Consider the following 144179-nt stretch of genomic DNA (forward strand, 5'->3'; position numbering starts at 1 on the left):
CACACACTGCTAGAAGCCCAAATATTTTTTCAGAGCTAGATGCAGAAAAAAATTATTTTTAATTTGCAACCTGATGGAGGTCAGTATAGATGGACTAATAGACCAAGTCCCACACACTGCTAGAAGCCCAAATATTTTTTCAGAGCTAGATGCAGAAAAAAATTATTTTTAATTTGCAACCTGATGGAGGTCAGTATAGATGGACTAATAGACCAAGTCCCACACACCGCTAGAAGCCCAAATATTTTTTCAGAGCTAGATGCAGAAAAAAATTATATTCAGTTTGCAACCTGATGGAGGTCAGTATAGATGGACTAATAGAATGATGCTATGCCCAAAAGATTTTACTTCACTAGGTGCAGTAAAAAAATTGGTATTCTATACACAGGTGGTATATCTTGCAACACAGATAGGCTACTCCACTGACTAACACACTCTGCAATAGGCCAAAAAGGATTAGCTTTGCTAGATTCAGCCAAATGCTGTGAAAAAAACTTGCACAGCACTGGCACAGACCTGCCTGGCAAAAACTGATAGGAACTGATGTAACCTAGTCCTGAAAAGGACTCCAATTACAATTAGTCTTTACTCCCACAATCTATCTATTTAAGAGCACAGACCTGCCTGATAAAAGTCGTAGGAAATGCTGTAACCTAGTCCTTAAAAGGACTGCAATCACAACTATTCCCTACTCCCAAGCTATCTGTATATTTGTGCGAAAATTGGCTTGAAATTAACAAGGTATAGCGCACACAGCAACAGCGGTGCCGTCTAACACGCAGCTGCAGCAGTGAGAAAATGGTGGCGACGGGGAAAATGGCTTGGTCTTATAGGGCAAGGACATGTGACATACACTGCCAATCACACATGCCCTTGCTTGTGTGAAAAAAAGCACTTCGCTCCGTGTGTGCGCTGCTGATAGGCTGACAGATTGCACCTCCCCACTGCAAATGCGGGAAAGAGAAAAAAAAATGGAGATCTTCATTGTTCCTGCAGAGATCCATCCCCTGCCCCTCCCCCCGCCCCGCTGTACACTCAAACTGCGTATTAACATTAATTTTCATCATTACTGAGAAAAAATCCAGTTATGATTTTGGTGCACGAACAGTTATCGAACATAACCTCGAACAGCCGAATTTTTCTCAAATTGTTCGTGTTCGCCGACCGGCTCGAACACCGCCCAAAACAGCTCGAATTTGAGATTGGCGAACAGTTCGAGTAGAACAACGCTCATCTCTACTCATCACCCATAGTTGCCTTAGAATATTTGCTGGGTAGGGTAGTAACACCCATTGGGAAATCTGGCTCCATAACAACATGCTGGGCACTCAAAGCTTCCTCTTTGAGATTATGCAGTGATTGTTTCAAGAGACACAGTAGCGGGATGGTTGCGCTGATAATAGCCTGATCACAGCTCACGAGGTTGGTGCAGTACTCAAAGTTCTCAAGAATCTCACAAATGTCAGCGATCCACACTCACTCGACAGTTATTATGTGTGGTGGCTGACTCTCAGTCTGACGGGCATGCTGAGGCTGGTATTCAGCTACTGCCCTCTGTTGTTCATTAATCCTCACCAACATATGATCAGTGGCGAGCATTATGATAGGCAGGTCGCAAATGAGTCGGTGACTTGGCAAATTCAAGCGCTGTAAGAGCAGTAAAAACGGTAGAGGAATGGCGGAAATGGGCGCTAATACGGGGCACCTTCTCAAGTAGGTATGGCAAATCACGGTAAGTTTTCCGAAATTTTCTGAACAACTAGGTTATCGCAGGTGACCAGACCGGGTTGGAGGTGCAGCGGGGAGAGCCACTGATCGGTCTGTTGTTTTAAAGCTTGCCACAGCTCTGCTGCAGTGTGTGCTTTCTGACCTAAACAGATCAGCTTCAGCAGAGCATGTTGCCGCTTTGCCGATGCGCTGCTGCACAGGTCCCAGCTTGGCAGTGATGGGGAGGGTAATTCAGCAGAGGATGAGGAGCAGGAGGAGGGGAGAGAGGAGGTGGAATATGAAGAGGCGGAAACCCTGACAGAAGTTGGGCCCGCTATTCTTGGCATAGGTAGGATGTGTGATGTTCCCGTTTGCGCCTTTGTCCCACCCTCCACCAGGTTCACCCAGTGTGGTGTGACAGAAATGTATCGTCCCTGTCCACAACAGCTTGTCCAGATGTCTGTTGTTAGGTAGACCTTCCCGGTTATGACGTTGGTGAGTGCACGGCACAGATTGTTTAACACGTGCTTGTGTAACGCAGGGACGGCACACCGGGCAAAATAGTGGCGGCTGGGAACACTGTATCTGGGGGAAGCCACAGCCAAGAGATCACAGAAAGAGTGTGTTCCCTCAAGCCTAAACGGCATCATCTCCACAGCTAGCAATTTGGCAATCTGCGAGTTTAGTATCTGTGCCTGTAGGTTTCGTGGCTGAGTATTTACGCTTTCTTTCCAAGATCTCAAGCATGGACATTTGGATGCTTTGCTGGGACAAGGAAGTGGATGTGGTTGATGTTTGTTGTGTGTGAGCAACCGCAGCTTGTGGGCAGAAGGTATGAGCGCCTGCTTCCTGAACAGCAGATTCTGAAGGACATAGCCCAGGTGACATGGCATTGGTTTGACCCGCAGACGCAGATTTGGTACCCTGGTGTTCGGCCCACCTACTGGGGTGCTTGGCTGCCATTTGGTTTCACATACTGGTGATGCTTAGGTTGCCTTTGCCCTGGCCTCTGCTCAACTTGTTATGACAGATGCTACAGACAACAATGTTTTTCTCTGAAGGACTTTCAGAAAAAAAATTCCACACAGCAGCTGAACGCCCCCTTGCCCTGACTTGGCACACAGCGGGGGTGCTCTTAGGAACAGTTGACCCAGTTCTCACTCTGGGCAAACCACTACCCCTTGTTGCCTGTGTTGGTGCTACATATCCATCTTTCTCTGTGTTGCTGTCATTGCTATACATGCCAACGGTCCAGGTCAGATCAGTGGACTCATCATCGACCACCTCATCTTCCACCTCATCCTCCTTCCCAGTTGACATTGTAGGCTGTCCTGATGGCAACTGTGTCTCATCATCATCAACATCCACCTCTGGAGATAGTAAATGACGTTCCGCCAAGTGGCTTTCTTATGACCGTAGGTCCTCAAATACTTGAGCATCAATGCACGCCACCTCCTCTTGTCCCTCTTCAATGCTGCATGGTGATAGGCCAGAGCCAACCAAAGGATACGTACCAAACAGATCCTCAGAGTGGCCAAGCTTGGGGTCATATGTCTCCTGTGACTGATAATGGTGGGAGGAAGGAGAACCAGCTTCAGGATTGGATGAGCCAGCCTTCTGCGTATCCACAGTAGACTGTGTAGTCATGGAAGATTTGTTGCTGCTTGACAAATGTGTAAAGGCCTTGTCTGCTATCCAAGACAGAATCTGCTCTCGCTCTTTTGGCTTCCACACACATTTACGTTCCAGACTGGGAAATTTTTCCAGGAACATAGTGGATGCATCAAGCTTCTTCTGACCTGACATAGACTGAGTGCCTTCTCGCGCACCACTGACAACACCAAGTCCACATCCACGTCCCTTAACAACAGGCTTTTTTGGCATTTTGGGTTTTGTTGACAGATTTTCAAATGTTGATGGCACAAGCCAAGCTAGCTGTCACAGCCAAAATAGTGGTTAAAATGACCTGGTGCGTGCTTTGTAGCAGGCAGTAGGAAATGTTTGAACTAGTGCTTCGTGCAGGTTAATCAATGACTTTTTAAGTGGATTAATATGGACAGAAGGCAGGCTGACACCCCAAAATAGTGGTTAAAATGGCCTGGTGCATGCTTGGTAGCAGGCAGTAGGAAATGCTTGGACTACTGCTTTGTGCAGGGCACTCAATGATTTTTTAAGTGGACTAATATGGACAGAAGGCAGTCTGACATCCCAAAATAGTGGTTAAAATGGGCTGGTGCATGCTTTGTAGCGGGCAGTAGGAAATGTTTGGACTACTGCTTTGTGTAGGGCACCCAGTGATTTTAAAAGTGGACTAATGTGGACAGAAGGCAGGCTGACACCCCAAAATAGTGGTTAAAATGGGCTGGCGCGTGCTTTGTAGCAGGCAGTAGCAAATGTTTGGACTAATGCTTTGCTTAGTGCACCAAACGCCTTTTTAAGTGCACTATTGTGGACAGCAGAAGCCAGGCTCTGACCCCTAAAGCAGCAGGGAAAATAGACCGGTGCTAAAAAAAAAAAAAAGCAGCACAAATTGCTACTACTGTGTGTGCTGGAAAAATATTGCTTTGCCTCTGACAAGAGCTGGTTTAAGATGGACACTGGAAGAACATTACCTAATACACAATCTCTCCCTCCCTGTACTCTGACTTTGTTGTGTGCCTTCAACTTTGAAAATAACTATTTTTTGGTGGTATTATGGAGCTAGTGAGCGGCTCCTTTATCCCCTTTAACCCCGAGGGTGGTTTGCACGTTAATGACCGGGCCAATTTTTACAATTCTGACCATTGTCACCTTATGAGCTAATTACTCTGGAACACTTCAATGGATCCCCCTGATTCTGAGAATCTTTTTTCGTGACATATTGTACTTCATGAGTGTGGTAAAATTTCTTTGATATCACTTGCGTTTATTTGTGAAAAAAAACGGAAATTTGGCAAAAATTTTGAAAATTTTTCAATTTTCAAAATTTTCATTTTTATGCCCTTAAATCAGAGTGATATGTCACACAAAATAGTTAATAAATAACATTTCCCACATGTCTACTTTACATCAGCACAATTTTGGAACCAACATTTTTTTTATTAGGGAGCTATAAGGGTTAAAAGTTGCCAGCAATTTCTCAATTTTCCAACAAAATTTTAAAAACATTTTTTTAGGGACCACATCACATTTGAAGTCACTTTGAGGGGTCTTTATGATAGAAAATACCCCAAAGTGACACCATTCTAAAAACTGCACCCCTCAAGGTGCTCAAAAACCACGCTCAAGAACTTTATTAACCCTTCAAGTGCTTCACAGGAATTTTTGGAATGTGGAAGAAAAAAATTAGCATTTAACTTTTTATACAAAAATGTTAATTTAGACCCAATTTTTTTATTTTCGCAGGGGTAACTTGAAAAAGTGGACCCCAAAATTTGTTGTGCAATTTCCCCTGAGCATGTAGATACCCCATACGTGGGTAAAAACCTCTGTTTGGGCGCGCGGCAGGGTTTGGAAGGGAAGGAGCGCCATTTGACTTTTTGATTGCAAAATTTGCTTGAATAATTAGCGAACGCTATGTTGCGTTTAGAGAGCCCCTGATGTGCCTAAACAGTGGAAACCCCCCACAAGTGACAGCATTTTGGAAACTAAACCCCTCAGGGAACTTATCTAGATGTGTGGTGAGCACCTTGAACCCCCAGGTGCTTCACAGAAGTTTATAACATTGAGCTGTAAAAGTGAAATTTTAACATTTTTCCCACAAAAAGGTTTTTCAGCCCCCAATTGTGCATTTTCATAAGAGTAACAGGAGAAATTGCACCATGCAGTTTGTTGCTCAATTTCTCCTGAGTAAGCAGATACCCCGTATGGGGGAAAACCACTGTTTGGGCGCACGGCAGGGTTCGGAAGGGAAGGAACACCATTTGACTTTTTGAATGTAAAATTTGCTTGAATAATTAGCGGACGCCATGTTGCGTTTGGAGAGCCCCTGATGTGCCTAAACAGTAGAAAACCCCAACAAGTGACACTATTTTGGAAACTAGACCCCTCAGGGAACTTATCTAGATGTGTGGTGAGCACCCTGAACCCCCAAGTGCTTCACAGAATTTTATAACATGGAGCCGTGAAAATAAAAAAATCAAACTTTTTCCACAAAAATTATGTTTTAGCTCCAATTTTTTTATTTTCACAAGAGTAAGAGGAGAAAATGGACCCCAAAAACTGTTGTGCAATTTCTCCTAAGTACGCCAATACCCCATATGTGGGGAAAATACAGAGTTTAGGCGCACGGCAGAGTTCAGAAGGGAAGGAGCACTGTGTGACTTTTTGAATGCAAAATTGGCTGCAATTGAGAGCGGACGCCATGTCGCATTTGGAGAGCCCCTGATGTGCCTAAATAGTGGAAACCCCCCACAAGTGACCCCGTTTTGGAAACTACACCCCTCAAGGATTTTCTTAAGCTGTATAGTGAACATTTTGAACCCAGGGGTATGACACAGAATTTGATAACATTAGGTCATCATATTGAATAAGTTGTCATTAGTCTTGAGCGCAAGTGCTCGCTACATGAGTTTGCATCGGGTACTCGGGTATGCACCAGGTATCACGCATGCTCGAATGACATGCTCGAGTCCCCGCTCGCATGTTTCACGGTTATTAGACACCCAAAAAAAAAACATGCGGGTATCGCTCGTGCATGGCAGGCAATCCCGTGAGGTTTTTTTGGCCATGAAGCATATGGGACGGAGACTCGAGCATGTTACTCGAGCACCTGTGATACTCAGTGCATACCCGAGCACCCAATGCAAACTCAAGTAGCGAGCACTTGCGCTCAACACTAGTCGCCCTATCGTCATCTTTTTTTTTTTCTTTTGAGAAAAATCCCAACCCTAACCCCAACCCAAATACAACCCCAACCCTAATCCTAGCCCAACCCTAATCCTAGCCCAACCCTAACCCTAGCCCAACCCTAACCCCAACCGTAACCCAAACCCCAACCCTAACCCTAGCCCAACCCTAGCCCAACCCTAACCCAAACCCAAACACTAGCCCAACCTTAGCCCGACCCTAACCCCAACCCCAACCCTAACCCTGGTGGATTATTATAATTTTTTTTTATATTTTTACAAATTTTTTTTTTCCATTTTTTAACACTTTTTGGACTTTTATTCTGTGTCCCACTAGGGGACTTTCACTTTTTTTATTCTGATCGCCTGTATAGGACAGGGATGTGCTATACAGGCTGTCAGCGCTGCAGATGCAGAAGATACTTTGGTCATGCACTGCGCATGACCAAAATATCTTCCTGCTGTCTGGTGACCTGGATGTTGTCATGACGACATTGGGTCGTCATGGCAACATCCGGGAAGTCATGGCAGACAGCGCTGGAGGCCGGGAGAGGAGGTGAGTATAGCGATCACCTCCCCTTGCCCCTGCACTGCTGCAATTGACTTCGATCGTAGCATTGAGGGGGTTTATGTGCCGGTAGAGGTGCGGGACCAGCGTACTCAGGAGAAATTGCACAACAAATTGTATGTTCCATTTACTCCTGTTATCCTTGTGAAAATGCTAAATGTTGGGCTAAAAAAACATTTTTTGTAGGATAAATGTGATTTTTTTATTTTCATGGCTCTACGTTATAAACTTTTGTGAAGCACCTATGGGTTCGAGGTGCTCAACACACCATTAGATGCATTCATTGAGGGGTCTAGTTTCCAAATTGGGGTCACTTGTGGGGGGTTTCCACTGTTTAGGCACATCAGAGGCTTTCCAAATGCGACGTGGCATCTGCTCTCGATTCCAGCTATTTTTGTGTTCAAAAAATCAAAAGGTGCTCTTTCCCTTCTGAGCCCTGTCATGCGCCATAAGAGTAATTTTCTCCCACATATTGTGTATCGGTTTACTTACTAGAAATTGCACAATCCTGTTATTAAAAATTGCATATCCTGTTATCTTTGTGAAAACAAACAATTTGGGGCTAAAAGAACATTTTTGTCGGAAAATGTGATTTATTATTTTCATGGCTCTACGGTATAAACTTCTCTGAACCTGGGGGTTCAAGGTGCTCACCACATATTTAGATACATTCCTTAAAGAAAAACCTGGGAGTCTGAACTGAAACGTAAATTGATGTGCATGCAAAATGTAAATGCATGTTCACATAAGGCCATTAGAAAGAAAGACATACATTCCTTATGGGTCAAAATTCGAAAATGGGGTCACTTGTGGGGAATTTTAACTGTTTAGGCACATCAGGAGCTCTCCAAACCCGACATGGCGTCTGCTCTCAATTTCAGCCATTTTTGATTCAAAAAGTCAAATGATGCTGCTTCCCTTCCGAGCCCTGCCGTGTACCCAAATAGTAGTTTTCCCCTATATATGGGGTATCAGCGTACTCAGGAGAAATTGTACAGTAAATTGTATGGTTCATTTTCTCCTATTACCCTTGTGAAAGTAAAAAATTTGGGGCTAAAGTACAATTTTTGTGAAAAAAAGTAAAATGGTCATTTTTTCCTTCCACATTCCATTAATTCCTGTGAAGCACCTGAAGGGTTATAAAACTTCTTGAATGTGGTTTTGAGGACTTTGAGGGGTGCAGTTTTTAGAATGGTGTCATTTTGGGGCATTTTATGTCATATAGGCCCCCAAAGTCACTTCAAATGTGATGTGGTCCCTAAAAAAAATGATTTTATAAATTTTGTTGGAAAAATGAGAAATTGCTGATCAACTTTGAACCCTTCTAAATAATGTTTCAAAAATGATGCAAATATAAAGCAGACATATGGAAAATGTTATTTATTAATTATTTTGTGTGGTATAACTGCCTGATTTATGGGCATAAAGATTTATAGTTTGAAAATTGCTACATTTTCAAAATTTTGGTCAACTTTTCGATATTTTCAGAAATATACGCAAATCATATTGACTAAAATGTATCACTAACATGAAGTACAATATAACATGAAAAAACAATCTCAGAAGGGTGGATTGCATTTAAAGAGGTCGTAGAGAAATTTTTAAGGCAATAAAAAAGATCCTGACTACAAAAAGATCATCGAACGAATGATGAAAGCATTTCAAGCTTTAGGTTGCCTGATGAGTTTGAAAGTGCATTTTCTCCATTCCCACCTTGACCACTTTCCTGAAAATTTGGGAGCTGTGAGTAAAGAGCAAGTTGAACGATTCCACCAGGACATTAAAGAAATAGAAAGAAGATACCAGGGAAAATGGAGCATTACAATGATGGCAGACTACTGTCGGATGCTTCAGAGAGACAATCCAGATGCTACTCACAAGCGTAAATGTACCAAGAGGAGCCTCACAGGTAAAAAAAAAAAAAACGATTTTAGTGAGTGTTAGTGACCTCATTTCAGTTCTAAAATGATTTTCATGAAAAATTTGTAATAATAAATTAATTTTATAAGTCTATTTTCAATTATTTTGCCGTATTGCCTTATTTAACATAGCTACCTAAATTGTCAGGAAACGTGATGTTGTATTACAAAACGGAGGTCATTTTCGGATTCAGCACACCAAAAAACATAGAGATTCTGTGGAATAACCAAAACAGCTCTTAAAATTTTATTTTTTGCAGACTTGTGTTATCCGTCCAGCTGACAAAGGGGGTGGGATTGTTATACTGAATTCAAAACTGGACGAAGAGGAATGGCAACGTCTCCTGGGAGACTCAGTGACTTACAAAAAACTATGTAGTGACCCCACACTAAAATATATCAAAGAATTGGAAGTACTTGCCATAAAAGGCAAATCCTTGCGAATCCTGAACAAAAATGAGTTTCAGTTTATATTCAACAAAACCCCAAGCACGGTAGCTTTTTATTACATCCGAAAAATACAAAAGAGCATCACATGCCCCCCCAGGAAGACCTATCATTTCAGCCATTAATTGCCTAACGGAGAATCTTTCCAGGTTTGTAGACATACACTTGCAGAAATGTGTACCTCATTTACCCGCTTACCTCAAAGACACAGGACATACACTACAAATTTTAGCACCCATCAAATGGAAAACCAATTATACTCTAGGCTAGTGATGAGCTAGCATGCTCGCTACTGCTCGTTGCTCTCCAGAGCATCTCACTGCTCGAGATCCTCGGCGCTCGCCGAGTATTTCTGGGATTGCTCGGCGGCATCTCGGGTCTCCTCCCTGCATGTTTGGCACTCTTTAACAAGCCAATGAACATGCAGCGATTGTCTGCCACTCACTGTAATGCCACAGCCATGTTGGTTGTGGCATTACAGTGATTGGCTCCCCGCACAGCGTTATCAGGTCTATATCAGACGTGGCGCCGCCATGCTCCTCACAGTCACTCCAGAATCAGACAGTGTAGGGAGAGGTGCTGCTGAGCTAGGGAGAGATTTGCTTGTTTCTAGTTAGTGTAGGTGTACCAAACTATATTAGAGACACATCCATCTCAACAAACAGTCCTTCTGAGGACTAATCCATCTGCAGAGATATCAGGCAGGCAGTGTATATAGGCAGGCAGGCAGTGTTTATAGCAGACTGCAGTGCATATAGCACAAGAGGCTCCATTCCACTTTTGTCTGCTGCTGTTAGATATTTCTAGAAATAGGCCCAGGTTTCAGGGGTCATGAATAATTTTTTTTGGATCTTAATCCTCATTATTTGCTTAAAAATCAATCCACAGAACACCGTTTTTCTGCGCCAATTGCTTGTTAGCACTGCAGAATACAGCCAGGTCCTTTCCATATTACAGCGCTAAAAATCCAGCTATTTAAAACTGTGGTTTGTCTGTCATACGGATCACATATAATTGCGCTGAAAATACTGCCATTTCTTGCCTCCATTAAACATTTGTTTTAGTGTGTCAGTGAAGCTATTGACACCAGTTTGTTGTTCAAAATAGTTACCTACAGGCCAGGTATTTAAAACCGTGTTTTCTCCATCACACGGATCACATATACGTTTTCAGAAAATACTGCCATTTCTGGCCTCCATTAAACATTTCTTTCAGTGTGTCAGTGAAGCCCTTGACAGCAGTTTGCTGTTTAAAATAGTTACCTATGTGGCGCCCCTGAGGGTTCGGTCGCCACAGAGGTACTGCACCTCACCCGGAGGTGTGGTGTCTCCCTTCTCTCAGGTAAGGAGGGAGTGCTGCACTTAACCCCAACACCTACATCCAACACAACACTACCCCAGGCCAGCAGGAGGGGCAAGACGCAATGTAGTTTCCTGCTGAGCCCTGACCCTGGCTGGGGTGGGGGGGAACCCAAAGTTAGGGGGAACCAGTAGTGGGTGTGGGTGGAGTAAGTAGTTTATGGGAGCACTCATACAGTAGATATATAAAAGGTAGACATCTTAACAGTAGTAGGTGGTTGAGTAGGGACAGTTCAGAGGAACAGTCTGGGAGCAGAGTCTCTGTAGGAGCTCTGCTCCACTACAAGGGCCCAGGACTGAGGCCCAGGAGGGGAGCAGGGAGTAAGCTCCGCTCTGCAGAAGGGATCCTAGGGGAGTACGGCGAGTGCAGGCGGCACCCGTACACCCCGAACCTGTCAAGTGTCAGGAGGATCTAGGCCACAAGTAGGGGACCGGCCCCTGGCCCAGTCGTGCAGCTTCAGGCCTTGGCTGGAAAAACCGGAGGCTTCTGACTTCTACAGCCAGAAGCCAAACCCCCCACTCCAATCCAAGTAAGGTCAAGCAGGTCTGTGCAACTCCGACGGACAAGGGGGACCTCGCAGCACCCGAACAGGATTCACAGTGGGAAGCTCAGGGCTGGAGGGAGTAAAACCCAGCTTGAAGTCGGTCTAGAGAGGTACATAAGAAAGTGGGGTTCTGCCAGGTACGAGCTGCCTGAGGAAGGACTGAACCCCTGTCCGGGGAACGCAGTGCGGCGCGGAAGGCTTGCACCAGTACAGTTCACCTGTGGACTGTCTAAGAACTGTGAGTAAATCTTGGATGACTGCACTGAGCTGCCTCCGTTCCTTTCTTTCGCCGGTGCCATCAAATCCCCTATAAATATCCCCTTTTTGCACTGACCGCCCTGGGTCACGGGCCGGGCCAGCCACCATGGTCTTTCCCCCCCAAAAGCAGCCATAAGGCCCGGCTGCTGAGAATCCCACGGCCCTGGGGGCGAGTCACCTACATGCCTGGTAATTAAAAAAGTGTTTTCTCCTTCACACAGATCACATATACGTTTTCAGAAAATATTGCCTTTTCTGGCCTCCATTAAAAATTAGTTTCAGTGTGTCAGTGAAGCTATTGACACCAGTTTGCTGTTCAAAATAGTTACATACAGGCCAGGTATTTAAAACTGTGGTTTGTCCATCACACGGATCACATATAAATTCGCTCCAAATTCAGCAATTTGTAGTGAATGTGCAAGATATTGTCCTCCATTTAAAATGGCAAGGCACGTGGCAAGGGATAGTGAACTGGACGTGATGGTCATGGTGCATGCAGAGGCCGAGGCCGTGGGCAAGCTGAAATTGTGCCACAACAAAAACACACATCTTCTCGCTCGACCTTCGTGTCCCAATTAATAGGGGACCGCAGAACACCCCTATTGAACACAGAGCAGTGTGAAAAGGTTATTGTTTGGATAGCAGATAATGCTTCCAGTAACTTAGCCACCACCACCACCACCTTGTCTTCCACACAGTCAATTCTCAGTAGCTGTGAGTCTGGACCGCATATTCTTCACCCTGAACCTCCTTCCTCCCACCATGCCGAATGCCCAGAGACAACTGATCCCACACTTGGACACTCAGAAGAGCTGTTCATTTTTCCATTTATAGATTCGGGCCTCTCACCCGGTCCACTTGAAGCGGGGCAAGAGGGGATCGCATGTAGCGGTGCCCAAATATTTGGGCAGCCACGGTCACACGAAGGCAACGAAAGTGTTGCAAGAGGTGGACGATGATGAGACACAATTGCCAGAAAGTCAGGAGGAGGACCAGAGTGTGGAAGTGGAAGACGAGGTGGTGGATGATATAGTAACAAACCCAACCTGGCAGGAGGACATGCAGAGCGAGGAGAGTAGCACACAGGGGGAGGTAGGCAGAGCACCCCAACAGGCAGGAAGAAGCAGTGTGGTGGCAGCAGACAGAAGGCAGGCAACCGTTTCCCATATTAGCAACATGAAGGAAGTTGCCAGTACAACTGTTAGATCTTCCCGAGTCTGGTTGTTTTTTAAAGACTCTGTCGATAACCCCAAAAAGGCCATTTACATCAGCTGCCAGGGCATTATAAGCAGGGGTGGCAAAACGACTAGCCTGACCACCACCAGCATGATCAGGCACATGGCAGCAAAGCACCCGACTTTGTGGGCCAAACTCCAGGGTCCAGGAACAGTGTCTGCGGGTGGCACCACTGCTTTTTCCTCTGTTGTGCATGCAAGCCAATCCCCTGTCCATGGTGCATGCGAAGATACTTCCTGCACTGCACCTGTCATTGCACACTCTCAAGTAGCAGCATTAGGAAGCACGTCCACGGCCTTGTCCCAGCGCAGCGTTCAGCTGTCCATACCCCAGTCCTTAGAACGCAAGTGCAAATACGCAGCCAACGCTCCGCAGGCCACAGTACTAAATTCCCACATTTCGTGACTGCTTACGCTCGAAATGTTGCCTTTTAGGCTTGTGGAGACAGAAGCATTCCGCAAACTGATGTTGGCAGCCGGTCCTCGGTACTCAGTCCCCAGCCTCCACTATTTCTCCTGGTGTGCCGTCCCTGCATTACACAAGCACATGTCCCAAAACATTAGCCATGCCCTCAACAACGCAGTTGCTGGGAAACTCCACCTAAGCACGGACATGTGGACAAGTGCTTGTGGGCAGGGATGGTACATCTCAATGACGGCACACTGGGTTAACATAGTGGAAGCTGGGACCAAGTCGGACCTTGGGATGGAACACGTCCTCTTGACTCCAAGGATTGCAGACCCTAGGTCAATCAGGGTCGCCCCCACAGTCTACAGCTCCTGCACCTCATCCTCCTTAGCCTCCTCCTCCTCTTCAGCCTCCATCTGCGAAATAACCACATCAGTCACCGCAGCACTGCTTTGGCCAAGTGGCAACAGGGTGTGTTGAAGCTAATATGCTTAGGTGACAAACCGCACAATGCTGAATAGTTGTGGACAGCTCTGAAAGAGCAGGCAAATCTGTGTCTCACACCGTTGAACCTACAGCCAGGCATTGTCGTGTGCGACAATGGCCGGAATCTGGTGGCGGCTTTGAGGCAAGGCGAACTCACACACATGCCATGCCTGGCCCATGTGCTTAACCTCGTGGTTCAGTGATTTCTCAAATCCTACCCGGAGCTGCCGGATCTGCTTGTTAAAATATGCCGCCTGTGTGCCCATTTTAGAAAGTCACCTACAGCTTCCGCTGCCCTTGCCGTGTTTCAGCAGCGTTTGCAGCTTCCGGCTCACAGACTGGTGTGTGATGTCCCCACGCATTGGAACTCTACACTGCAGATGTTGGGAAGGATTTGTGAGCAGAAGAGGGCCTCAGGAGTGGACATGGATGTCAGACATATGTACGATCCTCCTAAACTTTGAGGACTCCAGCAAGATGGTGAGCGGCGATGACACCATAATTAGCGTCATCATCCTACTTCTCTGTCTTCTGGAACGCTCTCTGCTCACAGTCAAAGAGGATGCATTGCAGGCAGAGTACGATGAGATGAATCAAGTAACCATACAGGGTGATCACACACAGCCCAGCCTCATCTCATCCCAAAGTGGATTGGGTGACAATGAGGAAGAGGAGGAGGAGGAAGAACAGGAGCTAGTTTCATGCGCTATAGACAGTACTACCTGCACAATTGTCAGACTGTCTGTTCAGCGTGGATGGCCTGAGGACAAAGAAGAGGAGGAGGAGAGCATGGTCACTTGTCCTCTTGATGAGGACATGGAAGTCTTGACTTTTAGCAGTCTGGCATGCATGGCTGAGTTTTTGTTATGCTGCCTTTCCCATGACCCTCGCGTTCTCAAAATATTGGGTGACAGTCATTACTTGTTGGTTACACTTCTAGATCCACGCTACAAGGAGAACTTTAAATCTCTTATTCCTGAGGCGAACAGGTCTACGAAAAATGGGGCACTACCAGAAGGCCCTTGTTGTGGAACTATTAAAAAAAATTCTATCTGAAAACGCTGGCGGCAGTGGTTCGTTGGACAACCAAGGACTACAAGCGAGAGAGACACAACTCCAATCCACCAGAGGCAGAAGAACACTGTCAAATTTCTGGGAGAATTTTCTCAGCCCCTCCCATTGCACAGGCCCTGAGGCGCGGGGTACTCTCACAAGGAGTGTGTAGCATCGGCGTCTCTGCCCCGTACAAGGCAGAGACGCTGTCCCTCTCACCTCCCCGCTCCTGGCGTGGCGTCCTCCAGCGCTTCTCTCCCCGCTGCTTCCGGCACGCGCTCCTTCCCCGGCAGTGTGCTTAGGGGCGCGCGCGCGCACTCCCCCTCTCTTAAAGGGACCGCGCGCGCCGTCCTAAGGAGTCCCCGGCCAATTGCCGGAGGACCTCCCATATTTAAGGCACCTCCTCCAAAATGGAGGTGCCCGAGCAATGTTGTTGCAAAGCCTTCACTCTGCTTCAGCCCTCAGGTCCCGTTACCAGTTACCTGCCAGTCACCTGCCAGATTCCTGCCTGTTTCCTGCCAGTCACCTGCCAGATTCCTGCTTGATACCTGCCTGATATCAGTTTACCTGCTTGCAAGCCTGCGGTCCGACGGTCTGCCTTCCGACACCTGTCAGTCTGTCTATGGACCAGCCTGCCCGCTCACCTGGGAGCGCTCATCTGCTACCTGCCTGCTAGCCTACCTGGAGGCTCCGCCGTCACTTGCCGTGACCACCTGCCTGTCCAGAGACTCTTGCCTGCTCACCTGGGAGCGCTCACCTGCTACCTGTCTGCTTGCCTACCTGGAGGCTCTGCCGTCACTTGCCGTGACCACCTGCCTGTCCAGAGACTCTTGCCCGCTCACCTGGGAGTGCTCACCTGCTACCTATCTGCTAGCCTACCTGGAGGCTCTGCCATCACTTGCCGTGACCACCTGCCTGTCCAAAGACTCTCGCCCGCTCACCTGGGAGCACTCACCAGCCACCTGCCTGCTGTCCTTCTACCCAGAGACTGTCCCTGTCACTTGCCGTGAGTACCCGTCCTTCTACCCAGAGACTGTCCCTGTCACTTGCCGTGACTACCTGCCCTTCTACCCAGAGACTGTCCCTGTCACTTGCCGTGACTACCTGCCTGTCTTCCCTGGGAGTCACCCGCTTCCTTACAAGGACCGCCCCCTTGTATAGTTGCTCAGAGGTTCCGCCTCCCAGACCCGTTACAGTTTGCTCGGGCCATGGAACCCGGTGGCCCCCAGATCTCCGATCTGCACCAGGAAGTCTTACGTCAGAAAACTCAGCAGGAGGTGGTACTGTCCTATCTACGGTCCGTTAACTCTCGTCTAGGCGCATTGTGTGACTTGTCTATGTCTACCTCTGGTCCAGCCGTGCCCATTCCTGCGGTACCGCAATCCAGTCCCTTCATGGTACCCGACTATGGACCTCGGCTTCTGGCACCTCCACGCTTTGCCGACGAACTTACTTTAGCTCAGGGTTTCATAAACCAGTGCACCCTGCACTTTGAGCTATTGGCATACCAGTTCATCTCCGACCGGGCCAAGGTGGCCTTCATCATGTCCCATCTTACTGGGGAGGCACTGGCATGGCTAAATCCCCTGTGGGAGAGAGAGGATCCCCTGGTGTCCGACCTGCCGTCTTTCCTCGCTGCTTTCCGGAAAGTCTTCGATGAACCTGGATGGAAAACCTCTTCTGCCTCCTCTCTGCTACGTCTCCGCCAAGGGAGTCTCACCGTGGGCCAATATGCCATACGGTTCCGCACCCTCGCTTCTGAGCTTGCCTGGGAAAATGAGGCTCTGGTGTCCGTCTTCTGGGAGGGTCTTTCCGGTCGGATTAAGGACGAGTTAGCTGGTCGGGACATTCCTACCACTCTGGATGACCTGGTGTCACTAGCTACCCGGATTGGCATCCGGTTCCAAGAACGTGCCAAAGAGACTACCTGGGAGAAAGACTTTTCTTGCTCTGCTCCTACTTCCCTGAGACCTGCCTCTCAATCAGTCACTCCGCGGGCGCTCTCGCCTGAACCTATGCAGATCGACCAGACCAAGATGGTCAGATCTCGCCAAGAATCTCGCCGAGCCGAGGGAAGCTGTTTCTATTGTGGCAGTATGGAGCACTTCATCCGTTCCTGCCCGGAGAAGCCGGGAAACGCCAGTGTCTAGGACCGCTCGGAGAGGTCGTCCTAGACAAAAGTAAGCCCTCTCCGTCTCTGACTTTACCGGTCTCTATTGCTTGGGGAGAAAACCGTCACTTTGAACTTGCCCACCTGGATTCTGGAGCTGCTGGAGACCTCATCTCCCAGTCTCTGTTAGAGAGATAACGTATTCCCACCAAGTCCCTGGCTGAACCATTATCAGTCGCCTCCGTGGATGGAAGACTTCTCTCGGAGACCATCCTGATCGTCACTGAACCCATAACCCTGCAGGTGGGAATGCTGCACTCTGAGGAAATCTCATTCCATGTCTTGTCCGGACTTTCTCACTCCCTGTTGCTAGGTCTACCTTGGCTCCAGACACACGAACCCGTATTGAACTGGCAATCCGGTGAAGTACTCCGATGGGGTCCAGACTGCCATAGGACCTGCCTGGTTCCGGTCCGCCCAGCTCGCCCTCCGCCTACTCCAGCTAATTTACCAGGTCTCCCGGCTCCTTACTGGCCCTATGCGGACATCTTTGGTAAGAAGGAAGCAGAGACATTGCCACCCCATAGGCCATATGACTGCCCGATCGACCTGGTACCTGGCACCACTCCTCCCCGTGGGCGTATCTACCCGTTGTCTGCAGCCGAGACCCGGACCATGTCTGAGTATATTGAAGAGAATCTGGCTAGGGGATTTATCCGGAAATCTACCTCCCCGGCTGGAGCCGGATTCTTCTTTGTCAAAAAGAAAGACGGCTCGCTACGCCCCTGTATTGACTATAGAGGACTCAATCAGATCACGGTTAAAAATAAATACCCCCTTCCGCTCATCTCTGAGTTATTTGATCGTCTTAAAGGCGCCAGGATCTTCTCCAAGCTGGATCTACGTGGAGCGTATAACCTGGTCCGTATCCGTCAGGGAGACGAGTGGAAAACAGCATTTAATACCCGGGACGGACACTATGAGTACCGTGTGATGCCCTTCGGTCTCTGCAATGCTCCCGCCGTCTTCCAAGAACTGGTCAACGACATCTTCCGTGACCTTCTTTACTCCTGCATGGTGGTATACCTGGACGACATCTTGGTCTTCTCTCCGGATCTTCCCACACACCGGAGGGATGTTCGTCAGGTCCTGCTTAGGCTCAGGCAGAACCACCTCTATGCTAAATACGAGAAGTGCCTTTTTGAGCAGACCTCTCTTCCTTTCCTGGGCTATGTTATCTCCCAGACAGGCTTGCGAATGGATCCCGAGAAGCTCTCTGCTGTCCTAAAGTGGCCCCGTCCGGAGGGCTTGAAGGCGATACAGCGATTCCTGGGCTTCGCTAATTACTATCGTCTCTTCATTCCTCACTTCTCGTCACGGACTGCGCCCATATCTGCGCTCACCCGTAAGGGAGCAAATCCCAAGGTATGGTCATCCGAAGCTGAAGAGGCCTTCCTTTCCCTGAAACAAGCCTTCTCCTCTGCCCCTGTGCTGCACCGTCCGGACTGCAACAAACAGTTCTATCTGGAGGTTGATGCCTCCTCCTCTGGAGCCAGAGCGGTGCTCACCCAGAAGTCTTCCTCCGGGAGAATGGTAACCTGCGGCTTTTTCTCTAAAATCTTCTCCTCCTCTGAGCGCAATTACTCCATAGGAGACCGAGAACTGCTTGCCGTTAAATTGGCGCTGGAGGAGTGGCGTTACCTGCTTGAAGGGGCTCTATACCCGGTGATTATCTATACGGATCACAAGAACCTGGCATATCTCCAAAATGCCCAGAGACTTAATCCACGTCAAGCCCGGTGGTCTTTGTTCTTTGCCCGCTTCGATTTCATCCTTCATTTCCGCCCGGCGGACAAAAATGTCAAAGCTGATGCCTTGTCCCGATTCTTCCTGTCCTCCGACCAAGAGGAGGAGCCTATGCACATTATCGACCCCTCCAAGGTGATGAATGTGGCCCCCTTGGATTTGACTCGTCTTCCACCCGGCAAGACGCTCGTGGCGCCTCCAGACCGTGAGAGGGTTCTTCGCTGGGGTCATTCTTCTAAACTAGCTGGCCATGCCGGCCAAAAGAAGACCTTCCTACTCATTTCCCGGCATTACTGGTGGTCTACCCTGCGTAAGGATGTGGTAGACTTCGTCTCTGCCTGTTCATCTTGTGGCCGCAACAAAATTCCCAGACACTTACCAGCTGGTCATCTCCTGCCGCTTCCCATACCTGTTGCCCCGTGGCAACACATCGCTATGGACTTCATTACCGATCTTCCTGTCTCTGCCGGGTGTACTGTCATTTGGGTGGTCGCAGACCGCTTTTCTAAAATGGCCCACTTCATTCCCCTGCCTGGTCTTCCGTCTGCACCTGAGCTGGCTAAGGACTTTATTCGCCATATCTTCCGTCTCCATGGCCTACCCCTCCACATCGTGTCGGATCGAGGGATTCAGTTTACCTCACACTTCTGGAGAGCCACATGTAAACTGCTGGATGTCACCCTGGACTTCTCCTCCGCTTACCACCCTCAGTCCAATGGTCAAGTGGAGCGGATCAATCAGATCCTTACCAGCAATCTCCGGCACTTTGTTAATGCCCACCATTCTGATTGGGTGGACCTCCTTCCTTGGGCCGAGTTCTCTTATAATAACCACGAGAGCGAATCCTCTTCCAGTCCCCGTTCTTTATTGTCTATGGCCAGCACCTCCGGATTCCGCTTCCTGTCTCCGTTTCTGTGGACAACCCTGCTGCGGAGTCTCTTGTCAGCGAATTTTCTACTATTTGGGAGAGTACCAGGTCCGCTCTTCTTCTGTCCTCTGAGCGGATGAAGAGATATGCTGATAAGAGACGTCTGGATCCGCCTCAATTCCGTCCGGGAGACAAGGTTTGGCTCTCGTCCAAACATGTGCGGCTCAAAGTACCCTCCTTCAAGTTGGGCCCTCGATTCATCGGTCCCTTCGAAGTCCTCAGGCAAATTAACCCTGTGGCCTACAAATTAAAACTCCCAGCCACCCTACGGATTCCCAACTCCTTCCACGTATCTCTCCTCAAACCCATTGTCTTTAACTCTTTTTCCAATAATCCAGGTGCCCCTCCTGCTCCGGTTTCCGCTGATGACGTCTTTGAGATAGAGAGTATTCTGGCCTCCAAGAGGGTAAGAGGAAAGACCTTTTTTCTGGTAGATTGGAAGGGGTTTGGTCCTGAGGAGAGAACTTGGGAACCCAGGGAGAACATCAACGCCCCGCTTCTCCTTGAAAAATTTCTTTCTGGCCAAAAAAAGAGGGGGCCTAAAGGGGGGGGGTACTGTAGCATCGGCGTCTCTGCCCCGTGCTAGGCAGAGACGCCGTCCCTCTCGCCTCCCCGCTCCTGGCGTGGCGTCCTCCAGCGCTTCTCTCCCCGCTGCTTCCGGCACGCGCTCCTTCCCCGGCAGTGTGCTTAGGGGCGCGCGCGCGCACTCCCCCTCTCTTAAAGGGACCGCGCGCGCCGTCCTAAGGAGTCCCCGGCCAATTGCCGGAGGACCTCCCATATTTAAGGCACCTCCTCCAAAATGGAGGTGCCCGAGCAATGTTGTTGCAAAGCCTTCACTCTGCTTCAGCCCTCAGGTCCCGTTACCAGTTACCTGCCAGTCACCTGCCAGATTCCTGCCTGTTTCCTGCCAGTCACCTGCCAGATTCCTGCTTGATACCTGCCTGACATCCGTTTACCTGCTTGCAAGCCTTCGGTCCGACGGTCTGCCTTCCGACACCTGTCAGTCTGTCTATGGACCAGCCTGCCCGCTCACCTGGGAGCGCTCATCTGCTACCTGCCTGCTAGCCTACCTGGAGGCTCCGTCGGCACTTGCCGTGACCACCTGCCTGTCCACAGACTCTTGCCTGCTCACCTGGGAGCGCTCACCTGCTACCTGTCTGCTAGCCTACCTGGAGGCTCTGCCGTCACTTGCCGTGACCACCTGCCTGTCCAGAGACTCTTGCCCGCTCACCTGGGAGCGCTCACCTGCTACCTGCCTGCTAGCCTACCTGGAGGCTCTGCCGTCACTTGCCGTGACCACCTGCCTGTCCAAAGACTCTCGCCCGCTCACCTGGGAGCGCTCACCAGCCACCTGCCTGCTGTCCTTCTACCCAGAGACTGTCCCTGTCACTTGCCGTGAGTACCCATCCTTCTACCCAGAGACTGTCCCTGTCACTTGCCGTGACTACCTGCCCTTCTACCCAGAGACTGTCCCTGTCACTTGCCGTGACTACCTGCCCGTCTTCCCTGGGAGTCACCCGCTTCCTTACAAGGACCGCCCCCTTGTATAGTTGCTCAGAGGTTCCGCCTCTCAGACCCGTTACAGAGTGCAAAGTTTGAGAAGATGCTGAGGGAGTATCTTGCCGACCGTACCAGCATTCTCCATGATTCCTCTGTGCCTTATTATTATTGGGTATCCAAGCTGGATATGTGGAGTGAACTGGCTCTCTACGCCTTGGAGGTCCTGGCCTGCCCTGTCGCTATCGCTTTATGAGAGTGGGATTTTAGTGCCGCTGGTGGAATTATAACTGATAAGTGCATCCGCCTGTCAACTGAAAATGCTGACAGGCTGACCCTTATAAAAATGAACTAGGGCTGGATTGGGCCAGACTTCTCAACACCACCGAATGATAGCAGCGTAACATAAACTCAAATCCAGTGTCTTTTTTTGGGAGGTGTATTCCTATGCACCTTTTCACACCCACACATGGGTATACGCTTCCTGATTATGGCTATTTACTCTTGTCCTCCTCCTTCTCCTCATCCTCATCCTCCATCACCATATCACCAGGATGACCGTGGTCCGTGATGCAACACCCACATAATTTTTTTTAAAGGGTCTTTATGATGCCCGTCAGCCCATACACTTAGTGCATGGGCATTATAAGTATAGGAAACCCGCTCCTTTCTAATGGGAACATTTTTTTTATGAAGCCCTCCTCCACGTCTCTTCCAAGGGACATTGGAGTGCCTCCCAAGTTTTGGCAGCCCTTGCATTCACTTCATAGGCCAACATTATGGGAGACCCACTTCGTAATAATGGGAACATTTTTTTCATGAGGCCCTCTACGTCTCTTCCAAGGAATATTGGAGTGCACCCAAATTTTTGGCAGCTTTTGCATTCACTGCATAGGCAAACCCTATGGGAGACCCACTTGATAATAATGGGAACATTGTTTTTAGGAGGCTCTCCGACCTCTACGTCTCTTGCCAGGGGCATTGGAGTTCCTCCAAATTTTTGGCAGCTTTTGCTTCACTGCATAGGCAAACAGTATGGGAGACACTCTCCTTTCTAATGGGAACTTGTCATTACTGTGGCTCTGCTCTATGTGGCTTTAAATTCTTAGTGAGGTTTTTCCTAAATTTTGTCAGCCATTGGACTCACTGGATACCCTAGAACTGTATAGCACACCCGCTCCTTTGTAATGGAAACGTCATTACTGTGGTCCTGCTCTATGTGTCTTTAAATTGTTAGTGGGGTTTTTCCCAAATTTTGGCAGCCCTTGCAGTCACAGCATTGGCATTACCACTATAGGAGACCCACTCCTTTATAATGGGAAATTTTTTTTTACTGAGACCCTCGTCCATGTCTCTTCAAGGGGGTATTGGGTTGTGTCCGAATTTTTGGCAGCCCTTGCAGTCACTGCATACGCAATAACAGTATAGTAGACCCACTCGTTAATAATGGGAACAACAAAGCATAGCCATCTGATGGCTCTCTAACAATAGCGAGGGCTGACTGCTGGCCTTTTAGGAAAAGTAAGGGCCGACTGATGGCACTATAAAAATAGGCTTTGAGACTTTAAGAATCCCTCCTTCATAAATGAAACAGGATGAGTCTGATGATGTGTCACACACCACATGGCCAGATAAGGTTGTAAAATGTTAAAATGACATTTCCCGTGAATGCATTTGTCTTAAAAAATAACATAAAAAAAAACAAAACAGTAGGATCTTTCTTTAGTATAAAAAACAGAGTCGCCAATGTAACCTCAATATAATCACATTGTTCATCTCCTGCACCTCCTCCTCCATCTCCGAAATGACCACATCAGTCACAAGCTGAAATCACTGCACCGCAGTAGATATGGTTTCACTCTATGTCAGTTCTGTCACCAAGCTAAAGAATATGGCTGTGGTGAAATACAACTCCCACTGAGTAGCTGTTTCAAATTGAAAAACGTTGGGCCAACTAGAGGATTTGATTCTGAGGGCTCACCTTTCTCCCCCACTCAAGAGCCCCATAGCAGCTGCAAAGTTAGCTCTTTCATGAACTCTCCTGATGCAGAAGCCAGGGTACACCAGAGGATTCTCTGGTAGGACCGTCCAACCCTGGAAAGAAACAGTCCTGGCTAAGAAAAGTGTGTGGGAAGGTTCCTGGACACTCTATGGCTGCTTTTTTACTGAGGTGGAAACCTGCGCAAACACGGGGAGAACATACAAAATCCTTGCAGATGTTTTCCTTGCTGGGATTTGAATCCAGGATCCCAGTGCTGCAAGGCTTCAGTGCTAACCACTGATCCAATGTGCTGCCGTTCACCCGCTGATATCTAACAGGCTGGAGAAACTTGCACCTCCTGCCACTCTATCTTCAGCTCCTTTGTGAGAAGCTAATGTATTTGGGCAGCCACTCAGTCTACCAAATGAAATTCCTGAGAAGGAAATTGGGGATGGCTTCGCTACTGTTACTGCGGGCAGTGCTAATACCAAGGCGTCGTACCATAGTTTACTGGAAATATTCCAGGCTAGTAGGAGGCAAGCAGATTCCCACAGAAAAGTACCAGCAGTAATGTTCAGGGACCCACATCTGTAGAAGGGGGAGACAACACTGGGAGAAATAGTGGCGGCTTGGGGACCGAGTATGGAAACCCAGCCACCGCCATGAGGTTGTGGACAGCTTCCGCCTCCATGAGCCTACAAGGCCACATTTCAAGTGCAAGCCCTTGTCCAGAAATCTGGCAGTTTAGTTTTGTGGCCTTTGGGTGGGTGGGTGTTTGGCTGCATACTTGCGCTTGCATTCCAAGTAACAGAAAACTAAGCAGATGGTGGCCTCTATCATCATCATGGCCTCACCTCGGCACTATGAAGGAGAAGGAGAAGGAGAAGCCAGTGCACACCGGTTCTCTGGTGGGCCGGTCCAACCCTGCCGAGAAGCAGCCGTGGCTAAGAAAAGTGTGTGGGAAGGTTCCCGGACACTCTATGGCTGCTTTTTTTAATGTGGATTGGACATGTTATTTCTCAAACCGCATTGCAGATCAGGCCATTGCCCCACTCTGTAGTCATGAAATTAAAGGCGCAAAGAAAAATGTTTGTGTGTCGAAGCACCACCGACAAGTTTGTGCTGATGTTGGACAAGCTGCCATTGCTTCGGCAACAAGCTGCATTAGAGGACTTCCTGAGAGAAATGACACCCAGTGTAGATACGGTTTCCCTGTATGCCAGTCCTTTCACCGAGCTAAAGAATATGGCTGTGGTGAAATACATCTCTCACTGAGAAGCAAAGTCAAGCTGAAAAACATTGGGCCCACCAGAGGATTTGATTCTGAAGGCCCACCTTTCTCCCCCACTCAAGAGCCCCATAGCAGCTGCAAAGTTTGCGCCTATCATGAACTCTCCTGATGGAGAAGCCAGGGCCCACCTGAGGATTCTCTGGTGGTCCCGTCCAACCTTGCTGAGAAGCAGCCCTGGCTAAGAAAAGTGTGTGAGAAGGTTCCCGGACACTCTATGGCTGCATTTTTAATGTGCACTGGCTCCGTACCATCCCTGGCCACATTCACCTGTCCACGTGTTTGGGTTAGGCGGTCTTTCACAGTAAGTGCACTGGGGAGGGCATGGGTAATGTTGTGTTATCCGTGCTTGTGTATTGCGGAGACAGTACCGGGAGACATAGTGGCGGCTGGGGACCATGTATTGACACCCAGCCGCCGCTGGCATGAGGTTGTGAAAAGCTTCCGCCTCCACAAGCCTAAAAGGCCACATTTCAATTGAAAGCAGCTTTAGAGGACTTCCTAGGAGAAATGACAGCTGGAGTAGATATGTTTTCCCAAGTCCTTTCACCAAGCTAAAGAATATGGCTGTGGTGAAATACAACTCTCAGCAAAAAAATCTGTGGACTGGCTCCGTACCATTCCTGGCCACATTCACTTGACCACGTGTTTGTGGTTAAGCGGTCCTTCCCAGTAAGTGCACTGGGGAAGGCACGGATAATGTTGTGGGATCTGTGCTTGTGAAAGGCCGAGACGATACTGGGAGAAATAGTGGTGGCTGGGGACCGAGTATGGACACCCGGCCTCCGCTGGCATGAGTTTGTGAAAATCTTCCGCCTCCACGAGCCTAAAAGGCCACATTTCAAGTGAAAACAGCTTTAGAGGACTTCCTGGGAGAAATGACAGCTGGAGTAGATATGGATTCCCAAGTCCTTTCACCAAGCTAAAGAATATGGTGTGGAGAAATACAACTCTCAGCAAAAAAAGCTGTGGACTGGCTCAGTACCATCCCTGGCCACATTCACTTGACCATGTGTTTGTTGGTAGGCGGTCCTTCCCAGTACGATCACTGGTAATGTTGTAGGACACTTGCTTGTGGAAGGTGGAGACGACACCGGGACAAATAGTGGCGGCTGGGGACCGAGTATGGATACCCGGTCACCACCGTCATAAGTTTGTGGACAGCTTCTGCCTCCACAAGCTTAAAAGGCCACATTTCAAGTGCAAGCAGGTGTCAAAAATTTGGCAGTATAGTATTGCAGCCTGTTTGGCTGGCTGCATACTTGCGCTTGCATCCCAAGGAATGGGGTAGGGACAACTGAATGCTGCACTGGGACAAGGATGTGGACGGTGATTGTTGCAAGTCTGCAATGACAGGTGCATGGCAGGAGGCATCTTTGCATGTGCTATGATGGGCACACTTTTAGGCAGTGACCTGGGAATCAGAGATGCTTCCAGGGGTCTTCCCCATGCTGTTCCCATGTCTTTTCAGCACTGTATGCATGTGTCTGATGATGTGTCACACACCACATGGCCAGATAAGGTTGTAAAATGATAAAATAACATTTCCCAGTAAATGCATTTGTCTTTGTTGAAAGCAATGCAAAAGTGTCAAAACGCATCAAAAATGCTACGTGTGAACATAGCCCAAGGAGTGGAGGAGTATTTTTGATTTTGGTTATTTATTTTGCCTTATATACAAGTCATTACCCTGGAAAGGATGTTCCTTAACATATTTCCCAGGAAAATCCGTTTTGGTTTCGTTTTTGTATGTTTTATTGTGTGTCCGTAAAAGTGGCGTAATACCTCTGACAACGTTGTTGATAGCAGTGACCTGGAGTCAGAAATGCTTCCAGGGGTCTTCCCCATGCTGTTCCCATGTAATTTGAGCACTGTTCCCATCGATTTGGGCAATTTTTAGGCCCTCTTCAGACCGCCGGGGGGAGCCGCCTGAAAAATGCTCGAGTTTCCCATGGACTTACATTGGGCTCGTTGCTCGGGTCTAGCACCCGAGTATTCCAATGTGCTTGACCCGAGCATAGAGCACTCAAGCATTTTAGTGCTCGCCCATCACTACTCTAGGCACTTTAGACATTAGATCCCTCTATACTGTCATCAATCAACAGAAGGAATATGAGGCAGCGGGTCATTTTCTACTTATGTCATACATAAGTAGAAAATAGGGGACATCCAAATTCAATTCATTCTAGACAGTATAGATTTCATCTCATAATTACTTTTTTTACAACCAACAGTTCTACCTCCAAATATGGGGAACAGCTATGGGGACGAGATTTGCCCCTGATTATGCAAATCTTTATGTGGAGAAATGGGAAGAATCCGTCATCTGTAACAATGGTCAACTGTGCAAAGGGCTAGCACTCTGACGTTGCTTTATCGATGACATTTTTTTATTTGGGAAGGGTCACAAGAGGACCTTAAACTATTACTTGTTGAAATAAACAACAACGTTTTTGGTCTTGAATTTACCCCCACTGTGAGCAACACACGTTAACTTCCTAGACCTTACCATTTGAGAAGATCAGAATCACCTCATCACTAAGTGCTACCACAAAGAGGTAGATTCTAATAGTTATATCCAGATCTCCAGTTGCCATCTACCTGTGTGGCTCACCAATATTACAAAAGAGCAATTCACCTGAATCTGCCGAAATTGCACCAACATGGAGGACTACATCACTGAAACTGAGCATATTCAGCAGCAATTTATTAACAAAGGCTATGATATATCCTTGTTGGAGGAATCTGTACAAGAGGTAGGATCCATTCCAAGAAACAAACTGGTATACAAAAATAAACCATCCATAGAGACCCCCAATATCCATTAACAAATCTACCAATTAGCAATAATTACTCAATACCATTCCAACCACAGGATATTCAGCAATATTATCTGTAAATATTGTCCAATCCTCCAACAGGATAAAGTAATAGGTGAATCAGGTTTGTATACAAAAAAGCCCAAACATAGGCAATCTGATAGCCCCCACAATTAAATCAGGCACAACTTAACCAAACCACGTGAGATGAATGGAAGTAATTTCCTATCATTCAATATAGGATTCATTCCATGTGGGAAATGCTCTTGCTGTGTTCGCACTAGAATTAAGAAAACTCTCCAAACTGTCTTTACCAATTCAAGTGGTACCAATCAATTCACCATAAAGGAAGCGATCTCATGTCACACAACGGTAGTGAAATATATTATCAGATGCCCATGCAACAAAATCTACATTGGCTGCACTAAAAGACAGTTGTCAAAGAAAATCAAAGAACATCATGACAACATTAGTATAGGCTATAGGGGGCACCCACTATCACAACATATTGCTGATAAACCCAATCGGTCGTGTGTGGGGGTCCATTGTTGTGGCATCCAAATAGTCAAAAGAAACTGGAGAGGAGGGGACTTTTTGAGATGGCTGTCTAGGGTTGAGTCCAAATGGATATTCACACTAGACAGTTTGGCCCTAAAGGGTCTAAACAATGAAATTGAACTATATGCTTTATAATCAGGGAGAACTGCACTTATCCAATCATACCTTAATTATACAAAGATGTAGAGTTAGAACCAACAATTAATTTGGTTGGTTAAACATGTTCACGGTTGACAAGCTGAGCCCCATATGGGTGTGTAACTCATATGGGGACACCTCCACCCAGTAGACATATTTAGACACATACATTGTTGTCTTATTTAAATTTTTTTTATTTTTTATTGGTGATTTTATTCTTTGTTCTATATTACAAAAAAAAATGTAAAACAGACACATTCTTCACATTTTTATTCAAGCAGATTTATATTCTTTTTTATCCGTATTTTATATTTAGAAATGAATTTTTAACTAATTGCACGTTTGAGAATGTGTCAAACGGTAGTCTGAATGCTAAGTTCATACTAGCATATCTTGGCACAGACAAATAAAAATACTGACACCATGCTTTGGTGGGAGGTCTTGTCACAAATTTGATTGGGGATAGAAGAAGAGGTACTTTTATCTCAAAGAGTGATGTCAGCAGACTCATCCAATTGAGTCAGATTCCAATTCCCCTTATACATATATATGCACACTTCTCTTTTTTAACTTGTAATACTTTCTCTTCTTACACACTGGTTAATTTCACTATCCCCTTCAAGGCTTCTCCATGGGGTTCTATGGGCTTTTTTCCTGTGTTGAGGCTCCATCTGGCACCAGCCGGGAATCCTTATGAGCAAGGCTATATATATAGGCGGACTATCCAGGTGCGCCATACCCTGAGGAAGAAGGACTGCGTCCTTCAAAACGCTTCGTTTGTTTTTGGCTGCACCAAGACTCCATACTCTCGGCAGTGACGTCATGATTGCCACACCCCCCGCCTGTTTTGCGATCACGCAACAGCGCTTCTTGTCAGAACGAGTGGAATTTGTACTCACTCACAAGCTGAAAGGAGGGACATCTACGGGAGGACGCTCCTGCTGCATACCACCGGCTCATCCAGGACCCGCACCAGCACAACGCATACTGCCTACCCTGGCAAGAAACGTTGCCTGACACGGCAGCTGCCCTCTGCTCTACCGGGACCCTGTCACCAACGCAGTGCCACACTGGAAGCCGCATCTCTTTCTTCACAGTAAGTGGACTACTTACTATCAGCGCTGGCACCAGGGGCGGACACAGACTGTAGTGGGCCCCTGTGCAAGAAATTTTGGGGGGCCCCCCCTGCCCTTCATAAGGCAACAAAGTTATGTAAACATAACCCCCCATGTGCATCTCTCAACCCCCCATGTGCAGCTCTCATCCCACCCATGTGCAGCTCTCACCCCCCGTGCATCTCTCATCCCCCCATGTGCATCTCTCATCCCCCCATGTGCATCTCTCATCCCCCCATGTGCATCTCTCATCCCCCCATGTGCATCTCTCACCCCCCATGTGCATCTCTCACCCCCCCATGTGCATCTCTCACCCCCCATGTGCATCTCTCACCCCCCCATGTGCATCTCTCACCCCCCCATGTGCATCTCTCACCCCCCCATGTGCATCTCTCACCCCCCCATGTGCATCTCTCATCCCCCCGTGCATCTCTGATTCCCCCCACTCCTAGTTAATTAATTGTATTTAAAAAAAATAAAACTTGTTATACTTACCCCCATGCAATCCCTGCAGAATCCTGGCGCTCGTCCACGTCGCTGCCACCAGGTTCTCCTGACGTTCGGCCATGTGACGGCGCCACATACATAGCCATCAGCTTTTGTTTTGGCCAAAAGATTTTTAAAGCCGCCACCACGATAAGGTAGACTCTTCTGGGCGGGCCCTACTCTAACCTATTAAAATTTTCTTAAAATATCCAATACTCTTTTTAGATATATTTTTATTTAGTTTTCTTTAAGGGAATGTGTCATATACATTTTTTTTTTAAATGACCAATAATACCACATACAGGGAATACCGCCACACCATGACCAGACCACATATTACCACAACATAGTGACCGAATAATACCACACAGAAGGGAGAAAAACTGCCACACCATGACCAGACCACATATTACCACTACATTACTAATATTACCACCACATTACTAATATTACCATAAGTGTCATTATACACGGGAGCTCTATACATGGTATGTATAACGTAAGTGTCCAGGTAATCTAGTGATCACCAGTGAAATTATACACAGGAGCTCTGTATATAGTGTCAGTGTACAGGTAATACAGTGATCACCAGTGACATTATACACAGGAGCTCTGTATATAGTGTACAGGTAATACAGTGATCATCAGTGACATTATACACAGGAGCTCTGTATATAGTGTCAGTGTACAGGTAATACAGGGATCACCAGTGACATTATGCACAGGAGCTCTGTATATAGTGTCAGTGTACAGGTAATACAGTGATCACCAGTGAAATTATACACAGGAGCTCTGTATATAGTGTCAGTGTACAGGTAATACAGTGATCACCAGTGACATTATACACAGGAGCTCTGTATATAGTGTCAGTGTACAGGTAATACAGTGATCACCAGTGACATTATACACAGTGTACATGTAATAGACTGACTCACCGGTGACGTCTCTAGGTGAAGTCCTTCATCTTTGCTTTTCTCCTTCATCCAGCACAGACCGCCATCACATCTTCCAGCCAGGACTCATCTCTGCATAAAATAACACAGTTATCTAGAGCACATTCCCCAACTTCTACATTACGCAGCTGAATACAGACGTGCATCCACCATCAATATATGGTTAGTTATTATGCAACCTACCATTCCAAATATAAATTGTAATCCACCACTGTGCCCCCATTAACTGTAAATAGGCACTTAATATATAGTTTAATTAGAACCTCTACTCTTTCTGCCAATTTGTTACCAGTCACACTCCTGCATCTGCAACGCCCCCTACTCTATACTTCCTGCTCCCCGCATTCAATATTTACATGCACCCCCTGCCCCAATTCATTATATCATGTCCGTGCTCTCCCCACCCCATCATCATTTATCATTTACTCTCCCCCACCCCACATTCGTTATGTGCAGCTCATTATCCCCCTACTACCAATTCCCCCATGTGCAGCTCTCAAACCCCCCCATGTGCAGCTCTCATCCCCCCCATGTGCACATCTCTCACCCCCTCCCCCACATGTGCCCCTCTCGTCCCCCTCCCCCACATGTGCCCCTCTCTCATCCCCCTCCACCACATGTGCACCTCTCTCATCCCCCTCCACCACATGTGCACCTCTCTCATCCCCCCCACACATGTGCATCTCCCATCTCCCCCCCACCACATGTGCATCTCCCATCCCCCCCCCCACACATGTGCATCTCCCATCTCCCCCCCCACACATGTGCATCTCCCATCTCCCCCCCCACACATGTGCATCTCCCATCTCCCCCCCACCACATGTGCATCTCCCATCCCCCCCCCACACATGTGCATCTCCCATCTCCCCCCCCACACATGTGCATCTCCCATCTCCCCCCCCACACACACATGTGCATCTCCCATCCCCCCCCCACACACACATGTGCATCTCCCATCTCCCCCCCCCACACACATGTGCATCTCCCATCTCCCCCCCCACACACACACATGTGCATCTCCCATCTCCCCCCCCCACACACACACACACACATGTGCATCTCCCATCTCCCCCCCCCACACACACACACACATGTGCATCTCCCATCTCTCCACTCCTAGTTAATTGTATTTTAAAAAAAATAAAACTTGTTATACTTACCCCCATGCGATCCCTGCAGAATCCTGGCGCTCGTCCAAATCGCTGACAGCAGGTTCTCCTGACTTCCGGCCATGTGACGGCACCGTCACATGACCGGAAGTCAGGGGAATCATGAAGGCGCTGCTGCAACAGCGCAGCTCAGCGCTGAAATGTCCCGGACCCGGCGCATAGCATGGGGCCGGGGGCCCCATGAGGAGAGAGACGCACAAGAGGGGGGCCCCCGAGGGGGCCCCTACCGGCCGGGCCCCATACTGGAGTCAGGGCAGTCATGCCCTGATGGCGGCCCTGCTGGAGGCTGGAGGGGCCCCCTCTCCCTCGGGGCCCCCGTTCAATGAACCGGCTGCACGGGCGGTAGTTCCGCCCCTGGCTGGCACTATTTATATGGCACCTTTTTTACTGACCAGCTGGCCATAACCTCAAATCTATGTATATATACTATAGCATATCGTATTCTAGGCACTAAGGAGAGATTCACCAGCTCATCTTTCATTCATTCATTGATGTTTTATCTGTGCGGTAGTTCTTAGTATTCTTTATATTTTCATCATTCCCAGGCAGGCACAGACACAGGACCTGCCAAACTACTAGCTGCTTCTTTACACTTATTTGTTGCAACGCCAGTGTTCATTTCCCTTTTTTATTTCTATACTAGCTGTACCCAGCCACCTGTTGCTGTGGCTCAGTCTGGTTAACTGGAAAAGAAAGAAAAGAGAAAGCGCAGGTTTCTCAAATATTTACTTTCACAATGCTTGTGGGTATACAATATTTTTTGCTGTTCCATTGTCTGTGTAGATATAGAGTTTGTCTGATTTGCCGACTCTAGAACACGCAAAATATAATTGTCCATGTGAGAAGCAATCCGTGTCTAGATTTAAACCACACAATTCTAAACATTGGCCCTGAGCTTTGTTGATGGTGATTGCAAACTCCAATCGAATTGGGAATTGCAATCTCTTAAATTGAAATGGCATATCCGTTGGAATCATAGGAATGTGAGGAATGAGGACATCTTCACCTTTGAAAGGTCCTGTCAAGATTGTTGCTTCAACGATGTTGCTCATTAATTGTTTTACTGCAAGCCGTGTGCCGTTGCAAAGCTTTGGCTGGTTGATTGTCACGGGGTTACCGTGACAATTTGGAGCCAGAAGACCTCAGCATCGGATGGCTTCTACTCCAGCTCTGAGAAGAAGCACTTCTTCGTCATTTTAAATGCGTGTTTTCATCCAGAAGAACAGGGGTTAAGCGGCCATGTTGGAATTCCCTGTGCTCACAGCTGAGCTCAGTAAGCCACTCCTTTTCCCTTTATAATCTGGCCTCTGATACAAATCCTTGTCAGAGCTAGCTTTTGCTGCATGGCTAACGGAAGGAGAGGAGTTCTTATGAGAAGGAGAGTTGAAGGAATTATTTGTGACTATAGTCTGGTTTGTATGAGTGGTAATTCCTTATCCTTCTCCATTTTGGTTTATTCCCCTACCTTCACACCCCAGTGCTTTCCGCTGTTATATGTGAGCGAATATTTTGTGTGTCTGGAGTTTTCTGTTTACCCCTATCGGCGTAACCCTGTTTGGCGGGTTGGTGTACTAAGCTGAATAGTAGCGCCCCCTTCTCTGGGTGGGGGAATTAAAAACAGACGGAGGACTTACTCAGGAGTTAGGGCAAGGGTGAAGGCCCTGGCATCCTTACTTTCAGAGGTATCCCGAGGAATAGGGCAAGCTAGGGCGCCCACTAGTGTTAGGGACAGGGTAGGAGCCCCTGGTCCCTGGTCACCTGACAGCTGTGTCGTGACATTGATGTTTTGCAACATGATAATTGGCACGCCGATTTTCAATTGCAGTACGTGCGGTAGCATCCCTGGCAGATCGAGTGAATTCATGAATGCTATGGTAAACGACACAGCTCAATTCCAACGCAATGTCACACAAAATAATTAAATGAAATCAAAATGAAAATAAATCGAAATCTATGAAAATTCAATTGAACAATGCATTTGGAAACATTGGAATGGAATCGTAAAATTGGAAATGTGCAAATCGTAAATGGATCGTAAATCGTAAACATTGAAATGGAATTATAAAATATTTAGTATAGCATGTGTTGCTTTTACATACAACAGATGGGTATAGCGTGTGTTGCTTTTACGTCCAACAGCTGGTATATAAAAACATAGTAGGTATATAAAAACATGCGTTATTATTTAAATAGATTATATAGTATATACATATATAATATATATATACTTACATTTTTATTTATATAGATATACAGTACAGACCAAAAGTTTGGACACTCCTTCTCATTTAAAGATTTTTCTGTATTTTCATGACTATGAAAATTGTACATTCACACTGAAGGCATCAGAACTATGAATTAACACATGTTGAATTATATACTTAACAAAAAAGTGTGAAACAACTGAAAATATGTCTTATATTCTAGGTTCTTCAAAGTAGCCACCTTTTGCTTTGATGACTGCTTTGCACACTTTTGGCATTCTCTTGATGAGCTTCAAGAGGTAGTCACCGGAAATGGTTTTCACTTCACAGGTGTGCCCTGTCAGGTTTAATAAGTGGGATTTCTTGCCTTATAAATGGGGTTGGAACCATCAGTTGTGTTGTGCCGAAGTCTGGTGGATAAACAGCTGATAGTCCTACTGAATTGACTGTTAGAATTTGTATTATGGCAAGAAAAAAGCAGCTAAGTAAAGAAAAACGAGTGGCCATCATTACTTTAAGAAATGAAGGTCAGTCAGTCCGAAAAATTGGGCAAACTTTGAAAGTGTCCCCAAGTGCAGTTGCAAAAACCATCAAGCGCTACGAAGAAACTGGCTCACATGAGGACCGCCCCAGGAAAGGAAGACCAAGAGACACCTCTGCTTCTGAGGATGAGTTTATCCGAGTCACCAGCCTCAGAAATCGCAGGTTAACACCAGCTCAGATTAGAGACCAGGTCAATGCCTCACAGAGTTCTAGCAGCAGACACATCTCTTCAACAACTGTTAAGAGGAGACTTTGTGCAGCAGGCCTTCATGGTAAAATAGCTGCTATGAAACCACTGCTAAGGACAGGTAACAAGCAGAAGAGACTTGTTTGGGCTGAAGAACACAAGGAATGGACATTAAACCAGTGGAAATCTGTGCTTTGGTCTGATGAGTCCAAATTTGAGATCTTTGGTTCCAACCACCGTGTCTGTGTGCGACGCAGAAAAGGTGAACGGATGGACTCTACATGCCTGGTTCCCACCGTGAAGCATGGAGGAGGAAGTGTGATTGTCTGGGGGTGCTTTGCTGGTGACACTGTTGGGGATTTATTCAAAATTGAAGGCATACTGAACCAGCATGGCTACCACAGCATCTTGCAGTGGCATGCTATTCCATCTGGTTTGCGTTTAGTTGGACCATCATTTATTTTTCAACAGGACAATGACCCCAAACACACTTCCAGGCTGTGTAAGGGCTATTTGACCAAGGAGGAGAGTGATGGGGTGCTACGCCAGATGACCTGGCCTCCACAGTCACCAGACCTGAACCCAATCGAGATGGTTTGGGGTGAGCTGGACCGCAGAGTGAAGGCAAAAGGGCCAACAAGTGCTAAGCATCTCTGGGAACTCCTTCAAGATTGTTGGAAGACCATTTCCGGTGACTACCTCTTGAAGCTCATCAAGAGAATGCCAAGAGTGTGCAAAGCAGTCATCAAAGCAAAAGGTGGCTACTTTGAAGAACCTAGAATATAAGACATATTTTCAGTTGTTTCACACTTTTTTGTTAAGTATATAATTTCACATGTGTTAATTCATAGTTTTGATGCCTTCAGTGTGAATGTACAATTTTCATAGTCATGAAAATACAGAAAAATCTTTAAATGAGAAGGTGTGTCCAAACTTTTGGTCTGTACTGTATATATATATACATATATATATATATATATATATATATATATCAGATGGGGCAATGGTGGCACTGTTGATAGTTGTGCCCATCCTGTGACCCCTGCAGGCCTGTACCCTGCACAGGTCACTAAAGAGGTCGGTACTTGCTGTCAGGTGTCACAATGGAGCCCGTCATGTGAGGGATTGCTAGTTATGCAATTCCCTAGTACAGAGGGAATATGACAGGAGGGGGCGCAGAGATGAAGGTAGGCAGTGGCAGAGGAGGAGGGGGTGATCCGCTTTACACGTCCCGCTACCAGAGAGATCACAACGCCGCTCCCACCAGTGGCGCAGTGGGATTTGCACTCGCTCGCTATCCTCCCACTGCTGCGAGGCTCGGGCCCAGCTCAGCGCCCAGAGCGGAGGCCGCGGCCTGTGCATCTCCGTGCAGCCTCCCTCTCTACTTCCCTCCCTCCCACGCTTGTTGTTGCGCAATTGGAAATAAGACTCGCAAACATTTACATTTTTATTTATATAGATTCATGTACTAAGCTTTGTTCTGGTACCTAATTTATTCTGCATAGTTCTCCTAACTTATGTATTGAGCTGTATTTATATAATGTACTTGATTGCTTGACTCTCGCACTGAATCTACATATCACATCAGTTTCTGTTATCATACTTTCTCAGTTCTGCTACGTTTTGATACTATATTCATGTAGTTAGCTTGGTTCAGGTGCTTTGTTTAATTTGTTTGATTTGGTTCAATATTTATGAACTAAGCTTGTAAGAAGCATTTCCTCCCAGAGGACACCTTACTGGACTGTGCTTCCATATGAGGCTAAATGTGCATATATAGGTGTGACAGATAAGTTTAATACTGTAAATAAAGGTAAGTAGGTTTGTAATATACTGTATGTGCATTTTTTTAAATACCATGGACTGACTTTTAATAGATTTTCACGCCATGCAATCATTAAAGTTATAGATTATGCTCTTTACCATCTTATTCATGTCTGCTATCTCTCACTCTCAACATTTGGTGCAGATGATTGAGTAGTTGCCCCAAGGTTATTAGCAAGCAAGGTTTTTAGTAGAGATGAGCGGTGTTCGACTCGAACTGTTCGCCAATCTCAAATTCGAGCTGTTTTGGGCGGTGTTCGAGCCGGTCGGCGAACCCGAACGATTTGAAAAAAATTCGGCTGTTCGAGGTTATGTTCGATAACTGTTCATGCACCAAAATCATAACTGGATTTTTTCTCAGTAATGCTGAAAATTAATGATAATACGCAGTTTGAGTGTACAGCGGGGCGGGGGGAAGGGCAGGGGATGGATCTGTACAGGAATAATGAAGATCTCCATTTTTTTTCTCTTTCCCGCATTTACAGTGGGGAGGTGCAATCTGTCAGCCTATCACCAGCGCACACACGGAGCGAAGTGCTTTTTTCACACAAGCAAGGGCATGTGTCATTGGCTGTGTATGTCACATGTCCTTGCCCTATAAGACCCAGCCATTTTCCCCATCGCCACCATTTTCTCACTGCTGCAGCTGCTTGTTAGACGGCACCGCTGTTGCTGTGTGCGCTATACTTTGTTAATTTCAAGCCAATTTTCGCACAAATCTACAGATAGCTTGGGAGTAGGGAATAGTTGTGATTGCAGTCCTTTTAAGGACTAGGTTACATCATTTCCTACGACTTTTATCAGGCAGGTCTGTGCTCTTAAATAGATAGGTTGGGAGTAAAGACTAATTGTAATTGCAGTCCTTTTCAGGGCTAGGTTACATCAGTTCCTATCACTTTTATCAGGCAGGTCTGTGCTCTTAAATAGATAGGTTGGGAGTAAAGACTAATTGTAATTGCAGTCCTTTTCAGGACTAAGCTACATCAGTTCCTATTAGTTTTTGCCATGCAGGTCTGTGCCAGTGCTGTGAATGTTTTTTTCACAGCATTTGGCTAAATCCAGCAAAGCAAATCCTTTTTGTCCTCTTGCAGTGTGTGTTAGTCAGTGGAGAAGCCTATCTGTGTTGCAAGCTACACCACCTGTGTATAGAATACAAATTTTTTTACTGCACCTAGTGAAGTAAAACCTTTTGGGCATAGCATCATTCTATTAGTCCATCTATACTAACCTAAACCAAGTTGCAAATTCAATAAAAAAATTTCTGCATCTAGCTCTGAAAAAATATTTTGGCTTGTAGCAGTGTGTGGGACTTGTTCTATTAGTCCATCTATACTAACCTCCACCAGGTTGCAAATTCAATCTAATTTTTTTCTGCATCTAGCTGTGAAAAAATATTTCGGCTTGTAGCAGTGTGTGGGACTTGTTCTATTAGTCCATCTATACTAACCTCCACCAGGTTGCAAATTCAATCTAATTTTTTTCTGCATCTAGCTCTGAAAAAATATTTTGGCTTGTAGCAGTGTGTGGGACTTGTTCTATTAGTCCATCTATACTAACCTCTACCAGGTTGCAAATTCAATAAAAAAAATTTCTGCATCTAGCTCTGAAAAAAATATTTAGGCTTGTAGCAGGGTGTGGGACTTGTTCTATTAGTCCATCTATACTAACCTAAACCAAGTTGCAAATTCAATAAAAAAAATTTCTGCATCTAGCTCTGAAAAAATATTTTGGCTTGTAGCAGTGTGTGGGACTTGTTCTATTAGTCCATCTATACTAACCTCCACCAGGTTGCAAATTCAATCTAATTTTTTTCTGCATCTAGCTGTGAAAAAATATTTCGGCTTGTAGCAAAGTGTGGGACTTGTTCTATTAGTCCATCTATACTAACCTCCACCAGGTTGCAAATTCAATCTAATTTTTTTCTGCATCTAGCTCTGAAAAAATATTTCGGCTTGTAGCAGTGTGTGGGACTTGTTCTATTAGTCCATCTATACTAACCTCCACCAGGTTGCAAATACAATATAATTTTTTCTGCATCTAGCTCTGAAAAAAAATTTCGGCTTGTAGCAGTGTGTGGGACTTGTTCTATTAGTCCATCTATACTAACCTCCACCAGGTTGCAAATTCAATCTAATTTTTTTCTGCATCTAGCTGTGAAAAAATATTTTGGCTTGTAGCAGTGTGTGGGACTTGTTCTATTAGTCCATCTATACTAACCTCCACCAGGTTGCAAATTCAATCTAATTTTTTTCTGCATCTAGCTCTGAAAAAATATTTCGGCTTATAGCAGTGTGTGGGACTTGTTCTATTAGTCCATCTATACTTACCTCCACCAGGTTGCAAATTCAATCTAATTTTTTTCTGCATCTAGCTCTGAAAAAATATTTTGGATTTTAGCAGTGTGTGGGACTTGTTCTATTAGTCTATATATACTAACCTCTACCAGGTTGCAAATTCAATATAATTTTTTTCTGCATCTAGCTCTGAAAAAAACATTTAGGCTTGTAGCAGTGTGTGGGACTTGTTCTATTAGTCCATCTATACTAACCTCCACCAGGTTGCAAATTCAATATAATTTTTTTCTGCATCTAGCTCTGAAAAAATATTTCGGCTTGTAGCAGTGTGTGGGACTTGTTCTATTAGACCATCTATACTAACCTCCACCAGGTTGCAAATTCAATATAATTTTTTCTGCATCTAGCTCTGAAAAAATATTTCGGCTTGTAGCAGTGTGTGGGACTTGTTCTATTAGTCCATCTATACTAACCTCCATCAGGTTGCAAATTCAATCTAATCTTTTTCTGCATCTAGCTCTGAAAAAATATTTTGGCTTGTAGTAGTGTGTGGGACTTGTTCTATTAGTCCATCTATACTAACCTCCACCAGGTTGCAAATTCAATCTAATTTTTTTCTGCATCTAGCTCTGAAAAAATATTTCGGCTTGTAGCAGTGTGTGGGACTTGTTCTATTAGTCCATCTATACTAACCTCCACCAGGTTGCAAATTCAATCTAATTTTTTTCTGCATCTAGCTCTGAAAAAATATTTCGGCTTGTAGCAGTGTGTGGGACTTGTTCTATTAGTCCATCTATACTAACCTCTACCAGGTTGCAAATTCAATATAATTTTTTTCTGCATCTAGCTCTGAAAAAAATATTTAGGCTTGTAGCAGTGTGTGGGACTTGTTCTATTAGTCCATCTATACTAACCTCCACCAGGTTGCAAATTCAATATAATTTTTATCTGCGTCTAACCCAGCCAATACTTTTGGGCTAATACCACAGTTTGGCCACTCAGCTCTGCTCGGTTCCCATACATTGTTTTTTGTGCAAACAACTCCAGAGTTGTTAATCAGTTAACCACCAAAATGAGTGGAAAAAGGCCTGCTGCTGATGGAAGGGGGAATAGGCGTGTTGGGAAGGGAAAAAAAGGTTGTGTCCGTGGGGTAGGTGTTAAAGCAACAGTAACATCTGCAGAAGAAAGACCATCTTCCAGCCAAACTAAGATGTCTACTTCTTTTAGCGGACAATGTGATAAGATCCCTTTCTTAAGGCCACGCCAATCACTACAAATTCCAGATGAGGCACAAAAACAGCAGGTGCTGCAACGGATATCAAGTGCTCTTTTAAGTGGGCTCTCCTCCACCTCAACTTCAACATCACAAATACTCCAGTCCTCAGAGGTGTCACCCCAATCGCTCTTGCTTCCTCACAGCACCCAAGTCTCCAGCTGCCCGTCTGAGTATGGGATAGAGCAGATGGTTGAGTCTGCAGAGCTGTTTACTCATACTATAGCCTGGGAATCAGAGCTCGGCTCCAGAGCTTCTGTGAATCCAGACGAGGAAATGATCTGCACTGATGCCCAGAATCTTTATGAGTCGGATCCAGGACCAGACGAAGAAGGTTCTGACCATAATGTAGACCTTCGTTCCCAAACTGTAACTCCTGTTGGTGGAGACAATGAGGAAGATGATGATGAGACTCAAATACCTGATTGGAGCGACAACTTTAGTTTTTTGTCAGGGCAGGAAGAGGTTGGCTCTGAGGACGACGGGTGTGATAACACACAGGGTGATGATGACGAGGTTGGAGATCCCACTTACTGTCAACCCACAGTCAGCCAAGAGATGAGGTCAGCAGAGGAGGTGGAGGAGGATGCTAGTGACAACGAGGTCAGGTTGCGCCTTCCTGGACAGAGACGTAGTGGTGGCTCTTCAGGTCGCATGGGTGCTAAGCCTTGCATAGCATTTTTTCAGATCGATAAAGATGACCCAACTCGTGTTATCTGTAACATTTGTCAGCAAAAGCTAAGTAGAGGCCAAAAAATACTTAGTTTGAGTACTTCATGCATGAACGGGCACATGGATATGAAGCATAAGTTGCAGTTGGAAGCTCACTGTGCTACAATGCGGCCTAGCCAGCCGGGCCAACCACCGTCTGCCACATCTTGTGCATGCGCGGCCTCTTCATCCTCTGTGACTGGGGGGACAGCAGTCACACCTGTTTTGGGACGCAGACCTGCCACCTCTTTACCCGCAACAGCCAGCGTGATTGGCAGGTCATGATTTTCTTTGGAGGTGGAAACACCAGCTGGTGTTGAGCGCTGTCCGACATCGATAGCACCACCTTTGGATCAAGGCAACCTAACATGTCCGCCTGCATCTTACTCACAGACCGGCAGTTTGCCAGGGACACCCTTCTCAACCCCGTCTAAGCACAACAGCCAGCCCTCGGTCCCTCAGATGTGGACAAGTAAAAGACCATTTCCTCCTAGCCATGAGAAAGCTAAGAGGTTGAATTTCACCATCTGCAAGCTGTTGGCTACAGAAATTCTTCCTTTCCACCTGGTGGACACAGAGGATTTTCGAGACCTTATGTCCGTCGCAGTGCCCCAGTACCAGATGCCCAGTCGGCATTACTTCTCAAAGAAAGGTGTGCCTGCGCTCCACCAGCATGTCGCACACAACATCACCGCTTCTTTGAGAAACTCTGTGTGTGACAGGGTGCATTTCACCACAGACACTGGGACGAGTAGGCATGGACAGGGGCGTTACATGTCGCTGACTGGACACTGGGTAGCTATGGTGACAGCAGGACAAGGGGCTGCTGTCCAAGTCTTGCCGTCCCCACGAGTTGTGCGTCAATCCTCTTTATCTCAAAGTTCCTCCACTGCTTCAGCCTCCTCAACCTCCTCTCGGTCCTCCACCTGCACCCAAAGCCTGTCTGGTCATGCCACAAGCTTTCTAACTGCGCAGAAGGGATCCTGAACACCTCCTTACTATGCTGGCAGCAGGGCTCAACGTCATCAGGCGGTTTTTACTTTGAAATGTCTGGGAAATGTGAGTCACACAGCTGAGGAGTTGTGGTCAGCTCTTTAGAACGAGTTTCATGAATGGTTGTCTCTACTGGACCTGAAACCAGGGAAGGCCATGTGTGACAATGCTGCAAACCTGGGTGTGGCCCTTTGCCGGGGCAATGTCACACACGTGCCTTGTATGGCTCACGTGTTGATCCTGGTTGTCCAGCAATTTTTAGCCCACTATCCCGGACTAGATGGCCTTCTGCAGAGGGCACGGTCACTGTGTGCTCACTTCCGCCGTTCACATCCCACAGCTCAGCGACTTACATCTGTACAGAAGTCGTTGGGCTTGCCACTTCACCGGCTAAAATGCGATGTGCCTACCCGGTGGAATTCAACTCTGCACATGTTGCAGCGACTGTGGCAGCACCAACAAGCCCTGGTGCAATACGTTGTGACGTATAGCCTGGGCCAATGAGATCCAGAGGTGGGGCAAATCACGCTGGAGGAGTGGTCTCAGATCAGGGACCTATACACCCTTCTGCACAGTTTTGAAATGGCGACGAAGATGTTTAGTGCTGACGATGCCATTATCAGCATGACTATTCCGGTGATTTACATGCTGGAGCACATGTTAAACAGAATTCGGAGTCAGCTGGTGGCACAAGAGGAGGTGGAGGAAGTAGAGGAGGAGGAGTTGTATGCAGAAGGGCTAACATCTGCAAGGTCCAGACGGTCGGCAGCACCAAAGCGGCAGGCATGTGAGGGTGGGGGAGATGGTTTTACCAGGGCGCATGGTAGCAGCCAAACTAGTGAGGAAGGTGCAGGAGCCCAGGAAGAAGAGGAGGACAAACTGATGGAAGACTCATCAGATGAGGGAGACCTTGATCACATTTCTGTTGTGCGAGGTTGGGGGGAGAGGGCAGAGGAAGGAACCATGATTGTTACCTCGCCACCAACACAACAGGGACTTGGTGCTCCTGGATGCGCAAGACACATGAGTGCCTTCTTGCTGCACTACCTGCAACATGACTCTCGAATTGTGAGAATTAGAAATAATCCTGACTACTGGGTTGCCACACTGTTAGATCCCCAGTTCAAAAGTAAATTTGCAGAAATTATTCCTGCCATAGAAAGAGATGCATGCATGCAGGAGTATTAGCAGAGACTGTTGCAGATTCTTACATGTGCTTTTCCCCAAAACACTAGTGGTGCACGTAGTGAATCTCACAGTTCCAACTTGCCAACCGTGGGACCGTCGAATGTTCAGCACTCAAAACGTAACAGAAACACAGAATCTGCTGGTAACATCAATTTTGCGGAATCATTTCACCACTTTTTTAGCCCATCCTTTGCAAGGCCACAGGAGACAAGAAGTCTGACACATAGTCAATGCCTAGAGACGATGGTACAGGAGTATCTCCACGTAAACATTGAAGCCATGACTGTGTCACTGGACCCTTGCTCTTTTTGGGCTTTCAATCTGGATAAATGGCCGGAGCTCGCCACTTACGCCTTGGAGATGTTGTCATGCCCCGCAGCCAGCGTTCTGTCTGAACGTGTGTTCAGCGCTACTGGTGGTGTGCTGACAGATAAGCGCACGCGGCTCTCCACTGATAATGTAGACAGACTCATCTTCATAAAGATGAACAAATCATGGATCCGAAACGACTTTTCTACCCCTGTGTCATCCTGGGGAGAGTAAAAGCTTGATGATTTGTTAAAATCACCTCACCAACCATTTTAAGCTTTCAAATTACTAATCATGTTTATCTGTATCTTGGCTGGAAAATAATTTGGGCCTTGTAGCAGTGTGCAGTACTGATTCTATTAGGCCATCTATACTAAACTCCACCAGATTTAAAATGACTAATCATGTTTATCTGTATCTTGGCTGGAAAATAATTTGGGCTTTGTAGCAGTTTGCAGTACTGATTCTATTAGGCCATCTATACTAAGCTCTACCTGCTTTCAAATTAATAATAATTTTTAGCTGCATCTAGCCCGGAAAATATTTTTGGGGCTCCTAGAGGCGCAAGACACATGAGTGCCTTCTTGCTGCACAGCCTGCAACATGACCCTCAGATTGTCAGAATTCGAAATAATCCTGACTACTAGGTTGCCACACTCTTAGATCCCCCACACTCTTCGATCAACCTTTTCATTTTAATAAAGAACAAAAAATGGTCATTTTTGAAATTATAAGCATTAGCAGGTTATTAGAAACTGAAATCAAACAGTTTTCAACTCAAAACTTTATTCTAGGTGATGTTACATTTGCACATAGGACCCCTTGTTCGAAAGGAGCTTCTGAACTCACTCGTCCATTGAATTTGTCAGGTTTTGGATGGTTTCTGCTTCAATTGTTTTGCATGAGGACAGAATACCCTCCCAGAGCTGTTGCTTAGATGTGAACTGCCTGCCGCCATCATAGACACTCCTTTTGATGATGCTCCAGAGGTTCTGAATGGGGTTGAGGTCAGGGGAGCATGGGGGTCACACCATAAGTTTTTCCCCTTTTATGCCCATATCAGCCAGAGATGCAGATGTGTTATATGCAGCATGAGACAGTGCATTATCATGCATAAAAATGATCTTGCTGTGGAATACACGGTTCTTCTTCTTGAACCATGGCAGGAAGTGCTGTTTGAGAAACTCCACATACATTATGGAGCTCATCTTTACCCCTTCAGTGATCCTAAAGGGGCCGACAATCTCTCTCCTCATTATTTCAGCCCAAAACATTACTCCACCTCCTCATTGTTGGCGCCGTAGCCGTGTTTGCATGGGGTGTCTTTCAACCAGCCATCCTCCACTCCATTCATCTGGACCATCGAGCGTTGCACGGCACTCATCGGTGAACAAAACAGTTTTGAAGTCAGTCTTCATGTATTGTTTGGCCCACTGGAGCCGTTTCTGCTTGTGTGCAGTGGATAGAGGAGGTCGACAGGATGGCTTACGCACAGCTGCAAACCTCTGAAGTACTCTGCATCTTGTTGTTCGGGGGACGTTGGAGGCACCAGCAGCTTCAAAAACTTGTCTGCTGCTATGACAAGAGTTTTTTGCCGCTGCTCTTTCAACCTGACGTAATTGCCTGTAGGAAAGAGTCCTCAATTTTCCCTTATCAGCACGCACACGAGTGTACTGTGAATCAGCTACATACTTCTTGATTGTGCGATGATCAGGATGAAGTGTCTTGGCAATGTTGATTGTAGTCATGCCTTGACCTAAACACTCCACAATTTGTTGCTTCTCCGCAGCCGACACATCCTTTTTCTTTCCCATTTTGGCAGAAAATGTAGGCTGCTTAATAATGTGGGACAGCCTTCTTAAGTAGTCTTGCCTTTCATTTGACACACCTGCCAAACTAATTAGCACAGGGGTCTGCAATTGCTTACAGTGATATAAAGAGCCCTGACACACATCATCATCAACGAGTTTAACTGACAAACAAAAAAATTCCAACCTTATCACTCCTAAACACTTTTTGCATAATAATTTGGAACACAGTGTACATGTGCTTTTCTACAAAACACCAGTGGTTCACGTAGTGAATCTTACAGTTCTAACTTGCCAACCATGGTCTGTATGGAGTTGTTCAATAAAGGGCCCAAAATTAAGATAACATAGACGGGAGAGGTCTCTATGAATACGAATTCCTAAGTATTTGATACCCTGTGAGGGCCAGGCAAAGGGAAAGTTGAACTGGATGGAATCCTGTATGGATTTGGGGAGGGAGACATCGAGGGCCTCAGACTTCGCTGCATTGATTTTAAAATTTGACCATGTAACAAAGTGATCTATTTCAGCCATAACAGCAGGGATGGATATATGTGATTGAATGATATATACTAGGACATCATCAGCAAATGCAGAGCACTTGTACTCGGTGCCTCCCACCTCAATCCACCTAATATTTGGGTTATGGCAAATTGATGAGAGCAGGTGCTCCGTCACTAGGATGTATAAGAGAGGGGACAGAGGACATCCCTGCCTTGTCCCATTGGTGATTATGAAAGGTGATGAAAATGTTCCATTTATCTTCAGCCTAGGTGACGTATTGCGATACAGGGCCGTGATTTTGGCTATAAAAGGGTCCCCTAGACCTCTACCCCAAGCTTTTTAAGAGAATAATATATGGCGTGCCAGGAGACTCTATGGAATGCTTTCTCAGCATCCAATGAGAGTATCTAATTACAAATTTTTAACTGCATCTAGCCCAGGAAATACTTTGTGCCTAGTAGCAGTGTCTGCTAGTCAGCGGATTATCCCAGCTGTTAAGCAAGCTACACCACCTGTAGTTTGGACACTTAATTTTTTCAAAGGAAATGGTTCGGGCCCCCGGGACACTCAGTGAAGAGCATCGGGGAGGCACCCCAAGGCATAGGGGCTGGGACTGGCGGTAGGACGCCTTGCGGTGGACCGCCGAGCTCGATCCTTATAAAAGCTTTTTAACTGCAGCAGCTTTAGTGGACGCTACTGGAGCTGGAATTACGCGGCTGCTGGCATGAGACTTGCCCTCCAATAGATCCTTGTAAAAGGATTTAAAGTGTACTCATTCAAATTAGAGAGACAATTTAAATTAAAAAGATTAGACCTGCCTCCACCACAGGGGGGGCTCGCTCGACCCACCAGCGGACAGGCACCAGTATTGGGAGAGGGGGGCTGGCGGTCAGGGTCCACCGCGGCTCTGGCACAAACCCGGCGACACGGAGGTCGCACAGGCAGGAACGGACTGGCCGTGTCGGCTTCGCACTGTTTTGGTTTTAGAAGGGCATGACATGCCTATATCTGTGTCTCCCCCTCCTTTTACTCCTCCACCTCTTTTCTTTTCGCATGACTATATGTACTTGTCACTTTTTCATGTGTTAGTTGTGTCTTCTGAGCAGTTTGTCAGCTTTTGGACACCTTTGAAGGTGTTTTCTATGTGTTTCTACGTGTTTTTGTTTGCCTGCCATTGGTTTTAATGGTGTTCGAAGGTGTTCGACGAACAGTTCGGCGAACATACAGGTGTTCGACGAACCGAACCGAACTCGAACACTACGGGGGTGGCTCAACACTAGTTATTAGGTTTGGAAAAAAATATAACTAAGGAGCAATATATTTACACTGTACAAATATACAAATGGACAATACAGAGATCTTTCCAGTCATCCTTCCAATCATGCATGGTACACCCTGTATTTCCAATGGAAAGGAGGTTTTGCCCTCATCACAGATGATTCTTTTTAGTAGGAGCAGTGAAATTATGGAAGTCTTTGCCACATAATGTAAAAAGAAGAGTTGTAGATGCTCATTAATCTAGAAAATTATATGAAACCATGTCTAAAGATTTTTTCCACCAATTCATAGTTAGGAAGGAATAGGCTAAAATTTCTCCAAGCCGATGTGCTGGACTAATCAACAATTAATGAAAATGTTTAGATGCAATTATTGCTGTGTAAGCAGATGGCCGGATGCAACACACAGACAAACACAAGGTGTGAGTATGCAATGAAACTATTTTATTTCCCTGATGTGCCCGGGAAATTGCGGTAACTATAACAACGGTAAATAATGCAAAACAAGGTAATTACAGCATGAAATATACATTATCAGATATACTGTACAATGAATCCTCAAGTTCACTCTATCTAGTATAACAGTCTCTTGTTATATGTTCTTGTAACCTCTGACAGGGATGATAATCCAGGTACCAATAAAGTCACCATATTATCTTTTCTTCTTTTACAGACCCTAGCAGGGGTCTCCAGTTCTTCCCACTAGGCTGCAATTCCTCCTGACAAAGTCTAACAAGGCTCACTAGGCTGCCTTCATTTCAACAGGCCCCCTGCCCTGTCTGTTGTACCAGACCACATCAACCCCCGTACTGAACATCAGTGCTGAGAGCAACGGCCAGGCTCACTCGTGCCTCCCGTTAACCACTGCAGGCGTCCACCCTCAAACAGAGTCTCCGCACGGATCATTGGTGCTTTACCAAAGGCGTATGTCTCTCATACCCGGTGGGATGAGGTCTGAGCCTTAGATCTCGACCAGCGTAGTCTGGACTCTGAGACTTGACTGGCGCAGGTCTGTTTTATGGGCCTTGAAGGGCATAGTCTGGGCTCCGGAACTTGTATGGCGTAGATGGGTCTTTGGGCCGTGACCAGCGTCACCTGGATTTTGGGACTCATTTGGCGCCACCTGGGTTTTGCTTCCAGGTGCACCACAACCCGCAGACTTGGGCTTTCTGTCACGGCCTGTCACCTCAGCCTCAACGTCTCCCTTGACACATGTCCTGTCCATTTCTTTACTTGGCGCCAAATCTGCTTTCGTTTTGGTACGTTGGCTTTTTATATTGGGGAACTGGGTTATCAAGGTCACCTGACCCAGTGCTTCATCCAAACTCTTCCTTCCTGAAACTCTCCCTTTTCCTGTCAGTTCCCCAGCATCTCACTTGGACAGTAGATGGCAGTCTTCTTGCACAAATGCATATTAGTGAGGATTTGCAATTTAGAGAATTTACGATTGGAAGTTAATGAGGTTTTCTCCTCTAATAATATCCCTCTGATACAGGGTGATATATATACAGCCTTCAATAACCTCCAGAAAACCTTCAAACAACAGACAAGAGCATGGCGGGAGATAGCTAGTTTAGAGACATATCTACAGAAGAGAATAGTATATTGGGGACTAAGAATTCAACTCTCTCCTAATACCCATAGAGAAGATCCATATTTCATCCAGGGCTGGGAACAGCTACTAACTGAAAACTCCCTACGTCTGATTGAATACTTACTCAAACATGAAAAACAACACATTAATAAAATTAATGAACAACTAGAAAGGGAAATTACTGAGATCCAACAATTCAATACTCCAGGATATAGTAAACTTGAATTGAATTTACAAAAGAATATTGACAGTTTTAAAAGAGGATTGAAAGAACGGAAACATCGGAAATATATTAGAGATCTAAGTGACTTAAAAACAGGAAAGATATACAGGGTGGGCAATTTATATGGCCCACCCTGTATATCTTCTCCCACTCTTGACACACTGATACCAACACTGCAGAAGAAATGCTAGCACAGGCTTCCAGTATCCGTTGTTTCAGATGCTGCACATCTTGTATCTTGATAGTATAGTGTGGATTATGGGGTACAAAGATAGTGGGGCAATTTTTCATCAATGGAAACCTCAATGCTACTGGATATCTGAAATTGTTACATGATGATGTGTTGCCCTCTTTATGCACTGAAGATGCCACGTTCCCTAAGTTTTTCCAACAAGATGGTGCACCACCACATTATGGGTGTCAGGTCCGAGCATTCCTACATGAACAGTTTCCTGGAAAGTGGATTGGTCATCGTGGGCCAGTTGAATGGCCACCAAGGTCTCCCAATCTGACCCCCTTAGACTTTTATCTTTGGGGTCATCTAAAGGTAATTGTCTATGTTTTGAAGATACGAGATGTGCAGCATCTGAAGATGGTTGCATTGACAATCCAACACAATGGGCAGCACTTTGAACACATTTTATAAGTGCTCATAAACTTGTAAAAAACTCATGAAAGAATAAAGATAGGTTAAAACTAAGCATACCATTGTTTTTCTTATGAAATTCTCAATAAGTTTGATGTGTCATATGACCCTCTTCCTATTGAAAAAAATAAAGTTGGATCCAAAATGGCCAACTTCAAAATGGCCACCATGGTCACCACCCATCTGGAAAAGTTTTCTCCCTCCCATATAATAATGTGTCACAAACAGGAAGTTGATATCACCAACCATTCCCATTTAATTTAGGTGTATCCATATAAATGGCCCACCCTGTATACCCGTAGAATAGGAAAAATAAATTCTAGACAGATAAATAATACAAGATAATTCAGAATCAGAAAGTATAGGTAATATAAATCGATTGGGAACTAAGAGAAAAATCGGTCCTGGGAGAAATTTGAAACAGAGGAGAAAACCTCTGTATCTAAAAAAGGTTGCAAACCAGATCGAACAAATTGCGATTGGTGGTCAATCCTCTATGCATGCTGTACAGTTAAATACAAAGGAGACGAATGTAAGACCGGATACATTTGGAAATCCCATAAATACATCAATGGAGAGTACAAACACAACACAAATAGCAATGAGTGGTATAAATATGCCTCAGATGGCAATGATACCACATATTAACCCAATAAAGGTCTTGCAGCCAGCGTCACAAAGTATGGCGATACCGTCTCATGTACAAATGCAAATGCAGATGGCACCACAAAGTACTGTGATGCCATCCCAGGTACACATGCTTCTTCAACTGAGTACCTTAAATCAAATCACTACCCAACCAATTACAACTACAATGACCCCTTTTCCCTATATTTACTGGAACCACGCAATCAGTGTTATTTTTAGGGAATCAACGCCAGAACCAATAATTTGTGATATTGAACAAGACAATGAGAAAGAAAGAGATTATACCTTCATGGTTGATAATCTTCAGATCTTCAACTTTTCCTCCATTCACTTGGAAGATCATCAAATCTCTCTCCTCAAAAAGGGACTATCTTTTACACCGACATGACCCTTTGATCCATTCATTTGGACAAAGGATGTGACTTTATTTGCTAGGAAGTTAGCTTTGCACAAATATTATTTCAATAAGGATAGGGACCCCATGTTAATGAGGGAAAGAGAGGACCAAGCAATGACAATATTAGAGTAATTGGGAAGAGGGGAAGATCGGCAACAGGGAATATATCCACCTCTATCATCCCTAAAACCCAAAAGTAAAAACACCCCTCCAATTTCCAAGTACCACAACATAGACTCCTTTGTCACCATGGTGGAAAATGACATCAAGAAGTTGGAGAAAAATACTGGCAGTAGGATGATGAACTTGAATAAGGAGGAACAGAAGGCATTAAAGGAATTGACATCAAGGAATGATTTAATGATAAAACCCTCCGACAAGGGGGATAATATCATCCTTATGAACACGACAGATTATATATGGAAGGTTATGGATCTATTGGGTGATAAGGAGATTTATAAAGTGACATCAAATCCCACTCAATCATATACATTGAGGAACTAGAAAATATATTTATTAAGGTTTCACTGGAGGGATTAATTGTGGAGGATTTGAATCGACAACCCAATATAGCAACATTTTATGCCCTCCCTTAAACTCATAAAAGAATTAGTCCAATACCAGGCCGACCGATTGTGTAGGGAAAAACAACTTAACTGAGGGATCGAGCAGATATCTGGACGAGATATTGGCCCCATTTGTACAATCCCTACCATCTTTTATTTAGGACACCAAGGACTTTGTGGCTAAATTAAGAGGCATCATAGTCTCTGAAACCACTGTATTGACCAGTCTGGATGTGGAGACCTTACACAGTAATAACAATCATGAATTGGGTGTAGGGGCTGTGACATATTTCCTGAACATGAAGGGTAGACAGTATGACTCACACAACTCTTTTACCATTGCACTGTTGAGGTTTGTGTTAACACATAATTATTTTACTTTTAACAACCCTTTTTATTTCCAAAGAAAAGGTACTGCAATAGGTACGACATGTGCACCAACATTCGCTAATTTATTTTTAGAGTGGTGGGAAGTTAAACACGTTTTTAATGATGATTTATCCTTTTACACCAGTCACAGTTTGTTTTGGGGTAGATTTATAGATGATGTTTTGATTCTGTGGGAAGATAACACTCAATTATTTTTGAATTTTGATTCCATCCTAAATCACAATCAGATTGGTATGTACATCACACATGAGATAGGATTTAAATGGATAAACTTTTTGGATCTGAGCATTTATATTGACAATGATGGTTCTGTACATACAGATATCTTCAGGAAACCCACGTCTACCAACAATCTCCTCCACTGGGAACCTGGCATCCACGAGCCTTGAAGGCTGGAATAGTGGTAGGCCAATATCTTCATGCAAAGCGCCACTGCTCCGATGAAAAATTATTTTTCAAAGAAAGCAGAAACCTTTTCACGCATTTTGCAGCAAGGGGCTACTCAAAAAAGATCCTACACAAGGCTTTTAATCATGCAAAAAACAAAAATAGGGACTCACTCATAAGTTCGAATGCGATTATTCCACAGAGGAGAGTCATTAGATGTATAGGTACTTGTGATGATAAGACAAGTAGAATATACAGGATCATACTAAAATACTGGCCACTTCTCATGGCTGCCCCAGATTTGGGGGATATTGTTGGTAGACTTCCAGAGATCACATTTCGCAGGGGAAAGAACTTTTAAGACCTCCTAACACATAGTCATTTTAATGCCACAAGGATGACAAAATCAATAAATTACTTGGATGAACATCGTGAAGGATCCCATTCATGAGGGGGTTGCTCATTTTGTAAGTACCTACCCCACAAGAAGGATTTTGTGAACCCTGTAGATGAATGTAAATATCAGATTAAGGATCAAATTGACTGTGAGTCGAAGTGTACGTAGCCAAATGTCCCTATCCCAAGCTATATGTGGGTACAACAATTCAAGAATTTAGATGGAGAATCTTGAAACATCTGAGCTCCATAAATACAGAAATTGATACTCCACTTTCTCGGCATATGAGGGGTCACCACATAGTGAATACTTTGGACCTAGAATTTTGGGATATTAGGAAGATGTATCTTGGCCTCAGAAAAGGAAATTTGGATAGACTCCTGCTACAAGAGGAATCAAAGTGGATATATAAATTGAATTCCAGGAATCCCTTTGGTTTAAATGAAGGGTTCAGCTATAGTGCATTCCTTTAGCTGAATCAATGCTTTGATATATATATATGTTTGTATTGATTAGGACAATGCATATGTGCATATAGACCAGATGATTTAATGAAGAAACTTGCCACCTACTTGTAGATTATAATTTAATATATAATGGTCGATTATTACAAAAATATATCTTTATATCACATGTGATTTGGACTGCATATATTAATATGAATGATTTAATTATAATTTATAAATAAATAAATATATAATCTAGTCCTGCAAGATTTAATAACATATGAAATACTGGGCAGTATAATTACTGTATAGATTGTTGCAACTTAAATATATGAAAAAATATGAATATTTACTAATACCCATAGTTCTATGTTGGATATATCATAACCCTATCAATACGGTTTAGAATTTAAGTGTTGTGTCATGCGCATTACTGCTTACTGGTCCCTTTTTTATGTTTAAGTCTATTGATATGCGCTTTATGCCATTTATAGAATCAGAGCAGGCCTTAGGACCTGCGCATAGGAGTGAATGTGCATGCCCGATGTCATCGTGCACGGGTCTAAGAAAGATACAGGCAACTGAACATGCACGGCAAAAGTTCCATCCGCAATGCACATGCCCGATGACATGCAAATGCATGCCTATTGGTAGGTCCCGTAATGAAGCGAGTTAGTTTCTCGGCCTATGAAATTTCACCTAAGATGAAAGGCTCTGCTCTGCTGACCATTGATAAAGCGGGTAACATAGCAGAGATGACGCATGTGCAAATACACTTAGCTTGATACATTTTCATTGGGTATTTGTATGACCCTCATATCTTAAAGTTATGATTTCTCATTACTTAGTTGAGCGTTCTTGCCATATTCTGCCTTAGAACAGTTGTGGAATATGGCTCAGCACTGTATGGAACCTTGTACCAATACTGCCTCTGAATGGTCGCTGACACTTTCTGAAAGAGGTGATTCCACAAATCACACTCCTGATGAGGTATGTGACTAGCTGAGGAAGCTGCTTGAGATAATGCCCAGAGTACGTAAAGCAGTCACCAGCGTATATGGGGGTACTTTGAGGAATCTAAGGTTTAACACATATTTTGGTTTGTGTCATAGGTGTTTCATTACGCTTTGTTTCCATATGTGTCCCTTTGTAGTTTTGCTTCTTTAACTCTGAATCTACAATCTACAAATTCAAATAAGAACAAGAAAAACCATTGCATGAACAGGTTTGTCCTCACTTTTAACTAGTACTGTATGTCATGAGATTACCATCATTTAAAAAACACAATTTTCTGATTGACTGCCTCAATATTCTATGATATGTAACATAACTAGGGGCGGTAGCCGTGGGCGAGGTGCTCGTCTTTCACGCATTGGCACACTGAATGGACGCGGGGGTCCTAACTGGGTATATGGGCTTTGTCCATGGGGTCTCTATGCCCTTGCAGGCCACATGATGATGGTGACTTTGGCTGGCCAGGAATAGGTGTTGAGAGGTTCATTGAGGGAGACCATCATCCAAAAATAAACAGTTTTTTTACTGAACAGTAACTTGGCGGGAACTATGTACAATAAATAGCGGGTGCATGACTTAGCTTCTTTTAAAACATGGAACATCTTCACGCACATTTTCTGCTTCCCTTCTCTAGGCTCACTTGCTTCTGCCTCAGAAAAGTACTTTGGGAGTCTCTCTGGTCCCCAATAACGGTACCACTGTCCAGTAAGTGAGAATCCTATACTTCAACCTGTGGCTCCCCGTCCTTCTTTCCCTTAGGGCAACTAATTTGCCACTATGGATGTTACTTAACTTTTTCATTTGCTGATGACTTGGAACTACTGCCCGGTGTTATATCTTCATCTCACATTCCCTGTTCTGCACTGGCCTGTTACCTGTCTTGCAAACTTGGGCTGTTCTGCTAAGCGTTCTGTCCCAGGACCCATCTCTGATGCATCACTCTGCCCTTCTGTCACTTTGCCTTTCTCTACTCCAGATCACGCTATCCACTGCATCGGTCTCCACTCACGTCAGGGACACCCATGTTATGTGGCTCTGCTGACTAGTCAGATCTTAGGTCTGCTTCTGTTGCTTGCTTGGCCCTATCTGTCTTCCTGACAGGAAATTGTCTCTGTCCCTTCACCTTAGGCCCTCCCACTCTAGGCTAGTCCCAAACATTAACCTTAACTCTCCCTACTGTCAGGCAAAATACAATCTATCACTGATGTATGTCACAATACATATTACACAATACAGCAATACGCATGTCTTCAAGGGGGAATGTGGGCAGTATGTCCATCTCCTTACAGATATACAGTATGTTTCTATATGCGACCACCCAGTGACTGTGCTGGCAATAACCTCCTCTCTAAGGTTTTGCGATTATGCCTTGACATTGTATTGAATGTGTTTCATGAGAGATTGGAGTCCTAATTAAATTCAAGACACAGTAAAGGTGAACACATAGGTAAGTGAAACTGTATGAATAATTGCTTGGAGCCTGTTTAACTAAAGGAAAAGGCAGCCTCCGCATATGTTATTTTTGGCTTGGCTAGCCTTTGCTTTCTGATATTTGTTGAGTCTTCTTATTTAAAAAAATTATCATTTTAAACCTGAACCTAAAGACAAAAGAGGAAGATTCGACTATGGAAATTCCAATTAAGAAAATATAAAACTTTTTAATTTGCAAGGTCTTCCAGTAAATGCCCTGTGACAAAAAGGAGCAAATTCTAATAACTACAAGCATACTGTTATTTCAAAAGCTGTATATAATGTACTGGTAAGAATGGAAACTAGCTGATTAAATAATGCATTTAAAACAACAGTGTTTCCACCATTGCTCTTCCTTGAATAAGATAATTATAGGCATAAGTTAAATGTCAAATAGCAAGTATTTAATAAAATCATGTTCATGCAAACCAAGAAATGATGAAGACTGCTGAAGCATACTTAGCATTAGTGATTTCACGGGAAGTGTTTCTTTGGTCTTTTGATTGTTCATTTTTAATAACTATTCTCTCTAGAAGTTTGATGTAACTTCTGAAAACTTTGTAAAAAGAGCTCTCTATCTTTGTAAATTATGATATGTCACATCATGTAACTTCATGACTGGTGTATGTCTGGCAGCCAGGATCACTCAATCACTAGTGTGATTGTGAGCCCGAATGGGGACAGTCATGATAATGTCTGTAAAGCGCTGTGGAATATGATGGCGTTATATCTTATGTACGGTAAGTAAAATAGAAAACCCCCCCCCCCAAAAAAAAAAAAAGATCCACAGCACTACAGATTAGATGCAAAAGAGAAAAAGGTGTTTTATTCATTATTTGGTCATATAGTCTTTCCTGGACCAAACAAAGAACGTTCCCTCCTGTAAACATCAGGGGCTGCTTGTTTCATGCCTTAGATGTTGTGATGAAAGCCGGCCGGTGGGTGCAGCTCTCTGGCGCCCCCTTACCTCTCAGGTCAGTCAAGGTACTGCACCTAGAGAAAGTAGTGCCAGGTAGCTGCAACCAGCGCAGGGAACACGGTAGTGTGTTATCCCTTCAACGTCACTAAACCGTAACGTCACTACACAGCACAACTCGCTAGCGCCCTCTTAGCCTCAGGTCAGTCAAGGAACTGCACCTAGGATAAGCGGTCGCCAGGGAGACTGTCCTGTAACCTACTGGGTATCGGGGCCCTCTGTAGTGAGGGCGGTATATATATCTTCCTTGGCCGCGCCAGGAATATATATATCTGAACCTCCGACCGTCACTACCAGCCTTCCCCAATCCCCAGTTGGTATGCTGCCACCAGTCCCTATTTTAGATATACGCCCAGTCCGTGAATGGGCCTATATCGGGTCAGGAACCAACCCTGGGTAGCGTTTTGGCTTGAGCCGAGCTCACACGGACGTGCGTTCGTTATGCAGAATAAAAGGCAGGCCCACAATTACTTGAGGTAATTGATTATAATAATACACTAGATACACGATATACAACTAAATATACACAGGTATAAGGTCAGGCTAAACTATACAACAATGGAATACAACACACAGAATCACCACAGCATATCAGTTACCGGTTTCTTGATTTTCTTGTGACGCAGGGAGAGGATTCTGCGATCGCAGGCACGGTTCTTTGTTACAGGCTGAGGCCTACCACCGCATGGTCAAACTGCTCCTCCCCTTGGTGGCCTCAGCTGGTGCTCAGATGTTCAGCACACCACTCTTGGGTCAAGACTGACTTGTCTCTTGTCTGTCCTGCTATCTTACCTGCCCCGTCCCGCCCACTGCTGGTGAGGTCAGCTGGCTCAGTCTCCACCCTCAGGTCTAACTTCGATCAGAAGCCCAAATTCTATGGAACCCAATAACTTCTTCTGGGATGGTCTCATGATACCCCCAGGGGTTCCCATGGATTCGGGCCGCCGTAACCGACCTTTTGATATCAATTATGATACCATACGGTCCTCAGGAATGGCTCCGCGCTATATCTTGGCTTCCAGAGCACGTACAAACGTCTACCGCGGAGGCTTGTGTGCGCAATGGCTCCGGGACACCGTGATATTTTTTTATTGGCCCATCCCACGCAACATGCGTGTACTTTTCATGTTTCTATATCTTATGCCTCCATGCTTGTGACAGACAAAGAAACTAGTCCTATGGGACAAATGGTCAGGTACAGATAGACGAAGCACCCCCCCCTGCTGGCTGTGTTTCCTCTCGAAGTCTTTGAAGCTCCTAGCATTCAAGTGTTAAGTAGGCTTCTTATCTTACAGGAGCCTGGATGGGGGGAAACTATCTAGTTGACGTTTTAACAGAAGGTCCCAAGGGTGGGGGCTGCTGAAGTGTGGCCATCCCTGGATATGATTTATCATTACCAAGATGGCGGCTACAGGTTCATCACACCTCCCCCTATACGAGGGCGCGAGGGGGTAGCACATTCCTGTGTTCCCCCGTGCGTCCTTCTGCACCCTCCCCTTGCCGGGATAACCCGTCAGCGTTACCGTGGTCACGGCCTCTTCTGTGGCGAATGGAGAAGTGGTACTGCTGGAGAGCGAGGCTCCAGCGTAGCAACCTGCCATTCGACCCAGAGACCGTGTGTAACCAGCTGAGGGGGTTGTGGTCCGTCTCCACGGTGAAATGGCTCCCGTACAAGTAGGGCTGCAGACGCTGCAGGGCCCATACAATTGCCAGGCATTCTTTTTCCACCGTGGAGTAAGCCACCTCCCGGGGCAGTAGCTTCCTGCTCAGGTACAAGACAGGATGTTCCTGGCCTGTCGTGTTGACCTGACTTAGCACAGCACCGAGGCCAAAGTCACTGGCGTCGGTCTGTACCACAAACGGCCGGTCGAAGTCGGCAGCTTGCAGTACAGGGGAGCTACTTAGGGCGGCCTTGAGTGCCCCGAAAGCTGTCTCGCAGGCGACTGTCCAGTCGACTGCGACGGGCAGCTTCTTCTTGGTGAGGTCCGTCAGGGGCTTGGCCAGGGTGCTATAGTGTGGGACGAACCTCCTATAGTACCCGGCGGTCCCCAAGAAGGACATCACCTGCTTTTTGGTCCTAGGAGTGGGCCAGGATGCGATGGCATCCACTTTCCCCGGTTCTGGCTTCAGAACCCCCCCGCCTACCCGGTGACCCAGGTAGAGGACCTCACTCATGCCCAGCTGGCACTTTTCCGGCTTGATGGTCAAGCCTGCCCGGTGGATCCGACCGAGCACCTGCCGCAGGTGCTCTAGGTGATCCTCCCAAGTGGGACTGAAGACTGCAATATCGTCCAAGTACGCAGCCGCGTACCCTTCAAGTCCCTCAAGCAGCGTATTGACCATCCGCTGAAAAGTGGCAGGGGCATTCTTCATGCCGAATGGCATCACTGTGGACTCGTACAGTCCAAAAGGGGTGATAAAGGCAGAGCGTTCCCTTGCCGCGGGGGTCAGAGGAATCTGCCAGTACCCCCGGCTCAGATCCATGATGGTCAGGTACTTAGCCCCGGCCATCCGATCGAGCAGGTCATCGATGCGTGGTATGGGGAACGCATCGGTGGCCGTTACAGCGTTGAGCCCCCGGTAGTCCACGCAGAACCGTGTAGTTCGGTCCTTCTTTGGTACGAGGACTACAGGCGAGGCCCACGCGCTGCTGGATGCCTGGATCACCCCCAGCTTCAGCATCTCGTCTATCTCTTGGCGCATGTTTCCCTGCACCTCGAAAGAGACCCGATATGCTGAACGCCGGATCGGCGGGTGATCGCCAGTGTCCACGTCGTGGACAGCCATCTCAGTCCTTCCGGGCAGGCTGCTGAACAGCCCCCGGAAGGGGTGCAGGGTGGTCCCCAGCTGGGACCGTTGGTCCTCCGTGAGCTGGTGGCCAACCCCCACATCCTCGATGGACCCACCCGCCTTGGCTTGGGTGAGCAGATCCAGGAGGGTTTCTACCTCTCCTTCCTCGGGAAGGTTGCACACTGGGTGGGCAGTCGCTTCCCGCTCATGATGAGCCTTCATCATGTTCACGTGGAAGGCCTTCCTCCTTCCACGGGCGTGATCCAGGGTGACCAGATAGGTGACGGCATTGAGTTTCTGGTGCACGAAGTAGGGACCTTCCCAGGCTGCCTGAAGCTTGTTCTGTGGTACGGGGACCAGTACCCACACCTTTTGACCCACCTGGTAGGTCCTCTCACAAGCATTCTGGTCGTACCACCGCTTCTGGTCGGCCTGGGCCTGGGCCATATTGTCCTGCACCAGCTTTGCCAAGGCCATCATCCTGTCCCGGTGGCGCACGACATACTCGATGACCGACACCTCGGGGGTGGCCAAATCCCCTTCCCATGCTTCCTTCACCAGAGCCAGGGGGCCCCGTACCCGTCGCCCGTACAGGAGCTCAAAGGGGGAGAACCCCGTTGAGGCCTGCGGAACCTCCCGGTAAGCAAATAGGAGGTGTGGGAGGTAACGCTCCCAGTCTCTCCCGTGGGAGTCGACCAACATCTTAAGCATCTGCTTTAAGGTGCCATTGAACCGCTCACACAGGCCATTAGTCTGTGGGTGATACGGGCTGGCCACCAGATGTTGCACCTGCATTTGCTTACAGAGGGACTCCATCAGCCGCGACATGAACTGGGTCCCTCGGTCGGTGAGCATTTCTTGGGGGAAACCCACTCTGGAGAAGATCTCCAGTAAGGCGGTAGCCACCTTGTCGGCCCGAATGGACGACAAAGCTACCGCTTCCGGGTACCGGGTGGCATAGTCCACTACCGTGAGTATGAAGCATTTCCCGGAGTGGCTGGGAGTGGACAGAGGTCCAATAAGATCCACAGCGACCCTCGAGAAAGGCTCTTCGATGATTGGCAGAGTTACCAGTGGGGCTTTGGGGCGCGGCCCCGCCTTCCCCACCCTCTGACAGGTGTCACACGAACGGCAGTAGGCACCCACCGCGGCTCCCATCCCAGGCCAGTAGAAATGCTGAGCTATCCTGGCCTTGGTTTTAGCGATCCCTAGGTGTCCGGCCATCGGAATCTCGTGTGCGATCCGCAACAATTCCGCCCTGAACGGATAGGGTACCACTAACTGTCGGTCCCTGGGCCACGCCTCCGGTGAACCCTGCTGGACCGTTACCCGGTACAGCCGTCCCTGGTCCCAGACCACACGCTCGCAGTCTGACTCCATGGGAGGCTGTGCCGCCTGTTCCTTGAGAGCTTTCAGGCTGTCGTCTGCTTCCAACGCAGCCTGAAATTCCTGACTTGATGTGGCCAGAATCGACGAAACTGCCACATCCTCCGTCAGCCCCTCCGGGCATGTCACCTGGCCGCTGTCTGACCCGGCAGACACTTGGTCAGAAGTGGGGAAGCCGTCGGACCTCTGCAAGGCTCCTTGGGCTCCGGCGCTCCCACTCCTGGTGACAGCGGCTATGACCGCTGTGACCGTGGGTAGTGCCTGCTTCCCCTCTGTTTCTGACCAAGCCGCCCGATCAGGCAGGCTTCCTAGGCCTTTGGACATCTCGGATGTGGGGAACTCCTGCCCTGGGGTCTTACCTGGCGGCTCCTCTCTTGGGACACCCCCACCTCCCATGGCCTGTTCCTCCCCCTGCAGTGGGCCTATACTCAGCAGCCTGGATACCCCTGGGAGCCCTACACTGCCGGTAGCTGCCCCCCTCTCCATCCCTGAGCTTCCCTCTACAGAATCCTGCCCGCCCCCTCCCTCACCGGAGGACAAGAGGTCACGGCACGCCGGCTGAGCACCTCTGCGGGCATCCCCACACTCCCCACCTGCTTTCACTAACCCTGTTTGTGTTGTGTCTGTGCAGGTGTTACCCTCAGGTTTCACTCCCTCCTCCTCAGCAGGACACACACTACATACAACATGGTTGGCATTAGCAGCAGACAAATCAATACACTCTTGGGGGGCCGAACTTGGGGGTTCAGAGGGTACATACTGCGATACTAGACGCCCCAAGTCGGTCCCTAATAAAACATTTGCGGGAATATTTGGCGTTACTCCCACCTCCCGCATCCCCCTTCCGGCACCCCAGTCCAAATACACCATGGCAACGGGAAGTGCCGGCTCCACGCCTCCAACCCCGGAGACGGAAAGAGTCTTTCCTGGTACCAAGTCCTGGGGGGACACCACCTCAGGCCGTACCAGTGTTCGTTCAGCGCCCGTGTCCCGCAGTCCCATGACCGCAGAACGGCCTATGGTGACGGGTTGGATGTTGTCCAGGGACCTACCACCACCCCCTCCCACACACAAAACATTGGGCGCTCTCTGGGACTGGGATGGGGTCTTTTGGCGCTGGGGACACTCAGCCCTAAAGTGTCCTGGTTTGTTGCATAGATGACAACGTCTTACGTCTGGTCCTTGCCTGGAGAGGGCAACAGGGGGATACACCCCTTGTGTTCTAGGGGCCGGGGAAACAGGGGCATGACTGGGCTTACCCCCTCTCCAGGTGCTGCTGGCAGACTTCTTCAGCTCAGGCGCCCTGTTATTGGCATACTCGTCTGCCAGGGCGGCTGTAGCAGAAGCCCCTGTTGGTTTTCGGTCACGGAGGAACTGTCGGAGGTCCTCTGGGCAGTTCCACAAGAACTGCTCCGTGACGAACAGTTCCTGGACCTCCTGGCGGGTAGTAAGCGCTAGACCCGAGGTCCAGTGCTCTGCGGCTCTCAACAGCGCCCGCATATGATCGGTCCAGGTGTCCTTGGGGCCACGCAGCAGGCTCCGGAACTTCTGGCGGTACGACTCGGGAGTGAGGTTGTACTGCCGGATCAGGGCCCGCTTGATGCAGTCGTAGTTCTGTACCTCCCCGGCAGGTAAGTCCCCCAAGGCATCCAGGGACTTACCCCTCAAACGGGGGGTCAGGTATCTGGCCCACTGATCCCGGGCCAGATGGTGCTGAAGACAGGTCCGTTCAAATGCCACCAGAAAGGAGTCCAGGTCCCCATCCTTCTCCAGTAGAGGGAAGTCCTCAGCTCGGACTTTGGACGACTTGGTCTCCTGATGGGTTGGTTGCTCTAGCGGAAGCCCCCGCTGGGCCAGGTCCAGTTGGTGCTGGCGCTCCGCAGCTCGCTCTGCACGCTCTGCAGCTTCACGCTCCGCAGCCTCCCGGCGCTCTGCAGCCCGCTCTGCACGCTCCGCAGCCTCCCGGCGCTCCGCAGCTTCGCGCTCCTCCTCCGCTGCCTTCTCTGATGCTGCCAGGAGGGTTTTGTAGACGGCATCGCCATGAGACTGGAGACTTGCCATAGCCGCTTGTAAAAGGGCTTGTGATCTGGACAGGCTGGGCTGGGTAGGTGGTGGGCAGCCCACTGCGGGACCGTATACTGGGGACTGGCTCCCTGAGGTGCCCGGGCTGGACTCCTCCTCGCCATGAGTAACAATGTCCTCCCCTCCTGCCACACGGACCGTAGCATTAGCCTCCTGCAGGGTCTTGCTCCTGGTGCCGTCTGCCATCTTGGTAACCGACACCGCTGCAACCCTGAGTTTGCACACACCTTGTTATACTTTTAGCCTGACCGTCTAATGTTGGGCTGACCTTAAGACTCCAGCAGTGGAAGTTACCACTGGCAGTCTTTAGTGCCTGGGAGTAGGGGTCCCACAACACTATTATTCTGCAATCCCACCGCTCTGCCACCAATGGTATGAAAGCCGGCCGGTGGGTGCAGCTCTCTGGCGCCCCCTTACCTCTCAGGTCAGTCAAGGTACTGCACCTAGAGAAAGTAGTGCCAGGTAGCTGCAACCAGCGCAGGGAACACGGTAGTGTGTTATCCCTTCAACGTCACTAAACCGTAACGTCACTACACAGCACAACTCGCTAGCGCCCTCTTAGCCTCAGGTCAGTCAAGGAACTGCACCTAGGATAAGCGGTCGCCAGGGAGACTGTCCTGTAACCTACTGGGTATCGGGGCCCTCTGTAGTGAGGGCGGTATATATATCTTCCTTGGCCGCGCCAGGAATATATATATCTGAACCTCCGACCGTCACTACCAGCCTTCCCCAATCCCCAGTTGGTATGCTGCCACCAGTCCCTATTTTAGATATACGCCCAGTCCGTGAATGGGCCTATATCGGGTCAGGAACCAACCCTGGGTAGCGTTTTGGCTTGAGCCGAGCTCACACGGACGTGCGTTCGTTATGCAGAATAAAAGGCAGGCCCACAATTACTTGAGGTAATTGATTATAATAATACACTAGATACACGATATACAACTAAATATACACAGGTATAAGGTCAGGCTAAACTATACAACAATGGAATACAACACACAGAATCACCACAGCATATCAGTTACCGGTTTCTTGATTTTCTTGTGACGCAGGGAGAGGATTCTGCGATCGCAGGCACGGTTCTTTGTTACAGGCTGAGGCCTACCACCGCATGGTCAAACTGCTCCTCCCCTTGGTGGCCTCAGCTGGTGCTCAGATGTTCAGCACACCACTCTTGGGTCAAGACTGACTTGTCTCTTGTCTGTCCTGCTATCTTACCTGCCCCGTCCCGCCCACTGCTGGTGAGGTCAGCTGGCTCAGTCTCCACCCTCAGGTCTAACTTCGATCAGAAGCCCAAATTCTATGGAACCCAATAACTTCTTCTGGGATGGTCTCATGATACCCCCAGGGGTTCCCATGGATTCGGGCCGCCGTAACCGACCTTTTGATATCAATTATGATACCATACGGTCCTCAGGAATGGCTCCGCGCTATATCTTGGCTTCCAGAGCACGTACAAACGTCTACCGCGGAGGCTTGTGTGCGCAATGGCTCCGGGACACCGTGATATTTTTTTATTGGCCCATCCCACGCAACATGCGTGTACTTTTCATGTTTCTATATCTTATGCCTCCATGCTTGTGACAGACAAAGAAACTAGTCCTATGGGACAAATGGTCAGGTACAGATAGACGAAGCACCCCCCCCTGCTGGCTGTGTTTCCTCTCGAAGTCTTTGAAGCTCCTAGCATTCAAGTGTTAAGTAGGCTTCTTATCTTACAGGAGCCTGGATGGGGGGAAACTATCTAGTTGACGTTTTAACAGAAGGTCCCAAGGGTGGGGGCTGCTGAAGTGTGGCCATCCCTGGATATGATTTATCATTACCAAGATGGCGGCTACAGGTTCATCACAGATGTCTGCTCCAAACTCTCTGGATAAAGCAGAATTCCCTTATCTGTAATTCACAAACACCTGCAGTGCACAGATGCCTCGCTGAACACGCTGCCATCTGTTTGGAATATGATTCGGATGATAGTTTTTACTAGAAGGAATCATGGATCAGCATAATCAGTTGAACTCATAACTAATTCTACTATTTTCTAAAATCTACCTTATGTTTTTTTTCTATAATTCTTGAATTTAACAAGTCATGTCACCACTTTATGACTGATGGGGTCCAACCTCTAAGATTCCCATCTCTCAAGAGAGACAGAAGAGGTCACATTACTAATTTAGTGCTGCCTTCCTATCAGTGTTTTCACATGCACAGCAGCTCTCCAGTGACCCGCTGAGTACGAAAATGTCGCATCGTCCCTATCCAGCATCATCACCAGACAGGAGGTGCAGGACGATTGGTATGTATTCATACATGCATTCAAGGCCTTTTGTTCTGGCTATCAGGAAGAGAACCATAGCAACTAGACTACAATAGAAAAATAACAGACCTGAAGGAAGTGGTTCAGTAACTGAGTATGACTTTACAAATTGTCCTTTTGGAGAAGAAAATGCCTTAATCACCTACTGATAGTTAAAATGAAAAGTTACATTTTATTAAAACTATCAATTAAACAGCTTGATACTCTCTACAAAAATTAGCAGCCTGCATAATCGGTTTTATTAATCTGTACTAATAGAAGAAGCTAGCTCCTGAATAATGCCTCATAATTGGCAGAACCTGGTTTGGGTTTTATCCTAAGCCATGTGGCAAGGCTCGATAAGGGGTCGATATTGGCTTTTAGGATTGCTACTTTCAATGCAGCTCAACCACTAGAGTTCAAGTCCTCTTCGTCTCTGAAGAGGCTATTTACAAATGTAATTTTCCAGAGTAGCATTGGACAGCCTATAAGTCTCCTTACACTGGCATGCCAGGCATGTCACTCTATGCAAGGAGAAACGTTAACCCTTAGAGCCCAAAGAGTCAATGTTATTAGCTGTGACAATCAGCCAACCGGCTATTATCTACTACTATGACAGAACTGCTGGCATTAACATATCTTTACATTTAATTGCTCGTCTGTCTGCAGTACAATCTAGACGAGAATTCTTTACTGAGGGTCCGTGCCCACGATGCGTTTTTGCTGCTGAATTTTTGCAGCGTAAACGCTTGTAAAACGCTTGTTTATCCTTCCCCCATGGTCCCCAATGTCAATCTGCAATTTCAATGTCCATGCTGCGGAATTTTCCGCAGCGTTTTTGATGTGCGGAAAATTCCGCAGCATGTCCATTATTTGTGCGTTTGCGCATGCGGAATTGCCTTCTCAATCCATTAAAAAACGCAAGGCAATTCCGCATGTGCAAAACGCTTCAGAAATGGGCGAAAAACGCGTGTCAAATTCCGCAAGCGTTTTTACGGGCAAGGACATGCAGAAATGAAGCGGAAATTTTCCGCTTCATTTTTGCATCGTGGGCACATAGCCTTAGTCTTGAATATGAAACTGGTTTTCGATCTCAGAACTTTCTGCAACAAATTTGCCACATGTGAATTTACCGTTAGGGTATGTTTTCACGTAGCATTTTTGCTCCATTTTCTTACGCTGCTTATTTGGTGCATAAAATATGCAGCATTTTACAGGACCAGCATAATCAATGACATTTCTGAAATTGAATGGACATGTTTTTTCTCTCACCCCTAATATGAACCTTGCTGCATGTGAATTCTTTCAACATTTTTGCAGCGCTTTTCACCCATCCAAAAAAATTGGTGTAAATTCAGGCAAAACACACATGAAAACATGATAAAAAGTGCATATTGTATGCAATGTTTTTCCTGCAACCATTCTGGTTTTTGGTGCAGAAAATAAATGCTGCAAAATCATACCCTTTAAGTTTAGGAGCTGATTTACATTGAATACAGATGTGAACTCCACCCATTACATCTGTATTCCTGCAACTTTGTAGTTGATATTTAATATTTGCATTATGAGTTTTTAATAGCAAGTATGAGCAGAGATCAATTTGTTAACTTCAGAAATGATCATTTGTTACTGTCATCCTTTCAACCTTTATCTACAGCTATTTCCATTATCATTCCAATTTGTACACGTCAAACAGTAAAAGAAGTGGAAAAAACACTTTAAAAGGTAAAAGTCAATGGAAAATTTCTCACACATCCTTGTTGAGAATTTAAGTTTTTCCTACAATGAATGAATAGAACTGTTATGTATTATATGTTTCATTCTTTCCAGATGTGTTACTACTCCAGAAGAACTGATGATAGCACATGGAAAGAATTCATTGAATTAAGTGATACTGCTCGAGAGTACAGTACTGTATGAATATTCATGATTTTCTCACTCCTCCAACACAAAAAAACTAAGACAGACACAGATATGTATGTAATAAGGTTTTATTAAATACAGTTAACAACATTCAACACATACAGTTCTCCAACTAAATAATGACGATTTTGTAAAAAGGGTTTTTTGGGACTTCAATGTTGATTTCCTAGTCTTTATATAAATTGAAAGTCTTTAATTGGTTAGGGTCAGATCATTGGGACTCCACAGATCAGATGAAAGGGGCTTTGACACTGTGACCTCATCTTTCTGATGATCTCATGGGTCCCTTTTGGAAATTAAGCTCATTAAAGTGTTCTGTTGGATTGTAGCTGGTGTGTACTCTGGAGTCACATCATCCCTGATAAAACTGTGTCTACTCATTGCTATGTAGCAGTTGTACATGATAGTTTCAATTGCCAAATGCAAACCTGTGTACAGGCAATCCCCAGGGTTATGGACTAGTTATGGACTATAGGTTTGTTTGTAACCTGAATTTGTATGCAAGTCGAACAGGGCCAAGGAAAAAAAATAATACTCAACTCATGGCTGACCTCTCTGGATGACTTGCTGCTCGTTACATGCCATCCCATCATTTTCATTCTGTTGTAGTGTACCGCATCAATGGCCTCTTCACTATAGCCCTGGACTTAGGCGGTGTCCACACCCTGGATATCACTACAAGTTATAAGGTTGTGATGCTGACGTTATGACCTTATGACTTTCGGTGACGTCTGCCGCATAGGCGTGGCTGGAAATTCTGGGCTATTTGGGTAGCACAGTGGCTCAGTGGTTATCAGTGTTTCTTTGCAGCATTGTCTCCTGGGTTCAAATCCCACCAAAGACAACATCTGCAAGGAGATAGTATGTTCTCACCATGCTTGTGTGGGTTTCCTCTGGGTTCTCCGGTTTCCTCCCAAACTCCAAAGACATACTGATAGGGAATTTAGATTTTGAGCCCCATTGGGGACAGTGATGATGACTTTAAAGTGCTTTGGAATATGATAGCGCTATATAAGCAATGCATAATAAATAAATAAGAGGCCAGGGATGCTGCACTTGACTACAGAAAGAAGCATATTGGACATAGGGTAGCTGACAATGTGAGTATTATTATTATTTTACCAATACTCACATGTCCTGTCACCTCGATGCCCACTGTCAGGTCCAATTCTTTCAGCCGTCATGCGACGCATCTTTCATACTCTTCATCATAAGCCAGGACATACTGCCACCTCTAGGTGTCAGAGGTCCCTGGGTGTCATAAGGTCACAGCTTTCGTCTTGACGTTTGCAACTTTATGGCACGCAATGACCTCTGACACCTCTGGACATGGTTGGATGTTCTGGCCTATAGTGAAGATCCTGGACACGTGTCTTGTGATGGTGGAAAGAAGAGGACTAGAATGAGCGCAGAGGGCCAGCCAGAGAGATGAGTGCTGAGGTGAATATTTTTTTTTTGAACATCTGATGTTTTTATCTACGAATTGTGCATAATTCAAATATTCGTAAGTAAGGCACTGCCTGTATACTAAAATCATTACATTGTAGATGTGTATGACATTTCAATCATGAATCGCAATGAATTCAGTAATGATTAGGTTTTGATTCATCCTTTTGTTAGTTTAGCAGCACTAAGTTGTTTTAATAGCAAAATTATAAGTAAAGTTTTCAACCTGATCTGTCATCAGATTTCACAATATCAACTGCATATAAAATTAAAAAGATCTCAGACCTGATGAGATTTTTGTTCTTAAAGAATCACTCCTCCCTTCACAGTTTTTATCCTCTTAATATATTGCAATCATCATATTATATAGCACTGTGTATTCACAATTGTTAATTTTGCCTTTCTACCCAGTTAATACTTCTGTTTTCCATTAGGTCTATGACATCACGTGATTAAAAACAGACTAGTTGAGTCCTTCTAAGCTCTATGTAGACACAGGAGGTCAATTTTCCCTGTATGACTCCTCAGTCACTACAAAAGTCAATGGAAGGGGGGGGGGCGGTGTAACTGGGTCAGGAATTGAAAAGGGGAATGATTTCTGCAGGAACAAAAAACTTCCTGTCTCTACATAGAGCAGAGAAAAGACAAGAAAAGACAAGAGGAAAGACTGGGTCCAGTGCCACAAAGCCCACGATGGGATGAACAAGATTTGTTTGCATGCAGTCCAGTGCTGGAAGCAGAGTTTGAAGGGCGGAAGATGAGATGCTTGGTTGACACGGGATCTGAATGTACCGTAATGCCCTTAGAGGTGTACGAGAGGCACTTCAGTCAACTAGTGGTTCCCGAGGACGGTCGAGTGATACGACTTACCGCCGCTAACAATGGCCAACTGACGGTGAAGAGGATCGTGTGGATGCAACTGAAAATGTTTGGTCAAGAGCTGGTTCAGAAAAAGATAGTGCTGGTGGACCACCCTCCTAGAAGAGGGATGGAGGTGACGCTCGCAATGAACGTTCTGCGAGATTTAAATCATCAGATGTATGCCAGTGAGGGACCCCGGTACTGGGCTCGTGCTACCCGCCATCGACCCACACAGAGAATGTTACACCGTCTAGTGCTGATCTGCGATCTCCTGAAGAGTGCAGTCCCTGGGGACCAGGTGGGCCTGGTCCGAGTAACATCGGGGACCATGATCTCGCTAGTGCCCCGACTAGAAGAACTCTTAATGCTACCGTTGGGGACTGCACAGAGTGTGTGAATGGGCTTGAAGTACTACTCGAACCAGCCCCAGAGAAATCCTCGTTCGCCAAGGGGCACGTGGCCCGGTCTCTGGCGATTGTGAAGAATGGACGGGTGCCGGTCAGATGCATCAACATTTTAGATGAGGCTGTTACAATTCCTGCTGGGACCATTCTGGCTGAACTGTTTGTGCCGGCGGGGAAGGTGCCTGACAAGGCAGTGTTCGAACTGCGCCCAGATGAACAGTCTTTCTGGACATACGCGGTCGAAGTAAGCCGGACCGAACCTCCTACCGAAGAATGGAATGCTCATGTGATCATGGACCAGATGGGATTGGATCGGGAGAAAATGACCCCCTTGCAATTGGAGCAGCTTTGAAGGGTCTTGTGGGATCATCAAGAGACCTTTTCGCGACATGCGGAGGACTTCGGTTGGTCCCGGACGATTGAGCATGAGATTCCCACGAATACCCCTTCTATTAGGGAACGTTATCGTCAAATTCCCCCAATGCTTTATCAAGAGATGAAGGGCATGGTGGCCAGTATGCTTGACAACCAAGTGATCCGAGAGAGCCAGAGCCCTTGGGCGGCCCCTGTGGTCTTGGTGCGGAAGAAGGATGGGACCTTTCAGTTTTGTGTGGACTATCGCAAATTGAATGCTCACACGGTGCGGGATGCATATCCATTGCCTAGCATAGAAGAGTCTCTGTCGGCATTGGGTTGGGCCAAATATTTCTCGACGTTGGATTTAGCAAGTGGCTATTGGCATGTACCAATGGCCGAAAAAGATTGGGCTAAGACGCGTTTGTCCTACCAATGGGGCTCTATGAATTCAACCGGATGCCCTTTGGGCTCACTAATGCCCTGAGAACTTTCCAACGCCTGATGGAACATTGCTTAGGTGATCTGAATTTTGAATCAGAACAGATATATCTAGATGACATTGTGGTGTTCGGGACCTCATTTGAAGAACCATCTTGAGAAGTTACGTCAAGTTCTCCGGCGGCTCAGTTGTTACGGCCTAAAAATAAAACCAAAGAAGTGCCAACTATTTAGACCATGTGGTGACTCCAGACGGGGTGCTGCCCGTGACCAGTAAGGTCATGGTCGTGCAGGAGTGGCCACCTCCCCGTACCCTGCGAGAGGTTCGGGCTTTCTTGGGTTTAGCGGGGTACTATCGGCGATTTGTACCTAAGTTTTCACAAGTAGTGAGTCCCCTGAATGAGCTTTTAAGAGGGATGGCACAGGGCCCCCAAAATTGCCCCATCCCATTTGGACCCCAGCAGCAAAAGGCATTTGAGGAGGTGAAGGTCACCCTAACGAGTGCTCCGCTGTTGGCGTATGCCCAGTTTGATTCCCCTTTCCTGTTATACACCTATGGCAGTCTGCATGGGCTGGGGGCGGTACTAGCACAAGTGCAGGATGGTCAGGAGCGAGTAATCACCTATGGCAGCAGGTCTTTAAGAGACACTGAATGCAACCCAGATAACTACAGCTCGTTTCACCTAGAGCTACTGGCCCTGGTGTGGGCGATGACAGAACGCTTTGCAGAGTATTTAACAGGAGCTGAGGTGCAAGTCATGACTGATAATAACCCTCTGGCTCACCTAACACAAAACTGGGAGCATTGGAGCAGCGGTGGGTCGCTCGCCTTGCTAAGTTTAACTATCGAATTAAGTTTCTCTCTGGGCGGGAAAACGGAAATGTAGATGCACTGTCAAGGGTGCCCCTTTGGTCCTTGGGGGAAAATGTTAATGACCAGCTTGATGACACTGAAACCCCTGACTTGGGGCAGGTACCTATCTTCCGAAGTGTGGTACATTCAAGTGGGGTGGCATCAGGGATGCCATGTGTTCTGGGAAAAACACCCTCGGATTGGGCGAAAAAACAGAACGATTGCCCAGACATTGCGCTAGTGCGCAATTGGGTACAAAAAGGGGTCTGGCCGCATGCAGAGGACAAGGCCCAGCTGTCTTCGGAAGGAATGAAACTACTGCGACAGTGGGATAAGTTGTGTGTTGAACAAGGCATCTTGTACCGTAAGGTGTACCTGCCATCTGAGCTGCTGCACCGGTACCAGCTAGTAATCCCTATGGGGGTGGGTCCGGTGGTTGCTCGCAAGGCGCATGAGAACGGAGCCCACTTTGGGAGTGAAAAGACACTTCAGTGGCTACAGCGAGTTCTCTATTGTCCTGAACGGGGGGGGATCGTGACAGAGGCGTGTCGGGTCTGTGGGCTCAGTAAGGGCCTTGAACAAGCGGTGGACACCGCGTTCTCCCTCCATCACAGCCACATTTGGTCACTATACCCCACAGTTCACCCCATCTAGGCTCCAGCCTTATCCATTAGATCTACATCTTCTGTACACCGATGAAGGTCCTTGGGACCGAAACGTCTGCTTACTGTACTACATTATCATTAAACAATTATTTCTTAAAAAATCTTCAAGTCTATTTGAGTGCCAGGTTTTTGGTTTGATAGGATACTCAATGTCTGGGTATTCCTATTGCTTGGTAATGACAGACCACTTCACCAAGTATGCAGTAGCAGTACTGATAAGAGATCAGACGGCGGAGTCGGTGGCTGAGGCCATGTGTCGACATTTCATCCAGGTGTTTGGGTGTCCGCAAAGAATACACTCGGATCAAGGGGCATGTTTCCAGAGGGCATTGATGAAGGAGCTGTACCAGTTGTATGGCATCGCACCGTCAAGAACGACATCTTACCATCCCCAAGGTAACGGTGCTTGTGAGCACTTTAATCGGACTCTGTTGCAGATGTTGAGGACGTTAGAGGTTAAGCAGCAGGTACGCTTGCCTGAATTTCTCCCCGAATTGATGTGGGTCTACAATAATAGAGTGCATAGCGCTACTGGCTAATCACCACACATGTTGATGTTCGGGTGGCTAGCGTGGGACATTGAGGATTTGAGCATGTCAGGTCCCTCCTCCGATCCCCCTTGGACCGCATCAGAATGGGTTTGAGAACACCGACGGCGATTAAGGGTGGTGCATCAGGTGGTGGGTAGTGATGGGCGAGCACTAAAATGCTCGGGTGCTCGATGCTCGGGTCAAGCAAATTGGAATGCTCGGGTGCTCGACCCGAGCAACGAGCCTAATGTAAGTCTATGGGAAACTCGAGCATTTTTCAGGTGGATCCCACCTGGGGGTCTGCAGAGGGCCTAAAAATTGCCCAAATTGATGGGAACAGTGCTCAAATGACATGGGAACAGCATGGGGAAGACCCCTGGAAGCATTTCCTACTCCCAGGTCATTGCTGTCAACAACGTTGTCAGAGGTATTACAACACTTTTATGGACTCAAAATAAAACATTCAAAAACAAAATCAAAATGGATTTTCCTGGGAATTATGTTAAGGAACATCCTTTCCAGAGTAATGACTTGTAGGCAAAATAAATAACCAAAATCAAAAATGTTCCTCCACACCTTGGGCTATGTTCACACATAGCGTTTTTGATGCTTTTTTGCTCTTTTGCATTGCTTTCAACCAAGATGAAATGCATTCACTGGTAAATGTCATTTTAACATTTTTCAACCTTATCTGACCATGTGGTGTGTGACACATCATCAGACACATACATACAGTGCTGAAAAGACATGGGAACAGCATGGGGAAGACCCCTGGAAGCATCTGTGACTCCCAGGTCACTGCCTAAAAGTGTGCCCATCATAAGTGATCCTTGGCGCATGCGATGATGCCTCCCGCCATGCACCTGTTGTTGCAGACTTACAACAATCACCGTTCACGTCCTTGTCCCAGTGCAGCGTTGAGTTGTTCCTACCCCATTCCTTGGAATGCAAGCACAAGTATGCAGCCAGTCACCCACCCACCCACAGGCTGCAATACTATACTGACAAATTTTTGACTGCTTCTTGCACTTGAAATGTGGCCTTTTAGGCTCGTGGAGGCGGAAGCTGTCCACAAACTTATGGCGGGTATCCATACTCGGTCCCCAGCCACCACTATTTGTCCCAGTGTCGTCTCCGCCTTCCACAAGCACGGGTCCTACAACATTACCCATGCCCTCCCCAGTTCACTTACTGGGAAGGACCGCCTAACCACAAACACGTGGACAAGTGAATGTGGCCAGGGATGGTATGGAGCCAGTCCACAGCTTTTTTTGCTGAGAGTTGTATTTCACGACAGCCATATTCTTTAGATTGGTGAAAGGACTGGCAGAGAGGGCAACCGTATCTACTCAGGGTGTCATTTCTCCCAGGAAGTACTCTAATGCAGCTTGTTGCAGAAGCAATGGCAGCCTGTCCAACTTCAGCTCGCACTTGTCGGTGGAGCTTCAACGCACAAACAACTTTCTTTGTGCCTTTAATTTCATGACTTCAGAGTTGGGCAATGGCCTGATCTGCAATGCGGTTTGAGAAATAACAAGCATAAGCACGTCCAATCCACATTAAAAAGCAGCCATAGAGTGTCCGGGAGCCTTCCCACACACTTTTCTTAGCCAGGGCTGCTTCTCGGCAGGGTTGGACCGGCCCACCAGAGAACCAGAGACTCCTCCAGTGGGCCCTGGCTTCTCCTTGAATAGAGTTTTTAGTACCGAGGTGAGGCCATGATGATGATAGAGGCCACCATCTGCTTCGTTTTCTGTTACTTGGAATGCAAGTGCAAGAATGCAGCCAGACACCCACCCACTCACAGGCCGCAATACTAAACTGCCAGATTTCTGGGCAGCTGCTTGCACTTGAAATGTGGCCCTTTAGGCTCATGGAGGCGGAAGCTTTTCACAAACTCATGCCGGTGGCGGCCTGGTGTCCATACTCAGTCCCCAGCTGCCACTATTTCTCCCGGTATTGTCTCCGCCTTCTACAAAAGTGGGTCCCTGAATATTACGGCTGGTACTTTTCTGTGAGAATCTGCTTGCCTCCTACCAGTTTGGAATATTTCCAGTAAACTATGGTATGATGCCATGGTATTAGCACTGCCCCCGTACCAGTAGCGAAGCCATCTCCAATTTCCTTCTCAGGAATTTTATTTGGCAGACTGAGTGGCTGCCCAAATACATTAGGTTCTCACAAAGGAGCTGAAGATAGAGTGGCAGTAGGTGCAAGTTTCTCCAGCCTGTTAGATATCAGAGGGTGAACGGCAGCACATTGGATCAGTGGTTAGCACTGAAGCCTTTCAGCGCTGCAACGATTTTGTATGTTCTCCCCGTGTTTGCGCTGGTTTCCACCTCAGTAAAGAAGCAGCCATAGAGTGTCCAGGAACCATCCCACACACTTTTCTTAGCCAGGACTGCTTCTCAGCAGGGTTGGACGGTCCCACTGGTGTGCCCTGGCTTCTACATCAGGAGAGTTCATGATACCACTAACTTTGCAGCTGCTATGGGGCTCTTGAGCGGGGGAGAAAGGTGGGCCCTCAGAGTCAAATCCTCTGGTGGGCCCAATGTTTTTCAATCTGAAACCGCTTCTCAATGGGAGTCGTATTTCACCACAGCCATATTCTTTAGCTCAGTGAAAGTACTGGCATAGAAGGAAACTGTATCTCCTCTAGCTGTCATTTCTCTGTCACCAGGTTCCGCCCATTGTCACACACGACCATGCCTGGCTGTATGTTCAGCGGTGAGAGCCACAGACTGCTGTGTTACAGCTTTCAACAACTCTGCAGCACTGGGCAGTTTGTCACCTAAGCATTAAGCATGTTATCTTCAGCACAGCCTGTTGCCACTTGGCCAAGGCAGTGCTGCAGCGCTTTCAGCTTGTGCCTGATGTGGTCATTTCGGAGATGGAGGAGGTGCAGGAGCTGAACAGTGTGATTACATTGAGGTTACATTGGCGACTCTGTTTTTTTTATACTAAAGAAAGATCCTACTCTTTTGTTTTTTTTTATGTTATTTTTTAAGACAAATGCATTCACCGGTGTTACGGATCCGGGTGGTGGAACCTCTGTGCCGCGGTGCAAGGAGGGACCCAGAGGGGCGTCACTAAGTATCAACTCAGACCGACCCTGGTCATACGGCGGCTAACGACTCCGTGACCAGGGAGGGACCGAGCAGAGGGACCAGGTGCTACTCTGGAGACGAACTTGTAAGAGAGCAGGTGGCTCCCACGGGTCAGCAGACTGGGACTGACTGGTATAGCAGATGGACACAACAAGCAGGCAGAAGTCTCTAGGTTAGCAGACGGGTAGTCACGGCAAGTGACAGCAGGAGCCTCCAGGTAGGCTATCAGGTGGTCACGGTAAGTGACGGCCAAGCAGGCTGAAGTCTCTAGGTTAGAGGGCGGGTGGTCACGGCACGTGACGGCAGAGCAGGCTGAAGTCTCTAGGTTAGCAGACAGGTAGTCACGGCAAGTGACGGCAGAGCCTCCAGGTAGGCTACCAGGTGACAGGCAGGTAACAGGCGAGTGCTCCCAGGTGAGCGGGCTAGCAGGTACGGCAGATAGCAGGCAGGTAACTGGCAGGTGCTTCCTGGTAAGCAGGTGGACTTGCCCATAGACAGACTGGCAGGTTGAACGGAAGGCAGACTGTTGGGCTGGAGAGTAGTCAGACTGGCGGACTGGAACAGTAGTCAGGCTGGCAACTGGACCTGAGGGCTGAAGCAGAGGTAAGTATGCTGTGCATCAACTTTTGCTCAGGCTCCTCCATTTTGGAGGAGGTGCCTTATATAAGGGAGGTCCTCCGGCTATAGGCCGGGGACTTCTTTGGACGGCGCGCGGCCTCCATTAAGACAGGGGGAGCACGCGCGCGTGCCCTAAGCACAGTGCCTGGTAAGCTGCACGCGCCGGCAGCAGCAGGAAGAGGAGCGTAGGAGGACGCCGCGTGGGGAGCGGGGAGGTGAGAGGGACGGCGTCTCTGCCTGGCAGGGGGCAGAGACGCCGATGCTACAACCGGGAAATGTCATTTTAACATTTTACAATCTTATCTGGCCATGTGGTGTGTGACATATCACCAGACACATCTTGTTTAATTTATGATGGAGGGACTCTGAAAGTCACAAAGCCTATTTTTATAGGGCCATCAGGTGGCCCTTACTATTCCTAAAAGGCCAGCAGTCGGCCCTCGCTATTGTTAGAGAGCCATCAGCCGGCTATGCTTTGCTGTTCCCATTCTTAATTAGTGGGTCTCCTATAATGTTATTGCGTATGTAGTGACTGCAAGGGCAGCCAAAAATTCGGAAGCAACCCAATACCCCTTTGAAGAGACATAGACGAGGGTCTCAGTCAAAAAAATGTTCCCTTTAAAAAGGAGTGGGTCTCCTATAGTGGTAATGCCCATGCTGTGACTGCAAGGGCTGCCAAAATTTGGAAAAAAAAACACTAACAATGTAAACATAGAGCAGGGCCACAGTAATGACATGTTTCCATTACAAAGGAGCGGGTGTGCTATACAGTTATAGGGTATGCAGTGAGTCCAACGGCTGACCAAATTTAGGAAAAACCCCACTAAGAATTTAAAGACACAAAGAGCAGGGCCACAGTAACGAGTACAACATGTTCCCATTAGAAAGGAGAGGGTCTACTATACAGTTATAGGGTATGCAGTGAGTCCAACGGCTAACAAAATTTAAGAAAAACCCCACTAAGAATTTAAAGACACAAAGAGCAGGGCCACAGTAACGAGTATGACATGTTCCCATTAGAAAGGAGAGGGTCTGCTATACAGTTATAGGGTATGCAGTGAGTCCAAAGGTTGACCAAATTTAGGAAAAACCCCACTAACAATTTAAAGACACATAGAGCAGGGCCACAGTAACGAGTACGACATGTTCCCATTAAAAAGGAGAGGGTCTGCTATACAGTTATAGGGTATGCAGTGAGTCCAATGGCTGACAAAATTTAGGAAAAACCCCACTAACAATTTAAAGACACAGAGAGCAGAGCCACAGTAATGAGAACGACATGTTCCCATTAAAAAGGAGCGGGTCTGCTATACAGTTATAGGATATGCAGTGAGTCCAACGGCTGAAAAAATTTAGGAAAAACCCCACTAACAATTTAAAGACGCATAGAACAGGGCCACAGTAACGAGTACGACATGTTCCCCTTAGAAAGGAGAGGGTCTGCTATACAGTTATAGGGTATGCAGTGAATCCAACGGCTGACTAAATTTAGGAAAAACCCCACTAACAGACTTAGAGACTTAGAGGGCCTCAGGAAAATATGTTCCCATTAGAAAGGAGCGGGTCTCCTATACTTGTAATGCCCATGCACTAAGTGTATGGGCTGACAAACATTTACCCCTGGGGGGTATACATGAACATACTGTATAAAAAAATTTTTTTATGGGCATCATAAGCACCCTTTAAAAAAATTAAAGAGTATGTGGGTGTTGCATCACGGACCACGGTCAACCTGGTGATATGGTGGTGGAGGATGAGGATGAGGAGAAGGAGAAGGACAAGAGCAAATAGCCAAAATCAAGAAGCGTATACCCATGTGTGGGTGTGAAAAGGTGCATGGGAATATACTGTACCTCCCAAAAAAAGACACTGGATTTGAGTTTATGTTGCGCTGCTATCATTCGGTGGTGTCGAGAAGTTTGGCCCAATCCAGCCCTTGTTCATTTTTATAAAAGTCAGCCTGTCAGCATTTTCAGTTGACTGGCGGATGCCCTTATCAGTTATAATTCCACCAGCAACACTAAAAACCAGCAAGCGGCAGGGAAGGGCAGGACCTCCAAGGCATAGAGAGCCAGTTCATTCCACGTATCCACCTTGGATACCCAATAATTATAAGGCACAGAGGAATCACGGAGGATGTTGGTACGGTCGGCATGATGCTTTGGTAAAAGTGACGCTGCCGCGTTACACATGGACATGCGCGGTGCGAGTTTCGTGGCCTATGACACATATCGCGTCAGCACCGATGACGCGATTTGTGTCATCGGAGACATGCACAATGTACACCAAGCCGCACTTCCAGGTACGCGGGCAATGCCGGCATGAATATGTACCGGGAATGGAGCCTGGGTGGATGAACCCCGCACGGCGCCTCTGCACCTGTGGTGCCTTGTTGGGGGGCGTTCCCACCTCGGCACATGGGCAACAATTTCTTTGGGCCCTCTTTATAGCAGACTGCTATTAAGGATATACACCCCTTGAGAAAAGTTCATGCCGAAACGAGCGTCGGGGGAGGTGCATTGTGTGGTGGGTCTGGACCCTGCGAGATTAAGGTAATATAATGCAGTGATTATACTGCCATGGTTATGTGGGACAATATAATTTATGTAAATCGATGATATATAGCCATATGACCTATAAAGAGTATATGACTTCTCACATCTTGTATTTTACATTAAGTATAGCCATTGCATGCCCTAATATTCAAAAACCCAAATACATCAATCCAGTACCCACCACTACAAGCACTTTAGTTGGTATTTTTATGGGGGAGGTGCTCTATGTGGTTGGTTTAAACTTCAAGTTATTGAGATAATATGTTATATGGATGGTACAATATATGCAAATCAGGCAACATAGCCTATAGATGGCACGTGATTTATTATATTGTGTACTATGTAATGTGTATACCCTCTGCATATTCCTGGATTTAATATATTAGTCCAATACATACCACCATGAGCACCTTAGGTGTTGGTTTTTATTTATTTGTCTGATGCACTTTATTCCATATGTCTGTAATTATGACATTAATAGAGATATTTATACATTTTTTCACATATTGATGACCTAGTACCGTTCATTTTTTGTCCCTCGGGTCACCCTCCTTACTGCCTCATTTTTGTAGACCTGTCCGCCTCAGGAATAAGAGATATATAGGATGAGGTGCTGCAGTTGTAAAATGTGGGGGCAACACTGATTGACCTACGGCCTGCGATCCTTGGAGTCGGGAGGACGTGTTCCGTCCCAAGGTCCGACTGGGTCCCGGCTTCCACTATGTTAACCCAGTGTACCGTCCCTGCCCACAAGCACTTGTCCACGTGTCCATGATTAGGTGGACTTTCCCGGGAACTGCGTTGTTGAGGGCATGGCTAATATTTTGTATGGACTACTGAACGCTGGGACAAGAACGTCGACGTGCTTCCTGATGCTGCTACTTGAGAGTGTGTAATGACAGGTGCAGGGCAGGAGGCATCTTCGCATGCACCATGGACAGGAGATTGACTTGCATGCACAGCAGAGGAAGAAGCAGTGGACACTGTTCCTGGACCCTGGGGTTCGGCCAACAAGGTCAGATGCTTTGCTGCCATGTGCCTAATCATGCTGGTGGTGGTCGTTTTGCCACCCTTGCTGATGCTGGCCTGGCAGGTGGTGCAAATGGCCTTTTTGGGGTTCTCGTCAGAGTCTTTAATAAACAACCAGACTCAGGAAGACCTAACAGTTGTACTGGCACCTTCCTTCGTGTTGGTGTTACGGGGAACGGTTGCCTACCTTCTGTCTGCGGCCATCACACTGCTCCTTCCTCCTTATTAGGGTGCTCTACCTCCCTCCCCCTGTGTGCTGCTGTCCTCGCTCTGCATGTCCTCCTGCCACGTTGGGTCAGTTACTATATCATTCACCACCTCGTCTTCCACTTCCGCACCCTGGTCCTCCTCCTGACTTTCTGGCAATTGTGTCTCATCATCGTCCACCTCTTGTGACACTTTCCCACTGTCGCCTTTGTGTGACCGTGGATGTTCAAATATTTGGGCATCGCTACACGCGATCTCCTCTTGCCCCGCTTCAAGTGGAACGGGCAAGAGGCCCGAATCTATAAATGGAAAAGTGAACAGCTCTTTGGAGTGTCCAAGTGTGGGATCTGTTGTCTCTGGGCACTCGGCTTGGGAGTAAGACTGTCTGTGGTCCAGACTCACAGCTACTGAGACTTGACCGTGTGGAAGACAAGGTGGTAGTGGTGGTGGCAAAGTGACTGGAATCATTATCTGCAATCCAGCCAATAACCTTTTCACACTGCTCTGTATTCAATAGTGGTGGACAGGAAGGTCGAGCAAGAAGATGTGGGTGTTTGTTGTGGCACAATTTCAGCTTGCCCACTGCCTCGGCCTTCTGCATGCACCATCACCATCACGTCCAGTTCCCCGTCCCTTGCCACGTGTCTTGCCCATTTTAAATGGAGGACAATATCTTCCACGCTGACTGCAAATGACTGAATTTGGAGCGAACTTATATGTGATCCGTGTGATGGACAAACCACAGTTTTAAATACCTGGCCTGTAAGTAACTATTTTGAACAGCAAAGTGATGTCAATAGCTTCAATGACACACTGCAACAAATTTTAAATGGAGGCCAGAAATTGCAGTATTTTCTGAAAACGCATATGTGATCCGTGTGACGGAGAAAACACAGTTTTAAATATCTGGCCTGGAGGTAACTATTTTGAACAGCAAACTGGTGTCAATAGCTTCATTGAAAAAAATTTTTAATGGATACCAGAAATGGCAGTATTTTCAGCGCAATTATATGTAATCCATGTGACGGACAAACTACAGTTTTAGCTGGATTTTTAGCACTGTAATATGGAAAGGACCTGGCTGTATTCTGCAGTGCCAACAAGCAAATGATGCAGAAAAACTGTGTTCTCTAGATTGCTTTTTAAGCAAATAATGTTAAGATCCAAAATAAAATTATTTCTTGCCCCTGAGACTTGGGCCTATTTCTAGAAATATCTAACAGCAGCAGCAGTAGCAGACAAAATTGAAATGGAGCCTCTTGTGCTGCATGCACTGCAGTCTGCTATATACCCTGCCTGCCTATATACACTGCCTGCCTGATATCTCTGCAGATGGATTAGTCCTCAGAAGGACTGTTTGTTGAGATGGATATGGGTCTCTAATATAGTTTGGTACACCTACACTAACTAGAAACAAGCAAATCTCTCCCTAGCTCAGCGGCACCTCTCCCTACACTGTCTGATTCCGGAGTGACTGTGACGAGCATGGCGGCGCCAGGTCTGATATAGACCTGATGATACTGTGCAGCCAGCCAATCACTGTAATGCCACAACCAACATGGCTGCGGCATTACAGTTGGTGGGAGACAATCCCTGCATGCTCATTGGCTCTGTAAAGAGCACCAAACATGGAGGGAGGGGACCCGAGCCCCCGCCGAGCAACCCCGGAAATACTCTGCGAGCGCCGAGCATCTTGAGCAGTGAGATGCTCGGGCGAGCACCGAGCAGTAGCGAGTATGCTTACTCATCACTATTGGTGGGTTTTTGACACAGTCAGGTGACCCATAGGGACACATGTCCCGTGCAAGCTTAGCCTTTCTCCCCGGGGGATAGAGTGTTGGTGAGACTCAAACGACGGTCCGGAAAGCACAGTGAACATTGGGAGGCGACTCCGTACCTGGTAAAAAAAACGGGTGAGCCCTGAGATTCCAGTCTACGAGGTTGATTCGGTGGGGACACGGGGACCAACCCGTAATCTTCATCGTAACATGCTACAACGGTGCTGGTTTGAAGATGCGGTCCCCGTTCCCACGGAACCACAGGTCGTGTCCCAAGGTGTGGTCATTCCTAATGCTCTTGAATTTTATAGTGAGTCTCCCTCTGCGCCTGCTTACTTGCCCCCTGCGATCAATCTGTCCCCGTGTGGAGAGAGTGTTGAGAATGTGGTATGTCCTTCAGAGAACAGGGAATCAGGACAGTTACCTGACCCGGATGATGTGGCACAGGGCGCCACAGCTCACGGCGAGCAGTCTCATTGGCTCCCTCTGATCATACTGCTGAAAAGACTTCTGCCCCCTCGGGGACCGAGCCTGTTGGGATGAGTCTCAGGAGAACTACTCGAGCTACGGTGGGTATACCCCACAGCTCTATGCACAAGACGACTTTGAGTGGGGAAGTGTCGAGGACGCCAACTTCTAGTGGGCTGGCATATGTGAGAGTGTGAACTGTGATAGCAGCAGGAGAGCATTAGGACCCTGTGGGTTTTGCCTGGCTGAGCTCAGAGCAGGGGCAGACCGGGAGACCCTGTGTGTTCTGAGAGTGTCTGCTGTGTGAGACGCTGGAAGGAGAGTCTGAGGAGAACTGTGAGGACTGAATTTCAACAAGACTCTCTCTCTACAAGCTCTCCTGTGGGGGTTGTTAACCCCTGGCACTGGTGAAGCTGTGTCCCTGCTTAAGAACGAGTGCTAAGCTGGGGAAAGTTGTGTCGCTCTTTGAAGTTTTGTGGAAGTCCATGCTGGACTAGAGACTTTGTGCTGAACGAGCCAAGTGTCGAGTGAGAGGGAAAGAGACTGAGGACATCATCTCTGTGATGGAGCATGTGGTCGGTGGTCTGGAAAACAGTGAGTGACTGCGAGAGGAGAGACGGGGTCCAGTGCCATTCAGATTCAGAGGATACTGACAAGCCTGGTGAAGAGTTCTTCCCGGACCTTAACCTGAGGCTACAGGACTAAAGTCCCCGGCGTGTGGGCTCGGCATCGGCCGACAAGACAAGGAACCTTTGCTGTTTTTGTAAACGTTGCTTTTTATTTGGTGCCAAATTTTTCTGTGACTTGCCGCAGCCACCGCGATTCACAGGCCTGTGATAGACCACATCTGAAGTTAACGGTACAGTAACTTTAAGATACCTGGGTATCCCTATACTAGGGGTTTAAGAGCAATTGGTATAGTTTCATGCATTGTTATTGTTAATAGTGGTAGGATTGTACTCAGTGTGCCATCTCAGGGGTCCCTATAGAACACCCTCACTAGATTGACACAGTGTTTAGGTAAAATTGTTCCAGAACTTTAGAATAGTTCACGTAAACTGGAAACCTTGAGATTGGCACATTGATTTCAGCTTTTGCTGATTGTGTGTAGTTAGTAGAGACAGTGTCCCAGGTAGAACCTGAGACTGATTCATGCTATCCTGAATTTTAGTCTAATCCCTGTTTTAGTAAAGAAAGTGTTGTTTATTTCTGTCTCTGTCTCAGTTTGTGACTCACTGGATCTCTCTCGGACCTCCGGTTATTACACTCCTGCCCTGATTGGCGGTTGGACTGTCACTCACAATACTGACAGCTCAGCATGTCCCTTCCACAATTTGGACGGCTGAACTGTCACTCACAATACTGACAGCTCAGCATAACCCTTATTCTATAGGGTGGCTGAGCTGTCACTCACTGCATCCAGGACACAGTGAGTGGTGGAATCGTGACACCTATCTTTATCGACAGCTGCACAATGTACCTCCTCCACTTCTGATTCAGAAATCCAAGATTGCTCAGTAGAAGCTGCAGCTGTTAGTCAGGCTGGGCGGACAGAGATTGAATATACTTGGGCTAACAGGCTTTAGCACTCATTTGCTAGACCCATAAAATGCTCATCCTAATATTAGGATTATGAGGTTATTCTGGCATGGATTTTCAAAGTAAGTACTCCAGTCTCGTCAGGTATAAAACATGTATTTAGTAATAAATGCAGCTTGTATTGTGAAATCTAGAAACATGCAAAAATGTCATGTAAAAAAACATTATTAACCTGCAGATATGGGTCTTATCTGCAAGTTAACAACGTTCTGAAGCTGTCCAGTGCATGCACTGAGAGCCCTGCTGCTGGGAGAAAATTAACTTTATTCCTCCAGGCAGGCTCGGGCTCTCAGTCCTATAGGATTTGGCCTACCGTGGCATCAGGCATGGTGCTATATTCTTCCCCTTTATTTCACTATTATTGTATATATTATATTTACTGTTTTTTTCCACACTCTCTTCTTTTACCAGTGGATCATTACATGGATTTTATTTTCCAGGTCTAATTAGGTGCCTGGTTATTTGTATTTGATCCCATTTTTATCTTTTTACTTTTTTATACTTACTCTTACTGTATATTTTTGGTCACTTCACTTTTCACTTTTACATATTTCATATTTCGTCAAAGTCCCTGTGTCTGTTTGCAGATGTTGTGACTAAGTGGATTTTTATTGTTCTTTTCAATAATCACACGCTGTTGGAGTCATTGTTACTTTTGTCTTATTTAATATAGCCTGCTTATGTTGTTGATTTGCAACAATATATATTCTTTTTTAACAATACAGCAGGGTAATGCTTATTCTGGCTTTTTATCTCTTTTGTTTGCACTCACACTTTTCTTTATTTAATTCAATGCACATAACACTTTATATGGGGATGTTGCAATTATATTAATCTTTTCCATTACATATACTAATTTTGACCATTTCTGTCATGATGCCTGCATGCCCACATGCCCACTATTACTCACCAACCTTGAGCATTGCTGACGGCATCTTCAAGTGACACACACGGTTTGATGAAGTCACTGGGGATTTCCCTCTCACCCGCCGTATCACATAGATTGCCAAAAGCGATGCCTTCCGGGTGTGAGCACTGACACGTATGCGCTGGTTTATGTGGCCAATATTGAACACCTGTGGAGGTTTCTCTACACTTCTATATGTTTCTTTTTGGCACACAGTTCCACCACAACCCCCCTAGGAAGCCCACATGAAACGTGCGTCGGGATTGTAGATATGTGGCCTGACACAGGGAGCAATGGGTAAGCTGTAGGGATTGGGTTATGGACAGTTCTTTTTACTTTAGTGTTAATTTTATTATATAAGCTACTAATTTCAGTACTGTCTATCCATATATTATATATTCCCAGGCTTGGACTGTCCTTCAGTAGAACAGGAGATTCCTCCGGTGGACCTGTGTAGAAGAGTGGGCCACTACCAACTTAAATGAGCAATACTTGGCACAATACACTTGATTTGCCATATACAGGCAAAGGCAACATCTTATTAATTGAACAATCAACCCAGTTTATTGCTATAGAAATTTTGTGATTGAGGATAAAGTCATATTTGCATGTAGCTGAAAAGTGGAGCCATGGAGTTGATGTTAACGGTGGGCCCTTGGCACCCTAGTCCGACACTGTATTCACCCCTTGTTATGCAATAAATGTGTGCCTTGGCCATGCATGATCTTCATCAGAGTCTTCACCTTTCATTTTATTGATACTATTGTGACTGTCTGACTATGTACTTTTTCAACAAATCTTTATTTTCTATTACTCTCTGGTGGATGTATCACTCCTTCTCTATCTGTAGGAATTATACTTGGTAGCAGAGTTATCCCTTAGGTAATTAGTTAATTATTAATCATGGCCTATTCTTTATCGGTCTCCTTTACTTTGTCTGTTCGGATGATATTGATCACTGAGCGGTGACTGAAGTCACCCCGGCCCACCCCAATGACTGAAAGCCCGAGGCTGCTGGGAGGAATAAAGTTAATTTCTTCTCAGCAGCGGGTCTCTCAGTGCGGGTGCCGGGCAGCTTCAGAACACTATTGACCTGAAGATTAACCCCCATATCTACAGGTTAATAGCATTTTTGTATATGACAGGATCCCTTTAATTCAATTTTAATCAAGTGAAATGTTCGTATGTGTTGTCATTTGGCAATTAAAACTATTCATTTGATATTGGTGTATATTACTTGTGCAGGGTCTAGAAAGTTTAAAATGACAAAACTGAATTGAATATAGCTGAGCTTCAATACTAGATATATACCATGGACAGGAGTGGCATTATAAGCCATTTTCACAATTTTATATAAACAATTTGGAATGGGAACAATTTATCGATGGAATTGTCCTCAAATTTGGAAAATGAATTTTGTAAGTCAGGATAACGCTAGCAATGCAAAACTGCTGGTTCTATTTGCAATAGAAACTAGTAAAATTAAACATATGTCAACCATACTAACACAATTCATACTGACATAAATCAACCACAGTGACTATAACATTAATAACATTAAGGAATAGATAAGATTCCAGTGATGATTGTTGAGAAAAAAAGTAAGGCTTTCAATAATACAAAAGAAGATTTTAATCGACACATTATAACTAATTTTGAATAGTTGAATAAAGCTCTACATAGTTAAAAGAAAAGTACCTCTGTTAAAGGGAATCTGTCACCAGATTTTTGTTATCCCATCCGAGAACAGCATAATGTAGGGGTAGAGAACCTGATCAATGTATTACTTTATTTGTTGGTTGTTACAGTTTTGATTGAATTTCTGTTTTCACTGCTGCAGATCTATCACAAAAGAATGCTGAGCTCTGTATAACTCTACCAACACCACTGATCGACAGCTTTCTGTGTAAACTGTGCATAGGCAGAAAGTTGCCAATCAGTGATAGGGTTAAACAGATATCATGATTATGGAGGACTATTCTTCATGATTACAAGGATTAAGCTGCTGATATTCTGATTACAGGGCATCCTGCCATTGGTAACTAATAGTGATGAGCGAGCATGTTCGCTACTGCTCGATGCTCGCCCGAGCATCTCACTTCTCGAGATGCTCGGCGCTCGCCGAGTAATTCCAGGGTTGCTCGGCAGGAGCTCGGGTCCCCTTCCTGCATGTTTGGTGCTCTTTACAGAGCCAATGAACATGCAGGGATTGCCTGCCACTCACTATAATGCCGCAGCCATGTTGGTTGTGGCATTACAGTGATTGGCTGGCCACAAAGCGTCATCAGGTCTATATCAGACCTGGCACCGCCATGCTCGTCACAGTCACTCCAGAATCAGACAGTGTAAGGAGAGGTGCTGCTGAGCTAGGGAAAGATTCGCTATTTTCTAGTTAATGTAGGTGTACAGACTATATAAGAGACATATATCCATCTCAACAAACAGTCCTTCTGAGGACTAATCCATCTGCAGAGATATCAGGCAGGCAGTGTATATAGCAGACTGCAGTGCATATAGCACAAGAGGCTCCATTCCAGTTTTGTCTGCTGCTGCTGTTAGATATTTCTAGAAATAGGCCCAGGTCTCAGGGGCCAGGAATATATATATTTCTTTTAATCCTCATTATTTGCTTAAAAAGCAATCCAGAGAACACCGTTTTTCTGCACCATTTGCTTGTTGGCACTGCAGAATACAGCCTGGTCCTTTCCGTATTACAGCACTAAAAATCCAGTCATTTAAAACTGTGGTTTGTCCGTCTCACGGATCACATATAATTGTGCTGAAAATACTGCCATTTCCGGCCTCCATTGAAATTTAGTTTCAGTGTGTCAGTGAAGCAATTGACACCAGTTTGCTGTTCAAAAGAGTTAACTACAGGCCAGGTATTTAAAACTGTGGTTTGTCCGTCAAAGGGATGACATATACGTTCACTCCAAATTCAGCCATTTGTAGTGAGCGTGGAAGATGTTGTCCTCCATTTAAAATGGGCATGGCAAGTGGCAAGGGAAGGGGAACTGGACGTGATGGTAATGGTGCATGCAGAGGCCGAGGACAAGGCTGTGGGCAAGCCGAAATTGTGCCACAACAAACACCCACATCTTCTCGCCCGACCTTCCTGTCCCAAATAATAGGGGACCACAGAGCACCACTATTGAACACAGAGTAGTGTAAAAAGGTTATTGGTTGGATAGCAGATAATGCTTCCAGTCACTTAGCCACCACTTAGCTGTTCACTTTTTCCATTTATGGATTTGGGCCTCTCGCCCGGTCCACTTGCAGCGGGACAAGAGTAGATCGCAGGTAGCAATGCCCAAATATTTGAGCAGCCACGGTCACACGAAGGCGACGGTGGTAAACTGTCACAAGAGGTGGACGATGATGAGACACAAGTGCCAGAAAGTCAGGAGGAGGACCATGGTGCGGAAGTGGAAGACGACGAGGTGGATGATATGGTTACTGACCCAACCTGGCAGGAGGACATGCAGAGCGAGGACAGCATGAGACAGGGGGAGGGAGGCAGAGCACCCCAACAGGCAGGAAGAAGCAGAGTGGTGGCCCCAGACAGAAGGCAGGCAACCGTTCCCCGTAACACCAACATGAAGGAAGTTGCCAGTACAACTGTTAGGTCTTCCAAAGTCTGGTTGTTTTTTAAAGACTCTGTCGATAACCCCAAAAAGGCTATTTGCACCACCTGTCAGGCCAGCATCAGCAGGGGTGGCAAAACTACCGGCCTGACCACCATCAGCATGATCAGACACATGGCAGAAAAGCACCCGACTTTGTGGCCTGAACCCCAGGGTCCAGGAACAGTGTCTGTGGGTGGCACTACTTTTTCTTCCTCTGTTGTGCATGCAAGCAAATCCCATGTCCATGGTGCATACGAAGATGCCCCCTGCCCTGCACCTGTCATTGCACACTCTCAAGTAGCAGCATCAGGAAGCACGTCCACGTCCTTGTCCCAGTGCAGCGTTCAGTTGTCCATACACCAGTCCTTGGAAGCACAAATATGCAGCCAACGCCCCACAGGCCACACTACTAAATTCCCACATTTCGAGACTACTTGCGCTAGAAATGTTGCCTTTTAGGCTCATGGAGACGGAAGCATTCCGTAACCTGATGGCGGCGGCCATCCCTCGGTACTTGGTCTCCAGCCGCCACTATTTCTCTTGGTGTGTCGTCCCCGCATTACACAAGCACGTGTCCCAAAAAATTAGCCGTGCCTTCAACAACGCAGTTACCGGGAAAGTCCTCCTAACCACGGACACGTGGACAAGTGCTTGTGGGCAGGGATGGTACATCTCGCTGGCGGCATACTGGGTTAACATAGTGGAATCCGGAACCCAGTAGGACCTTGGGACAGAACACGTGCTCCCGACGCGAAAGATTATGAGCCCTAGGTCTATCAGGGTTGCCCCCACGGTCTACAGCTCCTGCACCTCATCCTCCTCAGCCTCCTCCTCCTCTTCAGCCTCCATCTCCGAAATGACCACATCAGTCACAAGCTGGAAGCAATGCAGCACTGCCTCGGCCAAGCGGCAACAGGCTGTGCTGTAGCTAATATGCTTAGGTGACAAACCGCACAATGCTGAAGAATTGTGGACAGCTCTGAAAGAGCAGGCAGATCTGTGGCTCACACTGCTAAACCTACAGCCAGGCATGGTCGTGTGTGACAACGGCCGGAACCTGGTGGCGGCTCTGAGGCGAAGCGAGCTCACACACATACCATGCCTGGACCATGTGCTTAACCTCGTGGTTCAGCAGTTTCTCAAATCCTACCGGAGCTGCCGGATCTGCTTGCTATAGTACGCCGCCTGTGTGCCCATTTTAGAAAGTCACCTACAGCTTCCGCCACCCTTGCCGTGCTACAGCAGCGTTTTTTGCTTCCGGCTCATAGACTGGTGAGTGATGTCCCCACGCATTGGAACTCTACACTGCAGATGTTGGGAAGGATTTGTGAGCAGAAGAGGGCACTTGTTGAGTACCAGCATCAACAAGGCCGTCGGTATTCATTTCAGACTCCACACAAAAGACCTCAGGAGTGGACATGGATGTCAGATATATGTACCATCCTCCAAAATGTTGAGGACTTAACCAAGATGGTGAGCGGCTATGATGCCATAATTAGCGTCACCATCCCGCTAATCTTTCTTTTGAAACGCTCTCTGCTCACAATCAAAGAGGACGCATTGTAGGCGGAGCACGATGAGATGGAGCAAGGAACCATACAGGGTGATTACACACAGCCAGCCTCATCTCATCCCAATGTGGATTGGATGACAATGAGGAAGAGGAGGAGGAGGAAGAACAGGAGCTAATTTCATGCGCTATATACGGTACTACCTGCACAACTGTCATACCGTCTGTTCAGCGTGGATGGCCAGAGGATGAAGAGGAGGAGGAGCAGAAGGAGAGCATGGACAGTCGTCCTCTTGGTGAGGACATGAAAGTCTTGCCTGTTAGCAGTCTGGCACGCATGGCTGAGTTTATTTTACGCTACCTTTCCCATGACCCTCGCGTTCTCAAAATTTTGGGTGACAGTCATTACTGGTTGGTGACACTTCTAGACCCACGCTACAAGGAGAACTTTATATCTCTTATTCCTGAGGCCGACAGGTCTACAAAAATGGGCAAGTACCAGAAGGCCCTTGTTGCGGAACTATTAAAAAAATTCCCATCTGAAAACGCTGGCGGCAGAGGTCACAGTTCGTTGGACAACCAAGGACCACAGGCGAGAGAGACACATCTCCAATACAGCAGAGGCAGGGGAACACTGTCAAAGTTCTGGGAGAATTTTCTCAGCCTCTCCCATTGCACAGGCCCTGAGGCGTGGGTTACTCTCACAGGGAGTGCAAAGTTTGGGAAGATGCTGAGGGAGTACCTTGCGGTCGGTACCAACGTTCTCCATGATTCCTCTGTGCCTTATAATTATTGGGTATCCAAGCTGGATACATGGAATGAACTGGCTCTCTATGCCTTGGAGGTCCTGGCCTGCCCTGCCACTAGCGTTTTATCAGAGTGGGTTTTTAGTGCCGCTGGTGGAATTATAACTGATAAGCGCATCCGCCTGTCAACTGAAAATGCTGACAGGCTGACTCTTATAAAAATGAACAAGGGCTGGATTGGGCCAGAATTCTCAACACTACCGAATGATAGCAGCGTAACATAAACTCAAATGCAGTGTCTTTTTTTGGGATATGTATTCCCATGCACCTTTTCACACCCACACATGCGTATACTCTTCCTGATTTTGGCTATTTGCTCTTGTCCTCCTCCTCATCCTCCACCACCATATCACCAGGGTGACCGTGGTCCATGATGCAACACCCACATAATTTTTTTAAAGGGTGTTTATGATGCCCGCAAAAAAAAAATGTATACAGTATGTTCATGTATACCCCCCAGGGGTAAATGTTTGTCAGCCCATACACTTAGTGCATGGGCATTACAAGTATAGTAGACCCACTCCTTTCTAATGGGAAAAAATTTTTATGAGGCCCTCCTCCACATCTCTTTCAAGGAGCACAGGAGTGCATCCCAATTTTTGGCAACCCTTGAATTCACTGCATAGGCAACCACAATGGGAAACCCACTTCCTAATAATGGGAACATTGTTTTCAGGAGGCCCTCTGACCTCCACGTCTCTTCCAAGGGGAACTGGAGTAGCTGCAAATTTTTAGAAGCCCTTTCATTCACTGCATAGGCCAACACTATGGGAGACCCACTTCCTAATAATGGGAACATTTTTTCATGAGGCCCTCTACGTCTCTTCCAAAGGGCATTGGAGTACCTCCAAATTTTTAGCAACCCTTGCATTCACTGCATAGTCAAACACAATGAGAAACCCACTTCCTAATAATGGGAACATTGTTTTCAGGAGGCCCTTTGACCTCCATGTCTCTTCCAAGGGGCATTGGAGTGCCTCCCAATTTTTTTCTTTCAGCCCTTGCATTCACTGCATAGGCAAACACAATGGGAGACCCACTTCCTAATAATGGGAACATTTTTTTTCAGGAGGCCCTCCTCTACGTCTCTTCCAAGGGGCATTGGAGTGCCCCCAAATTTTTGGCAGCCCTTGTATTCACTGCATAGGCAAACAGTATGAGAAACCCACTTCGTAATAATGGGAACATTGTTTTCAGGAGGCCCTCCTCTAACTCTCTTCAAAGGCGTATTGGGGTCCGTTCAAATTTTCAAAGGGGTATTGGGGTGCGTCCAAATTTTGGACAGACCTGCCACTCACTGCATACGCAATAACAGTATAGGAGACCCAATCTTTAGTAATGGGAACAACAAACCATAGCCGGCTGATGGCTCTCTAAGAAAAGCGAGGGCCGACTGCTGGCCCTTTAAAAATAGTAAAGGCCGTCTGATGGCCCTATAAAAATAGGCTTTGTGACTTTCAAGGTCCCTCCTTCATAAATGAAACAGAATGTATCTGATCATGTTTCACACACCATAAGGCCAGATAAGGTTGTAAAATGTTAAAATGACATTTCCCAGTGAATGCATTTGTCACGGTTGAAAGCAATGCAAAAGTGCAAAACGCATCAAAAACGCTACGTGTGAACATAGCCCAAGGTGTGGAGAAGTATTTTTGTTTTTGATTATTTATTTTGCCTTCTATACAAGTCATTACCCTGGAAAGGATGTTCCTTAACATATTTCCTAGGAAAATCCATTTTGGTTTCCTTTTAGTATGTTTTATTGTGAGTCCATAAAAGTGGCGTAATACCTCTGACAACATTGTTGACAGCAGTGACCTGGGAGTCAGAAATGCTTCCAGGGGTCTTCCACATGCTGTTCCCATGCCATTTGAGCACTGTTCCCATCGATTTGGGCCATTTTTAGGCCCTCTGCAGACGGCCGGGGGGAGCCGGCTGAAAAATGCTCAAGTTTCCCATAGACTTACATTGGGCTCGTTACTAGGTCCGAGCACCCGAGTATTCCAATGTGCTCGACCCGAGCTATGAGCACCCAAGCATTTTAGTGCTCGCTCATCACTAGTAACTAAGCCAATCACTGGTTACTGCTATAGAGAAATGCATCATTTGGTACATTGATATTTTCTTTTTGAGTAATTTTGTAGAAATTGTTGAAGCAAATTAATAGTTAGGTTTCATGAGATCATAATCTCTATGATTAGTTGTTTAGTCTTGTATCCCAGGGTGTACTGTACAGTGGGGGGAAAAAGTATTTAGTCAGCCACCAATTGTGCAAGTTCTCCCACTTAAAAAGATGAGAGAGGCCTGTAATAGACATAGGTAGACCTCAACTATGAGAGACTAAATGAGAATTAAATCCTGAAAATCACTTTGTCTGATTTGGAAAGAATTTTTTTTCAAATTTTGGTGGAAAATAAGTATTTGGTCAATTACAAAAGTTCATCTCAATACTTTGTTATATATCCTTTGTTGGCAATGACAGAGGTCAAACATTTTCTGTAAGTCTTCACAAGGTTGGCACACACTGTTGCTGGTATGTTGGCCCATTCCTCCATGTAGATCTCCTCTACAGCAATGATGGTTTGGGGCTGTTGCTGGGCAACACGGACTTTAAACTCCCTCCAAAGGTTTTCTATAGGGTTTAGATCTGGAGACTGGCTAGGCCACTCCAGGACCTTGAAATGCTTCTTATGAAGCCACTCCTTCGTTGCCCTGGCGGTGTGCTTGGGATCATTGTCATGCTGAAAGACCCGGCCACGTTTTATCTTCAATGCCCCTGCTGATGGAAGGAGGTTTGCACTCAAAATCTCACGATACATGGCCCCATTCATTCTTTCATGTACAGGGATCAGTCGTCCTAGTCCATTGGCAGAGATACAGCCCCAAAGCATGATGTTGCCACCTCCATGCTTCACAATAGGTATGGTGTTCTTTGGATGCAACTCAACATTCTTTCTCCTCCAAACACGACGAGTTGTGTTTCTACCAGACAGTTCTACTTTGGTTTCATCTGACCATATGACATTCTCCCAATACTCTTCTGGATCATCCAAATACTCTCTAGCAAACTTCAGATGGGCCCGGACATGTAATGGCTTAAGCACGGGGACACGTCTGACACTGCAGGATCTGAATCCCTGGCGTAGTGTGTTACTGATGGTAGCCTGTGTAACATTGGTCCCAGCTCTCTGCAGGTCATTCACTAGGTCCCCCCGTGAGGTTCTGGGATTTTTGCTCACCGTTCTTGAGATCATTTTGACCCCACGGGGTGAGATCTTGTGTGGACCCTCAGATCGAGGGATATTATCAGTGGTCTTGTATGTCTTCCATTTTCTAATTATTGCTCCCACAGTTGATTTCTTCACACCAAGCTGCTTGCCTATTGCAGATTCAGTCTTCCCAGCCTGGTGCAGGGCTACAATTTTGTTTCTAGCGTCCTTCGACAGCTCTTTGGTCTTCTCCATAGTGGAGATTGGAGTGTGACTGTTTGAGGTTGAGGACAAGTGTCTTTTATACTGATAACAAGTTCAAACAGGTGCCAGCACTACAGGTAATGAGTGGAGGACAAGAGCCTCTTAAAGAAGAAGTTACAGGTCTGTGAGCCAGAAATCTTGCTTGTTTGTAATTGACCAAATACTTATTTTCCACCAAAATGTAAAAACAAAATTCTTTCCAAATCAGACAATGTGATTTTCAGGATTTGTTTTCTCATTTTGTCTCTGATAGTTGAGGTCTACCTATGATATCAATTACAGGCCTCGCTCATCTTTTTAAGTGGGAGAACTTGCACAATTGGTGGCTGACTAAATACTTTTTTTCCCCACTGTACTCGTATATCACTATCCTTATTGTCTTAATGTTCGAAGATTAGTCAAGGTGAAGAACCAGTATATATTCCATGATCTAAAAAGACATCCTCCAGCATTCTTCATAAAGTATACTTCTTTATTTTTCAAAAAGTTAAAACCCTAAAGCAGTCATAACATTTGCTATCTGCTGTTTTATCAACAGGAGGCGGTGAGGAAGTGGTATTAGACTGGAGGTGGTGAGATTACTTTTTTCATCTTTAAAGAACCAGTATACTGTATCACAACCATTGTGCCTCAACCAGTATACCGTGTGACTGGCTGCAGTCTTCTTGTGAGTAGTTGCTGACGTACTTGCCACAGAGCAGACTGGTGGAGAGCATCAGAGTGGCAGCACTTGGACAATGTCAGAATTGATTTTGTATGTAACATGTTCTTCATAATTTTATGCAATTCATCCCCCTTACTCCGGCACATATTTTGAAGCAGCTTTAAAACCCCTTTAACCTTAGATACTTGTCATTATATGCAGAATTTTAGCCTAAGAAATATTCTGATGGGTGTCTCCATTTCCCATATGAAAATATAATTTCCTACTCTAGCAGTTTCATGAGTTTGATCAGACAATATAACTTGATTATAAGTGTGTTCACTGTCAAAATATAATACACCATAGAATAACAGCAGCACAAAACAACAGCCATATTTTACTGGTACTTAGTGGCCAATTTTCTTGTCCTACTCTGACGTGTAGTAAGTGTCATTAAGAACAGATCCTCTGCTGTGTTTATTTAGTGAAAGATCTTCTGATGATGTTAGAGTTCAGGCTAGGTGTTAGGTGAGAGGGCAACTTGATGACTTCAATATGGTAAGATCCAATGATAGATGTAACAGGATCCCATGGAGATTCCAAAGACATGGCCTCTGAGGTTAAGCATTTCCTGAGTTTGACAGGTCCAGCTGAAATACATATCTGCCTCCTCCTGGAATTTTAAACATTTGGGGAACTGCATGTGCACATCATCAGGCTCAAGAAAAGATAAACTATAGGGTAAACTATTTACTAGTATCAAAAGAAAGAAAGAAAGAAAGAAAGAGAATCACAGTTGTCTTAGAAATACATAAAAAATATTTTTTATTCAAAACTGTATAAGACCATATATAAGAGATTTTCAGTTATTAAGACATATCATAATTTGTGGTAATTTCATTAATCTTCTTAAATCTCTGAAATTTCTAGAAGGGTTTTAGCTATAAAAAATGTATTTATGATTGGCCTTAATATACTTCCAGCAAAAACATATTATTCATTCTATTCTATACAGTAAGATTTGTGGATTTAAAGTTGCTAGGATTTTGTGCTCAGTTATTATAAGTAATAGTAATAATTAATAGTACTTTTATTATTTCACAGGTTTTTTTCAATTGCTTAGATAGTACCAATATATTCCACATAGAGATCAGTCCCTGTCCCAATAGGGCTCACTATCTAATTCCCCTGTCTCTGACTTACACTAGGGTCGAATTCATAAAAGCCAATTAACCTATCACTGTATGTTTGGAGTGAGGTAAGAAAGCAAAGTTGCCTGAGAATCCAAAATATAAATGCAGACGTCCATGGCAGGATTCTAATCAAAGACTGCAAATAATCAAATTTTTCTTCAAACTGTTTATTTATTGTGCAAAAGTAATGAAACAAACAGTACAACGATATAATATCCTACAAATAGATGAGGCGGCAGTAAAATATGAATCTAATTTAATGGATCATCTATTCATAAGCAATGCAAAAAATATCAATTGCAGATTATGCAGTCAATAAAGCTAAGGTGGTGCCGATTTAATCATTAAGCCACACATTGTCTGTGCTATGTATCAATGAGGCAAACACCCACCGCCTTCCCAGATCTTGTCCACGCCAGAATCATCATCATCCCTGATTCGGTTGATAAATGCCTCTGTGTGTGAATTGTCCTGGGCTCCTCGCCCAATCACCTGTTTCCTACCTCTGATTTGCCTTGGTTCAGAGTGCTACTACCACAGCCAGTGGCCCTACCACCATGGCTATCAGAGTAAGCAACACAGCTTGGCAATAGAATCATGTCCTCCATCTCCTCTGGCCTCATGTCATCTGAGTACAAAGGCTGACTGTTCATCTCTGCCAATAAATCACCTGGAAGAAGTTGTTATGTTGAAGTATATTTCTTAACCCCAGCAGTGCTGTGGGTTAGGGGACTAAGGGGCAAAACAGAAATAGATGTCATTGATGGAATGGAAATTCCACTGTGTACAACATTAAGTGTTATAATGGCGGAGGAGGAGGTGGACTGAGCATAACAATGACTTATGCTGATAGTGTCTCTGTCAGATGCTATATCATCCTGTGACTGAGATGAATGATGTGACATATATTCCATAATACCATCTGTTTTCCCCAATGATATGCTTGCCAGAGGCAAAGGAGACAAAATGTCACCTGAATTTGCTACTATAATTGTTGGAACGACTGCTGCCAGCATTGTCGGTGATTCTGCTAGTGGCTCCCACATTTTTTCCCATAGTATGTTTCTTTTTCTCTCATACTTACACATCTGTTGCCAGTGCCACATTTTGCTCTAACATAAGTTTTGGACACAATTATAATGTTTAAGTTGTTTACAAAAATTTGTTACCACACTTAGCCAAACCTGAAATATGGAATTCACCAGAAATGCAAAGCATGGCTCATTTTACAGGCAAAAAGGCAAATGCAACATCAGCCTGCCTTAATATCAGTGTAGTGTATATGTGTCTTCAATTTGACAATTTAAACAGTTGTGCCAAAACAGACCTGCACAGACCTTAAAAAACTATATTGCTAGGTTGGTACATGCACAGAAAGTAAGTGCATCAACAGCAAGCAGTAGTGTTGTGGAGCATACCAGTGGCGTACTGCCAATGGCGTCAGGCTACGCCACTGCTATGGGGCCCATGAGCCGGGGTGGCCGTGAGCCGGGGGGCCCCAAAGCAGTGGGGGAACGAGGAGGATTGGTGATTATTGTATTTACTGAGGGGAGGTTGCGGCGGTGGCGGAGTGAGGCACATTCAGCTACCACGTGTGCCCGCTGCTAAAGGGTAATGAATATTCCCTCTTCTCCACACCCATGGGCATGGAGAAGAATGAATATACATTCTCTTTAGTAGTGGGCACAGAGGAGCGCTGGGCCGCAGCTCCTGCTGACAGTGCCCGCTACTAAAGAGAATGCATATTCACTCTTCTCCACAGCCATAGTCCCGGCCTGAAGAGGAGTGAATATGCCGGCAGTTCACCTCGGTGTCTGAGAGTGCGCGCTGCTCAGATGCCGACATGAGCTGCTGGCAGACAGGACGCAGCGCTGGAGCAGAGGTGAGGAAGGAAGGTAAGCATAAGTGTCTATTTTTTTGTGTGTGCAGTGATGGGGCCATGCATACCAGGATTGGGGGATGAGGGGGCCACACATACCAGGATTGGAGGATGAGGGGGGCCACGCATACCAGGATTGGGAGATGAGGGGGCCACACATACCAGGATTGGGGAATGAGGGGTGCCATACATACCAGGATTGAGGGATGAGGGGGGCATGCATACCAGGATTGGAGATGAGGGCGGCCATGCATACAAGGATTGAGGTTGAGGGGGGCCATTCATACCAGGCTTATGGATGAGGGGGCCATGCATACCAGGATTGGGGTATGAGGAGTCCATACATACCAGGATTGGAGGATGAGGAGTCCATGCATACCAGGATTGGGGTGAGGGGGCCATACAATATTTGCAGATGACACTAAACTCTGCAGGGTAATCAATAAAGAGGACGACAATTTTATATTACAGGAGAATTTATATAAACTAGAAGCTTGGGCTGATAAATGGCAAATGAGCTTTAATGGGGATAAATGTAAGGTAATGCACTTGGGCAGAGAAAATAAAATGTATAATTATATACTTAATTGTAAAACTCTGGGCAAAACTGTCACTGAAAAAGACCTGGGTGTATTGGTAGACGACAAGCTCACGTTTGGTGGCCTGTGTCAGGCAGCTGCTGCAAAGGCAAATAAAATAATGGGATGTATTAAAAGAAACATAGATGCTCATGAGGAGAACATAATTTTACCTCTATACAAGTCACTAGTGCGACCACACAATTTACTGTGCACAGTTCTGGTCTTCGGTGTATAAGAAAGACATAGCTGAACTAGAGGGGGCGCAGAGAAGAGCGACAAAGGTTATTAGAGGACTAGGGGTCTGCAATACCAAGACAGGTTATTACTAATGTTGATCGAGCACTAAAATGCTCGGGTGCTCGAAGCTCGGGTCGAGCTCACTGTGATACTCGGGGTGCTCGACCTGAGCAACGAGCCCAATGTTAGTCTATGGGAGACCCGAGCATTTTTGCGGCGGCACCCCCGGCAGTCTGTAGAAAGCCTAAAAAGTGCCCAAAACGATAGTAACAGTGCTCAAATGACATGGGGACAGCATGGGGATCGCCCAAGGAAGCATTTCTGACCCCCAGGTCACTGCTGTCAACAACGTGGTCAGAGGTATTAAGCCACTTCTACGGGCTCACAATAAAACGTTCAAAAACTAAACTGAAACTGTTTTCCTGTGAAATATGTTAAGGAACATCCTTTCCAGGGTTAAGACTTGTGTATAAGGTAAAATAAATAACCAAAAACAAAAATACTCCTCCACACCTTGAGTTATGTTCACAAGTAGCATTTTTTATGCGTTTTTGCACTTTTGTATTGCTTTCAACCGTGACAAATGCATTCACCGGGAAATGTCATTTTAACATTTTACAACCTTATCTGGCCATGTGCTGTGTGACGCATGCATACAGTGCTGAAAAGACATGGGAACAGCATGGGGAAGACCCCTGGAAGCATCTCTGACACCCAGGTCACTGCCTAAAAGTGTGCCCATCAGAAGTGATCCTTGCCGCATCAGAAGATGCAGACTTGCAACTATCCCCGTGCAAGTCCTTGTCCCAGGGCAGTGTTCAATTCTACCTCTCCCATTCCTTGTAATGCAAGCGCAAGTATGCAGCCTGCCACCCACCCACCCCCAGGCTGCAATACCATACTGCTTGCTTGCACTTGAAATTGGGCCTTTTAGGCATGTGGAGGTGGAATCTGGCCACCACGTCATGGCTGCGTCGGCGGCCTGGTATTCATACTCAGTCCCCAGCCGCCCGGCGGCCGGGTGTCCACTCTTGGTCCCAAGCCGCCAGGGGGTGGCCGGGTGTCCATACTCGGTCCCCAGCCACCCCGCGGGCGGGTGCCCATACACGGTCCCCAGCTGCCCCTATTTGTCCCGATGCACCTTATACACAAGCACGCATACCAAAGCATTACCTGTGCCCTCCCCAGTGCATTTAGTGGGAAGGATAGCCTAACCACAAAAATATGGACAAGTGAATGTGGCCAGGGATGGTCCATCTCACTGACGCCTTCACACTGGTTTAATATTGTGGAAACCGGGACACAGTTGGACACTGTGATGCAACACGTCCTCCAAACATAGAGGATTGCGGGCCCTGGGTCAATCAGGCTTCAACACAAAGTTCAGAAAGTAGACAGCAGCAGTGGTCGGCCTCCTACACAATGAGTAAATTATTCATGATCATGAGGCCATCCATCTGCTTAGCTTTCTGTTCCTTGGAATGCAAGCGCATGTATGTAGCAGCGGCTAGGCCTGAGGTGGTCAGCGTTTTGGCGCATATCCTACCTCCTCCAAGGATTACTGGATGTTTTCCTGCTACTATCCCAGTTCTATGACTCCCGTTAAAACAAAGCTTCAGGTGATGAATGATGGATGAGGTGGTGGCAAAGGAGAAAGAGCAGGAGGAACAGGGACCATTCACCTCAATATCAGGCCAGTCAACCACACATGTCTTGTAGGATATGTTTCTGTACCAAAAGGAGCGGTTTGGCTACACAGTTAAAGGGCATACAAAATTTTTGAGGCACTCCAATGCCCCTTGGAAGTGACATGGAGGTCAGAGGGACTTAACTAAACCATTTTTTCCATTTATAGCAACTGGGTCTCCTGTACACTGTTGGCCTAAGCAGTGAATGGAAGGCTTTCCAAAAATTACAAATACAAAGCGAGTTCATTCCAAGTGTCCAGCTTGGATACCCAATAATTAAAAGGCACAGAGGAATCACGGAGGACATTGGTACGGTCGGCAAGGTACTCCCTCACCATCTTTTGAAACTTTCCACTCCTTGTGAGACAATTGTGTCTCATCATCGTCCACCTCTTGTGACAAATTGCCAGCATCACCTTCCTGTGGCCGTGGCTGTTCAAATATTTGGCCATCGCTACATGGGATCTCCTCTTCCACCACTTCAAGCGGAGCAGGCGAGGGGCACAAATATGGAAATGGACCAGTGAACAGCTCTTCAGAGTGTCCAACTGTGGGATCACTTGCTGTCTGACGACACTCGGCATGGTGGGAGGAAGGAGCATCAGGGTGAGGAGTATGCGGTCGAGACTCACGGCTACTAACACTTGACCGTGTGGAAGACAGACCGGAGGTGGTGGTGCCCAGGTGACAGGAAGTATTATCTGCTATCCAATTAATAACCTGTTTACACTGATCAGTTCGCAATAGTGGTGTTGTTGTGTGCTTCCCTGGTAATTCGGTCAAGAACTGGGAGCGAGAAGATGTGGCTGTTGGTTGTGGCACATTTTCACCTTGGCCACGGCCCCATCCTCTGCACGCACCATTACCAGAACGTCGAGTTGCCCGTCCCTTGCCACGCGCCTTGCCCATTGTAAATGAAGTAAAATAGCTTACACTCGCACTATCAATGGCAAAAGGGTAATAAAAAGGAGATTAGATCCGTGGAAGAGGAAAACCACAGTTCTATTCCTCTGGCCTACACCAGAATCTTTTAAACAGTTATATTTGTGTCTGAACAGTCAGCGAGACACTCAAACTGTTTTTTTTATGTAAAAAAGGCAAAAAGGTGGATTACACCCAGATTTGAACCGTGGAAGAGGAAAACCACAGTTCTAGTTATCTGGCTGAAACCAGACTCTTTTAGATAGATATATTTGTGTCTGAACACTCACAGACACACTCAATTTTTTTTAGGGGGGTGAAAATACCAAAAGGTTAATAAGACGGGTATTTTTACAGTCTGACTGAGGAAAAAAAAAAAAAAAGAGGATTTAGATGAAAAAAAAGGATTTTTCCTGGCCCCTGAGACCTGGGGCTGAGTCACACAGGACTGTAATGCAGTGTTTGTTGGTATAACCACTGCGTCTCCTATACAGCCTGCCTGCCTGATATCTGGGATGGATATTAATCCTCAGAAGGAGGATTAATATCCATGAGCAAAAGGAAACATATCAAAACAAGTGGTCCCTCGCACCAAAAAGTTGGACCAATTAAACAAAACTCATTGATTTTACTGACTGAGCTATCCTGTCTATATTTGTGTTCCTGAAATAAATTTGAAAATTGAGTCCACTCACGGAGTGCCGCATAGAGAATGTAGCGTCGACGTCCCTGCCTCCTGCTAGGCAGGGACGCCGTTCCCCTCACCTCTCCGCTCCGTGCCCGGCGTCTTCCTCCCACTCTGCTGGCAGCGCGCGCTGCTTCCCGGCCTCTGTGCTTACGGCGCGCGCGCGCTTCCCCTCTCTTAAAGGAGCCGCACGCGCCGTCCTAAGGAGTCCCCGGCCAATGGCCGGAGGACCTCACCATATATAAGGCACCTCCTCCAAAATGGAGGTGCCCGAGCAATGTTGTTGCAAAGCCTTTCAACTCTGCTTCAGCCCTCAGGTCCCGTTACCAGTTACCTGCCAGTCACCTGCCAGATTCCTGCTTGATACCTGCCTAATACCTGCCTGATATCTGCTTACCTGCTTGCTGTCCTGTGGTCCGACAGTCTGCCTACCAGCACCTGCCAGTCTGTCTATGGATCAGTCCGCCTGAGGACCAGGAAGTACCTGCAAGATACCTGCCTGATACCTGCCTGCCTGTCCAGAGACTCTTACTCGCTCACCTGGGAGCGTTCACCTGCTACCTGCCTGCTAGCCTACCTGGAGGCTTAGCCGTCACTTGCTGTGACCACCTGCCTGTCCAGAGACTCTTGCCCGCTCACCTGGGAGCGCTCACCTGCTACCTGCCTGCTAGCCTACCTGGAGGCTCTGCCGTCACTTGCCGTGACCACCTGCCTGTCCAGAGACTCTTGCCCGCTCACCTGGGAGCGCTCACCTGCTACCTGCCTGCTAGCCTACCTGGAGGCTCTGCCGTCACTTGCCATGACCACCTGCCTGTCCAGAGACTCTCGCCCGCTCACCTGGGAGCGCTCACCTGCTACCTGCCTGCTAGCCTACCTGGAGGCTCTGCCGTCACTGGCCGTGACCACCTGCCTGTCCAGAGACTCTTGCCCGCTCACCTGGGAGCGCTCACCTGCTACCTGCCTGCTAGCCTATCTAGAGACTCTTTCCCTGCTGTCACTTGTCGTGACCACCTTCCCGTCTAGAGACTCTTTCCCTGCTGTCACTTGCCGTGACCCCCTGCCCGTCTAGAGACTCTTACCCTGCTGTCACTTGCCGTGACCATCCGCCTGTCAAGAGACTGTCCCCGTAACTTGCCGTGACCTCCTGCCCTTCTACCCAGAGACTGTCCCTGTCACTTGCCGTGACTACCTGCCCGCCTTCCCTGGGAGCCAACCGCTTCCTTACAAGGACTGCTCCTTTGTATAGTTGCTCAGAGGTTCCACCTCCCAGACCCGTTACAGTTTGCTCGGGCCATGGAACCCGGTGGCACCCAAGCTCCCTCGCTCTCGGACCTATGCCATGAACTGTCCCGTCAGAGGTCCCAACAGGAGTCCATCCTGAGCCACCTGCGTAGTGTTAACTCCCGTCTGGACACACTGACTACATCTTCGGGACCAGCTTCCAGTCGCACGACTCCTACCCCGGCAGCGCCGCTACCCATCAATTCCATGGCATCTCTTCCCGGTCCCCGCCTCACCGCCCCGCCTCGTTTTGGCGGAGATCCCGGTCAGGCATGGGGCTTCATTAACCTGTGCACTCTGCACTTCGAACAGTTGGCACACCAGTTTTCCACCGACCGAGCCAAAGTAGCCTTCATCATGTCCCATCTCACGGGGGAGGCGCTGGCCTTGTTAAATTCTCTATGGGAGAGAGGAGCCCCCCTGGTGTCCAATCTGCCAGCCTTTCTCTCGGCCTTCCGGAAGGTCTTCAACGAACCAGGACGGAGGACCTCATCCGCCTCATCTCTGCTACGCCTCCGCCAAGGAAGTCTCACCGTGGGCCAATATGCCATACGGTTCCGTACCCTTGCTTCGGTGCTTGCCTTAGATAAAAACGCCCTGGTGTCCGTCTTCTAGGAGGGTCTGTCCGGCCGTATTAAAGATGTACTCGCCGGTCGGGACATTCCTACCACTCTCGACGACTTAATTACACTTGCCACCGGGATTGACATCCGGTTCCAGGAGCGCACCAAAGAGGTCACCCATGAGAGGAGGTTTCCACGCCTTGCCCCTACAGTCCAGAGATCCGTCACTTCCTCCGTTACTCCTCCGGCGCACTCACCCGAGCCTATGCAGGTCGACCAGACCAAGATGGTCAAGACCCGTCAAGAATTACGCCGTGCCGAGGGGAGCTGCTTCTACTGTGGCAGTAAGGAGCACCGGATCCGTTCCTGCCCGGAGAGGTCGGGAAACGCCTGTGTCTAGGATCGCTCAGAGAGGTCACCCTAGACAGAAATAAACCCTCTCCATCTCTAATGCTGTCGGTCTCTATCATCTGCGGGGAGAACCGTTATTTTGAACTGGCTCAACTTGACCCTGGAGCTGCCGGAAATCTCATTTCTCAGTCCCTGGTAGAGAAATACCGCATTCCCACCAAACCTCTGGCTGTACCCTTATCTGTCGCCGCCGTGTATGGGGGCCTCTTACCACATCCCATCCAACTCATCACCAAATCCATAACTCTGCAGGTGGGAATGCTGCACTCTGAGAGCATCTGCTTCCATGTTCTGCCTGGACTCTCTCACGCCCTCTTCCTAGGCCTACCTTGGCTCCAGAGACACGCACCCGTGCTTGATTGGCAGACCGGAGAAGTTCTTCGCAGGGGACAGGACTGCCATAAGACTTGTTTAGTTCCCGTTCATCCTGCTCGTCCTTCTCCTACCCCAGCCAATCTACCCGGCCTACCGGCTCCCTATTGGTCTTTTGCCGACATCTTTAATAAAAGAGAAGCCGAGACATTACCCCCTCATAGACCATATGACTGCCCAGATGACCTGATGCCCGGCGCTACTCCTCCCCGTGGGCGTATTTACCCTTTGTCCGCTGCTGAGACCCGGTCCATGTCTGAATATATTGAGGAGAATCTGGCCCGGGGATTTATCTGGAAATCTACCTCCCCGGCGGGAGCAGGCTTCTTTTAAGTCAAAAAGAAGGACGGCTCACTCCGTCCCTGTATAGACTATAGAGGCCTTAATCAGATCACAGTGAAGAATAAATACCCCCTTCCGCTCATTCCTGAATTATTTGACCGTCTGAGGGGGGCTAGAATCTTCACCAAGCTGGACCTCCGTGGGGCGTATAATCTGGTCCGTATCCATCAGGAGGATGAATGGAAGACGGCATTCAACACCCGGGATGGCTACTATGAATATCTTGTAAACGCCTTTCGGTCTCTGTAACGCTCCCGCCGTCTTTCAAGAGTTGGTCAATGACATCTTCCGTGACCTTCTCTACTCCTGCGTGGTGGTGTACCTGGACGACATCTTGGTGTTCTCTCCGGATCTTCTCACTCACCGGAGGGACGTTCGTCAGGTCCTGCTCAGGCTCAGGCAGAACCACATCTACGCTAAATATGAGAAGTGCCTCTTTGAGCAGACCTCGCTTACGTTTCTGGGCTACATAATCTCTCAGACCGGCCTACAAATGGACCCTGAGAAACTGTCTGCCATCGAGAAGTGGCCCCGACCAGAGGGGTTGAAGGCTATTCAGCGGTTTCTGGGCTTCGCCAACTACTACCGCCTCTTCATTCCGCACTTCTCTTCCCGGACTGCCCCTATCTCGGCGCTCACCCGTAAGGGCGCTAATCCCAGAGAATGGCCGCCCGAAGCAGAGGAGGCCTTCCTTTCCTTAAAACAAGCTTTTTCCTCCGCCCCTGTGCTGCATCGTCTGGACGGCAACAAACAATTCTTTCTAGAAGTCGACGCTTCCTCCTCCGGAGCTGGAGCAGTACTTACCCAAAAGTCGTCTTCCGGAAGAATGGTAACTTGCGGCTTCTTCTTCAAACTCTTCTCCTCTTCGGAGCGCAATTATTCTATAGGAGACCGAGAATTGTTGGCCATTAAGCTGGCATTGGAGGAGTGGCGTTACCTGCTCGAGGGGGCTCTTCACCCGGTAATAATTTACACGGACCACAAGAACTTGGCTTACATCCAGAGTGCCCAGAGACTTAACCCGCGCCAAGCCCGGTGGTCCTTGTTCTTCGCCCGCTTTAATTTCATTCTTCATTTTCGCCCGGCTGACAAAAACATCAAAGCTGATGCCTTATCCCGATCCTTTTTGGTCTCTGATCTTGAGGAGGAGACTAAACACATCATCGACCCTGCCAAAGTAATGCAGGTGGCCCCCGTGAATCTAAATCGTCTTCCACCCAGTAAGACGTTCGTAACTGTTCCTGATTGTGAGAAGGTTCTACACTGGGGACACTCGTCCAAGCTAGCTGGCCACGCTGGTCAGAAAAAGACCCTCCAGCTTATTACCCGGCATTACTGGTGGCCTACCCTGCACAAGGACGTAATAGACTTTGTTTCAGCCTGTGTGTCCTGCGCCCGCAACAAGGTTCCGAGACATCTGCCAGCTGGCCGTCTCCTTCCTCTTCCTGTACCTGCTGCCCCGTGGCAGCATATAGCTATGGACTTTATTACGGACCTCCCTGTCTCTGCCGGTTGTACGGTCATATGGGTGGTCGCTGACCGCTTCTCCAAAATGGCTCACTTTATTCCCCTGTCGGGTCTCCCGTCTGCATCAGAGTTAGCTAAAGACTTTATCCATCATGTCTTCCGTCTTCATGGTCTTCCTCTCCACATCGTATCCGACCGAGGGGTTCAGTTCACCTCTCGTTTTTGGCGAGCCATGTGTAAACTTCTGGGAGTCACCTTGGACTTTTCTTCTGCTTATCACCCACAGTCCAATGGCCAAGTAGAACGGATCAACCAAATTTTAACCAGTTACCTCCGGCACTTTGTTAATGCTCACCATTCCGACTGGGTGGATCTTTTACCGTGGGCCGAATTTTCTTACAATAATCACGAGAGCGAATCTTCCTCCAAATCCCCGTTTTTTGTAGTCTTCGGTGTTATGATCTGCTACAGGGACTAAGGAAAGACAGGAGAACTGTCCCTACAATAGAACTAAACTAGATCCCTACGATGTAACGGGGAACCTGATCCTGCGATCAGACCCGCTAAAGTCCTCGGCTAGTCTGTACGAAGACCTATAGATGTGAGGGAGGGATCCCTACAAGAACTAGGGACTGGGATAAGTTGGACACCTCCTAGCAGAAATAGTAGCAGTCAAAGACAAACACACAACAAAAAGCATAGAGGTCAGAAGACCTAGCAAAACTAACAGAGAACGGCAACAGAGCACCAAGCTAGCTCAAGAGTAGTAAATACAATGAAGTCCAGCAAGACCAGGAGGGCGGAGCCGGATTAAATAGGCAAAAATGGTCATGTGACCAGCAAACTAAAAAAAACCTAACAGGAGAGTTCTAACAGTACCCCCTCTTCTAAGAGGATCCTCCGGATCCCCTAGGCCCAGGCTTACCAGGAAACCTCCTGTGAAACACTCTGACAAGTCTGGAAGCAGAAACATCATCCGCCCTCACCCATGAGTTATCCTCAGGTCCGAAACCCTTCCAAGCGACGAGATACTGCAAACTCCCTCTATACCGTCTAGAATTTAGGATGCGGGAAATTTCATATTCCCCATCCTCCACCAACGGAGTAACAGTGGCAGAGGCGTCACCATCCGACACATCAGCTTTTTTCAACAGAGAAACATGAAACACCGGGTTAATCTTCCAGGACGTAGGAACCTCCAACCTAACAGCAGATTGGTTAACTATCTGAAGCACCTTAAAGGGCCCTATGAACTTGGGACCCAATTTTTTAGAAGGAATCCTCAATCGCAGATTCTTAGAGGACAACCAAACCATGTCACCAACAGCAAACAAAACCTCTTGCCGTTTCCTATCAAAGTACCTCTTAGATTTTTTGTTAGCCTCCTGAAGATTACCACGCACATCCGTCCAAACTCTCTCCAAATCACCGGAAAAACTCTCCTCAGGCACAGCCGAAACCAATTTGGAGAATGACCCAAAAGACGGATGTCTCCCAGAACAGCAAAAATAATGGCGAACACCCAGCAGAAGAGGATGTATGGTTGTTAAGAGCAAATTCAGCAAGTGGCAGAAACTCAGACCACCCCTCTTGATTGTCTGCCACAAAACAACGCAAGAACTGCTCAACATCCTGGTTCTTCCTTTCTGTCTGGCCATTAGACTCAGGATGATATCCAGATGAAAACGACAAATGAACTCCCAACCTGTCACAAAAGGCACGCCAAAAACGAGCCACGAACTGAGGTCCCCTATCAGAAACAATGTCAGTAGGAACACCATGTAGTCTGACAATTTCCTTGACAAAGGCCTTAGCGAGTGTCTTAGCTCAAGGCAGTTTGATGAAGGGAACCAAGTGACACATCTTGCTAAAACGGTCCACGACCACCCAGATGACCGTGAAACCTTCAGAGGGGGGAAGGTCAGTAATAAAGTCCATAGCCAGATGTGTCCAAGGTGCACTAGGAATCTCCAGAGGGCAAAGCAACCCCGCAGCAGGAGCATGCGAAGACTTGGATCTAGCACACACAGTACATTGACGCACCCACTTAATGACTTCCTTCTGCCATCCAGGCCACCAAAAACTGCGACCCACAAGTCTCTTGGTCTCAGAAATTCCTGGATGACCTGCCAACCGAGACTCATGACACTCAACAAACAAATCTCTCCTAAAGGTCCTAGGCACAAACAACCTCCCATGGGGAGTGTTAGATGGGGCATTCTCCTGAGCTTTAAGAATCTCATCCTCTAAAACGGAGTCCAAAGCAGCAATCACAACACCTTCTTGTAAAATGCTCTCCTCTTCCTCCTCAACACCGAGCATGGGAGAAAAGCTGCGAGACAAAGCATCCGCTTTAACATTCTTGGTACCCGGGATGTAAGTAACGGAAAAATTAAACCGCGAGAAAAAAAGTGCCCACCTAGCCTGACGGGTATTCAAGCGCTTGGCAGCATCAAGATAGATCAGATTTTTATGATCAGTGAAAACCTGAATGGGAAATTCAGCACCTTCCAAGAGATGACGCCAGTGTTCAAATGCGAGTTTAATCGCCAGCAATTCCCGATTACCAATATCGTAATTAAGTTCAGTCTCAGAAAATTTTTTTGAAAAAAAGGCACAGGGATGTACTCCATCCTTGTTTTCCTGAGACAACACCGCACCGACCCCCACCGAAGAAGCATCAACCTCAACCAAAAACGGCTTAGTCACATCAGGCTACATAAGGATGGGAGCAGAGGTGAACCTCTCCTTTAGAAACACAAAAGCTTCAATGGCCTCAGAAGTCCACTGAACCGCATTAGCACCTTTCCTGGTGAGATCGGTCAGCGGTTTGACAATAATAGAAATTTTCTGTAATAATTGGCGAAACCCAAAAACCTCTGTATCGATTTCAAACCAATAGGCCTAGGCCATTCCTGCACAGCTTGAACTTTAACCGGGTCCATCTCAAAACCTTCACTGGAGATAATGTAGCCCAAAAAACTAATTCTCTGTACAGCGAACTCACATTTCTCCAGCTTAGCAAAAAGCGAATTGTCCATTAATAACTGTAATACCTCACGTACGCTCCGCCAATGAGACTCCAGATCAGGCGAATAAATCAGAATGTCATCCAAATACACAACCACATTTTTGCCGATTAAAGGTCTAAGGATGTCATTAATAAGATTCTGAAAAAATGACCCACAGGAGTGTTAAAAGCAGTCTTCCATTCATCACCCTCCTTCATGCGCAACAAATTGTATGCCCCCCGGAGATCAATTTTAGAGAACCACTTGGCCCCCACTAACTGGTAAATAAATCAGGAATCAATGGCAGTGGGTAAGGATTGTGTACAGTAATTTTATTAATCTCACGAAAGTCCAGACAAGGACGTAAACCGCCATCTTTTTTTTTTACAAAAAAAAATCCAACAGCCACAGGAGACTTGGAAGGCCTAATGTGACCGGCGGCCAATCTTGTCTGTATGTATTCCTCCAAAGCCTTTCTCTCAGGAATAGTAAGATTAAATAAACGACTTTGAGGAAGAGTCGCTCCAGGGACAAATTCAATGGTACAATCATAGTCTCTATGGGGAGGCAAAATTTGTGACTCCTCCTCAGAAAAAACTCTCCAAAAATCCTGAATAGGTACAGGCAATTCCCCTTTATCCACAGCAGCAATACGTCCGTTACAACACTTGTCATAACACTTAGGGCTCCAGGACTTAATTTCATTGGTAGACCAATCCAGTACAGGATTGTGCAATTTTAACCAGGGTAACCCCAATATTACTGGAGAAGGCAAATTATCCAATACCACCAAATCCAAATTTTCTTGGTGAATACCATTAATAGTGAGGGGAAATTCACAGACCTTATGAGTAACACTCTTCAAGGAAGAGCCATCAACAGAAACCACAGCAATAGGGGATGACAAAGTTTTAGGTTCTAATCTAAGTTTTTCCAAGAATCCCCCATCAATCACATTCAGAGTAGAACCACAATCCACAAATACCCGAAATTCAATTAATTCATCCTGAGCAGCAGTAGTGGCAGATAGGAATACTCCCTTAGAATTTAAACAGGCAATACGGGCATAACTGACCATTTTTTTTTCTTTCTTCATACGAAGCACACAGTTCTTAATAAAATGACCAGAATTTCTGCAATGGAAGCACAAGCCTTCAGAAAGCCTGCGGTCTTTTTCCTGAGAGCGGGGTGTCATCGCCCCAATCTCCATCGGCTCTCCATTGTCAGCACAGACCTTCTCAGGACTCGGAGCTGACATAGCAGAGGATTTGCTCTCATTTACCCTTGCACGCAGTCTCCTGTCCACCCGTATAGCTAATTGCATTGCCTCCTGCAAGTTTCCAGGTGTGGGATAAGCAATCAGTAAATCCTTAACCCTTTCACCTAGCCCTGCATGAAACAAGCTTTTCAAAGCTGAATCGTTCCACCCCACCTGGGCAGACCACCGACGGAAGTGAGAACAATATTTTTCCACATTACCTGATCCCTGCCTCAAACGTCTCAATTCAGACTCAGCAGATGAGACACGATCAGGATCATCATACAACAGACCCAAAGCAGAAAAAAAACTATCCACTGATCTAAAGCACGGATCACTAGGTTGGAGAGAGAAGGCCCATCCCTGAGGATCTTTGCGCAAAAGTGACATTATGAACCCTATGCGCTGTGATTCATCACCAGAGGATCCGGGTCTCAAACGAAAATACAATAAACAAGCATTTTTAAAAGAAAAAAAATCTTGTTGTTCGCCAAAAAATAGATCAGGCAGACGTACCTTTGGTTCCACAAAATGCGCTCCAGAACAGCTACTCACGTGTTGTTGGAGCTCGGCCACCTCCAGAGAGAGTCCCTGCAAGCGTTGAGCCAAATCTTGAACCGAGACCATGATGGAAAACTGGAGGTCTTTCCTTAGAGAAAATTTTTTTTTTTTCTTTTAGGGCTGGACTTACTGTTATGATCTGCTACAGGGACTAAGGAAAGACAGGAGAACTGTCCCTACAATAGAACTAAACTAGATCCCTACGATGTAACGGGGAACCTGATCCTGCGATCAGACCCGCTAAAGTCCTCGGCTAGTCTGTACGAAGACCTATAGATGTGAGGGAGGGATCCCTACAAGAACTAGGGACTGGGATAAGTTGGACACCTCCTAGCAGAAATAGTAGCAGTCAAAGACAAACACACAACAAAAAGCATAGAGGTCAGAAGACCTAGCAAAACTAACAGAGAACAGCAACAGAGCACCAAGCTAGCTCAAGAGTAGTAAATACAATGAAGTTCAGCAAGACCAGGAGGGCGGAGCCGGATTAAATAGGCAAAAATGGTCATGTGACCCGCAAACTAAAAAAAAACTAACAGGAGAGTTCTAACATTCGGTCAGCATCCTCGGATCCCGTTTCCTGTCTCCGCCTCGGTGGACAATCCGGCTGCGGAATCTCTCGTTAACGAATTTTCCTCCATTTGGGAAAGTACCAGATCCGCACTTCTTCAGTCATCCGAGCGGATGAAAAAACAGGCTGACAAGAGACGTCTGGATCCACCACAATTCCGTCCTGGAGATAAGGTCTGGCTCTCGTCCAAATATGTCCGGCTCAAGATTCCTTCCTACAAGTTAGGGCCTCGGTTCATTGGCCCACTGGAAGTTATCAAACAAATCAACCCGGTGGCCTATAAATTGAAACTCCCGGTCAATTTGCAGATTCCTAACTCCTTCCATGTATCTCTACTCAAACCCGTGATACTTAACTCTTTTTCCAAGTCTACAGGTACGCCTCCTGCTCCGGTTTCCGCGGAAAACGAGTTTGAGGTAGAGAACATTCTGGCCACCAAAAGGGTAAGAGGAAGGACCTTTTTTCTAGTGGATTGGAAGGGGTTTGGTCCTGAGGAGAGAACATGGGAGCCCCAGGAGAACATCCATGCCCCGCTCATCCTTGATAAATTTCTGTCTGGCCTAAAAAAGGGGGGGCCTAAAGGGGGGGTACTGTAGCGTCGGCGTCCCTGCCTCCTGCTAGGCAGGGACGCCGTTCCCCTCACCTCTCCGCTCCGTGCCTGGCGTCTTCCTCCCGTTCTGCTGGCAGCGCGCGCTGCTTCCCGGCCTCTGTGCTTAGGGCGCGCGCGCGCTTCCCCTCTCTTAAAGGAGCCGCACGCGCCGTCCTAAGGAGTCCCCGGCCAATGGCCGGAGGACCTCACCATATATAAGGCACCTCCTCCAAAATGGAGGTGCCCGAGCAATGTTGTTGCAAAGCCTCTCAACTCTGCTTCAGCCCTCAGGTCCCGTTACCAGTTACCTGCCAGTCACCTGCCAGATTCCTGCTTGATACCTGCCTAATACCTGCCTGATATCTGCTTACCTGCTTGCTATCCTGTGGTCCGACAGTCTGCCTACCAGCACCTGCCAGTCTGTCTATGGATCAGTCCGCCTGCGGACCAGGAAGTACCTGCCAGATACCTGCCTGATACCTGCCTGCCTGTCCAGAGACTCTTACTCGCTCACCTGGGAGCGTTCACCTGCTACCTGCCTGCTAGCCTACCTGGAGGCTTAGCCGTCACTTGCTGTGACCACCTGCCTGTCCAGAGACTCTTGCCCGCTCACCTGGGAGCGCTCACCTGCTACCTGCCTGCTAGCCTACCTGGAGGCTCTGCCGTCACTTGCCGTGACCACCTGCCTGTCCAGAGACTCTTGCCCGCTCACCTGGGAGCGCTCACCTGCTACCTGCCTGCTAGCCTACCTGGAGGCTCTGCCATCACTTGCCGTGACCACCTGCCTGTCCAGAGACTCTTGCCCGCTCACCTGGGAGCGCTCACCTGCTACCCGCCTGCTAGCCTATCTAGAGACTCTTTCCCTGCTGTCACTTGCCGTGACCACCTGCCCGTCTAGAGACTCTTTCCCTGCTGTCACTTGCCGTGACCACCTGCCCGTCTAGAGACTCTTACCCTGCTGTCACTTGCCGTGACCATCCGCCTGTCAAGAGACTGTCCCCGTCACTTGCCGTGACCTCCTGACCTTCTACCCAGAGACTGTCCCTGTCACTTGCCATGACTACCTGCCCGACTTCCCTGGGAGCCACCCGCTTCCTTACAAGGACTGCCCCTTTGTAAGCATAAATCTAATTTTATTGGACAAACCGCCCAAAACGAAAAAAACTCGATGAAATGTTCCAAATTATTATGCATAACAAACTTTCCAAACATTTTATGTTGTTGTTCTGTCCTCTCTTGACGTTACCCTGAGGTGTGTGCGTAGTCTGACAGTCAACTAAACCGATCTACCGTAGTCCAATAAGAAGACTGTATCTTGAATTCTGTGCAGTTTATTGAACATTAGTAAATACATTCAGAGAAAATAGGAGAATTGAAATAGTAAGGTATCAGTACATGTATACAGGTAACACAGAAATACATGAGGCAAATGGCTGAACAGTTTATAAACAACATGTGGTAGACCAGCCTGCTATCCAATCTTATAAATGTAACTGACTAATGCAGGGGTGGGAGGCTTAGGTATCTGGTGGCTGCAAACAAGAACCACATAATCCTTCTTACCAATGATACTATCACAAAGGGGAGTAAAATGGTGGATGTCAGTCTGTGAGTTAATGAGCTTCTTCTTCCCAAAATGCATCACTACAGAGCAAGGGATAGTAACAGCAAAGGGACAAAAAGTTAGTGCCGAGAAATAAATTTAGCCACTAGATGAAGCCTGTGAACTGCAAACAAACTCAACAATGAAGCTTAATGCTGAAAGCATGACAGTTGTAAAGAACTGAAAATGGTCCTTTGTTGAATTTGTAGCATTAAGAGGTCACATTTACTGAAATCAAAAGCATTTTTAATCAAAAACATCTTAACTGGCCAAGTTACATGTTAACATAAGACCCCGCCTTTGATATCAACTTCACAATTATTGCATCCAATAATTTTGTTGCAGGATGTGAGTATAGCCTCCCAGAGCTGCTGTTTTTATGTGAATTGCCTCAAACCCTAATAGATCTTTTGCTTGAAGATTTCCAAATGTTCTCAATAGGGTTGAGGTCAGGGGAGAATGGTGGCCACACCATGAGTTTCTCTTCTTTTATGACCATAGAAGCCAATGACTCAGAAGTATTCTTTGCAGCATGAGATGGTGCATGGTGCATGGTCATACATGACAATGAGTTTTCTATGGATGCCACGGTTCTTCATTTTTGTACCATGGACGAAAGTGGTCAGTCTGAAACCCTATTTACTCTTCTGAGGTCATTTTCACACCTTAAGGAAAACCAAAGGGGTCTACCAGCTTTCTGCACATTATACCGGTCCAAAGCATGACTTCTTGCTGACGTTACAGTATTGTTGGAATATTGTGGACAACTACCAACCATCCACTACTCCATCCATCTGGGCCATCCAGGGTTGCCTGGCACTCATCAGTAAATAAGACTGTTTTAAAATTAATCTTCATGTATGTCTGGACCCACTGCAACCATTCCTGCTTGTGAGCACTGTATAGGAGTAGTTGAATAGTAGGTTTATGCACAACTGCAAGCCTGTGGAGGAGCCTGCACCTTGAGGTTCGTGGGACTCCAGAGGCGTCAGCAGCTTTAAATACCTTTGTAAAAGATACCAGCACTCCCCCAAATTAAGTGCATGACTGCTGCAATAAGCGGCAAGATATTTGCATAAACTTAGCCTAATCAGGGAAATACAAATGAATAATACTAATGTTGTGGTGCCACTGTAGATAAGTCTCTACATACAGCTCTGGCAAAAAATAAGAGACCACTGCACAGTTTTCTAAAAATCACCATCTCTACATGTCTGACAGCCATTCTAGTGTCAGTAGAATTCCAACCAAAGTCCATCTCATTCTAGTTAATGTGCTTCTGATTAGGAGATCACCTGAACCAAATCTTATGTAACGAGGGAAAGTATATAAAACACTGCTGTGCTCTTCACAATCTTCTTGCAATAGGACAAGCTGGATGGCAAAACAAGTGCTAGGAATAGCCCAAAAGTAATTTGAATGAAAAAAATAACTTTTAAACATGTCAAAGGAGTTGAAAAGAAAAGTCTTGAGGGAGGAAAAGAAGGGCTCAATTCTGGCTTTACTAGCAGAGGGATACAGTGAGCGTCATGTTGCCTCCATCCTTAAAATTTCGAAGATGGAAGTCCATTACTACAAGGTCAAGCAGCAGACATTGGGGACAACAAAGCTACAGACCGGGAGAGGACTAATGTGACTCTCCACTGACTGGGATGACCGTCATCTTATTCGAATGTCACTTAGCAACCGCAGGATGACATCAAGTGACCTACAAAAGGAATGGCAAATGGCAGCTGGGGTGAAGTGCACTGCAAGAACAGTTCATAACAGGCTCCTAGAGCCAGGCCTCAAGTCATGTAAAGCTAGAAAAAAGCCTTTCATCATTGAGAAGCAAAGGAGAGCCAGGCTGAAGTTTGCCAAAGACTACAGTTATATGAAAAAGTTTTGGCACCCCTATTAATCTTAAGCTTAATGTTTTATAAAAATTGGTGTTTTTGCAACAGCTATTTCAGTTTGATATATGTAATAACTGTTGGACACAGTAATGTTTCTGCCTTGAAATGAGGTTTATTGTACTAACAGAAAATGTGCAATCTGCATTCAAACAAAATTTGACAGGTGCATAAGTATGGGCACCCTTATCATTTTCTTGTTTTAAATACTCCTACCTACTTTTTACTGACTTACTAAAGCACTTTTTTTGGTTTTGTAACCTCATTGAGCTTTGAACTTCATAGCCAGGTGTATGCAATCATGAGAAAAGCTACTTAAAGTGGCCACTTGCAAGTTGTTCTCCTGTTTGAATCTCCTCTGAAGAGTGGCATCATGGGCTCCTCAAAACAACTGTCAAATGATCTGAAAACAAAGATTATTCAACATAGTTGTTCAGGGGAAGGATACAAAAAGCTGTCTCAGAGATTTAACCTGTCAGTTTCCACTGTGAGGAACATAGTAAGGAAATGGAAGAACACAGGGACAGTTCTTGTTAAGGCCAGAAGTGGCAGGCCAAGAAAAACATCAGAAAGGCAGAGAAGAAGAATGGTGAGATCAGTCAAGAACAATCCTCAGACCACCTCCAGAGAGCTGCAGCATCAACTTGCTGCAGATGGTGTCACTGTGCATCGGTCAACTATACAACGCACTTTGCACAAGGAGAAGCTGTATGGGAGAGGGTTGCAAAAGAAGCCGTTTCTGCAAGCACGCCACAAACAGAGTCGGCTGAGGTATGCAAAAGCACATTTGGAGAAGCCAATTTCTTTTTGGAAGAAGGTCCTGTGGACTGATGAAACCAAGATTGAGTTGTTTGGTCATGCAAAAAGGCGTTATGCATGGCGGCAAAAAAACACAGCATTCCAAGAAAAACTTTCTACCCACAGTAAAATTTGGTGGAGGTTCCATCATGCTTTTGGACTGTGTGGCCAATGCCGGCACCGGGAATCTTGTTAAAGTTGAGGGACGCATGGATTCCACTCAGTATCAGCAGATTCTTGACAATAATGTTCAAGAATCAGTGACAAAGTTGAAGTTACACAGGGGATTCATCTTTCAGCAAGACAATGATCCAAAACACCGCTCCAAATCTACTCAGGCATTCATGCAGAGGAACAATTACAATGTTCTGGAATGGCTATCCCAGTCCCCAGACCTGAATATCATTGAACATCTGTGGGATCATTTGAAGAGGGCTGTCCATGCTTGGCGACCATCAAACTTAACTGAACTGGAATTGTTTTGTAAAGAGGAATGGTCAAAAATACCTTCATCCAGGAAATCATTAAAAGCTACAGGAAGCGACTAGAGGCTGTTATTTTTGCAAAAGGAGGATCTACTAAATATTAATGTCACTTTTCTGGTGAGGTGCCCATACTTATGCACCTGTCAAATTTTGTTTGAATGCAGATTGTACATTTTCTGTTAGTACTATAAACCTCATTTCAAGGCAGAAACATTACTGTGTCCAACAGTTATTACATATATCAAACTGAAATAGCTGTTGCAAAAACATCAATTTTTATAAAACATTAAGCTTAAGATTAATAGGGGTGCCCAAACTTTTTCATATAACTGTATAAGGATTGGACCATAGAGAACTGGTGTAAGGTAATCTTCTCTAATGAGTCTAATTTTCAGCTTTGCACAACACCTGGTCGTCTAATGGTTATACGGAGACCTAGAGAGGCATACAAGCCACAGTGTCTTGCACCCACTGTGAAATTTGGTGGAGGATCGGTGATGATCTGGGGATGCTTCAGCAAGGCTGGAATTGGGCAGGTTAATCTTTGCGAAGGATGTATGAATCAAGCCGCATACAAGGTTATTCTTGAAAAACACTTGCTTCCTTCTGCTCAGGCAATGTTCCCCAACTCTGAGGACTGTTTTTTCAGCAGGACAATGCCCCATGCCACACAGCTAGGTCAATCAATGGGTGGACGAAGGAGCTCCACATCAAGACCCTGTCATGGCCAGCCCAATCTCCAGACCTGAACCCCATTGAAAACCTCTGGAATGTGATCAAGAGGAAGATGGATAGTCACAAGCCATCAAACAAAGAAGAACTGCTTAAATGTTTGTGCCAGGAGTGGCATAAGGTCACCCAAAAGCAATGTGAAAGACTGGTGGAAAGCATGCCAAGACGCATGAAAGCTGTGATTAAAAATCATAGTTATTCCACCAAATATTGATTTCTGAACTCTTCCTGAGTTAAAACATGAAAACACTGTTTCTTTTTTATTATTTTGACGATTTCTCATTTGCTGCAAATAAATACAAAATTTTTAGCTTTGAATTTCAGAGGCATGTTGTCAGTAGTTTATAGAATAAAACAACAATGTACATTTTACTCAAAATATACTTATAAAGAGAAAAATCTGAGAAAATGAAACATTTTGCAGTGGTCTCTTAATTTTTGCCAGAGCTGGATGAAAGAGGATGAAAATTAAAAGTTAGTTCCTACTAGATGAAAGTCCAGTTTTGTAGCATATCCGGAACTGTAGGTAACAACAGCTTGATGTTAAAATAAAGAAATAGCATGAGTAATGGATCTGTAAGGTACCAGATCGAAAGTCCTTAGGGTAATGGATATGATCCGACTCGAGATCCTCCTTCACTGTGACTTCTGACAGTCCATGTTAATGTTCTGCAGCGTCTTTAAGTCTTTCCTTGCAGTGCTCAGGCTGGTGGCACCATGGTCAGCTGATTGCTGATGAGTGAGCTGTTTTGTGCACTGTGACGTCACTTAGCTATGGAGGGTCCATGAAGCAAAAGAGAGAATAGCTGATCCTACACGTTTCGAAGGTAACAAAAAACAGAAGTGGGTCAAAATTGAAGAGATGGTGACGTGTTTCTATTATACTTTTTCTCTGATTGTTCCTCACCTGGTTTTGGCCTACAAGTACTGATGTAAAATACTAACCAAATACTGATAGTGTAACCGTAGGCTTAATCCAGTGAATTTGTCTGACAGAAACCTTCCTCGTTATGCCTTTATCTGCATGAACCCATCTGTGCTCTGTATCAGCCATAAATCTCTTCACAGTACCATGATCACTTAAAGCATACCTGTCAGCAGAATTGTGCCCAGTAAACCACATACACTGTCAGGTGGGTGACATTACACTGATTAAAATGATACCTTAGGTGATTAAATCAGTGCTGTGTTCTTCTATAATCTTTAGCTTCATTTCTGACATAATGAGATGCTCGTGCTTTTGGGGAGGACCTTTTTCTGGTGCTCTGCTTATGTATTCATATGTCTGCCTTCTGAAAGGTCATTGTGCTTTCAGTGACCTGCCTACTATTTTAAGTGCAGCATGTGTAATTGTGTTGCAAACCTGAAATTTACATGCAGCAAAACGGCCCCCCGCCCGCGCATGCACAGTAGCATCTCTCTGCTGTAATGAAGGTGCTGTAACTTCAGGATAGAGAGATCAATCAATTCACAGGCACACTTACTCTGCAGGTACAGCATCTCCCTGTCACTTGAAACTTTGGATTATTATTCACAGACCAAGACTACCACTCCCATTTTCAATTTCGTTCAGCACTTCAGTCGTACACCAGAGTCAGATTAGGCCTTTTTCTATCCTTATGTGTAATGGCAGAAAAAATATTATTTTTCATGAACACATACATGACAACTTATTCTGAAAAGTCACCTGAAAGTGTAGTGACACTTTGTTGGCCTAGCACTTCTCTTGTTTTATCTTGTTAAGTGTTTATGCTTATTTATTGCCATAACATAATAGATCCCAATTCTTGTTCTGTGTTCTTATTCAATACTGAATAACAGATGCAACATTTCCTTCTTTTCTAAAATCTATTTTATTTTTTCACTTCATCTTTCAAATCATATTGAATTTCCACTAAGGCAATAAGTCCAGATGTATGATTTTCTCATGCAATGTTGCAATCATTCTCACAGTCCTCTCAATTCCCTATTGTATATTGAATACAAAACATTTCATTCAAAATGGCTGGGAGAACAAGTGATTTTCACAGATGCCAGTAACTGTTTGTTTCTAAACATGCAGATAACATCTTGGCTAAAACCACATTTTCTGAATTTGAATAATCCAATTTTGTATATTTCCATAGTTACATTATAACACAGCATTAGGATGGACATATTGCTAGAAAAAAATAATAATTTGTGATATCAGATTAAATCTATTCAAAACTGAGCCATATTTTTCCAGTAAAATGGAAAACAACCAAGAAAACCATTCTTGATCATGAATTTACAATATCGTGTGTAAGATGGTGTAAAGCCAAATTTTATAAAACTCCTTATGACTCCGTGAGAAAGCTAAGGCGAAATGTACGTCAAGGTCCTGGGGTCTAGATTACTGTTTCGGTCTCTCTTTCACTCATTGCATGCCTGTAATTTCATATTTGCATTGAATGTTTTCTGTATTATCTATTTATGCTACTTTCAATCCACTTGGTGTACATATATATACAGTGCCTACAAGTAGTATTCAACCCCCTGCAGATTTAGCTGGTTTGATAAGATGCAAATAAGTTAGAGCCTTCAAACTGCAAACGAGAGTAGGTTTTATGAACAGAAGCATAAATCTTACAAACCAAAAAGTTATGTTGCTCAGTTGAATTTTATTAAATTTTAAACATAAAAGTGTGGGTCAATTATTATACAACCCCTATGTTTAATATTTTGTGGAATAACCCTTGTTTGCAATTACAGCTAATAATCGTCTTTTATAAGACCTGATCAGGCCGGCACAGGTCTGTGGAGTTATCTTGGCCCATTCCTCCATGCAGATCTTCTCCAAGTTATCTAGGTTCTTTGGGTGTCTCATGTGGACTTTATTTTGAGCTCCTTCCACAAGTTTTCAATTGGGTTAAGGTCAGGAGACTGACTAGGCCACTTCAACACCTTGACTTTTTCCCTCTTGAACCAGGCCTTGGTTTTCTTGGCTGTGTGCTTTGGGTCGTTGTCTTGTTGGAAGATGAAATTACGACCCATCTTAAGATCCTTGATGGAGATGCGGAGGTTCTTGGTCAAAATCTCCAGGTAGGCCGTGCTATCCATCTTCCCATGGATGCGGACCAGATGGCCAGGCCCCTTGGCAGAGAAACAGCCCCACAGCATGATGCTGCCACCACCATGCTTGACTGTAGGGATGGTATTCTTGGGGTCGTATGTAGTGCCATCCAGTCTCCAAACGTCACGTGTGTGGCTGGCACCAAAGATCTCGATCTTGGTCTCATCAGACCATAGAACCTTGAACCAGTCTGTCTCAGAGTCCTCCAAGTGATCATGAGCAAACTGTAGACGAGCCTTGACATGACGCTTTGAAAGTAAAGGTACCATACAGGCTCGTCTGGAACGGAGACCATTGCGGTGGAGTACGTTACTTATGGTATTGACTGAAACCAATGTCCCCACTGCCATGAGATCTTCCCGGAGCTCCTTCCTTGTTGTCCTTGGGTTAGCCTTGACTCTTCGGACAAGCCTGGCCTCGGCACGGGAGGACACTTTCAAAGGCTGTCCAGGCCGTGGAAGGCTAACAGTAGTTTCATAAGCCTTCCACTTATGGATGATGCTCCCAACAGTGGAGACAGGTAGGCCCAACTCCTTGGAAAGGGTTTTGTACCCCTTGCCAGCCTTGTAACCCTCCACGATCTTGTCTCTGATGGCCTTGGAATGCTCCTTTGTCTTTCCCATGTTGACCATGTCTGAGTGCTGTTCACAAGTTTGGGGAGGGTCTTAAATAGTCAGAAAAGGCTGGCAAAAGAGATCTTTACTCCACACATGTGAAGCTCATTATTCTTGGTGCCTGAACTACTTCTTAATACTTTAGGGGGACCAAACAGAATTCTTGTGGTTTGAGGGGTTGAATAATAAATGACACTCTGAATTAACTTTTAACGTTTTTAAAAAAAAAAAAAAAAAAAAAAAAATTTGCTGCAGTGCATTTCCCACTTCCAGGCTGATCTACAGTACAAATGTCACAATGCCAAGTTAATTCCGCATGTGTCAACCAGCTAAATCTACAGGGGGTTGAATACTACTTCTAGGCACTGTACATATACATATACAGTATATACATAGCACCCCCGATTATTATGCTCTGTTATTTCAATGCTGTATCTTTTATATACAGTCATTTCAATTATTAAAGAATATAATACTTATACTATACCCATACCTTATGCGTTTGTCATGACCTTTCTTTTGTGTATTGCCCCTATGTTTTTAATGTAGATTTTAATATTTGTATGTATAAAATTATGTTTATGGATAGCTTTTTTTTGGCTATTCACTTTTTGGTAGGTTTATATATAGTAGTCTAGAATATTCACTTTCTCTATATATGCATTATTTATATTATTGTGCGCATTTCTCAATTTTATAAAGTGTATAAAATTATGATAAAATTGTTTTGCCAGTGCCATTCCTGTATGTAATAGCAACCTTTACATAATCATTTCAGCTGGTAGAATATATTCCCTTAGTATAGAGAATTCCCTCATTATAAGACAAACATTCTGATTTTCTAGGCACTGTTCTAATTTTGGACTAAGTATTATGCTATATAGACAACACCTATCAAAAATACAATTGCATATATAACAACATATATTTACCAAAAATATCAAAAGTCATATTAAAGTGGTCATCTAGGATTAGAAAAAAAGGAGCATTGCATCCAGTCATCCAGGGCACATTTCTGTTTGCTCCTTGTAAACTAGCAGGGACTTTTGAACTTTGTTCTGGGTGAGCTCTTCTTCAAAGCTGGGGTCAGATAATATTTTCATGTTCTCAAGTATACTGGCTGTCTGTTCTCTTATCTCATAGTGAAGCAAATAGTTAATCATAGTATTGAGTCTTGTAGAACATGGAAAGTACAGTCAGAAGAAAATTTAATAGCCCCTGATAGTTTATTAGGAGCAGAAAGAGAAATGTGGTCTTGGAAAAATGAAGAAGGTACGGCCTTAGAAGGTCCAAATACTGACCAAATACTGATAGTGGGGCCGTGGCCTAAATTGCTAGACTGTGGAGACATAGTAACAGGACATACCCATTTAGCCACATTCCTGGAAAGAAGACAGACACCTACATGTTTTGTTGGGAAGAAATCAGTCATAGCTGTTATTTATAACAGTTGGAGATAAACAAACTCAACATCCGAGAAGTGATATGCTCACACTGATTGCAGTGCACTATTCAGCTCTAAACACTGAATTTTTTCCAGTATGAATGCCACTGTGACTTGTTATAAATTGTTTTCCTCAGGAAACTGTTCATAAAATAGCAAAGAAAAAACAACTATTAGCAATCAGTTATGATGTACAATATTAATAAATAGGGAGGGAGCTGAATGCCACCAGGCCCAGGCTGCTGGGGAAAGAGAATGAATCAAGCCCAGGAAGGGGAATTTAAACTAAGAAGGCAGGACCTTGGTCATTGGCCAAAAGGGTGAATGGCCATTAGAAAAGACTAACACCACCATATTTTACTGTTGGTATGATGTTCCTTTTCTGAAATGCTGTGTTACTTCTACGCCAGATGTAATGGGACATACACATTCCAAAAAGTTCAACTTTTGTCTCGCTAGTCCACCGAGTATTCTCTCAAAAGTCTTGGCAATCATCAAGATGTTTTCTGGCAACACTGAGATGAGCCTTTATGTTCTTTTTGCTCAGCAGTGGTTTTTGTCTTGGAACTCTGCCATGCATGCCGTTTTTGCCCAGTCTATTTCTTACGGTGGAGTCATGAACACTGACTTTAACTGAGGCAAGTGAGGCCTGCAGTTCTTTGGATGCTGTTGTGGGGTCCTTTGTGACCTCTTGAATGAGTCATTGCTGTGCTCTTTAGGTAATTTTGGTTGGTTCACCACTGTTCCATGTTTTTACCATTTGTGGATAATGGCTCTCACTGTGGTTCACTGGAGTCTCAAAGCTTTAGAAATGACTGTATAACCTTTTCCAGACTGATAGATGTTAATTACTTTAATTCTCATTTGTTCTTGAATTTCTTTGGATTGCAGCATGATGTCTAGCTTTTGAGGATCTTTTGGTCTACTTCACTTTGTCAGGAATGTCCTATTTAAGGATTTCTTGATTAAGAACAGGTGTGGCAGTAATCAGGCCTGTGTGTGGCTAAAGAAATGTAACTCAGCTTCCAAAGATGTGATAAACCACAGTTACTTTATGTTTTAAGGGGAAGGGGGGGGGGATCACTTTTTCACACAGGGCCCTGTAGGTTTGGAATTCTTGTTTCCTTAATAATAAAGACCTTCATTTAAAAACTGCATTTTGTGGTTACTTGTGTTATCTTTGTCTAATATTTAAATTTCTTTTGTGATCTGAAACATTTAAGTGACAAACATGCAAAAGAATAAGAAATCAGGAAGAGGGCAAACACTTTTTCACACCACTGTATATAAGCAGTGACAGACTTTAGGACAGTGATGGCAAACTTTTTAGAGACCGAGTGCCCAAACTGCAATCCAAAACCCACTTATTTATCGCCAAGTGCCAACACGGAAAATTAACCTGAATAGTGAGGTTTTCGTTTAGAAAAAACAACTGATACAGAGAACGGGGTGGGAGGGGGCAGACAGCAGGAGGGGGCAGCATAAAGCAGCCACAGAAAGGAGCAGGGTTATGAGACTGCTCACCCCCATCTTGGTATATGCCCCCATCCTTGTATACAGCTCTAGCAAAAATTAAGAGACCACTGCAAAATTTTCAGTTTCTCTGATTTTTCTCTTTATATGTATATTTTTGAGTAAAATGTACATTGTTGTTTTAGTTTATAGACTACTGACAACATGTCTCCGAAATTCAAAGCTAAAAATTTTGTATTTATTTGCAGCAAATGATAAAGCGTCAAAATACTAAAAAAGAAACAGTGCTTTCAGACCTCAAATTACTCATGTTTTAACTGTGAAATCAATATTTGGCAATATTTGGTGGACTAACCATGATTTTTAATCACAGCTTTCATGCATCGTGGCATGCTTTCCACCAGTCTTTCCATGCTTTCCAATAGAAAACTGTTCAGTGGTCTCTTAATTTTTGCCAGAGCTGTATATGCTGCCCTCCCCCATCGTTCTATATATGCTGCCCTCCCTCCATCCTTGTATATATGCTGCCCTCCTCCCATTCTTGTATATATGCTGCCCTCCCCCCATCATTGTATATATGCTGCCCCATCCTTGTATATATGCTGCCCTCCCCCCATCCTTGTATATATGCTGCCCTCCCCCCATCCTTGTATATATACAGACCTCCCCCCATCCTTGTATATATACAGACCTCCCCCATCCTTTTATATATGCTGCCCTCTCCCCCATCCTTGTATATCCGCTGCCCTCCCCTGTCCTTGTATATATGCTGCCCCATCCTTGTATATATGCTGCCCTCCCCCCATCCTTGCATATATGTGACGCGCCCCCTGAGCCGTGGGGTACCCGGAGCCAGGCCTTGTGGGATGCTGGAGGTTGTAGTCACTGTGGCGGTGACCCAGTCCGTGACCGAGGGCGGTCAAACCAGGGTAGTCTATGTGTATCTGGTTTAAATAGTCCGACTACGCCACCTGTGGATTGCGGTCATTGGTAACCGCCGCTGCGGGGCAGTCCGCTGAAGCTGGTGATCTGCGCAGCAAGGTAGTGTAACTCCCCACAGGTAGAGTGTAGCTTCAGGGCAGCGTGTAGGGATGATGGTGGTGATGGTGCAATGTGTTGCGGTGCAAGAATGATCACAGAGTCCAGATGATACAGTCCCAGGTCTTTTACTCACGGTTAGAGCAGTTCCAGTTACAGGGCCAGTGTAAGAGTCCACTGCGTCCTGTGCTCACGCAGTAAGGGGCTCGGTCGACTCCCAGGTATCTCTGGAGCATTTAGCAGGACCCCCTTCTGTGTGTCCTCTCTGGCCTCTCTCCTAGTACCTCACACATAGTGGCACCTCTGTCCAGTGTCCTCGGGCCTTTGCGGGCAACGTGTGTTCTGTCCCCTGGCCCTATGTGGCTGCCTTCCTGGTGGCTGGTGTGGACGGCTTGCCGTACTTGAAGTGCTGCAGCCTCCGGTTCCCAGTTGAGTCCTGTAGTCTCTGCTGGCTGGGGGACCCGGTTCCCCTTCTGTGGCCTGACCCCCCTACCTCCTGGCAGCGGCGGGCGTACGGGTGACTTACTGCACGACCCGTACCCCTGGGGTCCCTTCTCTCCTCGTCCTGGGGCCTCCCTGCTCCCTCTTCTCTCTTCCCTCCTTTCAGGCTCAGGCCTCTTAACTAGGCCTGCCTGTGGAGCAGAGCTCGTACAGAGCCTCTGCTCCCTGACTCCTCTTCAGTCTATCTGGTCAGAGGGCGCGGCTTTGGGCCTGGGCACGGGCTGGTGGTAGTAGCGCCCGGGATTAGAGGACTTGGCTGCGGGAGCGGGCCGCCGCTGGTGGCGCCCGGGGCTGGAGCGCTTGGCTGCGGGAGCGGGCCGCCACTGGTGGCGCCAGGGGCTGGAGGGCTTGGCGATAGGCCCAGCTGCGGGGGTAGCAGTGGACTGGCGGTGGAAGCGCCCTGGAGCAGCGGCTCCACCAGGGGGCCCAGCAGCAGGTCAACGCTGGCAGCGCCCGGGACAGGGAGACTCCTCCTACCTGCTCCCGCGGCCGCTCCTGCGTCTCTCGTCGCCTCCTGGCACTGATCGAGATCCGCAACGGCTGGGACTCTGCCGGTGCTGGGCAGCGTTCTCTGCTGACGGTCCGCCATCCTCTGCTCCATCTCCCTCTTCCATCCAGCGATGGCATCGCGCTGGGCCTTCTCCATCCTCCGGCCCAGGTCTTCCATCCCGGAGCGGAGGAACTCCGAGTCCTCCTGGGGCAGCTTTGCCACGAGCTCCTCCAGGTTGTAGGGTGCTTCAGACTGCAGCCTGTTGCTGGCTGGGGCTCTGGTGCTGCCGTTCTCCATCTTCTCCACCGGGTGTGATCTGTCTAGACTAATCCAGACCACACCCTGTCTCCCAGTTTTCTTCTCTCCCCTCCCCTGCTGGGGGCGGTCCCAGGGCAATTTGCTGCGGTCTCATGGCAGCCTGCTGTCGGTCACCTTCAGGGTCAGCCCCCCCACCTTGATGGACACACTGGCATACATGACCATTGCTGTTTGGGGCGGGCTCCACTGTTGGCGCCATACTGGACCCTGGCCCACGATGGGAGGTGGTTTCTTGTCGTCTTTTAGCACGCACATAATGGCGCCCGTTCTTCTGGGGCGGGCGCCACATTCAGTACAGTGAAACAGTCTTTAGGCACACATTACCCGATGATAACAGGCTGGTTATGGATCCTGCCGACTACGCCAAAGTTGACGTGACTCGCCCCCTGGGCCGTGGGGCACTCGGATCCGGGCAATAGAGAACGATGGGAGTAGTAGTGGCAACCCGGTTCCGTGGCTCAGGGTGGTCAGGCCAGTGGTAGTCCGTTATGTGCTATTGATTATGTCCGACTACGCCACCCGTGGATTGAGGTTATTAGGAACCGCCGCTGCATGCAGACCGCTGGGGCTGATGAGGTATGCAGCTAGGGTAGTGTGACTCCCCACGGAAAGAGTGCGGCCCCAGGGCAGTGTAGTGGATGGTGGGAGTGATGGTGGTGAGAGTCCCAGTACCGGTAGTGCCGGAGGAGCGAAAAAGCACACAGACAACGTACTGCAGTCCAGGGTCTTTACTCACGGTTAATATCCAAGTCACTTCTGCAGGGAATGACTGCCCGAGCCGTGCTGCGTCCACCAGGTGAGGGGCTCGGTCAACTCCCAGGCAGTTCAGGAGCATGGCACAGGACCCCCTTTAATCCTTTCTCTGGCCTGCCTCACCAGTGACCCACTTTTGTCCAGCTGCCGCGGACTTGTGCGGGTAAACGTGGGCCCCGTCCTCCGCTGTCCTATATGGTGCCTTCCTAGCAGGTTTGATGAGGTGTCGCACCAATAAATGATCACGACGACCGGTCTTTGGCTGAGGGTAGTTTCTCCTCCACCAACTTGGGATGCGGTACCCTTAATCTGCCTGACCCTTCACCCTGGATTCTCGTGGGTTCTTAGGGTCCCTTCCACCTTCTTGTTCCTGAGCCCTTCTGTTTCTCTCTCTCTTCTCCTTCTTTCCTGTTCTGTCTTCTCCTCCTTCCCTTGGCCTCTTCTCCAGGCCCACTTCTCCTTCTCCTCTCAGGCTCCGGCCTCTTCTCTAGGCCTGCCTCTGGAGCAGCACTCAGCCTGAGCTGCTGCTCCCTGTCAGCTCTCCTCTCCTCACAGACTGAACTTCTTCTTCTATCTCTTTCAGTGCTGGCTGGGCCTCACAGGCTAGGCCCGCCTCCGGAGCAGAGCTCCACAGAGGCCCTGCTCTGTCACTTCCTCTCTCAGACTGAACACTGTTCTAAGATGGTGCCCACCTTTTATACCTCCCTCTGACCATGAGCCCAGGTGACCAGCAACCAATGAGCTCCTGTCTACGCTCAGGAACCAACCCCTATCTGCCCCTACAGCACTGGGTGTTCCACCCCCCTCCCCACTCCAGGCAGGGACATAGTCGGTCGTGCCTGCACTTCTGTCTAGTGGGAGCACCGTTGAGCTGTCCCTCGGAAATGGGGTGTGTGTGCTGTATGCAGCTAACTGAGCCCTGGTCCATACTCCATCCTTACCCGGGAGTGGAATATCACACCTCTGGACTGAGGTGCAATACCCCTGTAGCTGCCGAACCCTCGGGGCGCTACAGACGCGCCCCCTGAGCAGTAGGGTACCCGGAGCCGGGCCTTGTGGGATGCTGGGGGTTGTAGTCACTGTGGCGGTGACCCGGTCCATGACCCAGGGCGGTCAAACCAGGGTAGTCTATGTGTATCTGGTTTAAATAGTCCGACTACGCCACCTGTGGATTGCGGTCATTATTAACCGCCGCTGCGGGGCAGTCCGCTGAAGCTGGTGATTTGCGCAGCAAGGTAGTGTAACTCCCCACAGGTAGAGTGTAGCTTCAGGGCAGCATGTAGGGATGATGGTGGTGATGGTGCAATGTGTCGTGGTGCAAGAATGATCACAGAGTCCAGATGATGCAGTCCCAGGTCTTTTACTCACGGTTAGAGCAGTTCCAGTTACAGGGCCAGTGTAAGAGCCCACGGCATCCTGTACTCACGCAGTAAGGGGCTCGGTCGACTCCCTGGTATCTCTGGAGCATTTAGCAGGACCCCCTTCTGTGTGTCCTCTCTGGCCTCTCTCCTAGTACCTCACACCTAGCGGCACCTCTGTCCAGTGTCCTCAGGCCTTTGCGGGCGACATGTGTTCCGTCCCCTGGCCCTATGTGGCTACCTTCCTGGTGGCTGGTGTGGACGGCTTGCTGTACTTGAAGTGCTGCAGCCTCCAGTTCCCAGTTGAGTCCTGTAGTCTCTGCTGGCTGGGGGACCCGATTCCCCTTCTGTGGCCTGACCCCCTACCTCCTGGCAGCGGCGGGCGTACGGGTGGATTACTGCATGGCCCGTACCCCTGGGGTCCCTTCTATCCTTGTCCTGGGGCCTCCCTGCTCCCTCTTCTCTCTACCCTCCTTTCAGGCTCAGGCCTCTTAACTAGGCCTGCCTGTGGAGCAGAGCTCGTACAGAGCCTCTGCTCCCTGACTCCTTCTCAATCTATCTGACTGGAACTCCCTCACCGACTCCACACTGAGCTAAGATGGTTCCTTCCTATTATACCTCTTACCACAGTGCTCCCAGGATCTACATCCTCCACCCATCCACTACATAGTTCCCCCTCTCTAAGTGGTTCCTCCCCACTCCAGCCAGGGATCAGGGACACTTGTGCTCTCCCGTAGGAGCATTATCACCCTGTCCCCCGAAAATGTTGTGTAGTGGATGTAGTGTTAGGGTCCTGAGCCATACTCCTTCCTTACCTGAGAGTGAGATACCACACCTCTGGGTGAGATGCAATACCTCTGTGGCGACCAAATCCTCAGGGGCGCCACACATGCTGCCCTCCCCCATCCTTGTATATATGCTGCCCTCCCCCCATCCTTGTATATATGCTGCCCTCCCCCATCCTTGTATATATGCTGCCCTCCCCCTATCCTTGTATATATGCTGCCCCCATCCTTGTACAAATGCTGCCCTCCCCCATCCTTGTATATATGCTGCCCTCCCCCCATCTTTGTATATCTGCTGCCCTCCCCTGTCCTTGTATATATGCTGCCCCATCCTTGTATATATGCTGCACACATCCTTGTATATATGCTGCCCTCCCCCATCCTTATATATATACTGCCCTCCCCATCCTTGTATATATGCTGCCCCATCCTTGTATATATACTGCCCTTCGCCCCATCCTTGTATATATGCTGCCCTCCCCCCATCCTTGTATATATGCTGCCCTCCCTCCATCCTTGTATATATGCTGACCCCCCCATCCATGTTTATATGCTGCCCTCCCTCCATCCTTGTATATACGCTGCCCCCATTCTTGTATATCTGCTGCCATTCCCCCATCCTTTTATATATGCTGCCCTCCCCCAATCCTTGTGTATATGTTGCCCTCCCCTAATCCATGTATATATGCTGCCCTCCACCAATCCTTGTATATATGCTCCACCCAATCCATGTATATATGCACTCCCCCAGTTCATATATATATGCTCCACCCCCAGTCTATGTATATTTGCCCCCCAGTCCATGTATATATGCTCCCCCCTAATCCATGTATATATGCTTTCCCCAATCCATGTATATATACTCCATCCCCAGTCCATGTATATACAGTATGCTCTCTCCCCAGTCCATGTATATATGCTGCCCCTCCAGTCCATGTATATATGCTCTCCCCCCAGTCCATGTATATATGCTCTCCCTTAATCCACGTACAGTACAGACCAAAAGTTTGGACACACCTTCTCATTTAAAGATTTTTCTGTATTTTCATGACTATGAAAATTGTACGTTCACACTGAAGGCATCAAAACTATGAATTAACACATGTGGAATTATATACTTAACAAAAAAGTGTGAAACTGCTGAAAATATGTCTTATATTCTAGGTTCTTCAAAGTAGCCACCTTTTGCCTTGATGACTGCTTTGCACACTCTTGCCATTCTCTTGATGAGCTTCAAGAGGTAGTCACCCGAAATGGTTTTCACTTCACAGGTGTGCCCTGTCAGGTTTAATAAGTAGGATTTCTTGCCTTATAAATGGGGTTGGGACCATCAGTTGCGTTGTGTAGAAGTTTGGTGGATACACAGCTGATAGTCCTACTGAATAGACTGTTAGAATTTATATTATGGCAAGAAAAAAGCAGCTAAGTAAAGAAAAATAAGTGGCCATCATTACTTTAAGAAATGAATGTCAGTCAGTGCGAAAAATTGGGAAAACTTTGAAAGTGTCCCCAAGTGCAGTTGCAAAAACTATTAAGCGCTACAAAGAAACTGGCTCACATGAGGACCGCCCCAGGAAAGGAAGACCAAGAGTCACCTCTGCTTCTGAGGATAAGTTTATCCGAGTCACCAGCCTCAGAAATCGCAGGTTAACAGCAGCTCAGATTAGAGACCAGGTCAATGCCACACAGAGTTCTAGCAGCAGACACATCTCTTCAACAACTGTTAAGAGGAGACTTTGTGCAGCAGGCCTTCATGGTAAAATAGCTGCTAGGAAACCTCTGCTAAGGACAGGCAACAAGAAGAAGAGACTTGTTTGGGCTAAAGAACACAAGGAATGGACATTAGACCAGTGGAAATCTGAGCTTTGGTCTGAGGAGTCCAAATTTGAGATCTTTGGTTCCAACCACAGTGTCTTTGTGCGACGCAGAAGAGGTGAACGGATGGACTCTACATGCTTGGTTCCCACCGTGAAGCATGGAGGAGGAGGTGTGATGGTGTGATCGTGTGGGGGTGTTTTGCTGGTGACACTGTTTGGGATTTATTCAAAATTTAAGGCATACTGAACCAGCATGGCTACCACAGCATCTTGCAGCGGCATGCTATTCCATCTGGTTTGCGTTTAGTTGGACCATCATTTATTTTTCAACAGGACAATGACCCCAAACACACCTCCAGGCTGTGTAAGGGCTATTTGACCAAGACAGAGAGTGATGGGGTGCTACGCCAGATGACCTGGCCTCCACAGTCACCAGACCTGAACCCAATTGAGATGGTTTGGGGTGAGCTGGACCGCAGAGTGAAGGCAAAAGGGCCAACAAGTGCTAAGCATCTCTGGGAACTCCTTCAAGATTGTTGGAAGACCATTTCCGGTGACTACCTCTTGAAGCTCATCAAGAGAATGCCAAGAGTGTGCAAAGCAGTCATCAAAGTAAAAGGTGGCTACTTTGAAGAACCTAGAATATAAGACATATTTTCAGTTGTTTCACACTTTTTTGTTAAGTATATAATTCCACATGTGTTAATTCATAGTTTTGATGCCTTCAGTGTGAATGTACAATTTTTATAGTCATGAAAATACAGAAAAGTCTTTAAATGAGAAGGTGTGTCCAAACTTTTGGTCTGTACTGTATACAGTCATATGAAAAAGTTTGGGCACCCCTATTAATCTTAAGCTTAATGTTTTATAAAAATTGGTGTTTTTGCAACAGCTATTTCAGTTTGATATATGTAATAACTGTTGGACACAGTAATGTTTCTGCCTTGAAATGAGGTTTATTGTACTAACAGAAAATGTGCAATCTGCATTCAAACAAAATTTGAAAGGTGCATAAGTATGGGCACCCTTATCATTTTCTTGTTTTAAATACTCCTACCTACTTTTTACTGACTTACTAAAGCACTTTTTTTGGTTTTGTAACCTCATGGAGCTTTGAACTTTATAGCCAGGTGTATGCAATCATGAGAAAAGCTACTTAAAGTGGCCACTTGCAAGTTGTTCTCCTGTTTGAATCTCCTCTGAAGAGTGGCATCATGTGCTCCTCAAAACAACTGTCAAATGATCTGAAAACAAAGATTATTCAACATAGTTGTTCAGGGGAAGCATACAAAAAGCTGTCTCAGAGATTTAACCTGTCAGTTTCCACTGTGAGGAACATAGTAAGGAAATGGAAGAACACAGGGACAGTTCTTGTTAAGGCCAGAAGTGGCAGGCCAAGAAAAACATCAGAAAGGCAGAGAAGAAGAATGGTGAGATCAGTCAAGGACAATCCTCAGACCACCTCCAGAGAGCTGCAGCATCAACTTGCTGCAGATGGTGTCACTGTGCATCGGTCAACTATACAAGGCACTTTGCACAAGGAGAAGCTGTATGGGAGAGTGATGCGAAAGAAGCCGTTTCTGCAAGCACGCCACAAACAGAGTTGGCTGAGGTATGCAAAAGCACATTTGGAGAAGCCAATTTCTTTTTGGAAGAAGGTCCTGTGGACTGATGAAATCAAGATTGAGTTATTTGGTCATACAAAAAGGCGTTATGCATGGTGGCAAAAAAACACAGCATTCCAAGAAAAACACTTGCTACCCACAGTAAAATTTGGTGGAGGTTCCATCATGCTTTGGGGCTGTGTGGTCAATGCTGGCACTGGGAATCTTGTTAAAGTTGAGGGACGCATGGATTCCACTCAGTATCAGCAGATTCTTGACAATAGTGTTCAAGAATCAGTGATAAATATGAAGTTACAAAGTGGATGGATCTTTCAGCAAGACAATGATCCAAAACACCGCTCCAAATCTACTCAGGCATTCATGCAGAGGAACAACTACAATGTTCTGGAATGGCCATCCCAGTCCCCAGACCTGAATATCATTGAACATCTGTGGGATCATTTGAAGAGGGCTGTCCATGCTCGACGACCATCAAACTTAACTGAACTGGAATTGTTTTGTAAAGAGGAATGGTCAAAAATACCTTCATCCAGGATCCAGGAACTCATTAAAAGCTACAGGAAGCGACTAGAGGCTGTTATTTTTGCAAAAGGAGGATCTACTAACTATTAATGTCACTTTTCTGGTGAGGTGCCCATACTTATGCACCTGTCAAATTTTGTTTGAATGCAGATTGCACATTTTCTGTTAGTACAATAAACCTCATTTCAAGGCAGAAACATTACTGTATCCAACAGTTATTACATATATCAAACTGAAATAGCTGTTGCAAAAACACCAATTTTTATAGAACATTAAGCTTAAGATTAATAGGGGTGCCCAAACTTTTTCATATGACTGTATATGCTCAATCACCCAGTTCATGTATATATTCTCCCTCCAGTCCATGTATATATGCTCCCCCCCCCAGTCCATGTATATATGCTCCCCCCCAAATCCTGCTGGTGCCGCTGAAAAAAAAACAAAAAGAAAAAAAAAAAACATAATAAACATTCCTACTCACCTTCCTTCCTCTCACGCGCTGTGTCCTCTCCTGTAACCGGCTGCCATGCGCCCAGTCGCGTGCCGACGTCAGCTGCTAGCTGCTGGCCTCTGATTGGCCAGCAGCATGTATTGCGGCACACGGGCCTGGCAAGTTCGTGCGCTGCAATACACTTCAGCTAGATGTGTGTCCGAGAACGCCCATCTAGCTGAAGTAGGGACTGACGTCAGCGCGCTCCGAGTACTCACCCGCCGGGCCGGTCCAGGTCAAGGTTCGCCAGCACTGCTTTAGGATATTCTCCCACACACATAGCAGGCTTTAGTCATACAGATAAATTAATTTTTATGGATCGGTCTTTTACAGACATAGTAATACTATTTTTTTTTTTATTTAATTTGTTTTGAACTGGGAAAAGGTTAGTGATTCAAACTAATATTTTTTTCTTATTTACAACATACTTTTGAGTACTTAGAGGACTTCAACTTCATCTTAGTCCGTCAGGTAAGACCCAGTAGAAAAAGTTTCAGAAACCTTGGTATAAATTATCAATTTATGTGGGAAAAAATAACCAATATTTGAAATAGGCTTACCTTTTTAAAACTCAATTGCAAGAGTTTTGAAAGACATACAGTAGATCTACTTGACTCACATAGCACAGTACTATGATATGAGTGCGCAAAACAGTTTAATTTGACATCTAACTTGACATCAGTGAATGACTCTTGCAATGATGACATTAACCTTATAGCTGATTTATTGTACCTGAACCACAGGCAAAATGAATCAGAGTTTGGCTGTGTCATCTCAGCTTGGTATGTTTTATTCTGAAACACCATTGCATTTACAGGAAAAACATACATTTAAAAGCCAGCCAGAGACCATGCCACTCCAAGACTTTCTTCCCACTCTTGTCCCCTTGAGTGATAGGTCTTTCCCATGTAGGGAGAGGCCTGTCACTCAAGGGGAGAAGTTCATAGAGAAGCCACCAGGGATCGGTCTCCTGGACTAGTCACTCGAGTTGCATGGTACAATGCAGGGGCTGGCAACTAATTTCCAAAAGGGCCACATGAGATACTGTGACTCTTGTGGAGGGCCAAACCAACGAACCAAACTTAATTCTGATTATTATTATTGTTTTATATGAATTTTTATCACTTAAAAATTAAGTGATAAAAATGTATTAGTAACAGTGATACAAATTAATTAATAGCAGCTAATCAACAGAATTAAGTCTGTTGATTATCTGCTATTGCTAATACATGTTATGATAGGGCTTATTGTAACATGTATTCTTACCCGTAGCAGCTAATCAACATTATATAATTTACTGCTTTTTATAAAGTTTATAAATCATACTGCTGTTGTTAGTCAGCCCTTGTACCTTGATCAACAGCTTCCAACACAATATGCTGCACAACAGTCCCCATGCACAGTATGATGTCCCCATATAGTATAATGTCACTACATAGCCCCTCAAAAAGTATGATATCCCCCTAATACAGCATGATGTAACCACACAGGCCCCTTACACAGCATAACATCCCCATATAGCCCCCATTCAGAATAATGTCCATACAAAGCCCCCTTGCATAGCATGAGGTCCCCACACAGCCCCTTTACAAAGCATAATGTACCCACACAGCCCCCTTGCACAGTACCATGTCCACACACAGCCCCCATGTGCAGTATTATATCCCCACACTGCCCCTTACACAGTATTATGTCCACACACAGTCCTCATAGACAGTATTAGTTCACCACACAGCCCCCCTTAGACAGTTTTATGTCCCCACAAAGCTATCCATCAGGAAAATGTCCCTACACAGCCCTCTTACAGTGTATTATGTCCCCACACAGCCTCATTGCACAGTATGATGTCCCACAAAGCCCTCTTGCACAGTATTGTCCCCACATCGTCCTATTGTACAGAATTATGTCTCCACACAGCCCCCTTACACAGTAGTATGTCCCCTCCTCCCCACAGAATTATGTAAAAAATAAAATAAAACTTCTCACCTAACGCCGTTCCTCCACTGCTCAAGCCTGCGCTGAGTACTGAGGCACAGCTGACGCAACGTAGTGACATCATCTCGCCTGCCGCGCTCTCAGACACACAGGTTCAAAGATGAAGCAAGGAGCTGTGCCAACATTGTATTCACCTGTATGTGCATCTTGAGGATGCAGATATCAGTGAAAGTGAAAGACACCAGGCGGAGGTGCGGGACTCCACTGTATAGAGCTTTTGGCTATCCTGGACTGTGAGCCGCACCAGAACAGCCAAAGGGACGCATGTGCCCAGGTTTGGTCCAAAGCCATTATTAAAATGTATGTTTTTTTTAAATGTCATAGCGATTCTAAGTAAAACATACCTAATTGAAATGACAGAGCTGGACTCTAATTCATGCTGCCTGTGATTCGGTCAAAATAAATCAGCTGTCAGGTTCCCTTTATGTTATCTTAATAGTCTTAAGTGACATAACCTTCTGTAACGAATTATCAAGATCATGAGTTGTGTGCTATGATAATCTTTGCTACATTTGTAGCTACGGTCTTTTCTCAGCCTTGTCTATGGGCTGTGTCTGGTTTTGTATGGCAGTCTTGATGAACAATGCACGAGAGTAAAATGAGTCAAATTCATTAATAGGTGTGTGCTGCTTGAGGAATTGCACCACCACAAGAAAAGTATTCTAGCAAGGACAGGGACTGGGGTACATTTCTGTTGTAATTGATGCCACTTTTGTGCCATAAATTATGATGAATTTGCCACCCACGCTCGAACATGTCCCCTTGAATTGGTTGAAGTATCATTTTATTCATCTGTACGGAATGTGGGGGAACATTTTATCTTTAAAACTGTCAAATAAAATTAGCTTTCTAAGAAAGAAAAATTGACATTACAAAACATTTTCTTGCCAGGCACAATGACATGTTTGCTGAGGTTAAGTCGTCCTGTAAATGCTTTGTAGCACCATGTTTGTTTGCATAAGAAACCCCTTGGGAACTATTAATATTAAGTAATCTTTTACCTCAATACTTAATTAAAAGATTAAAATGTAGAGAGCGGAATATACTGGTACTGCATATAATCTACAAATATGCCGTGGTGAAATGTCAAGATCAATTCTTAGATCTAAAGAAAATAGCCAACATTTAGATTGAGATCTCAGAAACTACGGTAGTTTACCTCCAGCATGCAAGTGTTTTGCTTTGACAAAACTAATGTGCATGTTAAGAGCCCATTTAGATGGGCAGATACTCATTCTTAGAGATGCTCGTACTCAATTATCGGCCCACCTAAACAGGCCAGCAAACGTTCCTTAAAAGAGCAAAATACTCTTTCGTCAGGTAAGATTATTTTTAATCTTGCTTAAAATTCAACATTCTCAGCAACACATCATCCTGTGTTGACAGGACATGTCCTGCCGAGAACATGGTATGATATGGGTACAGAACAATCGTTTGTATGATCATTCTGTGCGCATAGTGTGGTCAGCCTAGCTAAACATGTCATTAAACGACCCCTGATCAGCTTGCATGTTGCCAAATTGTGCCATGTAAACCCAGCTGGAGTTATCAATAGAGAAGAGCAGATCGATCCATGAAGGATTGACTTTGTGTCAAATTTCCTGAAATTCACAGGTCCCTGCAAAATCAAACACTCTACAAATAGATTTGCAAAGATTGGCCCCCATAAAATGCCTGGTGCCATTTCACACACTGCTGAAGACTCACAAAATGGGAGAAAATGGGCTAAAGGTATCAGGTATGGCCTTGCAGGCTTCCCCATAATGCCATAATGCCCAGCAGCTATCACATCACTTTCTTTAGTGCAACCAATAAAGGGGGCTGTTATAGCCAGTGTAAAAGATCGGGGCTGGCCATATCGTACAGAAGGTCATTCTACTTAGGGATATACAGAAGGTCATTCCACCTAGGGATAAAAAAAGGTCTTATTTTTTTGTAGTGTACTACTTTAGTGATGAAGCAGATTGAAAACGGGAGTGCTAGTCTCAGTCTGTGAACGCTAATCCAAATATTCAAATAATATAGTAAGTGGCTGTAGCTAAACAATAACTCAATGTAAGTGTGAATTCATTGATCTTAGATATACTACAGTAACTGCACCTTAATAACTGCCTTTTTATTCTTGCAAACAAGGAGGTCAGTATAAAACCCCTCAGTGAAAATTTTTCAACTAAAACCAAATTCTCAGTCAAAGACTTGTGTGTCACAGAAAGTATGCTTCCTGCAATATAAAATGAGCAAGCCATTTTTTTCATTCCAAAACAAGAAATCCCAACTCCTGCCACCACCACCACTTACCATCTGCTTACATTTTGTCAGATAGCTTGAGGTCACTTGGAAATTAATAAGGCTTTGCTAGAATAACAGAGCTCAAAACAGTTTCAATATACTCAGACACTTCAGTGTATTGGACAAGTATTTTCTGAGCAATTAGAGACTTTCTAATTCAACACGGTCAAATACTTTGGGAAAACCAGCTAATTTGAATTTCAAACGATTCACTCATCTCTTGGCACAATAAATCTTCTTTCTAGATGGAGGTGTAACAACAGAGTAGACCACAAATCAGGTAACTCTTGGTTACAAATATGACTGTGCATCCTAATTATAGTGAGCACTTCAGCAAACAATAATGTTACTGCATAAAAATCTCTGGTGACTGTACAGTGTTACAGTTGTGCTCAAAGTTTACATACCCCAGCAGAATTTTTCCTTTCTTGGCCTTGTTTCAGAGAATATGAATGATAACAAAAAAACTTTATCTCCACTCATGATCATGATTATTGGTTGGTTGAAGCTATTTATTGTCAAACTACTTTGTTTTTTCTTTTTAAATCTTAATGACAACCAAAAACATCCAAATGCCCCTGATCAAAAGTTCACATACTCCAGTTCTTAATACTGTGTATTGCCCCCTCTAACATCAATGACAGCTTGAAGTCTTTTATGGTAGTTTTGGATGAGGTTCTTTATTTTCTCAGATGGTAAAGCTGCCCATTCTTCTTGGCAAAAAGCCTCCAGTTCCTGTAAATTCCTGGGCTGTCTAGCATGAACTGCGCACTTGAGATCTCCCCAGAGTGGCTCAATGATATTGAGGTCAGGAGACTGAGATGGCCACTCCAGAACCTTCACTTTGTACTGCTGTAGCCAATGACAGGTCGACTTGGCCTTGTGTTTTGGATCGTTGTCATATTGGAACGTCCAAGTACGTCCCATGAGCAGTTTCCGGGCTGATGAGTGCAAATTTCCCTGCAGTACTTGTGATAACGTGCTGCATTGATCTTTCCTTCAACTTTTACCAAGTTTCCTGTGCCTTTGTAGCTCACACATCCCCAAAACATCAGCGATCCACCTCCGTGCTTTACTGTAGGAATGGTGTTCCTTTCATCATAGGCCTTGTTGACCTCTCTCCAAATGTAACGTTTATGGTTGTGGCCAAAAAATTTAATTTTGGTCTCATCACTCCAAATTACCTTGTTCCAGAATTTTTGAGGCTTGTTTCTGTGCTGTTTGGCATATTGCAGGCGAGATACTTTGTAACATTTGCACAGTAATGGCTTTCTTCTGGTGACTCGACTATCTAGCCCATTTTTCTTCAAGTGCCTCCTTATTGTGCATCTTGAAACAGCCACACCACTAGTTTTCAGAGAGTCCTGAATTTCAGCTGATGTTATTTGGGGTTTTTTCTTTACATACCGAACAATTTTCTTCCAGTTGTGGCCGAAATTTTTGTTGGTCTACCTGACTGTGGTTTGGTTTTTACAAAGCCCCTGATTTTCAATTTGTTAATCACAATTTGAACGCTGCTGACTGGCATTATCAACTCCTTGGATATTTTTTTGTATCCCTTTCCTGTGTTATACAGTTCAATTACCCTTTCCCGTAGATCCGTTGACAATTCTTTTGCTTTCCCCATGACTCACAATCCAGAAACATCAGTGGCTGGATGAAAGATGCGAGAGTCTGTCTGGATCCCAGAAACTCACTCAGCTTTTATGCACACACACTGATTACAAGCAAACAGGTCACAGATGAGGATGTTACCTTTAGTACCCAAAGAGAAGGGAAAAGACACAGGGCAAATAAAGCATGTGCATACCCAGGATAGTAGAAAAACATATAAAATTTTATTAATCACAAATCTTAAGCAAAAAACACAGACAAACACATTAAAAAAATTTCAAAGATATACAAAAGCATAGTGAAGGGGCTTGAGAGAGATATCCCAATAGTACATATACCCCCTCACTTCACTGCAGGACCAATCAATTGTTAGACAGACCATATATCTGTCAGTAATTTAAACAGTCACAGATGCATATTCAGGCAGGGAAAGGGGTAATTACCACATATATAAATAATGGTGACAGTAACAAAGTCTACATAGTAATGTGTAGACAATGATATAAATCCATAGAAAGCCACATATGGTAAATGGCTATAATTTAAATATACCCTAAAATGAACCCACAAAACGACAAAGCATAGTCTATTGCATCATGACAGATAATGTTACCTGCAGGGACGGAACATCCTACGCGTTTCGCTACTCCTGGCAGCTTTGTCAGGGGGACCGTCCCTGCAGGTAACATTATCTGTCATGATGCAATAGACTATGCTTTGTCGTTTTGTGGGTATATTTAATTTATAGCCATTTACCATATGTGGCTTTCTATGGATTTACCGTATATCATTGTCTACACATTACTATGTAGACTTTGTTACTGTCACCATTATTTATACATGTGGTAATTACCCCTGTCCCTGCCTGAATATGCATCTGTGACTGTTTAAATTACTGACAGATATATGGTCTAACTGTCTGACAATTGATTGGTCCTTCAATGTTTTCAATGTGTATGTCTGTGTGTTTTTTGCTTAAGATTTATGATTAATAAAATTTGATACGTTTTTCTACTATCCTGGGTGTACATATGCTTTATTTGCCCTGTGTCTTTTCTCTACTCTTTGGGTTGTGTTGTTTACCATAGGGTTTATTGTAGCACCCCACATTACCCATTTGTCTGTGCCTGCCTATCAGTCTTTCTTTCTGTGATGTTACCTTTAGTAGCCATTCAAACCCATTTGTGTCAAATTCTGTGCATGTTATCAGGCCAAAATCACCAGGGTATGTGAACTTTTGATCAGGGTCATTTGGATGTTTTTAGCTGTCAGTAAGATTTAAAAAGAGAAAACAGTAGTTTGACAATAAATGGCTTCACCCAACCAATAACCATGAGTGGAGAAAAAGTTTTTTTGTTATCATTCATATTCTCTGAAACAAGGCCAAGAAAGCAAAAATTCTGCTGGGGAATGTAAACTTTTGAGCACAATTGTATATAGAGTTAGATACCAGTTCAGAAGATTATAGTTCATTATAGTATAGTTACTAGTGATATCCTTAATAATAATAATAATTGTTGGCCACAGGTAAAGCATGCAGGATAAAAGGACTAGAAGCACTGGGGATCGCAGGAAAAGTGGAATGATTTTTTTCTCACTTGTCATTCATGTGCTGTCCATTTATTTTTTACAACAGCAGCAATGAATCATTTACAAGACCATTTACAGTTTCCTATGTTACAAATTTGCAATGTATCCATAAAAATTGAATGCTACACTGTGGTATATGAATTTTTTCTTCCATCCATAGACTTGAATGGATTAATGTCATCCAGTTTCCAGAGGAAATTTGCACACAAATGCGGACAGTGAAAATAATCGTTCATCTGCACTGCCCCATTGAATAACATTGGTCCGAGTGCGATCTGTTTTTGTAAGGATAGCAGTCAGACGGAACATACGTCATGCGGATGAGGCCTTACACTTACAGGATGGCTAATGCACTGCACTTCATTAGCATGATCTAATCGATAAAATGATTGCATGTGCATGTTCAAATCTCGTTGTGGGAGTGAAAATTATTGTAAAAAAAATGTTTATAAGTGTTTACAAAAATAAAATACAGTAATTCTAAGAAAAAATGGTTTAAATTTGGAAAAAACAAGCGCCCTAAAAAAAAAACTATACATATTTAGTATCAACAAATTCATAATGCCCTGCAATATAAAAAAGATTTACTCATTTATCCCAAACTTTGAATGCCATAAAAAAAAGAATCTGAAAAACAATGCAAAATTTTCCGGTTTTGATCATCCAGTGTCAAAGAAAATGGAATAAAAAGTGACTAAATGGTTAAATTTACCCCAAAATGATACAAATATCAATGTTTTGTAAACAGAAGAAGAAAAATGAAAAAGTTATGGCTCTCAGGATACGAAGACTGAAAAAATGAATTAGAAAAAAGAGTGATTTTTAAACATTAACAAACTATATAAGTTGGATATCATCATAATCTTATTGACCTGCAGAATAAAGTTACGATGTCAATTACGATGCAAGTTTGATGTCATAAAAAAATAAAATTAAAAGACAATTCCAAATTACAATTTGTTTATTACTCTTAGGGCAGGTGCAGACGGCTCATCTAAGAGAATCAGGCCAATTAGGCAAATGACACTGATCAAATAGTGATCAGAGTATGATCAGAGTTAGTGATGAGCAAGCATGTTCGCTACTGCTCGGCGAGTATTTCCGGGGTTGCTCGGCGTGAGCTCGGGTCTCCTCCCTGCATGTTTGGCACTCTTTAGAGCACCAATGAACATGCAGGGATTTCCTGCCACTCACTGTAATGCAGTAGCCATGTTGGTTGTGGCATTACAGTGATTGGCTGGCCGCACAGCGTCATCAGGTCTATATCAGACCTGGCGCCGCCATGCTGGTCACAGTCACTCCGGAATCAGACAGTGTAGGGAGAGGTGCTGCTGAGCTAGGGAGAGATTTGCTTGTTTCTAGTTAGTGTAGGTGTACCAAACTATACAAGAGACTAGAGATGAGCGTTGTTCTACTCGAACTGTTCGCCAATCTCAAATTCGAGCTGTTTTGGGCGGTGTTCGAGCAGTTCGGCGAACACGAACAATTTGAGAAAAATTCGGCTGTTCGAGGTTATGTTCGATAACTGTTCGTGCACCAAAATCATAACTGGATTTTTTCTCAGTAATGCTGAAAATTCATGTTAATACACTGTTTGAGTGTACAGCGGGGTGGGGGAGGGGCAGGGGATGGATCTCTGCAGGAACAATGAAGATCTCCATTTTTTTTTCTCTTTCCCGCATTTACAGTGGGGAGGTGCAATCTGTCAGCCTATCAGCAGCGCACACACGGAGCGAAGTGCTTTTTTTCACACAACCAAGGGCATGTGTGATTGGCAGTGTATGTCACATGTCCTTGCCCTATAAGACCAAGCCATTTTCCCCGTCGCCACCATTTTCTCACTGCTGCAGCTGCGAGTTAGACGGCACCGCTGTTGCTGTGTGCGCTATACCTTGTTAATTTCAAGCCAATTTTCGCACAAATATACAGATAGCTTGGGAGTAGGGAATAGTTGTGATTGCAGTCCTTTTAAGGACTAGGTTACAGCATTTCCTACGACTTTTATCAGGCAGGTCTGTGCTCTTAAATAGATAGGTTGTGGGAGTAAAGACTAATTGTAATTGGAGTCCTTTTCAGGACTAGGTTACATCAGTTCCTATCAGTTTTTGCCAGGCAGGTCTGTGCCAGTGCTGTGCAAGTTTTTTTCACAGCATTTGGCTGAATCTAGCAAAGCTAATCCTTTTTGGCCTATTGCAGAGTGTGTTAGTCAGTGGAGTAGCCTATCTGTGTTGCAAGATATACCACCTGTGTATAGAATACCAATTTTTTTACTGCACCTAGTGAAGTAAAATCTTTTGGGCATAGCATCATTCTATTAGTCCATCTATACTGACCTCCATCAGGTTGCAAACTGAATCTAATTTTTTTCTGCATCTAGCTCTGAAAAAATATTTGGCCTTCTAGCAGTGTGTCGGACTTTCTCTATTAGTCCATCTATACTGACCTCCATTAGGTTGCAAATTCAAAATAATTTTTATCTGCATCTACAGTACCTCTGAAAAAATATTTGGGCTTCTAGCTGTGTGTGGGACTTGTATTAGTCCATCTATACTGACCTCCATCAGGTTGCAAACTGAATATATTTTTTTCTGCATCTACCTCTGAAAAAATATTGGGCTTCTAGCTGTGTGTGGGACTTGTTGTATTAGTCCATCTATACTGACCTCCATCAGGTTGCAAACTGAATATATTTTTTTCTGCATCTACCTCTGAAAAAATATTGGGCTTCTAGCTGTGTGTGGGACTTGTTGTATTAGTCCATCTATACTGACCTCCATCAGGTTGCAAACTGAATATAATTTTTTTCTGCATCTAGCTCTGAAAAAATATTTGGCCTTCTAGTAGTGTGTCGGACTTTCTCTATTAGTCCATCTATACTGACCTCCATCAGGTTGCAAATTAAAAATAATTTTTATCTGCATCTACAGTACCTCTGAAAAAATATTTGGCCTTCTAGCAGTGTGTCGG

The sequence above is a fragment of the Phyllobates terribilis genome, unplaced genomic scaffold, assembly GCF_046119375.1.
Source record: "Phyllobates terribilis strain yellow unplaced genomic scaffold, ASM4611937v1 Scaffold_1__5_contigs__length_1240528914, whole genome shotgun sequence".
NCBI classification, from domain to species: domain Eukaryota; kingdom Metazoa; phylum Chordata; class Amphibia; order Anura; family Dendrobatidae; genus Phyllobates; species Phyllobates terribilis.